The sequence below is a fragment of the Neophocaena asiaeorientalis genome, unplaced genomic scaffold, assembly GCF_003031525.2.
Source record: "Neophocaena asiaeorientalis asiaeorientalis breed wild unplaced genomic scaffold, Neophocaena_asiaeorientalis_V1.1 scaffold39, whole genome shotgun sequence".
NCBI lineage: Eukaryota > Metazoa > Chordata > Mammalia > Artiodactyla > Phocoenidae > Neophocaena > Neophocaena asiaeorientalis.
Window position 1 is genome coordinate 6,494,254 of NW_020175670.1, and position 108,672 is coordinate 6,602,925.

Consider the following 108,672-nt stretch of genomic DNA (forward strand, 5'->3'; position numbering starts at 1 on the left):
CGGCAGGCGGACTCTCAACCACTGCGCCACCAGGGAAGCCCCATTTACTAAAATTTTTAGCCTTAAAAAAAACACCAAAAAAATTTAGCTTTAAAGGGACATAAGATAGCCAAAGAAAAATTAGTTTGCCCAAATCCAGGTTTGATACTGAGGGCATTTGAAATCAAAACAAGGGTGCCACCTAGATCCAGATAGATTTCATGGTGTTCTAAGTGTCCCCAAACCCAAAACTAAACGCCAACTGCAAGGTTTTCTTGAGCTATTTGGTTATTGCTGAAATTGGATTCCAAATTTTTCTCTTATGGCAAAACCTCTATTTTACTAAACAATAACAACCTCGACCCAATTTTATGGGAAGAATGGGACCACAGGCCTTAAAGGAGAGCTTGATGAACCCACCTGCCCTGGGCATCCCAATGATCAGATTCCCCTTTTCCTTTTTGTATATGAAAAGTAGAGACTTCCCTGGTGGCACAGTGGTTAAGAATCTGCCTGCCAATTCAGGGGACACAGGTTCGAGCCCTGGTCCAGGAAGATCCCACATGCCTGGGAGCAACTAAGCCCGCGAGCCACAACTACTGAGCCCACATGCTGCAACTACTGAAGACTGCGCTCCTAGAGCCCATGCTCCACAACAAGAGAAGCCACTGTAATGAGAAGCCCATGCACTGCAATGAATGGTAGCCCTGCTTGCCACAACTAGAGAAAGCCTGTGTGCAGCAACAAAGACCTAACCCAGCCAAAAATAAATAAATAATTAAATTACTTAAAAAAAAAAAGAAAGAAAAATAAAGTAATGTCCTTGGGGTACTCACCCAAAAATACAGGGACCACCATCAACCCGTAGAGTATTATAGCCAGCCATAGGGAACACACGGATACCTCCCTCTCATTGCCTTAGAACAATTACAGCCACCGCCCTTTTGATTAAGACCAAGAAAATCATTGTGGGATCCCTTTTAACCATTTTTATACCTTATGAAATAGAAATTCTCCTGAATTCTTATCACACTCAACATTTCTCATCAACCACATTACCTCCTATGAGGTCCTTTTGTTAACTGCTCCTCACAAAGCTCTTTTACAATGTAGTGACCTTAACCCTGCTACTATTTTCCCCTTTGTCACTGATGAAGTCCTTCACAACTGCTTAATGCTGATGGATCACCTCCTGACTCCTCATAACAAGAAACTCTTGTAGGTAATGCTGACTTTTTATAGTTCACGGATGGTTCTTATTTAAAAGGTCAAATGATGGCAAATGTTGTGCTGGGTATACTATTGCAACTCCTTTGATGTTGATGAAGCAGCATTTTTACCTAAGGCTACTTCAGCCCGACACGCTGAATTATATGCTCTTACATGGGCTTGTATTTTAGCCAAGGATAAAACTGCCTGTATGTAAACTTATAGTAGATATGTTTTCAGAGTAACTCATGATTTTGGAATGTTGTGGAAGCAATGTGGCTTCCTTCCTTACAGAATAAAAATGGCCCCTAAGTTCAGGAATTATTAGATGCAATACTTTTACTTGCCCCTTTAGCTATTAATTACTAACATTTCAGGGAATTCTAAACTTGACTCTTCGGAAGCTAAGTGAAATTACCTTGCTAATATTTCCACAAGGAATGCTGCCCTTAAAGGGACCAACAGCAGCCAAACCTCTGTCATTGTCCTTAGGGATATTACCCCAAATGATAACTTCGAAAAACTGGCTAGAAAAGGCCAGCAATTGGCCTCAGAAAAGGAAAGACAAGATTGGAAATTCAACAATTGTTGGTTTGATAAAAAAGAAAAAGCTCTGGTTTGGACTAAATAACAACCCAGTCCTATCAGAGACTCTAAAATTTCCACTCCTCACCACTGGACATGAATTAAACCATTGGTCTACTGACAAAATGATAGCCTTCTTTTTTTTTTTTTTTGCGGTACGTGGGCCCCTCACTGTTGTGGCCTCTCCCGTTGCGGAGCACAGGCTCCAGACGTGCAGGCTCAGCGGCCATGGCTCACAGGCCCAGCCGGTCCATGGCATGTGGGATCTTCCCGGGCCGGGGCACAAACCCACGTCCCCTGCATCGGCAGGCGGACTCCCAACCACTGCGCCACCAGGGAAGCGCCATGACAGCCTTCTTGAATCACCATTGATGGGAAAACATTAACAGGGCCACAAAAAGTGCCTGACTCACTTGTCGCATTTATCCGAAGTACAACCCAATGAAGTCTGTTTGTACTGCTCCCAGACATTTTGAAGTGCCCGATGGACCATCCAAGTTCTGGCAAATGTATTTCATACAACTTCCTCCTTCTCATGGATATAAATATATTTGTAGTCATGGTCTATTTGTTTTCACACTGAACTGAAGCCACCATTACAGTATCATACAGAATAGTTTCACTGGCCTAAAATATCCTCTGTGAATGAAGTGACGAATAAATGAATGGCTGTCATAAGCCCACGTGGTCATTGGCTCTGAAACAAAATTACCTCAGTTTGAATCTCATCTCCCCACTTACTAGCTGTGTGATCTTGGACAAAATGAATTAACCTTTCTGTATTTCAGCTCTCTCATCTGAAATGGCTATAATTGTTACCTTATAGGATTGTTATGAAGATTTAAAATCTAGCACAGACTTCTCCTTCCTGGGAGAAATGGAGCAGATGTACTTTTCCCTATTCCTTCCACTAAATGCAACTAAAATCCCTGGATATTCTATATAAAACAAAATATAAGGAGACTCTAAGAAATGTAGAGGGAAAATAGACCAACTAAAGATGTCAGGACTCAAGGAAGAATATAGTGGTGAGTTCCCTGGGTTTTCTTTTCACCAAATATATTCCAGTCTGGATACTGGAAAAGCCAGCAGCCTGGAAACACCAATGGTTGCAGACAGAAAAAGAAAAAAAAAAAAGCCCCAAGAGAAACCTGCTCTCTCCAGCCAAAGGACCAGGAAAGGGGCAGTCTAGCAAGACAGAAAACCTTTAAACAATAACTGCTTTACTTTAGGCAAATATCACAGAAAAGAACTGAGGCTCCACCCACACAATCTCCCATAAAGGCCCAGTGGGGAGCCAAGACTTCCACTCTTTCCAGGCTGTAATGAGTCATCCCATACCCCCTGCCAGGGTAGTAACAGAGAAAGCCAAATGGAGAGCCATGACTTTCATCTCTGTTTGGTGGTAAAGAGCACCAGATCCTCCCCGCCCCAGCTGTCAGTGGAGACCATATGGGGAGCCTAGACTTTCATCCATACCCAAGGCACCCATCCTCCTCTTTGCCCAGTGATGTCAGAGTAAGCCTAGTAGACAGCCAGGACTTTCACCACCTCTCAGTGGTAACAATGCCATATGCCCCTCCATGAAGTTGGCAGAGGCCGCAGAGGGAGCCAGAACTCCCACCCCCACTCAGCAGTAATGAAATGCCCCTCCCTCCACCGAGGGTATCACAGAGGAGAGCCAAGACTTCTTCTCACACCTGGCAGTGATGAGGTAGCAACCTCCTTTACCCCCCAGAGCAGCGTCAGAGGAGGCTTGCTAAAACACAAGCTCTAAATAAGACCTAGAGTCTAATTAGAACATCCCAAATGCCCAGGTTTCAGTAAAAAAATCACTCATCATACCAAAAACCAAGAAAATCTCAAAGCGGATGAGAAAAAGACAATTAACAAATGCCAACACCAAGGTGACACAGATGTTAGAATTAGTTAACAAGGATTTTAAAGAGGCCATCAATTGCAATTATAAGCATACTTGAAACAAATGAAAAAATAGAAAGTTTCAGCAAAGAAATAGAACGTCTTAGAAAAGAAATAGGTTATAAAGGAGACCCAAACGGTAATTTAGAACTAAAAAATACAATAACCCAAATAAAAATCTTGATGGATGGGCTCAACAGAAGAATGGAAATTAGAAAGAAATTACCTAGCCTGAACAACAGAGAAAATGGATTTTTAAAAAAATTAACAGATGAAAAAAAAAATTAACAGATGAAACCTGGAGATATATGTATACATATAGCTGATTCACTTTGTCATACAGCAGAAACTAACACAACACTGTAAAGCAATTATACTCCAATAAAGATGTAAAAATGAAAAGCAACAACAACAAAAATTAACAGAATCTTGAGGACCTGTGAGACTATAACAAAAAATCTAACATTCATACCATCAGAGCCCTGAAGGAGAGGAGGAAAACAATAGGGCTAAAAAAGCATTTGAAGAAATAATGGCTGAAAATCTTTCAAATCTGGCAAAAAAACATAAACATGCAGTTCATGACTATATGACTGAACTCCAAACAGGATACTTAAAGAAATTATGTCAAGGCACATCATAATCAATCTTCTAAAAACTGAAGACAAAGAAAAATCTTGAAAGCAGTCAGAGAGAAATGAAACATTACCTATAGAGGAGAACAATTGGAATAATAGCAGATTTCTCATCAGAAACCACAGAGGCCAAAAAGAAGGCTCACAAAACTTTTGAAGTGCTGAAAGAGAAGAACTGTCAACCCAGAATTCTGCATCCAGAGACAATATCCTTCAGAAATGAAGGATCAATTGAGACAACCTCAGATGAAGGAAAACCAATAGAATATGACACCAAATTCACCAAATTAGACCTACCCTAAGACAATGGTCAAGGGAAGTTCTCTTCTAAACAGAAAGAAAATGATAAAAGAAAAAATCTTTGAACATCAAGAAGGAAAAAAGGGCTTGCTTCCCTGGTGGTGCAGTTGTTAAGAATCCACCTGCCAATGCAGGGGACACGGGTTCGAGCCCCGGTCTGGGAAGATCCCACAAGCCACAGAGCAACTAAGCCCATGTGCCACAACTACTGACCCTGCGCCCTAGAGCCGATGCTCTGCAACAGGAGAAGCCACCGCAATGAGAAGCCTGCGCGTCGCAACAAAGAGTAGCCCCCGCTCGCCACAACTAGAGGAAGCCCATGCACAGCAACGAAGACCCAATGCAGCCAAAAATAAATAAATAAAGTAAATAAATTTATTTTAAAAAAAGAAGGAGGGCTTCCCTGGTGGCACAGTGGTTGAGAGTCCGCCTGCCAATGCAGGGGACACGGGTTCGTGCCCCGGTCCGGGAGGATCCCACATGCCGCGGAGCGGCTGGGCCCGTGAGCCATGGCCGCTGAGCTTGTGCGTCCGGAGCCTGTGCTCCGCAACGGGAGAGGCCCCAACAGTGAGAGGCCCGCGTACCGCAAAAAAAAAAGAAGGAAAAAAGAACTCTGAAAGAGCAAAAATATAGGTAAATACAGTAGACTTTCCTTGTCTTGGGTTTTCAAAGTTATGTTGGGCAGTTGAAGCAAAAATCATAACACTGTCTAATGTCATTCTCAATGTATGTAGAAGAAATCATTAAGGCAATTATAAACTGGGGAGAATAAAGGTACATAAAGGGAGGTAAGGTAAAATGTCAACACCAATAAATTTTCTCCATATGTGAGAAGATGACATATAACTATGCACACACATTGTACTGATGTCAAATTCCTGGTTTTGTTGTTGTTCAATAATTATATGAGGTAACCATTGGGAAAAACTGGGTGAAGCATATGTGGGACTTCTCTGTAATGCAACTTCCTGTGAATCTACAATTATTTCAGAATTAAAAGCTATTAAAATGTTAACATACAGGGACTTCCCTGGTGGTCCAGCGGTTAAGACTCCGCACTCCCAGTGCAGGGGGCCGGGGTTTGATCCCTCGTTGGGGAACTAGATCCCGCATGCAATGGGAAGAATATCTTTTAAAAGATATTTGTATAGTGAACAGCCTTGGAAGAAAGAGATAGTGTCTTCCTCTGGGGCAGAGGGCAGATTTGTTTCCTCTGCAGTATAATCAGACAATAATATGATACTGTCACTCTCCAAGGCAAAGGTTGGGCAGATTTGCTTGCAGCCCATTATAAAAGATTGGGAGGTTTTTTTTGTTTTTTGTTTTCTGTTTTGGTTGGGGGGTGGGGTACAAAATGAGCTGTATGAACAAGAAGCTTATGCAGCCTGCTATGCTGTGAGTAATAAAATCCTCTATCTGTAACCTGGTAGTCCCATGTCTTCTGCTAGATCCATGAACTGTGTGGGCAAAATCTGAGCCTCTACAGTTCGTAACACTATGCACAGAGGTGAATTCTGGGAAATGTAGCTTAGCTAAATTGACAACACAAATCCAGTGCAGAGGGCCAGAGGGAGAGAGGAGGAGGAGGGGGAGGAGAGACACAAATGTGGCAAAAAGTTAGCACATGGTACATCCAGAGGAAAGCTATGTCAGTATAAATGTACTAGTCTTTCAACTGAAATTTACAAAATAGAGGAAAAAAATCACTCAGACTGCTATGTGAGACAGTAGAGTGGGAAGAGTTGAAGCAGGGGTATTAGTTAGGAAGTCTCAAACAGCTATCCAAATCACAAACCAGAAATCTAGTAATAATACTTCGGTCAGGACCTAGACTAATAATCTCCTAAATGGTGATCCTGCCTTGAGTCAAACTCTCTACAAGTCATCCTTCATCTTGCTGCCAGGATGATTTTCAGAGATCTTTCTCTGACCAGTCATTTCCCCACTCAAAACCCTCTCATCCAGGGCAAGGTTCAAATTCGTGTACATGGCATATATGGCATCACAATCTGTACCTCACACTCCATTTACACACTGCACTAGAACATTGGTCATCTTTGTTTCTACACACATCATGTTCTTTACATGGCGTGTCTGCTGTCTGGAATGTCCTTTCCACCTTCTTGCTGCATACTTATTCACTCTTTCATATCTATGACTGCAACATTCACTGGTGTTCTGTGACACTTTCCTGAACCTCACAATGAGAATATCCTCTTTTGCACTATTTCACTCCCTTGCACATGCTTCACTTGTTTCACACATCACACACTGTTGTATTTTTTATTGACAAGGCTATCTTCCCAACTAGGCTTTGAGTGCCTTAAAGACAGAGACTGACTCATAGTTATAATCTGATGCAAAGGACAGGCAATATGTGTGGCAGCTGTTCTAGAACAGTTCATTGAAGTGAACTGAAAATCCTGCCACATTAAGAGAATTTAGGAAAAGCAGAGAAGACATAAAATGCTGAACATAAACTTTGCAGTAGCTGAATCCTAAGATGCCCACCCAAAGAGTCAGCTCTGAGTCACCTCTTTTGAGTTTCAAAATCACATAAATGAGGCTTCCCTGGTGGCGCAGTGGTTGAGAATCTGCCTGCCAATGCAGGGAACACGGGTTCGAGCTCTGGTCTGGGAAGATCCCACATGCCGCAGAGCAACTAGGCCCATGAGCCACAACTACTGAGCCTGCGTGTCTGGAGCCTGTGCTCCACAACAAGAGAGGCCGTGATAGTGAGAGGCCCGTGCATCACGATGAAGAGTGGCCCCTGCTTGCCACAACTAGAGAAAGCCCTCACACAGAAACGAAGACTCAACACAGCCAAAAATAAATAAATGAATAAATAAATTTATTAAAAAAAAAAAAAAAATCACATGAATGAAGCAACTGAACGTAGAATCTAACCACTTACTTTGAAGAGGGTTTCTTGCTAGCTATTTGGGGAAATACAAAATTATGTAAATATCTTTTTTTAAATAGAAAACCTGTGGATATTCAAATCAAGTATTAAATTGCAAGGCTATCTTATCTCTCCAGAGAGAATGAATAACTTGCAAGGGGGGAAAATGGTCTAAACAAAATTTCTATTATTAATATACAATAGTATTTCTTTTTTTTTTTTTTGCGGTACATGGGCCTCTCACTGCCGTGGCCTCTCCCGTTGCGGAGCACAGGCTCCGGACGCGCAGGCCCAGCGGCCATGGCTCACGGGCCCAGCCTCTCTGCGGCACGTGGGATCCCCCCAGACCGGGGCATGAACCTGCGTCCCCTGCATCAGCAGGCGGACTCTCAACCACTGCGCCACCAGGGAAGCCCTACAATAGTATTTCTTATTTTTCCTGTATTATCATTTTGTACTTTCTGAGAGATGGAACTCAATTTCTATTTCTACCATTTAAACGGGCTTCCATTTAAATCTAAAAAAAGCCGAATGCAGAGAAACAGAGAGAAGAGTGGTGGTTACCAGGGACTGGGGGATATGGGAAATGGGGAGATATTGGTCAAAGGGTACAGACTTCCAGTTATAAGATTAACAGGTTCTGGGAATCTAATATACAGCATGGTGATTATAGCTAATAATACCATATTATGTACTTGAAAGTTGCTAAGAGAGTTGATCTTAAGTGTTCTCACCAGAAAAAAGAAATGGTAATTATGGCACAGGATGGAGGTGGTAGCTAACACTATGGTGATTATCATTTTGCAATATATAAATGTATCAAATCATCAGGCTTGTACACCTTAAACTTATACAGAGTTCTATGTCAATTATATCTCAATAAAGCTGGGAAAAAAAGGCCTCCATTTTAACAATAAAGTTGTTAAATTGCTGTCTGATACTCTACATTTTAGAGAAAATGTTATAAATAGAATATAGTTATTATTTCATAAAAGAACAGCTATAAAAATGCTTTGAAATAGGTAAAATATTTTTAAAAGCAAGGTTTTGTACTAAGCTGCCTATGATGTATTTTAATAAATTAATCCCAAAATACTAACTTGTAATAATAGTGTTTAACAGCACTAATACATAAAGGCAGTGTTAGGAAAACTGATGTTCTGAGCAAGAAGAACAAGGAATAGAAGTTGTAATGATAACAGATGACAGAGGAAAAAGCAGAATTCATCAGCTCCTGCTTTGCTTTCATTTTCCATCACTGAGAACTATCCTCAAATTGGAAAGGGTAGGACCTGCATGGCAAAGAGGGAATTATTATTATTATTTTTTGGCCACACCATGCAGTTTGTGGGATCTTAGTTCCCCGACCAGGGATTGAACCTGGGCCCTCTACAGTGAGAATGCAGAGTCCTAACCACTGGACCGCCAGGGAATTCCCCTCATTTTCTGAAAAAAGAAACCGTAAGCCCGTGAGCACATTTTTCCTTGGCAAAATTCTGGAACGGATAATTAAGCAAATGCTTTGTGAATCTTTAGAAAAGTGGTAAAAACGAGGCCCAGCTTGAATTCACTAAGAAATAGGTGGATGTTGTTGATAGGTTTCCTACTCTCCCTGGTCTGACCCCTGCATGGTCATACAAGGGAAGAAAGTGGGCCTTGGAGTGGAATGAGGCTGAATTTCCAAACACAGCTCCACCACTTACCAAAAGTGAGGCTTGGACACAACTTCTGTGAGCCTGTCATGTAACCCAAATGTAATGGAGCTTCTTAGGGCTAACTGTGCTCTCATCCAGGGCCTTCTTGGAGACCAATCTCACACACATGATCTTACCACAAAACAGCAACAACAATCCAAACTTTGAAGGCATTGATAAATAATGGGGATTATATTATATACGACACATCAAAAACTTCATAAATTTCCCTTATCTAAACTGACCCTTTCCCTAAAGTTCCTCCCCTATAGAATCTACATCATCTCCTTCACTTCTAACTCCCTCAAAAGAACAGCAACAACAAAGATACTCCACAGCTTCTCCACTTATACTTCTGCTTTCCCACCAGTCAGTAAAACAACAATACTTAGAAAAATCCGTGGTTAGCCAAAACCAAACTACATCCATGTATGCCCTAGGGAGCCTGAATTATTCTGCCATAGCAAAAATTAAAATAATAATGCCTCCTTCACAGAGTTTTTGAGAGGACTATGTTTAAAATAATATATGAAAAAGGCTTAGACTGGTCACTCAGTAAGTATTCATCACTATTATTTTTCATCACTACTCTCACTACTGTGGTAGATCAAGAAAATGGTGTGAACCTTGTTTTCTGAGGCATTTGACCAATCTTCACAAATAAGGAGGGCTGGATGATGGCACAGTTTGCTGGAAGTTCAAATGATTTCTACAATAGAAATAGAAGTGTCCTGTAGTTTGTCAAAGCCCTCCATAGCCCCGTCCTGTTAAACATCTTCATGAATCACTTAATACGAATGAGCATACTGGAAGCTCATTATCAAGTTTACAGATAGTACAAAATGGGGGGTGTTTAATAGGTGATAAGCTAAATGACAGAATGAAGAATCCAGAAGATCTAAAAAGGCTGATCCAAAAGGTAATTTAATACGGGTTAATGTAAAACTGAGTTGTGTGTTTAAAAAAAACCCCTGCTGCTTAAAAACAGAATGGTGAGGCTTGGATTTACTTGTGTATCAAGTGAAAAGAAAAACACACCAAAAAAAACCCCAGGAAAGTCTTCTTGACTACAAGATCAAAATGAGCATTCAGTATTGTATGAAAGTTAAACAGCAACTACAGCCCTACAAATAGAATGCAAAGAGAGGTGTCTGGTTTTGAGTTACGTTCCCACTTCCTGTAGCATAGAGGAGTGGTGTCATAGCCTCAAGATCCCAGCTTCTAGTCTTGGCTCGGAGCAATCATTACCCGTGTGACTTTGGCAAGTTGGTGAACCTTTCTGGGAGCTCCTTAATCTTGAAATTCAAGAGAAGTAGGGAGGAAAATTTAGACTAAATTATTTGTTCTTTTTTTAAAAAAATATATTTATTTATTTATGGCTGTGTTGGGTCTTCGTTGCTGCACGCGGGCTTCTTATTGTGGTGGCTTCTCTTGTTGCAGAGCACGGGCTCCAGGCATGCAGGCTTCAGTAGTTGTGGCACACAGGCTCCGTAGTCGTGGCTCACGGGCTCTAGAGCGCAGGCTCAGTAGTTGTGGCGCATGGGCTCAGTTGCTCTGTAGCATGTGGGATCTTACCGTACCAGGGCTTGAACCCATGTCCCCTGCATTGGCAGGTGGATTCTTAACCACTGTGCCACCAGGGAAGCCCCCTGGACTAAATTATTTCTGAAAGAACTCTGGCCATGAAGTTCAATTTCAATTATTTAATTCAAGTAGTTTAAGTAATTTAAATTAATTTATCTTAGGAGATTAACTGCCACTTTAGATATGAGGGATATATTAGTGGTTATAAGTGATATAAACCCAACTAAAATTATTTTAGGTATAATAGAAGTATATAGGCTCTCCGAATGTGAAGAATGGTTCATGAAATCATGAGAATAACAGAGAAGCTGGACTTCAGGAACACTGATGTCCACACAAAGAGAATTTGGTTCTGAGGGAAGTGAGGTTTGAAACTGGTTAGCTGATGTAGATGGGTAAGTCAGCCTGGAGTGATAATTTAGGGAAAAAGGGAGAGGCAACAGGAACTAAGCTTTGTTGAATGTCTACTATGCGTCAGGTTCTATACTAATCTATTTCAAGTATGCTATCTTCTTTAATCCTTACTTTTATAGAAACTGAAATTCAGAGTGGTTTAAGAAACTTGCCTGAAGTTAAGTAGTAGAACCAAAGAAATGGCAATGGCCAATGTAGTTTTTAGTGGTGTGGCCTAAAGATGCTTGACTAATAATGTGCTTGTAGATGTTGCTTAATGATGCTAGCATAGGGAATTCCCTGGCAGTCCAGTGGTCAGGACTCCAAGCTCTCACTGTCAAAGGCCTGGGTTCCATCTCTGGTTGGGGAACTAAGATCCCACAAGCTGTGTGGCAAGGCCAAAAATAAAATAAATTAATTAATTAAAAAAAATAATGGTAGCACATTTATAGTGCTTACTGTGTAACAATAACTATTCTAAGTGCTTTATGTATGTTAACTTTTTAAAAAATATTTTATTTATTTATTTATTTGGCTGCGCCTGGTCTTAGTTGCAGCACTCGGGATCTTCACTGCACTATGTGATATTCTTCACTATGACCAGAAGGGGAAGTCAAATACAGCAACATTTCAAAAATGATTTTTTCTTTCTCTTAGTTATGGAATAACAAGCTTCTTATTTTTTTACTTTTCAGTTTTTTTCAATTTACTTCAATGAAAAAGTATTCCCTGTATTCAGGAAAAACCTACAGCTCTAAATATATGTATGTTTCTTTTTTACACTTATAATTGTCTTGCTTCTACCCTGGGGTGGACACACTCTATTTTGAAGGTCAACATTGCATTCTGGGATTGAGTTGAAAAGGTCGTTAACTAGGAGAACAGTAGAAAACAAACACTGCGCCAAGGAATTGGGACATAATGCTTCTCTCTAACATCATGCATGCATTCTAGATAGGAATAAGGGTAAAGGTGAAAAGCAAAAGGAAGTATGAATGTCAAATGAGTTTATCCCCATTCTATTGGTAAGAAAGAATAGGTTAATTGATATTGGGTAGACAATTTGAAATCTCTGCCTAGCAATTGAGACCTAAGAAATTATCTAGTTCATAGTCATTTTGAAAATGAGAAAACTGAGGCCTGGAAAAGTTAGTTTGCCTCCAGTCACATAGCTTATTAATTATAACAAGTTGGAGTAGAAAGAGCATGGGCTTCTAGAGTCATATTCTGGCTCCACCACTCCCTAATTGTGCAAATTTTGGGTCAGGTTATTTAACTTCTCAGAGTCTCAGTCTCTTCATTTTCAAAATGATAGTAATCTTACCTATTGCAATTGATTGTTGTGAGAATTAAATGTATAAGTACGTAGCTAATCCCAAATAGGCAGTTGGTGTTCAATAAATTTTATCTTCCAATTCCTTCTGGTTATTTGCAAAGCAAGGTCACCATCTATAACTCGTAGAGATTGTACAGTATACTTCTTTGAATAAAGAAATTTGTAAGACTCAAATATTGAAATGATACACTTGTTATAAAACAGTGGTGCTGGAAACATTTTAAAGAGTATGCAGGACAAAGAATTAAACATATTAAAAATTTTTTTTAAATTATTCTTATTTTTAAAATATTTATTTATTTATTTATTTAGGCTGCTCTGGGTCTTCATTGCAGCACGCAGGATCTTCGTTGCAACGTGCGGGATCCCTCAGCTGCAGCATGCAGGCTTCTTAGTTTAAGTGGCATGTGAACTCCTAGTTGCAGCATGCATGTGGGATCCAGTTCTCCCACCAGGGGTCGAGCCCGGGCCCCCCTCATTGGGACCGTGGAGTCCCACCCACTGGACCGCCAGGGAAGTCCACATATTTTAATTTATCTATATTGATAATACCTATGATGGTTAATTTTATGTATCTATTTGACTGGGCCACGGGGTGCCCAGATATTAGGTCAAACATTATTCTATTTGGGTATGTGAGGGTGTTTCTGGATGAGATTAACATACGAATCAGTAGACTAAATAAAGCAGATTTCCCCCTAATTTAGAGAGTGGGCCTTATTTAATCAGTTGAAGCCCTGAATAGAGCAAAAAGAGTGACCTTCCCTCAAGTAAGTGAGAATTTTTCCTGCCTACAGACTCAAACTGAAACATCAACTCTTCCTGAGTCTCTAGCCTTCCAGCCTTTGGACTGGAACTGAGACATTGACTCTCCTGGTTCTCAGGCCTTTGAATGTGGACTGGAAGTACACCAGCTCTCCTGGACTTCCAGTTTAAGTACTCACCCACCCTGTGGATCTTGGGACTTGTCAGCTCCCATGATTACATGAGCCAATGCCTTGTAATAAGTCTCTTTATAATTATAAATAATTATACACACACACACATCCTAACGGTTCTGTTTCTCAGCAGAACACTAATATCATACCAGAGGTATACACATGCACATACCTATTCCTCATGTTTTCATAATGGTCAACAAGTAAGTATCCATTTCAAGGAATGCTTATGCAAATCCACAAGAAGTTGGGAAATACTGAGCAACAGTTAACGTCTCACATCTGATAAACCTCTTAAGAATATATCCGCCTCTCTGAGAGCACTGCTCTTCTCCAGAAGAACATGGCTAGTTCCAGGAGAAGTAGAGGTGACTTAGGAGCAGCAGAACCAAAGAATACATGTCAATCAACTCATTCCTAAGAGGGTTACCTTGAGGGATAGAAAGTTTGAGCAACTCTTTTGTAAACTTTCATATTCGTGCTGCCCTCAAGCAACCAGCTTTTGCAATGCTCTATCAATGGCATTCTTTTTAGTGGACTTGGCAATATCATGAATCATATTTTCATGATCTGTCTCGTCACTGGTTGGTGACTGGTGGCAGCTGGATAGGGAATCCATTAAATAGAATACATTTTTCTAATCCTTTCATATGTTTGGTGTAAGTGCTATCATCAATTCAACATTAAATAAATGTTTTATGATTCTGGCTTTTAAATCACTAAAATAGGGATAATAATGCCATCTATATATTTTTAAATATGGTAGGAAAATTATAAAAAGTAAAAACATTATAAAGTATTATAAGTTAATACTTTAACTTTTCAGATGTGTTGAAATGGTACAAACACAAAATATTGCGAACACTAGAAGGCACTATTTCTCTACTGAGGCAGAAAATGTTCTACCACAAATTTCTTGGGTCCTAAACTCCTCCTCTTGCCTATTTCCTTTTCAAGAACAAAAAGTGCAGTATGAGAAACTTTAAAATATACATTTCTACAATGTACTAAGCAGTGTAAAGAAATGAGAAAAGGAGAACTAGTGATATAAAGGACACAAAGAAAAAACGTAAATCCAATAAAAAGAAGACAGAAACAAAAAACTGCAAAAGACGATAAAGGGGAAGACAGATAACGAGAAGAAAATGAGGTCAAAGCAAGTTTCTTTCTTTTTTTTTTTTTTGCAGTACGCGGGCCTCTCACTGTTGTGGCCTCTCCCGTTGCAGAGCACAGGCTCCGGACATGCAGGCTCAGCGGCCATGGCTCACGGGCCCAGCCGCTCCGTGGCATGTGGGATCCTCCCGGACCAGGGCACGAACCCGTGCCTGCTGCATCAGCAGGCGGACTCTCAACCACTGCGCCACCAGGGGAGCCCCAAACAAATTTCTTTTATACAATATAATATGGGAACTGTTTTCCATGTCATAACTCTTTGTCATGTTATATTTAAAAACCCTAATTTATAATTAATCAGTGGCTCTCTAGGTCTGTGCTGTCTTCCCTTTCCAACCTTCTCACCCACGCTGTTTCTCTTAACTGCACCTTGCAGCAAGGATACTGGGAATGCATCAGAATCTATAATGAAGACAAGAGTGACTGAGGAGTTTGGAATTAACCGTGGAAATGCAAGTGCTGTTTTGATAGTACTGGCTCGTAGCAAGGAAAGTAGACAAATGTCCTACTTATCCCTCCCTAAAAAAATTGTGTCTGAACAATTGGTTGAGACTTACAAAAAAAATTGAGGGGATTGTGAATAATGGAGAACTAAACAGTCCTGCACTATTTGGTTAGAGGCTTTTTTAAAAATTTAACTTTTGGGACTTAAGGTTTCACAATAGCTTGAGGTTCATTTGTTGTTGTTGGTGGTGGTGGTTTTATTTTTCTCTCTTCCTCTGAAAGGATGCCTTCTTCACCTTTTAATTGTTTTTTAAAAAATATTTATTTATTTATTTTGTCTGCACTGGGTCTTCGTTGCGGCATGCAGGATCCTTAGTTGTGGCATGCAGACTTCTTAGTTGCAGCATGCATGCGAGATCTAGTTCCCCAACCTGGCTCCCTGCATTGGGATTGCAGTCTTACCTACTGGACCACCAGGGAAATCCCCACCTTTTAATTCTTGACAATTAAAGGAATCCAGGAGGAGGCAGCACAGAGCTGCCTGGCTGCTGAGGATCTGACCTAGTTTTAAAGAGTGATCTTGAGGTTGGCTTCTACTAATCTATCTTTGAAATCAACTTAGAAAAGTAAACAGGAACTGAAAGTCACATTTGTCAAATCAAATATTGTACATTTAAGGGCCAAGGCGATCATGCTTGATTGAGACTCAGGAAATTTTACTAACTGTGCTTTGAGAACAAGGAAATCGAAGTGCCTCATTTAACACATTTAGATTGGAGGTTAAAACCCCTGGCCAATTTCTCAGCAATAAATACTCTATTAAGCTATGAGCTCTCAGAGAATCATGTCTTGCATCTTATACACCTCAACTTGTCTTTGTACCCACAAAGCCTAGTATATATCAGGCACTCAATAAATTGTAGTTGAATGAATGAACATGAAAACATTTTCTTGGAGTTAGGCATTCAGGCTATCAACTGTTTTGTTTTGTTTTGTTTTCCTCTGATCTTTTTTGTCCTTGCTTTCATTGAACCATGCTCTTATGTTGGAAAGTGTTAATTAACAATCTCTTTCTCACCTCTTATCAGGAAGAGTGTCTGAATCCAAAGAACATAATTGAGACTGGTGCCAATCTCTGAGTTAGAGGGAGAGAGGAGACTTTAATAGCCAGTAAGTAAATTTGTGGTACCCTCAGTTCCTTGGAGGAGTAGGAAAAAAAATTGGGAAGTTATTAACTCAACTGGGGGTCTTGATGACAGAGGACACATTCTTTCTTCAGTATGAATTTAGACTTTGATGCCTTCAAGAAAAATCATTAATGCAAGTCCTTGGGAGATATTCTCACCTCATATATTACCAAGGGACTGGCAGTGTCAATGCCCACCTAGTTGAAGTTCAGAAAGTCCTTGTCCAGCAAGAGAAAATTAGTATTGATGTGAAGTATAGTCAGCCTTCTTATAGTGATTTGTGCTGCCTTTCTTCTGCTCTTGTAGTCCCTCTTTGAGACCATAGGGCCAGACTAGGGAAGATTAAGGGAGAAGGGTCCAGGGGATGAATCTCTTCCTATGGAAGGAACAAGAGCAGGTTTTTCCCCCACCAGGAATAGGGTGGGGTTTGTAGGACTGAGTGTCTTAAAGAGGGGGTACTTGGGGTAGGGGAAGGGGCAGAGCCTGGAATTTCCTGTTAGGAATGGAGGGGAGGGCCCAAAGAGGACTCCCTCTTAATGAAAGCTTTGGGTGCTTTCCCTTTTGGAATGCAAGGGAAAATTGAAGTTAGTTGATATGTTAACTCTTGCCTCTTCTATAGTATGATTTTCTATATAAATAATTAATTCCTATTCCAGCAGAGTCTGTTGTATTTATATGTGGAGGCTGAAGGGACAGGACAGTGAGAAGGAATGGGCTCTTCTCCCATATTCTTTTTAAGCACTCCAGTAGAGATAGGGTATAAGCCCAGCAGGTGGACTGTGGCTGTTGACTAGAGACCTCAAATCTTTGCCAAGTGGACCTCTTCTCATGATATAAGTGATCCAAGAAAGACCAACACAGAAGTGAACCTTTATGACCTAACCTTGAAGTGGCATACCATCACTTCTGCCATGGTCACATAGACCAACCCTGATGCATTGTGGGAAAGCACTACAGAAGGGAGTAAATACCAAGAGACAAGGATCATTGGGGACTAGCCTGGAATTTGGCTACCGCAGATGAAATTCCTAAATTTATTTGATCATAACACCTTTTTTGAAAATAATAATTTCCTGGGGCTGTTGTTCTATGGAACACATTTTAGGAAATGCTTTTATAGGTAATGGAAATCCACTGGAGTTTCTACAAGATTGTGACATGAATCTATCTATGTTTTGGAAGATTGCTGGCAGAAACATGCTGAATGAATCTAAGGAAGAGGAAAGATTAGAGAGATTCCAGTTAGGAGGTTTTACAGTGTTGTAGATGAGAGGTGATGGAAGTGGGGAGTGGGAATTGGGGAGGAAAGGAGGAACCAAAGTGAGATATATTGTGGAGGCAGAAACAACAGAACAATGTGATTGCGAAAGAGGGAGGCATCCAAAATGACTTGGATTTCTGGCTTAGGTGATTAGGACCATAATAAGTCCATTAACTAACATTGGAAATACAGAATGAGGATCAGGTTTGGGAGAAGCTTTGATGAACTCACTTCTAGATATCTTGAAATTTTGTGTAAGTAAGCCTATTTACAGTAAGGAGCCTATTTACATGAATACATCAATTAACACATTTTGGGCCACAAACAACAAAAACCCCTATTCAAAATGGCTGAAATGATAAAGACAGTATTTGGCTCACAAATTGGAAATCCAGAGGTGGGATTGGCTTTAGGGTCGACCTAAAGTGTCTCCAGTTCCATTTCCCAGTGATTCTCTTGGCTCTGCTCTCTTCCCTATGTCAGCTTCTTCCTTAGGCTGGTTTTTAAGAAAACTACAACTATTCTGGCCTCACACCTGCACATGACTATACTGGAGAAAAAAGGGCCATCTCTCCCCCTGAATTGGTCTTTCCTCATTTGTCAAAGCCAAGATTGAATCTCATGTCCAGCATTAATCAGTCCCTGAGGCCAGAAGAATTCTTTGTGCTCATGTAAACCAATTACTGGCAAGGTGGTTGGATAGGATTCTTAGACCACAGAATCATTCTTAGACCAATGAAACCTGCCTCTGGAACTAGGGTGTAATGGATATAGACGAGATAAAGTCCACTGGAATGAGTCCAGTAGGCAATTGGAAATGTGATTCCAGAGCACAAAGAGTTGCAGATTTGGGAATCATTTGCACTGATGTTAATTTGAAGACTTGGCAGAATTTGAGATCATGTAGGGTGACATTGTATGGTAAGAAGAACAAGAGAACGTTGAGGAGCAGTTACATTAAAGGGTCAACGCTTAGTGATGGCAGCCAGCAAAAAAAAGTGAGGCGTGGCCAGAGAGGCAGGTATTTGTGGAACCAGGGTAGTAACAGCTTCTCTGTAGCCATGAGAGAGGCAAAAGACTATATTTTTCTTTTGTTTTTTCTTACCTCTCCAACTCAGTAGTTCTTTATAAGCAAATATGCCATGTCATTTATTTCCTTTCCTCTCTCACAATGTCCTTCAAAGTCTCATATATATGGTGAATGCTCAGTAATTATCTGTTGATTGATTTTTTTTTTATGGTGGAAAATTTGGCTAGGAAAGCACATTTTATGTATAGGGAAAAGTGTAGCCAAAAGCAAGAACTCTGGATTTAATTAAACTCAAACATTGGTGTCATATTTAAAAAATTGTTTTTGAAACCAAAAGTTATTTTTGTGCTAGTAAAACCACTAGGAAGCATCTCCTGAGTATACTGTTGTCTTCAGAAACATTGTTTGAAACATTTACTAAAAATATGACAAAATTGTTTAAAATGTAAAAGTTTGCATTTGGAAAAAAGTCCACCTTATGTAATGTGAATTTAGTGGTTCTTTTGTTGCTTTTCTCCTCTCAGAATATGAGTTTAAATGTGTACATTTTGCATATAAGTAAGATAAGGGCAAAGAAGCACCTCTTTATTGGACAGTTCGGCCTCTGTTTTAAAAACTTTTACTTTGCATTATCTAATTTTATCATGCAATGCCTTCTCAAAATTTGTGTAGGCAGGGATTGTTTTGCTTCATTGAAGGGAACGGGCACCTGATAAAATCCCCAGCACACTAGGAAGCATCAGGAATCACACTGGGAATTAATGAAACTTTTGATTTATTGACTGATTGATTCTTTAAGATTCTAGCATCTATGCCATGCACAGTTTACAATTAACACTGGATGATGATGATGATGATGATGAAGAAACTATTTTATAAAAGTGGAAATTTAATTGGTGCTGTGACATATAAATTATGCACAACTTATATAAAAAAAGAGGTAGAATAAATTATTTATGATGAATTCTGCATTTGAAGTAATCATTTTTGGGTAACTAAAGTCTAGTAAGCTGCTTTATTTTCAGAAATTCTTTCTCCATTGTTGCCCCTAGTGACTCAGCACAGGTCATGAAACAATGGCCTGAAACAATGTAGAGACAAGAGTTTTAGAGAACAGAGATTAAAAGCTCTGGCTCTGAAGTCAGAAAGTTGGAGTGGAAGTTTTAAATTTCTCAGTTTCCTCATCTGTAAAAAGGTAATAATGTTCTCTGTTGCATTATTGTGAGAATTACACACAGCGTGAAAGCCAGACATCAAAAATGTTCAGCTATTGCTGGCTAGTGACTGTTAGGTTTTATTTTAGACTGTCCCTGATGATCTATCTACTCCATTTGCAAGTAATTCGTGGACATAGTCATCCATAATTTAATGGCAGCTGCTGCTTATGTGATTTCCAGTATCTGGGTGGAGAACTATTTATCAAAGCCAAGGACTCTGTGTTCTGTTTCTGTGTCATGTTTATTCAGTCATTAAGTAACCACAGTGTCTTGTCTTTGGCCTTATATTACTCAGTATCTATGATTTAATTGTTGAAAATGATATCTGGACCCAAGTTATGTTTGTAAGTCAGGTCAGTCTTCCAGTAGAGAAAGCAGGCCTCCGCCCGTATAGATCGTCTGCTTAGAAAACTGCATCCTAGATTTTGTTCCTGGTTCAAATACAAATACCTTGGTTTTTATAGTTTTAGAGTAAGACTTCTTTGTTCTTATACTGTACTTTCAAACTATTGCCAATATAATCTCTTTTTCATTCTTGTCATTTGGATCTAACTGATCTTATGCTGTCTCAAAACTTTTGCCCTAGCCCTAGATAACTTACATTCAAGAACTGAAAGTTCAGTGGGAGGTATCTGTTTCCAACTTCTTCCCATTTCAATTCATGTTGGATGCTACAAAGTATTTCATCAGACATACCAACTTATTCATGAATACCTCTCCTTAAACTTCCCCGGAGTCTCATTTAATTAAATTAATTAATTCGTGTATTTATTTATTTATTTTTGGCCACACCGTGCAGCTTGTGGGATCTTAATTCCCTGACCAGGGATTGAACCCCGGCCCACAGCAGTGAAAGCACAGTCCTAACCAATGGACCGCCAGGGAATTCCAATCAGAGTCTCATTTAAAACATAAACCATGGTGTCCTTAGCTCGGAGTTAGGGGAAACTGTAGGATTATATGTTTTAAATATCATAAAATCATTTGTTGGAATCCGACCATACTCTTGGCCAACCACACTGTGATATCATAGCAGTTGAAAGTTTAGCCAAGTATTTTAATTTCAAATAAACTTCTATGTGTTGAAGATGGTTCTGACTGGAATTGGAGCAGCCAGTGTTGACTCTCCTCTTAAGCAGTGACGGGTCTAGAGTCGAAATATTCTGCCTATTATTTTTTCTCCTAATTAGGTAATATTATATCCTTTTGTCATCCTTTCTTACCTTTTAAACAGAGCCCCTGATAATAACCTAACCTGTATGGGCTTATTGTCTTAGAATACTTTATTTAATGTGTAATATCTATACGTGCACTAACAGTAGTAGTTAAATAGAGTTTTATTGCTAAAGAAGATTCAAAGGACTCAAAATGACAATGCTTGTAAATTTACAGTTTAAGGGCTTCCCTGGTCGGTCCAGTGGTTAAGATTCCGTGCTCCCAATGGAGGGAGCCCAGGTTTGATCCCTGGTCAGGGAACTAGATCCACATGCCACAACAAAGATCCTGCATGCCGCAATGAAGACCCAGCACACCCAAATAAATAAATAAATATTTTTTTAAAGATAAAAATATAAATTTACAGTTTATTACAGGAAAAGAATATATCAATGACATTAAAGTAAGGATTGCATCCCTGCAAATGCTAACTCACTGTAAGGGGTCCAGAGAGGCCAGGTCTTGCTGCTTTGTTCACCTTCTGTTAGAGTTGAGGTCAGATGCAGTGGTTGGGAACCACTGATGTGAACACAGAATACCTTGAAAGCAGAAAGCCCCAAATGGAGTCTTAGATGGAGTTTTTTGTATTTTCTGGTCACATAGACAAATTCCTGCCAAATAACCAGTCTCAACAGCAGAGCTGAAACCAGGTGTAAAACACTGATCTCACTGATATTAATAATCAATGTTGACAAAGTGGTACAAACTGCAACTACCCTGAAACTCCTCTGACCCATGGTTACAAAACAACACTGGTAATGAATATGTTTCATGCCTTGACAGGGTCAGTGCCATGCAGGAACTTTAGCAAAACAGTTCAGGCTGATTCCTGACCTGTTGGAAGTAAGGTTCACAGTAAGGTTTACCTGTCACAGTAAGGTTCACCACCCTAATCTGTGATCAAGACCTTTCTACGACAAAACAATTATCCTTAGTTTGACACAAATTAACTTGCCTTACAATCAGAATGCACACACAGATTCTAAACATTTGCAATAATCAGTGAGGAGTTGGTACAGATTTAAACAGAAACTAAACCATTCAATAAGAACAGCATAACTTTTCTCATACTTTTATAATGATTTTATAATTCTTTTGCCTCCCTGATCTATAGCTATCTGAACTTTAAGGAATACATCTGCTGAATGATTAAGAACCATGATCAATCTACCATTAATTAAGTTAACATCTTCCTTAGGCTAATTCTTCTCCATAAGAATAATGTCCTATGAAACAAAAATCAAAAGACATAGCCACATTAGTATTTTTCTATGTAGTCATAGTTAGAGATCTCCTTTTTCATTCATTTTGAGAATGTAGACTACTTCTGGATGTTTGTTTTTCATTCAGCTCACTTCTTGGCTCTTCAAAAAGGAAAAGGTTTTTTCAGGGTCTTTCTCCCCAACAGGCATTGAAGTCCAAGCTAAGACAGAATATTATTCTTTTGTTTTAAGCCTCATCAGAATTGCTGGATTTTCCCTTTTGTAAAACACATTTATTGGCTCCTTTCCTCTCAGCAATAATTTCACCTCTCTTTCATTAATCATTAATTTAAATCCAAACCTTTCCTCCCTGAAATAGATCCCTGTGGTTCAACCACTGGGCTAGTCCATTTGACTTGTAGCAAGATGAGACATGGCTGGATTTCCCTTTCAGTCCATACCTAATTGTAGGGGGTCAGATTGGGTAAGTAGAGAAAAGGGAGCTATCCTGTCCACCAGCAACAAAACATTGGTACAGTTATCCCCAATGTGGCAAAGTGGGGGAAGGGATAATCTATCCCACCAATCTCTTTGGAATTCTTGCATTATGTTCAAATTAATAGGAACAGTATCTTGTTTTACATTATCAGCCTCTGGAGCCCTTAATTACACACCTAGTCTAGAGACTACGAATTTGGCATTTGTTATGGACTGAATTTTGTGTAACCCCCCCAAATTAATATGTTAACCCCTACTCCCAACGTGATGGTATTAGGAGGTGAGGTCTTGGGGAGGTAATTAGGATTAAATGAGGTTATGAGGGCAGAGTTCTCAAGAATGGAATTAGTGTCCTTATAAGAGTCATGAGGGAGCTTGCTGCTCTCTGCTCTCTGCCTTGTAGGGATATAAGCAGGTGCAGTTTGCAGCCTGGAGGAGGGTCCTCACCAGAATCTGACCATGCCAGCACCGTGATCTCCAACTGCCAGCCTCCAGAACTGTTGTTCATAAAACATCCAGTCTATGGCACTTTGTTATAGCAGCACAAACAGACTAAGACAGCATTGAAATCAAGAAAATTATGGAAGACTTGTATTTAAATTCCTGCATCATTCCTCATTCTCTTTTCCCTACTTCCACTGTAAAAGCATAACAATTTATCTAATGGAGACATGACGTTAGTCAACTTCGTGTTAAGTTGCAAAATACAAACTATAGGTTTGTAGACCAATCCTTCAATCCATCGTCACCCCTACATCTTTTTAAGCAGTTGTGTTTAGTTCAATTATCTATTAATCTACCACTTTGAGGGTGATAAAGAATATGATAAGTCCAGTCCATTGAACGTGATGTTTCTTTGCCCATTTTAGTACCATGTGGGCAGAGAAGTGAGTGTCTTGAACCAAGGAAATGTGACTAGGAGGGCCAAACTGGTACAATATTTTTGTTCTAACATTTTTTTTTTTTGGCTGCACCACGTGGCATGTGGAACTTCTCCGACCAGAGGTTGAACCCATGCCACCTGCAGTAGAAGTGCAGAATCTTAACCACTGGACCACCAGGGAAGCCCTATTCTAACTTTTTGATAGTATTGAAAACATTGGCTTCAGTCACTGGGTATGCAACGCCAAACCCACAATATGAATCAGGTTCTGTCAATACCCATCTAAGTTCCCCTAGGGCAATAGATAAAGGGTCAATATTACCTACTTGCCAGCTATGAACTGGACATTCTCCCTTGGGAATACTTCCCAGGGCTAATTGCAAACACTGCTTTTCTGATAGCAAACAGAATATTTATTATTAATGGTTTAATCTTCAGTAAGGGGCACTGGTATATTTGTCATTTGGTCCATTGATGCATGGTTTGAATTCCCTCATGTCAACTCATTTCATGGACCCAAGTTGCCACTTCAAGTGGTCAAGCAAAGTCATCAACTTGTTGATTCCTTGCATAAGGCTTCTTTGCTGAGCATTCACATGTCCCACTTTGGTTTGCTCTTAGAATTTACATAAAGATTTCCAAAGAGCAGTACCCCTTTTATCATCCAGTTATCTGTGGCCCACTTGCCAGACCAAATTGCATATCCATTGGTCAAGAGTCAGTACACACTCAAAAAGTAGGACATTTACTTATATCTAATTCTTCTATCACTGACAGGAATACATCCTGTAATTTAGCTCTCTGGACCAAGTTGTTCTTATTTTCCCTCATGAGAATTTTACTATCTGCTGGACACCAAACCACAAATTTCCTTACTGAGCCATCCTTCAATTCTGGAACATCTATCTGTGAATCAGGCAAATTGCCTAATATCCTTGAAAAATTGGTTGAAGTGAGGGGCCCAATTCCACAACAGCAGCAGGCAAAGCCAGGCGTAGGTTACTCTAAAGGCTCCCATTTTGCATCTTCAACTAGTGTTGGCCAAAAGGTTGATGAATGTATCATTTCTTTTTAAATTTTACCTAATAGAGGAGAAATTTCCATTCTAACATACCTACACCAATTATACATTCAGGTAGAGGTGATACTTCTACATAAAATAAAAAAATCATACATTCTAAATTTCTTTATTTTTGGCCACACTGCACGGCACGTGGGATCTTAGTTCCCTAACCAGGGATCAAACCCATGACCCCTGCATTGGGAGTGCAGAGTCTTAACCAATGGACCACCAGGGAAGTCCCATACATTCTAAATTTTAACCATATTTTAATTTTCATTCCTTTTACAGTAGCATGCCATATCCCTTAAATTAATTCTATCACCCTAAGGGGTTGATTAGCAAGCCTAACCAGTATCGTACATTGTGCACATATATTCAATGGATCTAAAAGTTTATTCTTTACTCCCAAGCCATTTTATATAATCTTGGTGTTCAACTGATACACCAAATTATCATCTTGAGCTGAATACTGTAAGAAAAAAGAGCTCATAAATCAGTGGCTAGATAAAATACCCTATAGACAAACATTTTTAAATTAGGGGTGGAGGTTGCATAGGTCACTCGACTCCATTAATTATACCTTTGGATTTCTTATTGATAGGAAGGATTCTCAAAGATTGCGAGTATGTAAAGCTGTAATAGGATTTGATCAGAGAAACCACTGGGAATAATATAGTATTTTTTATAGAGATTTGACCTTACACAATTGTGGAAACTGGTTAGATAGTTTATGTATGGCTTTTGCTTCAATGTCTGGTGCTGGACCTGATGCTAGCATGGCAGGAAGTCAAGAAGGAAAGATGGACGTGAAGTGGGGAAGAACAAAGACAAGCTGGAACCTGCCTTGGTCCCTTACCACCTCTAAGCCTCTAACCTTAGTGATTCAGATGACCTGCAATAGAAGCTAGTATCCTTCATTATGAAGCTAAATGTACAGTTGACCCAGGAGTAGAGTTGGAGAAACTGATGAAGGAGATCCAGCAGGAGATGGATTGCTGTGGACCCAGCTGCTGCCTCACATCTCCAAAGTGAGTCAAAAAATCAGTGACAACCTGTGTGAGCTACAGCAGTACCCGATACTCTGCACTGACCCTCTGAGTGTAAAAAGATGACGACAATGTTGAGTTGTATGGTATGCGAATTATGTCTCAAAAAAGCTTTTTTTTGTTTTCTTTTTAGATAGCTGCTGTTTTACTGCTGCCTTCTTAAATCTCACACAAAACGTCTTTTATTGTCCAGGCTAACCTTGTAAGTATGTAGGGGAGGGAATTTCTGGGAATCATAGCTCCGCTTAAATAAGTTACCACTGTATAAACCTGCTGCAAATGTTTTCTGTTCAGTTATATAAATTTTTAAATTTAGTTAATTAATTAATTTATTTTGCTGCACTGGGTCTTCGTTGCTGCACGTGGGCTTTCTCTATTTGCAGCAAGTGGGGGCTACTCTTCCTTGCGGTGTGCGGGCTTCTCATTGCAGTGGGTTCTTTTGTTGCAGAGCACCGGCTCTAGGTGCACAAGGTTCAGTAGTTGCGGTTCGCGGGCTCAGTAGTTATGGCTCACAGGCTCTAGAAGGCAGGCTCAGTAGTTGTGGCGCACGGGCTTAGTTGGTCCGTGGCATGTGGGATCTTCCCGGACCAGGGTTCGAACCTGTGTCCCCTGCATTGGCAGATGGATTCTTAACCACTGTGCCAAAGTCCCAGATTATATAAATTGTGTTTAAAAATGTAAACTTTGAAGCTAGATGGAGAATCCATGCTCTAATTCTAATAAAATCATCATTGGATATCAGTAAAAGGTTCTCTATCAATATCTTTGCACTTTAAAAAATGGTGTGCTTATAAAGGTAATTATAGGACTAAATAACATGGGAAAGCGTTAACTAGTACTAAAAGTTATATTTGTAAATACTTACCATTTTTTTTTTTGTCCCTAAGAATAATACAAGCTATCTATTATTGTACCAGGAATCATTATTTTTCAAAAAGCAAATACAGGGCTTCCCTGGTGGCGCAGTGGTTGAGAGTCCGCCTGCCGATGAGTACATATTGTATGAATCCATTTATAATATATAACAGTCTAGAAAATGCAAAATAATCTGTAGTTACAGAAACTAAGATCAGTGATTGCCTGGGGGGAAGAGACTCGGATGAAGAGGAAGGAGGGATTACAAAATCAACACTTGGGTGTTCTACATAAATTAGTTTCCTTGGTTGTGGCAATAGTTTGATGGATGTATACATATGTTAATTCTCATCAAATTGTACTCTTTAAACATGTGCAGTTTCTTATAAGTTAATTTTATCTCACCAAGATTGTAAAAAAAAAAGAAATCCTTGATCTTTTGCACAGAGTTATAAAAACTTCTTGGTGAAAATTGGTATAGTTTTAGTGAACCTCACTTCATACAGCAGACTTATTTATGAAAACTTGCAGTAAGCTAAATATGGATAAACAAAGTAACATTTTTAAGCATCAAGGAAGTTCTTTATGCAGAGAATTCTTTTTTTTTCTTTTGAATTAAAAAATTTACATACAAAATTGTGTGTATGTGTGAGTGTGTGGGTACATTTCTAGGAGATTTTATACACCCATAAGTTCTTGTAACTACCACCACAGACAGTCTAGAAAACAGTTGAGCACCTGAATGAATTCCCTCCCGCTGCCCCTTTGTATTTATATCATTTTCCACACCTAGTCTTGCCTACCACTGACCTGTGTGCATTATATCTGTTCCTATATTTTAGCTTTTTTCAGAATGTCATATAAAATGGAAACATACAGCATGTAATCTTTTAATATTGGGTTCTTTCACTTAGCATAATGCATTTGAGATTCATCCATGTTGTTGTATGTATCAGTAATCTATTCCTGTTTATTGTTGAGTAGTATTCCATTGTGTGGATGAACTATAGTTTATTTATCCATTTATCTATTGAAGAACAAGTGGATAGTTTCCAGTTTGGGACACTTATGCATAACAATACTTATACAGAGAATTATTTTACAAATTAAAAACTCTTTGCAGTGTAAATAATCGTTATTTCCTTTAATACTTTTGTAAAATTTAGCCTCTAATGTATAAACTTCCTTCAAGACGGGCACCTTTTTTTTTTTTTCTTTTGGCTGTGTTGGGTCTTCGTTGATGCACACGGGCTTTCTTTATTGCAGCGAGCGGGGGCTACTCTCGTTGTGGTGCGTGGGCTTCTCATTGCGGTGGCTTCTCTTGTTGCGGAGCACGGGCTCTCGGTGCGCAGGCTTCAGTAGTTGAGGTGCATGGGCTCAGTAGTTGTGGTGCACCAGCTTAGTAGCTCCGCGGCATGTGGGATCTTCCCGAACCCGTGTCCCCTGCATTGGCAGGTGGATTCTTAACCACTGCGCCACCAGGGAAGCCCTGGAATCTTTATATCTTTTATATCTTGACCTGGGTGGCGGTTACATGGGTATTTACATATGTAAAAATTCAAGTTGTATACTTAAGATTTTTAACGTGGATTCCCAGTTGTCCCAGCACCAGCACAGAACTCCACACAATGATTTGCTCATAGAAGGCGCTCAATTTAATTGAACTGAACCAAGACTGCAACAGCAAGGCCTGTCCTTCTACAAGCACTCAATAGGTGTTTGTTATCATTGCAGACTGTGATGACTATTTGTGGACTGTTAACCTTCTTCCTGGTCCAAGAAACATTTGCCTGGAAGTCAGTTACATAATGATTAACTAAAGCTACAGTTATTCCAAGTTAGTACTTTCTCTTTTTCTCCTCGAGATTTTTAACTCAAAATGGAAGATTTGGGCAGGAAATGGAACATGTTTTCTTTTTACAATAGGTCATGTTCATGATTTCGGTTTTATCAAAATATTGGTTGTAGATAACTGTGCTATGATGTCTCTCATTTCCTTTCCATCCTTTCTCTGCTTTAAATTAGCTTGTCTGTGCCTCTTCCTCCAACAGTTTGCTTACATGTGATATTCCCTTTTCAGCCCCAGCCCCCAGGAACAAACTAAGCTAGGCCAATTGGCTTTTCTCTCCCCAGAATTTGGAATTGGGATTTAGAAACCCCAGAAGTCTCTTTGGCTGCTTGAAACGGGTAATATAAGGCTGGTATGGATATGCATTGCATATGCATTTGTGCATATATGTGGTAATGGGCCATTGTCTAGGACCATGCTATACCATGCAGTACCACTTGACTCTTGGGAATCTTTTCACCATTCCAAACAGTAGAAATAAAGAGTGCCCCACCACTCTGACACCTCCCTCTCTCAGCTTTCCCTATTCTCTCATGTCTCTTTTTCTATTCCCTAGCAGCACCAGGACAATGGTTTGGCAATTTTTAGTCCAGAGGCTATCACCAATCTCAACTCATTGAAGCTGATAATGGTTCAGAGGGTTCAAGCACCCCTACTTTATTAGTGATTCTTTTGGTGACTCCCTCCCCAGTCTTAGAGAAGGGGAAAAATCTCTACCGTCTTTCACAATGTAAGGAGAGAGAATAACCTCTCTTTAGAACACTGCTTTCCCCCCAAAAGGCAACCTTCACTTGTTCTGTCTTCCCCTTATGTGAGGGAGGGGATAGTGGTGCAGGTAGTGATGATTTTCTTAACTGGTACCTCTCACTGGGCCCAGTGGGGAAGGGATAGACTCCAAAAGCTGATGGTTCTTCAAACATAGAATAGGTAGCATTGTGTATTCTTAGCTTTGGGCTCAGAAACAGGATCTAATTTCACTTAAAATGAAAAACGTCCCTGACATAGACAATGATATGAGTTGGACTCCTTTCCAATGCTGTTTCATATAATTAGCAGCATAAGTGAATCATTTCTGGTAGTGACTTGCAAATATGTGCATAAGAAAATTTTACAAGTTTCAGTACTGATTGGTTTTTTAATAGTCTAGTTCATTACTATTTACAAAGCATTTTCACACATATTGTGCCATTTAATTAAGTGTCTGGGCTGTCACTGATCCACAACCCTATCCAGAGATTACATTGGAACCTTCCAGAGCACCCCTGATATCCTAGTTTACTTTCCAATTACCTTTCCTCCTCAAGGTGCATAGCCTCCTTTCCAGATCCAAAAGAATTCTAGTCAGAGCTGATCATAGATTAAAGTCTGTCTCAGGAAAGAACATCTTTTCATCAATTTTATTCTCCCATTAATTTGGCATTTAGATTATTTTTAACAATTGCATTGGAATCCATTTCAGGATTTTTGTACTGTCTGCATATCTACCTTTATTTATCTTTGTTACAATATAAGAAAAAGCACAAGGCCCTGTGGAATTCCTGGACTTCTTGACCCCTCCATGATTCTATTTCCTCTTTTCTTTTAATGTTTATTTATTTATTTGGCTGCACTGTGTCTTAGTTGTGGCATGAGGGATCTTCCGTTATGGCATGTGAGATCTAGTCCCTGATCAGGGATTGAACCTGGGCCCCCTGCGTTGGGAGCATGGAGACTTAGCTGCTAGAACACCAGGAAAGTCCTATTTCCTCCTCTTTTTAACTCTTACAACCTTTGCTAGTATGCCATTTGGATTGTGGCTGAAGCTAAAATACTGTGGATTTAATCACATAAAGAGATAATATAATGGTTAGGAAGAGGCATTTAAAATCCTCCTGTAATACTTGGGGGTCCTTCAAGATTTACAATCCTAAATATCACTTTCGGAGAAGAAATATCCTGATAGCAGAAGGTGATATCCTTTTAAACTTTAGGGAAAAAGACTGAAATACCTTTGTGACGGATTAGATGGAGACTGGGGAATAAAAATAGACATAGCTTAATGAATTCCAGAACTCAATTATCTCTTTGTGTGTGTGTGTGTGTGTGTGCGTGTGTGTGTGGGTGTGTGGGTGTGTATGTTTAACATGCTCCAGAGGATGAAATAAGTAATATTTCTAAAAAGAAGAAATGTTGAAGTGCAGTTGGCAACAATACTGAAGCTATCACATCTGCTTCTCCACACTTATTATTAAACATTATCCCCAAGGTCAGAGCACAAATAGTTTGCCTTTTATTTATTTCATCCTAAATGTCTTTCTTTCTTCCCATAAAATTTCTGAAGTCTTCCTTATTTTCCTTCAGTAGGCCCCCTTCTTCAATTTTTTATTACACAAAATCTTGAAAAATCATTCTATTACTTTCTTAAAACTTGGTACATAGGATATTGTCAATATATCAATTACTATATAGCAAACAATGAATATATAAAATCTTGTTTGCCTTTGAAGTTTTAAATTATGAAAATACAACTCATGTTCTCTATCTTCAGGAAATAGTAAGATAGCAATGAAATGTCAAACTTTTCAAAATATAGGAGTAATTTGATTTATTCCTATGACTATAAAAGTGAACATGCTTTCTCAAGATCTATTTCTACTGAATTTAAGTTGTATAACTACCTTCAACAGTGAAGGTTTTACACCGAATAATAAAACAGCTCTACTGTGAATTTGAACTGCCTCATTAACTTTACTGGAGTAGCATTTTTAACCAAAATTAATTCCAAACAAATTAAGAGTTTAAATATAATAAATAATTCAGAAGTTAGAAGACATTTGAACTAAATATTTATTAAATGTTTGGATCGGAATGTTCTTTGTAGGCCTCAGGATTTTCGTATTCATAAATGTGCCCCTAGTGCCCAACACACAGTAGGTATTCAACAAATACCTACTGAAATGAAGATAATCTTCTAGCTCAGAAGTAAAAAACAAACAAACAAACAAGAATCTCAAAGGAAAATAGGAAGTAATTGGCTAAATTTTTAAAATTTAATCTTAGTACATTAAACTTATAATGAATAAAATGAAAAAGAAGATAGTGAACTGTAAGAGTATTTGAAGAAAATTTGAGAGATGAAAAGTAGAAATCTTTATTTAAAAAATTCCATTTGGGCTTCCCTGGTGGTGCAGTGGTTGAGAGTCCGCCTGCCGATGCAGGGGACACAGGTTCGTGCCCGGTCCAGGAAGATCTCACATGTCGCGGAGCGGCTGGGCCCGTGAGCAGCATCAAAAAGAATAAAATATTTCGGAATAAACTTAACCAGGGAGGTGAAAAACTAATACACTGAAAACTAGAAACCACTGCTGAAAGAAATTAAATACACAAATAAATGGAAAGACATTCTGTGTTCACAGATTGGAAGATTTTATATTACTAAGATATTGATACTACCCAATGATACTATAGATCAATGCAATTCCTATCAAAATCCCAATGACATTTTTTTTGCAGAAATAGAAAAATTTATCCTAAAATTCAGATGGAATCACAAGAGACCCTGAATAGCCAAACCAATCTTAAAAAGAACAAAGTTGAAAATCTCACATTTCCTGATTTCAAAACTTACTATAGAGCCATGGTAATCAAAATAATGTGGTACTGGCATAAAGATGGATATATATAAACACAAATGTAATAGAATAGAGAACCTAGGAAAACAACACTCACATATATAATAAAATGATTTTTGACAAGGGTACCAAGATCACTCAATGGGGAAAGAATAGTCTTTTTAAACAAATGCTGGGAAAAATGAATATCCAAATGTAAAAGAATGAAGTTGGACCCCTACCTTATACCATATATAAAAATTAGCTGAAAATTGATTAAAGACCCAATGCAATAGCTAAACTATAAAAATCTTAGAAGAAAACAGGGGAAAAGCTTCATGGCTTTGGATTTGGCAATAATTTCTTGGAGATGATACCAAAAACACAGGCAACAAAAGAAAAAATAAATTAAATTGGACTTCATCAAAATAAAAGATAAATTGAACTTCATCGAAATTAAAAACTTTTGTGGACATTATCAACAGAGTGAAAAGGCAACTCACGGAATGAGAGAAAATGTTTGCAAATCATGTATCTGATAAGGGATTAATATCCAGAATACATAAAGAACTCGTACAACTTAACAACAACAACAAAAAACCAATTAAAAAATGGGCAAAAGGGACTTCCCTGGTGGCACAGTGGTTAAGAATCCTCCTGCCAATGCAAGGAACATGGGTTCAATCCCTGGTCCAGGAAGATGTCATATGCTGTGGAACAACTAAGCCCATGTGCCACAACTTCTGAGCCTGTGCTTTAGAGCCCGCGAGCCACAACTACTGAGCCCACGCACCACAACTACTAAAGCCCGCATGCCCTGGAGCCCGCACGCTCTAACTACTGAGCCCACGCACCGCAACTACTGAGCCTGCGTGCCTAGAGCCCATGCTCTGCAACAAGAGAAGCCACTGCAATGAGAAGCCGGCGCACCACAACGAAGAGTAGACCCTGCGTGCCACAACTAGAGAAAGCCTGCGCGCAGCAACGAAGACCCAGTGCAGCCAAAAAAATACAAAGAAAGAAAAATTGGGCAAAGGACTTGAACAGATCGTTCTCTGAAGAAGGTATACAAATTGACAATTAGCACATGAAAACATACTAATTATCAGGAAATACAAATCAAAACCACAATGAAATACCAACTCACACCCATTAGGATGGCTAATATTAAAAAACAAAAACAGAAAGTAACAAGTGTTGGTGAGGATGTGGAGAAATTGGAACCCTCATGCACTGCTGGTGGGAATGTAAAATGTGTGCAGCTACTGTGAAACAGTATGATTATTCCTCAAAAAATTAAATACAGAATAACCATATGATCCAATAATTTCCCTTCTGGTTATATACCCAAAAGAATTGAAACCAGGGGCTTGAACAGATATTTGTACAGCCATGTTCATAATAGTGTTATACACAGCAGCCAAAAGGTGGAAGCAAGCCAAGTTTTAATCAACGGATGAATGAATAAACAAAATATGGTGTGTGTGTGTGTGTGTGTGTGTATATATATATGTAATATGGATGACCTTAAATTATGCTAAGTGAAATAAGTCAGTCATAAAAGGATAAATATTGTACAAGTCCCCTTATATGAAGTACCAAAAGTAGTCAAATTTACAGAGACAGTAAGTAGAATGGTGGTTTCCAGGGACTAGGAGGAAGGGAGACTGGGGAGTTACAGTATAATAGGCACAGAGTTTTAATTGGTAAAGATGAAAATGTTCTGGAGATAGATGTTGGTGATAGTTGCACAACAAGATGAATGTATTTAAAGCCACAGAACTGTACACTTAAAAATGGTTAAGATGGTAAATTTTATGTTATATATATTTAACCAGTTAATGGACTGACTTGTGTCCACCCAAGTTAATATGTTGAAGCCCTAACCCCCATTGTGACTATTTATTTGGAGATAGGGACTTTAAGGGCGTAAGTAAGGTTAAATGAGGTCATAAGGGTAAGCCCTAATCCAGTAGGAATAATGTCCTTATAAGAGAAAGAGAAACCAGGAGTGCCTTTGCATGGAGGAAAGGCCATGTGAGGACAAAGTGAGATGGTGGTCATCTGCAAGCCAGGAAGAGCGGTCTCACCAAAAATCAACCCTGCCTTGATCTTGGGGATTTCCTGCCTCCAGAACTTCAAGAAAATAAATATCTGGTTTTTTAAAGAAATAAATTTACTTTTTTTGGCTGTGTAGGGTCTTTGTTGCTGTGTGCAGGCTTTCTCTAGTTGCGGCAAGCAGGGGCTATTCTTCGTTGCGGTGCGCGGGCTTCTCATTGTGGTGGCTTCTTCTGTTGTGGAGCACGGGCTCTAGGTGCACGTACTTCAGTAGCTGTGGCACATGGGCTCAGTAGTTATGGCTCGTGGGTTCTAGAGCTCAGGCTCAGTAGCTGTGGCGCACAGGCTTAGTTGCTCTGCAGCATGTGGGATCTTCCCGGACCAGGGCTTGAACCTGTGTCCCCTGCATTGGCAGGCAGATTCTTAACCACTGCACCACCAGGTAAGCCCCTAAATATCTGTTGTTTAAGACGTCCAGTCTGTGCCATTCTGTTATGGCAGCCTGAGCAGACTAATACAATCACAATTTTTTTAAGTTAAAAAAATTATTAATGGTATTTTGAATTGTAAAAATAATGCATTCATTATAAAAAATTTAAATCATACAAAGGGTAAAAAAATCATAAGGAAGCCTCTCACCCCATCCCCAGAGTAACCAATGCCAATAGTTATAAGAATATCTTCCAGAATGCTTTTATGAATATATAAAACATATATTTATATTATAAACACTTTCCTCTTCTTCTAGCAAGAATCACAGTAGGGTCTCATTCAGAAAGGGAAGATACCTTCAAGTTTGTTAATGCCTAAAACATAGTTTAACATATTCATCCATTCCATCCATTGTATATTTAGATTATTTCTAGATTTTTTTCCTCCTTCATAAAATGTGATTAACTTCCTTATAGTCACTTAAAATTATTTCTGTTCTCAAGTTTTTTAGATCCTAACATACAATGCAACATTTAGCCTTTCCATTACCATTGTTTACGTAGGTTATTTCCCTATTTTTCTCCCATCATATAAATGTAATTCATATCTCTACAATGTTACTCTTTTAAATTATTTCATTAAGTTCCTAGTAATGAAAATCGGTCAACAGATGTGATACTTTTATGGAACTTGGTATATATTGCCAAACTGATTACCTGCCAACTTACATTTCTACAGCAGTGCTAACAGTACCAATATTAGATACTCCTCTTTAGAAATATCTCCCTCTCGGGCTTCCCTGGTGGCGCAGTGGTTGAGAGTCCGTCTGCCAATGCAGGGGACACGGGTTCGTGCCCCGGTCCGGGAAGATCCCGCATGTCGCGGAGCGGCTGGGCGCGTGAGCCATGGCAGCTGAGCTTGTGCGTCCGGAGCCTGTGCTCCGCAACGGGAGAGGTCACAACAGTGAGAGGCCCGCGTACCACAAAAAAGAAGGAAAAAAAAAAATCTCCCTCTCTGCTAAAAAAAAAAACAAAAAACAAAAAAAACTCCCTAAAGTAGTAGTTAAAAAAGGAAATCTTAATTTGCATTTTTGATTACTACTGAGATTGAAGATTTTCAAATATCTATTAGTCATTAGTATCTCCTTTTCGTGTGTAAACCATCAACTCATACTCTTTACTCATACCTGTACTAGAGGCATTAATATCTTTCTTATTGATTTGTATGAGTCCTTCATACATTATATTACTCCTTTATCTATCAATATTTATTCCAAATATTTCCCAGTTGGTTTCTGTCTTTTAATTTTATGTGTCCATCCAACAAATATTCACTATCTACTATGTTCCACGTACTATGGTGGGAATTCTACGTTATTTTCTAAATTACTTTATATAGAGAATTACACACATACTTTTTCATTCTTCCATTGTTTAAAGTTTTGAAAGGTTGAACTTAGATCACGGCAAAAACCCACATATGATCCTGTATCCCTGTCTGCGTGTCAGAGCTGGGCCTTTCTCTCTCATGAGATTGCAAGCAGATGTTGGGCAAGGAGTCATTGAATGCTTGTTTGGGGTTGCAGGATGAGCCCAATCAAGGTAGTTCACTCACATGGGGATAAAGTGGTGAAGTTGTTGGTGGAGGTTTTTGCTCCTCTCCACATGGGCCTCTTCATACACAGGTCTGCTTGAGTGGAGTTTCGTGGAGCCTAGCTTCCTCCAGAGCAAGCAATCCAAGAGAATGAGGTGGAAAGCTGCAATCAGTGCCTTTATGACCTAGCCTCAGAAGTCACACACCTTCAGCTGTATTCTACAGGTCAGAGTAGCCTTCATTCAAAGGGCTGGAGGAGTATATATTTCCAGAGTGGAGAATCACTGGGGGTTTTCTTGGAAGCTAGCTACCAAAGATCCTAACATCTTGATTTTCCTGTAATTTACTTTATAAAGCAAATACTGATAATTTTGCAATATTGTGTACCAGTCAATTTTGCAGCATACTGTTCTTTTAAACACAGCTGTGTGTTCAAACACATATGTGCGCATGGGTGCACCCAAGTATTTGAGACTTTCTGTTCCACAATTAAGGTTCCACAGATTAAAGGCCCTCTGTTACAAGGTCAGCCTATGAACTTCATTAGGGCACTAGATTCCACTTCAAACTCTGAATTTGAGTAAACAGAGTTCAAGAGTGCAGAGTAACAGCCAAGTAGCTGGACTTCTATCTACTTGTAATCTGTTAATTAACTAGGAAACACTTTGAGTCTTACCAGAAATTTTCATTTTCTAGAAAATTTTACCTTTTTTAATTAAAAAGCTCTTCTCTTTGTTTACCTACCTTTACCTAGAAGGTATTTTCTAAGTCCATGTGGAATTTTATGAATATTTTATTTTAAAGGCACAGCAATTATTCCCACATAGGTTATTCTAAAAGAACTCAGGGCACAGGGAGACTTGGCAAAATAAGCAGCCAGACATCCCCAAAAGATTGTCCTCGGGTCTTGCCTCCAGCTTAGTCCCAGGTCCCCTCCCGGATGCCTGTTACCTCATATGCTCTAGAGCTGTTCTGTCTCATACGGTGGCCACTAGCCACACCCTACACTTGCAATATTGAAAGTCTGAATTGAGCCTTACCCTAAGTGTAAAATACACACCCGATTTTGAAGATTTAGTATGAGGTAAACATTAGTATGTCATTAATAATTTTTATATTGATTATATGTTGAAACTAATATTTTGGATAATTAGGTTAAATAAAGTGTACTATTAAAATTTTAAAAAAAGCTCTTGCAGATGATACTAATTTGCTGAAGGTGATTCAGCTAGTTGAGGTGATTAACCAAATACTGAGGTAGAAGGCCAGGTTAGATGAAAAGGTCAACTCAGAGTAAGGAAGACAGTTTCTTACAGCTAACCTTCACCTCTCCTGCAGGATAGGCAAATAGGCACCTTCGTGAAATCTTTGTTTGGAACTCACACTTTCATTTTACCACTAGTCCCTCTTTAAAGTCTGCCAATTCATGGACCCAAGAAAACAACAGAGTAGCCCTAAGTTTTCCCAAATTGGGAAATCTCTTGGGTCCCAGTTGTTTAGCGGGGAAACTAAGAAGGTTAGAATGAGAGAGTAGGAAGCACCAACTTAGTTTACAAAGAAGTGAGGTTCTTACACCACAAGTATTATCCTTATTTCAATCCCTAAGGTCAAAGCAACAATGGTTTGAGCTGACTGCCTCCCAGTTCCCCACTATCTCTGGATCAGCCTTTAATACTCGTCTTGAACTGATTTTTAGTCAGCTTTCTGGATGCACTGTTAGGGAGGGTACAGGGGAATAACTGCCACGTCTGACGTACTGTTGTACATATAAGACTAAATCCCGATCCCCAATTTTCACCTGGGCCTGAGTGATTGAAAACAATCTCTACATGTCTCAGAAGACATCAACTTGCACCCACGTCTACCAATACCCCCGCTATTCTAAAGACTCCGGCCGAGGAAAGCCATCAGCTTAGGCAAAGGGAGACACACTGCAGAGGACGTTGTCCACGACAGACGACACAAAGGACACACTGGCCACTTCAACAGACACGTGGCCTTCCCTCACCACGTCGGAACGCTCGGCTCCACCCCTCCCACCCGGAACTACAACCCCCGCGCTCCGCGCCCGCACGAACCGCGTGACGCTCGCGCCCGCCCCGCCTACCCGGACCTACTGGGCAGGCGCAGGGCGCGCGCATGCTCGGCAGGCCGGCTGCTGGGGGCTTCGGGATGCTGCAATCTGTTGCGCCGCCGCCCGCGGAAGCCGGCAGATCCGGGTCTTGTGGCTAAGAGTGACGTGGTCAGTCGAATCAAAACAGAGGAGGGGAGGAAGCAGCGGCTAGGAGCGGCGACGGCAGGGACGACCGGAGCAGCTGCTGTGTTCCGGAAGCTTCAGGCGGTCTTTCTGCCGAGGCTTGGTCCCGGCCCCCATCTTCCCCGCCCTATCGGTTGTTGTCTGGGCGGGTGAGTGTCTGCCCCTTCTCCCACCGCCGTTTGCCGGCCCACCTTACCCTCACCCCGGTTTTTCCTGGTGGCTACTCAGGCTCTGGCGGACTGCGGCAGCTGTGGCAGAGCGGGGCTGCTTCTCGGGCTCGGTGCGTCCCCGGCTGGGCTGGCGACTCTGCACCTGGAGAAGCCCGCTGCTGCCTAGCCCGCGTCCCCCGGCGAAGAGCGAGGCGGAGAGCCTGAAATTTGGCTTTCTCTGCAGGAAACCAGAGTCGGGACTTGGCAGGGAAGTGGACGGTAGCCAGGGATGGTTTCATTTTTAGGGCAAGCAGTAAACTCGGGTGGAGGCGTATAATGGAGTAAAAAGAGAGAGAGTCGTAGCTGGAAGGAAAACCCCACAAACCTTGAAATTCACACTATATAATTTACCTCTGTTACTCAGCCTTTGCCGGGTTTGGTGAAGTCACTAGGATACGTCCTTTGTTGTGATTAATGAGACTAGAGAGCTGCCGTCCAGAAAGCGGGAGCTTTTAGCCCTTATTGTGTTGTGAATTTGAAGGATTCCATTTTTGTATTCAGTAAGTGGAACCAGAGCAGACAGTAAAGAGGTAGCACCCTTTATTGGAACAGATAAAGTACGATAAACTGGTTACCAGAGTACCTGAAGTCTTATGTTGCCATTTAAAGCCAGTTTTCCAAAGTGGCTGCTTCTGTGTGTTTTTTAGCCAAGATGATGTTAGCCGTAGAGAATCAATAGGATGTTTTCAGTTGTCCTAGTTTGCAAAATCGAAGATGTGGCCTTAAGAGAATGTCTTGGCTTTGCAAAGAGTCGGATGAGCTTCCTGCACGTAATACCTGTGCTTAAAGAGATCTTCCAGTTTTTGTGTTATTGTCAGAAACCACTGGCAGCTGTACGTAGAATAACTTGGATGGCGTAAGACCTTTCAGACGTAGTCTCGAGACCCTTAGGAGGCGTTCTCGCTGCCCAGTCTGTGGAGCTTGCAGAAGACTTGTGTTCCCTTCCACTTTAGATGACCGGCCACGCAGATTCCACTAGTGTAGCCTGCTTTGATCCCTGCCGCTCTCCGCACTTTTCCACCGCAGGAACGAGAGCGGAAGACCAAACCTCCCTTTTGTCCTAACTTAGTTTTAAAAAAGAATATTTTTCCCCAGAGAGCTCATTAATTGAGGTGTTTCTTTAGCAAACGGCAGGAAAGAAAAACAGAGCTATGTGCTAAATTGATTGTCACTTATCAAATCCAGGTCTTAGGAATTTAGACTACTCCCTTGAAGAGTATGTCCTTGTGTGGCATAACATGGACCTCTTCCTAACAAATTTCTTCCTTCCTCGTGTGCAACTGGGATCTTTTATTCTTAACACCACAGTTGGAATCCTGCTGATTTACACACAAATGAAATTATGTTTTCTTGAAGTTCTTTTTTTTTACCTTTAATGCTAACCTATAACTGAATATTTTTGTTTATATGAAATAATTTGTGATAATTGGAGAAAATGTTGATTAAAGCAGATAAGCAAAAAAAAGAAGAAAATAAGTCATCAATATTCTTGCCATCCAGAGATCACCAGAATGTCAGGAGTGGTTTTACATCCTTCCAGACATTTTTGCATTTATGTATTTTATACAAAAATGGTATCATACTGCATATGCTTTTCTGTAACCTGCTTTTCCACATAGTAGTACTTCATTTTTGAGTAACAAAGTTTAAATTTTTGCAGATAGGGACTTGTAGACCTTAACTTTTAGGGAATATTCACTGTATGTTTGCCATACCATAATGATTAAAATCGTGCTTCTAAAAGATTTCCTTTCAAATCTCTTATGATGATATTGTAAGATTTATGAAATTAATATGCACTGTGTGATAAGGCTTTGCTTGTTTAACTCTTGAAAGAGCAGGCACAGAATAGCCTGAGATGACAATATGGAAGTTTAAAAAGTTTTTGTTCATTTAGTGATCTGATTCAGGTAAAGGTTTAGTTCTATTCCATAGCTGCTATATACTCCATATACTGACCTGCTGTCCAGGCTTCTGGGAGTAAGATCCTAAAAAATTTTACTTTACTTTACACACTTAATATTCTTTATTAACATTGAGTCTTGGATGTATGCCCATTTAGTCCAGTGCTTTATCAGTGGTGCCAAAAGAGAAGAAAGTTTCCCCTTCACCTCAATTTCAAAGGATAAGTACATACTACAAAGTATCCTAAACATGCTAATAACGTATTGGGGTCTGTTAGTCATAAACTTAGCTAAATTTGCCTTAAATTATAGTGTTCAATATATATTCTAGATTTGTCCACTTCTTCCCATTCCTACTGCTACCACCTTTGCCAGCTAACCATCTCTCACCTGGCATACTGCATCAACCTCCTGGTCTCCCTGCTTCCACTTTGGCTTTCCCCTTGCCACAGCCTAAGGGATCCTTTAAAATGTAAATCAGATTGTGTCACACCTCTGTTGAAAAGCCTCTCATCACGTTCGGAATGAAATCCAAACTCTACCAAGGTTTGCCAGGCAGTACATGTTTTGGCACTGCCTTCCTATCTTATCTTGTATCCGAATGCCTAGATTAGTACCCAGGAGCCTGGTCACGTGGCACTAGCATTGTCCTAGGAACTTGCCAGGCTTGTTCTTGCCTCAGGGCATTTGCATTTGCTGTACCCTGTGGATTCAATCTTTTCCCAGATCTTCTCATGGCTGATTTCCATTGTGTTATTCAGGTCTCAGTTCAGCTTCTCCTTCACGGAGATTGTCCCCACAATTATCTCACCGTTTTCTCTTCTTTTTTCCATCACTGTCTGGAATTTCATTATTTTTTGTATTCTGTCTCCTATACTAGAAGTTAAACTCTGGGAAGATGGGGACCTTGTCTGTCCTTTTCACTGCAAAGTAGGTGCTCAACGCATGTTGGTTGAATGAATAAACCTGAACACATCTGCATCACTCTTGAACGTACTGTCTATTTTAAACCAGTTCTTTCTATGGAAAAACCCTTATTTTCAGCTTCTTTTTGTAGGGCTGTACCTTGATTCTCCAACTTCAATAGTTCCTGATGTTTGGGCCAGAGAACAGTCACATTCTACTTTAGACCTATAGAACTAATCCCTGGGAGGAATTGGTCCCAGGTATCTGAATTTTCAACAAGCCCTTTAGGTGATTTGAATGCTTGTCAAAGTTTGAGAATGTGTTAATATTTTAATGGCTTTTCTCTGGGAGATTTCTTCTTGCTTTATAGTAGTAATGATAGCTGTCATTTTGGGGAACACTTTGTGTCAGGTACTATGCTAAAAACTCTAAGCATGTTTTTCATTTAACTGTAGAGCAATTCAGATGTAGGCATTCTAGCTCCCACTTTACAAATGAAAGAATTGAGACATAGTAAGTAGCAGAAAGTTGGATTTGATCCCATGTCTGTTTTCTTAATCACTGTACCCTACTGCCTCTGAACTACAGTGTTTAGAACTGTACACAGTACTTTGGTTTTGATAGGCCATGTTTTTGTTAAGGCCAAAGTAATGTTTTTTGTCCCGTTTCCAGTCGTGTCCTTAATGAAGTCCATTGTTCTGTTGGTCTTTTTGCCTGAGGTTGCATAGCTGGTAGATGACCTCAAGAAATATTCTGCAAAGGTCTTCTTGCTTTGTTGTATTGAATTTTCAGAGCCTACCAGGTGTAAAGTCAATTTGGATTATGTTCTCCTTCCTATGCATTACCTTGCATTCCACACACCAGAAATCCATCTATCACTTTTTACCTGCTGGTATAGTCATTTGAATTCTTCCTACATTTTTAAAATTGATTTGGGTGTTTTAATATTTGGACAGCCATTGGATCATCATAAACTGAATAGATTTCTCACTGCAAGACTTCTTTGCAAATGAGTAAAAAAAAAAAAATTGATTGATGCATTAATTTGGAGCAGTTAATCCAGAGAAATACCAGTTGTCTTTACTCTCTTCCTAGTCTTGAAGCCTGACTATGTTTATCTGTCGAAGCTCAGGTCATACCTGACCTTTAGCAGAGCTCTATCCTAATCCACCTCAGGATTCTGTAAAGAGCCCTTTGTGGCTCCCATCACTTCACCTTCCATATTATCAGTAAATTGTCTGTGGCTCTCTGGCCTATTCGATTGGGAGGTCCATGAGGTCAGGGAGAACCAATTAAGCAATCAGTAGGCTTGCTGATGGAATAAATAAATGAAGAAAAATCGCAATTTTACCTGTATCTGTAAAAAGCAGTACAATGCTAAAAGGAAGTACAGTATTTGTAATAATCTTTTCCCATATAATGTAATAAGACTTAGAACAAAAACTTCAATAAAAGACACTAAATTGTCTAAATTGATAATTAATAGTGATATATTAGTATAGGAGTTGTAAAGACTTTGAAGAAAATTAAAGACTCGACTGTTACATTGTGGCTTATATTAGGATTTTTTTAAGATTGTAAAACTTCTTAGACAAATACTACTACAGGCTTGTGAGTAAAGGTATTCTTTTGGTGTGTGTTTATGTGCATATTCATATTTTGGCCCATACAAAAAGTGCTAATCATCTGAAATGGTTGGGCATATGTCAGTAGATCCTAACGTAGGTAAAGAAAAGCTTGGGCACTTCAAAGGCATTTTAAAAGAGGGCTGAAAATTATTTGAGTCTGAAATTTAAAAAATGTTACCTGTCTGAATATCAATAACAATGTCATTTATTATTCATGCAGTATATATGCCAGCCTCTTTACTTTCTTTACATATTTTATGTTTAGCTTACACATCGGCCTTCCAAGTCAGATATTGTTACCCCAGATTTACACTGGAGGAAACAGGCTCTGGTTAGGTAAGTTGCCCAAGGAAAAGCCACTGGAACTGTTGGGATTCAAACCCAATTTTCTTTGACCCAAAATTCATATACTTTATATTACAACAGTGTTGACCAGTCTTTTTGTCTTACACAATCATGGAAGTTATAACAAGTAAACCTACTTGTTCTGGCTGTCAGAATATGCTAATAGAACTGCGATCATGAATTGTTTTGTTCTATTTAAGCCTAAATTGGATATGCATTTCTAGTAGTCCCTCTTTTTTTTTCTTTTTAAACACAAGACATGCTTGTTACTGAAAAGCTGCAAAGGATAGTAATATATAAAGCCAACAACAAAAGCTATAATCTTGTCATTCAGAAGTCATCTCTGTACATGTATTTCCTTCCAGTCTTTTTAAATTCATCTTTGGTACAAATGAGATGTAATACTCACATAAGCTTGTATTCTTTTTCGGGGGTTGTGGAGGAGGTTAACATAGTGAGCTCTTTACTGTGGCCTTAGAAAATTTCTAAACTTGATTTTAACTGGCTGCATTTTATAAGATATTTTGAATAAACTGGTTTACTCGAAGTTTTCATTTTATGTTGGACATGAATGTAGTTTCCAGTTTTCACCATTATAAATAATGTGGTGAACCATGGCTTTAAATAGTCAACCAACCAGTCTAATTATTTAAAAAGTCATAATTGGGCTTCCCTGGTGGCGCAGCGGTTGAGAGTCCGCCTGCCGATGCAGGGGACATGGGTTCGTGCCCCGGTCCGGGAAGATCCCACATGCCACAGAGCAGCTGGGCACGTGAGCCATGGCCGCTGAGCCTGCATGTGCGGAGCCTGTGCTCCGCAGCGGGAGAGGCCACAACAGTGAGAGGGCCGCGTACCGAAAAAAAAAAAAAAAAAAGTCATAATTATGACATTTAAATGATTTGAAATGTGATTCAATCATAGTTCAGCAAGTATATATAGCATACATATACTTGTAATCCGAGAAAATTTACATGAGAGTTTTTAATAGAGGTTGCCTGTGAGAAGAGAGTACCTTTTACTTTTGCTTTTTTTTTCAACTTTCTGTATTTGAATTTTAAAATTAAATGTGGTTGCTTTCAAAATTAAAAAAAATGTTTAACTCCTTGGAAAAGTGTATATTTTTCTATACTAAAACCAATTTTTAGGTGTGTAGTAGGGCTTATATTTTGTTTATAACATTTTAAACTTCATTGCTTTTGTTTTGAAGAAAGTTACCTTCTTGTTGCTTATTTTCATATTGAATTTTCATTTCCTTTTTTAAATTTAGGTTAAAGAACAGATGTGAGTCTCAGTTTTGTAAAAATACAGAATAAAGCTGGGTTTTGCTCGACTGCACTCATTGACAAGTATTACAGGTGCAGCACTTTCAAATTTTAACAGTTAATAAAGATACTTCAGATCAAGTTAGGGATATAGTAAGCATCTTCTTCGTAAATGAAGACTTAGAGGACAGTGTTCTGGTTGCTGTCTTGTTTTAACTTATACTTTAAAAAAACAGTAATTTTTCCTATAGTATGTATTTTGTTGCTTTGTACTCTGGGCAAAGGTAATATAGAAGAAACTGACTTGCTTGAAATTTAGAAGACTTTTTTTTCTGTGGTGCTTACTCAAGTTTCATTTTTTTAAATAACATTGCTTTCTTTATCACAGAGGTTCTAAGCGTTTTTCCTGTCATCATGAATGGCATTGATGTACATCTACGTGCAGATCTGTCATCTAGGCTATAGCATGGGTGAGAGAAGCTGTGAGTTACCTGAGTTGGGAAAGCAGTAGCCATAACTCCTTTCTGCTTCCAAAAATCATATAGGCAAGGAAGTGAATGGGAGTGATGGTGAGGAAAAGTCTTGATTCTGCTCTAGCTTATTTGAATGGTGTAAATCATTCACAGATTTGTAACATCACTTGTGATACATCTCAGAATTTCAGAACATACTAGTATTTTGTAATACAGCTGTTGAAAGCTGGTTTTTTAACATTTGTGAGTAATTTATATCCACCATGACTTGGGGTCACAGAATATGGAATTTTTATATCATCTGTTGAATTTTTCTGTTTCTTACTTATGAAACACAGCCTTTTTTCCTGAGTTTAAAAATTTTTATTTAGAATATGACTAAGTAGTACTCGAGTAGAAATTTCAGAAAATACTTTTAGAAGATGAAACTTTGGGTTAAGATATTGAGTATAAACAAAAATGATTCAAAAAAAAAAATGATTCAGTTGGAAAGTTTTCCTTTGTTTGACCATTTATAGTAAATTTTACCCCTGGATCTTGAGAGAATCTGTCTATGAGATTGTTTAAGAGCAAAGAACAGCTAGGGAAGGACAGGAAATTTGTAGGTGAGGGACCAAGGTTCAGAACAGAAGACTTCTTTCTTCCCTTTTTGCTTTTATGCAGAAGAGTGATAGCTGAGCCCCAGGAGAATACAAACACCCCAAAGCAGTATACAGAGAACTTGGGCTGAAGGTTGAAGATACATTTCAAATCTAAGGGCTTAAGAGTTACTGGCTCAGAGCATTTTGCAGTTTACAAAGCACTCTTACAAATTCTCACTTGATGAACAGGCCTTTAAAATGAATAGTTTCAATTATCACTCTTATTTTATAGATAATCTGAAGTCACAGAGAGGCTAATTTATCAATTTCTCAGTAGTGCCGTAACTTAAGTCATTTATCTGAGATATATTCTTTCTGCTATCCCATGCTGTTTTTAGCAAGTGTTGCCTAAGGTGATTCCTAGAATACAATCAAATACAGGTAAGGGAAAAAAAGGGTCGCAGAGGAAAGTAAAGGTAATGTCTAAGGTGTAGGAAAATAGGGTCACATTAATGGGGAATTTCCAGAAAAGTGGTGGCAGCTCTGGGGTGGACCTTTAACAGAGTCCTGTTCTGCAGAGACATCAAGGAATTAAGGAGGTAAGGAAATTCTAAATAATCTTGAAGAGTTCAGCTTTTAATAAAAATGGGATAGACGTTAAGTTAGTTAAGTAGTTCTCCTTTTGATCTTTCTCCAGAGAGATTATCACAGAAGTCATTTGTCTGTGATATTTATTTTGGCCATTAATTATATACTGGTATGTGATTATATTATTATATGAATGACTTATAATTAATAATTAACTTGATAGCAAGCTCTTGGAGGTGGGGCATGCCTTTTATTTCTTCTGTATCCTCCTCTGAACTCTTCTGCTAGTTACCTAGTTCCCTGGGGACTTGTTAGATATAACCTTTTCAGGAAAGGAGAAATGAGAGAAGACATGGGTTTGAAGCCCACCTCTACTGCGTGACTTTGGGTAAGTCACTGACACTCTCTGGGCCTCAGTTCTTTCCTCTTTATTTTATTTAATTAATTAATTTATTTTTTTACGGTACACGGGCCTCTCACTGTTGTGGCCTCTCCCGTTGCGGAGCACAGGCTCCGGACACGCAGGCTTAGGGGCCTAGCTGCTCCGCGGCATGTGGGATCTTCCCGGACTGGAGCACGAACCCATGTCCCCTGCATCAGCAGGCAGACTCTCAACCACTGCGCCACCAGGGAAGCCCTGAGTTCTTTCCTCTTTAAATGAGTGGATGAGAACTGGTGCATCCCCAGAGTTTTAAGAGTAACACTTGTCAAGTTTTGGTTTGTTGAATATAAATAAAGACCTAGCATTCTCTAATCTGTACCTTATCTATACAGTGATATCTTGCACAGGCCTCCTGGTCATACTGACCTTGTTTCTTCTATACATTCCCATTCCCATTCTATGAAAAATGAACATTTTGTTGTCATTCTTTCTAGCATGCTCTAGTCTCTTCCTTTGGAATAGTATGCCCCCAGAAAGAGTATCTATAAGTTTTTTGTTATCCTGTAAAAATGTTTTATGGTAAGATTTTCAGAGGTGCTTTTATTGTAGTTTTCTTTTGTAAATAGCTAATTCTAGATGGGCCTGTTGATTTGAAAAAAATGTACAACGGAAGAGCTGTGAGATGAGTTTATTCAGTGTCTTACTGAGGACTGTAGCATGGGAGACAGCCTCTCAGGTAGCTCTGAGGAACCGTTCCAACGAGGTGAGAGAGGAGCTGGTGTGTGTGTGTGTTTATGCAGTCAAGTGAAAGGTTACTGCTAGTCGCAAGGATCAGCTATCTCAATTTTAGTGCTTTTCTGTGCATGAGAAGATGCAAGAATCTGGGGTCATTGGAATTCTTCCTTAGATATGCATTTTTGACTATCTAGGGGCCCATAAATCCAAAACACAGAATGCTTCATCCTAAATTCTTTCAGTGTGTACTTAATAGGTCAGCAATGGTTGTGGCTAATGATTTGATCATTATAGAACTGGAATGGTAGGCAACATTCTTTGTTTACAAACAATATAGGGTCACCCTATTGGATCAATTTGGGAGTATTATAAGGAATTTGTTACTGTAATTGCTTGGCTATTAATGTGAATTTTAAAAATTTGTCATGATAAGGACTTCCCTGGTAGTGCAGTGGTTAAGAATCCGCCTGCCAATGCAGGGGACACGGGTTCGAGCCCTGGTCCGGGAAGATCCCACATGCCACGGAGCAACTAAGCCCGTGTGCCACAACTACTGAGCCTGCGCTCTAGAGCCCACCAGCCACAACTGCTGAGCTCACGCACCGCAACTACTGAAGCCCGCGTGCCTAGAGCCTGTGCTCTACAGCAAGAGAAGCCACCACAATGAGAAGCCCATGCACTGCAATGAAGAGTAGCCCCTGTTTGCTGCAGCTAGAGAAAGCCTGTGTGCAGCAACAAAGACCCAAAGCAGCTAAAAAAATAAATAAAAATTAAAAAAATAAATAAAAATTTGTCATGATAGAATTCAGTATGTCTTAACTCCTAAGCATAAAGAATTATGGTATTTAAGGTACATAATAGGGTTTATTTCAACATTTAATTTTTAAAAATGACTTTAACTTCCCAGGCATAGCTTTAGCATTTTTTAACAAATAACAGTTGACTGATTTGAACTTGAGTCTGCATCCTTTCCTTGCCCTCTTCCCATCAGAGAATCAGAGATGCAAATGTAGTTTAAGAGAAAAGTATGTCACTAGTAAGAAGTATTAGGAAGTTAGTTGATGGTTATCTCATTTCTGTACTGCTCTAAAGTTGTGTTTATAAGAGTGAAACAAATATACCTAGCATGATTGGTCATATCTGACAGATGTGGAATGAGTCTTGGTCAGGAATTTACATTGTGACTTCCTGTCCAAGATCTGGCTCATACTGGATGGATGTGTGATCATGGTCAAATTGCTAGCTTATCTGAACCTATTTTCCTCGTTTTAAAACAGATGATTTTCCTGCGTTGACTTTGTCGGAAGGGCTGTTGTTAAGATACGAAAGTAGTTAGAAAGCTACAGGCAAATATAAACTATTATTAGGTATGGCTATGTTTAATTGAGATCCATTTCTGATAAAAAGAATAAAGCAAATGAATATGTTACAAAAAAGTATTGTATATGAGTGAATTTGAACACCTTATTGCATTGAGATGTTGAGTCAGTTGATAAAAGTAATCCCAACAACTAATTATAGCATATTAGTACATAGTACAGTGATGATAGTATTACTGAAATTGATAGGCAAATATTTTGTTCTCCCTGTTTAATATGAAAGGTAGCCAGAGTTTTGGGATAGCTCTGCTCATTTGGTTAATCAGTTTTCTAATTGACTACTGGGTAAAAACTTGGGATCAGAAAGCTATTTATAGAAAAAAAATATTTTTTAGAGGTAATTACCCCTTTGATATAATTGGGAATAAGATTAAAAATAGACAGCAAACTCAAGTGTAGTCTCCCTGAATGTCTGGGGGGCAGTTCCAGCAGTTTCTGGCACATATGTTTCACTTTCTTGGTTTTTATAACTTTTGAGCTTTAATCAGTAACATTGACGCCTTTTAGATAAAAATGCATAGAATGCTTCTTCTGAGTTCCCCATTTCACTGACCAGCATCTCTATTTTCTGTCTTATAAAAACAAATTGCATGCATTCTAAATTATTACTCTGTATTTTGCCCTTGCTCTGGGTTTTTATTATTTTTTAAGATTTTTGTTTTTGATGTGGACCATTTTTAAAGTCTTTATTAAATTTTGTTACAATATTGCTTCTGTTTTATGTTTTGGTTTTTTGCCCGTGAGGCATGTGGGATTGTAGCTCCCCGACCAGGGATCGAACCCGCACCACCCCCTGCACTGGAAGGCGAAGTCCTAACCACTGCATCACCAGGGAAGTCCCTGTTTTTAATTTTTAAATGGGAAGAGTTTTGATACTGTTCTTGATCACTGTAAAGATTTGGCTATTTGGAAGAGTGATTTTATCATCAATTACCTTCTTAAAATTACGGTAGAAAGATAGTTTTCATTCTCTGACCTTGAGTTAGGTTTGGTTATCCCTACTTTCTCAAGATGGGCCCTATGTTTGGTGGGGAGAAAGAAGAGTTTTTGTTTTGTTCGTCTATAAAAATGTATTTCTAAAAAACTTAAGTATGTTTGAAAATTTTGGTACTAAAAGGTAGAATAGTATCATGCATCCGTATGTACCCATCAACTGGCTTCAACAGTTATTCAGCTTATGGCTGTTTTATTTCATCCATACCTCCCCCTTTGGATGATTATTTTCAGCTGGATTCCAGGCATAAAATCTCTTTTAACTGGAAATACATAGTGAGATCTCTCAGAGATAATGACTCTTTTCACATGTGTCAATTGACTTTGTAATGTTAAAAAAAAATTAGTAAAAAAAAAAAATATTAGTAATTCCTAAATAACATTTAATCTAGTCAGTGTTCAAAGTTCCTGGTTGTTTCACAGTTGTCCTTTTGCTAGGTTAGTTTGAATCAGGGTTCAGACAAGGTCTCTATGTGGCATTTGATTGTTAATCTCTTAAATTTCTTCAACTGTAAGCGTATCCCTGCCATCTCTTAAAAGTTTTATTTACTTTTTACCACTTATTTATTGAAAAATCTAAGTTTTCCTTAGTTTTGCTGCATCCAACATTTTTCCTGATTTACAAGAGTTAATATATAATCATTATATGATATTGAAAGATAAAATATACAAAATGAAAACTAAAAATCCTGTCACCCAGAGATACCCAATGATAGTTTTGGTATGTTTTCTTTCAACTTTTTTGAGTGTGGTTTTTGTGTGTGTGTGTTTTTTTTTTTTTTTGCGGTATGCGGGCCTCTCACTGTTGTGGCCTCTCCCGTTGCGAGCACAGGCTCCGGACGCGCAGGCTCAGGGGCCATGGCTTACGGGCCTAGCCGCTCCACGGAGTGTAGGATCTTCCCGGACCAGGGCACGAACCTGTGTCCCCTGCATCGGCAGGCGGACTCTCAGCCACTGTGCCACCAGGGAAGACCCTGTGCTTTTTAAATATGTGCATGTGCTTTGCTTATTTTTATATCCTATTTAATATACTTTTGTGTCGTGTTTATTTCCCCATGTCATTATGAAAGAAAATGAAACATTTGGCTGCATAATACTTCACAGTATGTGTCATAATTTAAATATTTCCTTTTAGCCAGAAATTTAGATTGTCCCAATTTTTCACTATGATAAAGCTATGATAACCATGTTAGTACATAAATCTTTGTATTTCAGATTTTTAAATTAAAAAAATTTTTTTGGTCGTGCTGCACGGCATGCGGGATCTTAGTTCCCTGACCAGTGATCGAACCCGCACCCGCTGCAGTGAAAGTGTGAGTCTTAACCACTGGACTGCCAGGGAAATCCCTCAGATTTTTTTTAAATGAAAGAAACTTAGAAGTGGAGTTATTCACAGGACATGAACATTTTTTGACTTCTGGATTCGTATTGCCGTAAAAGTTATAGCTTGTGATCTCAAATGCAGTCTCCACTTTAAGAAACTGTTTGTATATGCTCCATGTTATTAAGATGTCTTTGCTTGTCATATTAATGGAATTTTTTTTTTTAATTCTTTGGCTCTTTTAATTGTATTTGAGAATTTTTTTATGCACACATTTTTATGTTGTAAGTTTGTTGATATTTTTCATTGTGTGTATCTTTAGGAAATTCTTCCACTAGAGGCCAAATAAATATTCACCTAAATTGTCTTCTGGAATCACTGATGGTTTTTTTTCCTTCTTAATTGCTAGCAGATTTTCCTAGGGACCATTTATTAAAATGTTGATCCCATCCTCATTTATTTGTAATTCAAGTTTTGATATATAAATATATATATGGTTGGTATATTCAGAAAATTCTAGAAAAAAGAATTGATTTCCTATTTACTGGGTTGTAATATTATCTCTTATCTCTCTCCTCCCTCCACCCTCTTTTTTCTGCCTTCCAGCTATAGTATGTATCCAGACGTCTTTGATTCTGAATGTGCCTTGGGAAAAAACCTGAAAGAAAACTAGTCTCATCTTCATCTGTTTTCTTTTATTTTCCTTGTTTCATGTGTATTTTTTAAATGAATTTAAAAATGAATTCCCGCCCCAAAAAAATTCCCATTTGCTTTTATTTTAAACTCAATTTACCAAACATTACCAAAACATTATACCAACATTAGTAGTTTGTGATATATACTCTGTTGTTTCAGTATTTTGATTCTCTTAATTGTTAAAGCTTCCACCAGAGAATGAGTAGAGGAAGCGAAAGGTAAAACATTAAAAACTGATTTTACAAAGAATGATTGCCCAGATTTAGGGCAAAGGTTGACTTTAGAAGTATCCATTGTATGGTCTGTTTATATACTTGGTCATTTCTCACCGATAATGGGATTTGGTTTATTTTGTAACACATTCACTTACAGAGTTTAGAATACCTTTTTGTATATATTAATTCTAACCAAGAAATTCAGTGATGATGGAAGGTCAGGTAGAGGGTTAAAATAATTTAGCATGTTCAGTTCAAGAGAAAAATTGAAATGTAATTATTTGTCCCTAGAGCTAATGGTTCTGGTACGGGAAGAACAAGACGCTTACTCTAAGGTTATTCTTTTTAAAAGTTAATATTTTTTGAGTAATTCAGAAGACACAAAGCAGTATACAGTGAAAAGTTTCTTTACTACTTCTGTCCCCTGAATGTTTAGGCTCTCTTCGAGAGGCAACCAGTTATATAATTATTTTTTAATACTAAATTCTTTTTTTTTCCCCTAAATTCTTATGGTTTTAAACCGTTCGCAAGCATCCAGAGAAGAAAATTTATCTGTGAGTTATTAATGCAAGGAAGTTCGGCATCAACCTTTAGTATTTATTTTGGATAGAATCTTTTGTTTACATGTGTATGTAAATGTTTACATATATGTACAAATTTATGTACCCATATGTAAATATGTGATTTGATTTAAAAAGTAAAATATAGAAAATTAGGAAAACGAGAAGAAAAAACATCTGATAACCTTAACAGAACCAAGTATAATCGATTTAATGTAGAATACTTCTTCCCTAGGTTTAAATTCTAGACACATAGTAATTTTACATACTTTTCTCCCCGTAACTGCAAGAATTTCACGTTGAGCATACTGGGTTTCTGACTCATTTCTTATGAAGGATATGAATTTCTTAGTTATATTGCTCTTGGAAGCTGGAGCAGGGAACTAACCCTTATTGAAGACAAGAGGAAATGAGAGGTTGGCAAGAGTAGGGAGGTTAAATAAGGGTACATATTTTTATAATTCAACCTTGAGAAAAATAAAGGAAAAATCAAGCTGCAGTATTTCTGGGTTCTTAGAACTGATTGCTCTTCTTTTTTTGATTTTTTTTTTTTTAAAGGGAGGATTGGATCTGAGATGTGTAGAGAATAAGCTGACATTTTATTGTTTTGAATGCTTGCATGGAAAAACAGAAATGCCTAATACACAGTACTCTGCCTCTAATCAAAATTAATTTATAAATTTCTTGGTAGAATTTCTTTGAGGGCGATCCCCTAAAGTTTCTGGAGAACAATGAATGTTTGTGGAATTAATAGCATATTACCAAGGGCTTGACGGTCCAGTGGTTAAAACTCCATGCTTCCACTGCAGAGGGCGCGGGTTCGATCCCTGGTCGGGGAACTACGGTCCTGCATCCCACGCGGCATGGCTAAAACAAAAGACAAAAAAACAAAAATAGTACATTACCCAGTATTACTAACTTAAGTAAAATGTCAGTGCTGATTTTTTTTTTTTTTTTGGCGTGCTGTGCTGCATGTGGGATCTTAGTTCCCCAAACTGGTGCCCCCTACATTGGAAGCTCAGACTCTTAACCACTGGACCACCAGGGAAGTCCTAATCTATTTCTTTTTATCATTTATAAGGACTTTCCTAGGATCACCTGGAAGTAGTGGTAGTCTGCTTTGTCTCCTCTGTTTTGTAGGCTTTCCTTGTTTTTTTTGTTGTTGTTGTTTTGTTTTTTTAATGTCCTTGACAGTTTTGAGGAGTATTGGTTACATATTTTGTAGAATTCCCCTCAATTTGGGTTTGATTTTTCTCATGATGAGATTTGGTATTATGGTTTTGGGGAAGAATACCACAGAGGTGAAATGCCCTTCTCATCACATCATGTCAAAGGGTATGTAATATCAACATGACATATCAACATGATGTTTACCTTGATCTTTTGGTTAAGATAGGGTTTGCTAGGTTTCTCTACTATAAAGTTACCTTCCTCTGAATTCTGTTCTTTAGAAGTGAGTCACTAAGTCTAGTCCATGTTCAAGGGTGAGTGAGGGTTAAGCTTCACCTCCTAGAGGTGATAAATCTAATATCCCTCCCTCTGTGAGAGTATTTTAAAGCAAACCACAGATAACACACATCATTAATAAGAACGTTTTTATAGTTCTTGATACATATTGCCAAATCCCTGAAGGGATGTAGATGTTAACTGTAGGACTAGCAATGTATGACTGAATTTTCATGGTACTTTTTTGGTGTTTTTCTTTTAGGTGAAAGTTTACATTTTTTTTAGAAGTGAATTTTTTAAAATATTCCTTTTTGGCTGCTCTGGGTCTTCACTGCGGCGCACAGGCTCTTCGTTGTGGTGAGCAGGCTTCTCTAGTTGTGGCACGCAGGCTCTGGAGTACACGGGCATAGTAGTTGTGGCTCGTGGGCTTAGTTGCGGTATGGGATCTTAGTTCCCTGACCAGGGATCGAACGTGGGCCCCTTGCATGGGGAGCATGGAATCTTAACCACTGGACTGGACCACCAGGGAAGTCCCCAAAGTTTACATTTTAATTTGCATTTATTTGATTTACTTAGGGTGACCTTTTAAGATGTTTGTTAATTAGCTGTAGCACCTCTTTTGGGAATTATCTTTTCCTTGGTCTTTACCTATTTTAAATATTTTTTAGAGACTTTCTTGGCTATTTTAACTCTTTTGTCTCGTAGACTTAAGAGATTTATTTACCATTTTGCTTACTGGCCCTTCATTTTTAATCATCTTCAGGGTTTTGTCTTTTATTCAGATCTCATGACCACATCATTCATAGTCCTGTTGTATTCTTTTAAAACTTTTTCCTCCTTCTGTTACATTTACCTACGTATATGATAAGGAAATTTGCTAGCTGTTGGTAAAGCAAGAAGTAAACAAGGCTATTTTAGGTAAAAGTCATGTAATGGTAGTTCCATTCCAAATTAATGTGAGAACTATTGTGGGTTAATCTAGCATAATCTAGCAATAATCTAGGATTATTTGCTTTAAAAATTCATGACTGATTCTCCCAAGCATTTTATGTTAAAAGTACTTTTAAAATATTTACTATTTTGCAGTGTGTTACAAAAAACCCATTTCAACCCATTTGAAAATTACTTCTATAATCTTGAAACCTATGTTGACATTTTATTATATTTTGGGAATTTTTGTTACCCCTAGGTATTTGTAAAATACTTTCTTTTAAAAAGGCATAATTTATTTTTAAAAAGAAACTTAGGAGATAACAGCTTCTTACAAAGATATATCCCAAACCAAATATTTACTTCTGTAAGAGGAACCAAGATGAACTTGCACACATACAAATGTGTTAATGCTTTCCCCCCTAAGTCTTTAATGGCTGGAAGACTTTTTTTTTAATTTCATGTTAGTCATTAACACCTATGGCAACAACAAATAGCTCTAAAATAAAAGCTGAAGTAAAAGTGTCGCAAAAAAAAATCCAGGGTTTATGTTTATCCTTCAGTTCTTCTAGCTTGTCCTTGGAAGAAGTTAGTAAGTTAAAGCATTAAAGAAAATGAAAATACTCTCCAATTAATATTTCACATTGTCATTGGATGTTATTTCCAATTGCTCTCTTGTGATTTTAGATCTATTATTCTGTGATTTGCAGTTCTGTTAACTTTTTAGCTAATAGTCTGATAGATATTTAAATAGAAAAATTTGTCAAAATAGACCCTTATAAGTCTGGCTTTGGAGCCATCTAGAAGAAAGGGAAGCAAATAATGTATAACAAGTTCTCAATCTTACTATGACATAATGGACTAATACTCAATAATATAAAGAGCTCCTAAAATCAACTAGACAAAAAGAGTTTGAAAAAGAAGAAATATAGATGCCAATAAACTTGAAAAGGTGTGTAGCCTCATTAGATAGAAAATAAAAGCAATGAGACATATTTTGGGGGTCTGACATTCTGGCAAAAATTTTTTTTAATGTTATAGCCATATATTATTGTACTATTAGTGATAATAATAATGTATGTAATTACGATGCTATGCAATTCGTGATATGTCCTATGTGCTATTGATAGAAATAAAATTGGTAAAGGCTTTTTGTGAATGCCCTTAGACCTAGAGATTTCATTTTTTTGTACTTAGTCCTACAAAAATATGGGTACAAAGATGTTTGTTGCAACATTATGTTAACAAAAATGTTGGAAAGGCCCTAAGTTATCTCTACTAAAGGAATGCTAAAATTGTATATTTGTGTTTTGGAGTATTATGTAACCATTATAAAGAATGAAGTCGAGCTTTATATATTGGAAGGTCTCCAAGACTTTTTATGTTATAAAAAAGCAAGTTGCAGAACATGTATAGTATGATCTCATAAAACCTACCAAAATGATGGGTATAAATACATAGAAAAAAGACCTGAAAGTATTCACACCTGGCTGTTAACTATGGTACCTCTTGGGAGAGGGAGTAGAATTGGGGAGAGAGGAATGGGAAGGTTGGCATTTGTCATTTTACTCTCTGTGCTTCTAGGGATACCACTGATACTAAATATATAACACTGGTAATGTTGCTGTTTTACAAATATTTGCTACTAAGAGTATTTGGCCTAATCAAGAGCCACTTTTGAGAAGTTTATTTCCCAAGGAATCCTGTATATAATAAGCATGCAGTTCCATGGCATAATCCTAGAAAACACAGTAGTAGAACTACAGTATCTACTTTTCCACCTTTTCCAAAGTTATAAATAGGCAGTTAAGTTTGACTCCCCAAAGATGAAATAAGGTAGGTTAAACCCACCCAGCATGAGCTGGAGAGTTTAAGTTTCTACTGGCAGGTAATAAATTGGTTAACAGCACTGGAAAATTCCTTCAGCACATACAGAAACAGGATGACTCAACTGTCTTATTACAGCTGAACTCTACCAGGAAAGGTTTGTTAGTTGTAGTTGAAGGAAGAAATGACCTGGATCTGAGGGATATGGGGAATTAATTGCATTTGCCCTCCCAAGATACAGAGTGGATTATTTTACTGCTTTCCTGTGCTAAGAGTTGTTTAGGAGTGGATGGTTTGAGAGCTTTAGTTGTATTTTGTCCTTTATGCTGCGTAGAAAGTCATCTGTAAACTGTTGCTTAATCTACCCCCAGAGTCAGATTGCTATCACAAATATTCATTATACTGGGAAAATACTGATAAGTTAACTACTTATTATGGAAAATCTTAAAACAGAAAAAAGTAGAAATGTATAAAAGCTCTCCTGTACCTATCACTCAACTTCAATAATTATCAACTCAAGGCCAGTTTTATTTCTTCTATGCCCGTATTTACTTCCCTCTCCTCTCCAGGATTATTTTGAACTTTTTCAGTGCACTATTCTTATTTTTATGACTTAGGCCTTTTGTGACCAATTGGAATAAAGCTGGTTGTCTTCAAGCGTCAGACCCATGTCTTTGACATTATTTAGCATTGTTCTCACATTAGGGGTATATATCGAGGAGGTGAATAACTCCTCTGAAACATGAAAAGCAAAAGCATTGTTTTAAGTTACTTTCTATCAAAAGCCTCTTCTAGGCTGATTTACCAGAATTCTGACTCAGTAACCCGGTTTTGTCTTACTCAGGATAGAGCAGCTTCTTAATGTCTTGGACACCAAAGGATTTAAATGTGGGGTGGGATTGGGTGAGTTTTTTGCTCTAGTGCTTAGCTGGTGGTGTGCATTGACACTTGCTCTGAGGTCCGAGCCAAAAGAGACTTTCCATTCTGTTTTTTTAAAAAGTAATTTTAAAGTGGAAACTATTAACTGAAAACTGTATAGTACTTAAAACAGCTCAAGTTTACACGCAGAAAGTTCCACAGAAGCATAGCACTATTGAGCAATATCCTGTTTATAAATGCGTTTTCTCATTTTACTGGAGGCTAATTAAGACCAACAGATACTTTAAATTCTAGCTGATATACATGTTCCTGGCATATATAGATACAGAGAAAATAAACATTGTCCAAAATTCAAAAAATTGCTATGGCTTAAGCAATGAGGGAGGTGTTTAGAGACAGAGTGATGACTAAAATAGGTTCCTGCCTTCAAGCTGTATTTTTTTTTGGGGGGGGCGGTGGTAGTGGTGGAATCTAATTTTGTAAGTCAAATGGATTAAAAAGAGACTTAAAATAGCTGTTTTACAATTTTTATGGGTGATAAAAACAAGTCTCCCTTTATAAAAGTCAGTTTGCTAGTACTTTGCATTTCTGTGTCCAGGGGCTATAGAACTGGATAGACATTGGGCATTTTAGTACTTGAATTTTATTTAAAAAAAACTTATGACTGTATATTTTAATTTCAACCAACAGTTTAGTGGCCTGGCAAGGCATTGAGAGGGAGGAAGGACCAGTATCTGTAAGTGGACACTTGCATATGTCCACACCCAGCACAGTCTGAGCCCTTGTTTCCTTATGGACAGTTTGAAAAAACAATTGAGAAAGACTTTCAGGGGTGAGCTTTATCTACATATAAGGGTAAATTATATATTTTTTCAGGGTTTTCTGTGTTGGGTATGTACAGTCAGTTGTCTAACATGAAGGCTTATCAATTAAAAAAAAAAGTGTGGACACAGAGTGGCCTCAGACAAAACTGTGAAGTAGTCAGAGTTTGTGTTTGGTATTTCCTACCTTCTGGAGAGCAAAACTCTCTAGCTTAGGTTGCCTGCAACTCCACTTCCTTCCCCTTCCAATCCCACCTGCCCTTAACTCAGGCAAGAAGATATTAGATGGGAAGTAGGATTTCCCTGACTGTTCTGCAACTAGATTTCACCTCAGTGTATCTTGGATGTTTCCCCAAATCATCACATAGAAATTTGACTCATTCTTTTTAACAGCTGTATAGGATTTCAGGTACTCATACTATTGTTTATTTAATTAGAGCTACATAAATAAACACTTAGAATTACCATTTTTTGCTCTTATAAAAAGTGTTGCAGTGACCATTCTTACACAAAAATTTTGCATGCTTATTTGGATATGGATATCTAAGTTATCTACATAAAATTTTCCAATTTTCTGATAAAAGTGATGTTTAGATTTGCACTTCTTCCATTTTGTATTTGCTTATTGGCTCTGTTTTCCTGTGAACATGCTCTTTGCTCCTTTTTTTCTGTTAGATTGCCGTTTTCATATTGATTTTTCAGTTATCTGTAAATTAAGGAAATTAACCCTGAGATGTGTTGAAGTTTTTTTTTTTTTAAAGTTGTCTTTTTATTTTACAGTATATTTTTGGCTTATAGAAACTGGATATCATTTTTGGCTGTCAAAATGATTGATCCTTTATAGGTTCTTGGATTTATGTTCTTCTACATGTATCCCAGTGGTCTTCTTGTAGTTACACATTTGTGACTTTTTAAATTAAATTTTTTCCATATTTTAAAAGTTTTAATATATAAGTACATAGTCATTATAAGAAATGTTTAAAAATTGACAAAATGAATGGCTGTCCCCCAAATTATACTCTCTCCCCCAGAGCTAACCACTCATTAAGTTTGATGTATTTTCTTCCAGTCCTTTTGTATGCATCATACTTTAGTTTAAAAAAATAGACAACTATTCCACCATTTCTGAATAGTTATGGTTTAAGATGGCACCTTTATCATATTCTAAATTCTAAATAGTCCATGGTTTAAAGTAGCACCATTTTAGAAACACAGCTGAAGATTTTGGCTCTGATTTTTACTAAGAAATTTCAGACAGTAAACTAGGAAATTTTTCAGTGACAATATGTATAAAATCAAACCTTTGGATATGTAATCTCTCACAGAAAACTATATTTCAGATTATTACACCTGTGTCATATGTACAACACAGTAGTCCTTTGAAGTTCATGTTTTCTGGAATAAATGACTTTAATTTTCTTGTCCATAAATAACAAATAAGTAATTCTTGCTTAAAAGATTCAAATAACAAAGGAACATATATGATTCCATTTATATGAATTGTTTGTAATAGGCAAATTCATGGAGACAGAAAGCAGGTTAGTGGTTAACTAGGGCTGGGAGGAAGAGAGGGAAGTGAGGAGTGGTTGCTAATGGGTATAGGTCTTGTTTTGGAGTGATGAAATGTTCTAAAATTGTGGTGATGGTTGCACAGTTCTGAGAATACACTAAATATTGATTAGTACACTTTCAGTGTCTGAACTGTATAGTATGTGATTTATCTCAAAGAAATTGTTATAAAAAATCTAAGACATGTATATAGATATAACAATAGTAAATATTTGAAGAATAACTTTTATAAATATTCCAAAAATAAATAACTAAAATAAAACAGCACCTTTACACATTACACATTCTGCTAAAATCATGGCGTCAGTTTGTCAGCATTCTTTTCTGATCCATTGCTCTAGTTGACTATTTCTGTGTGTGACCTCATTTTAAAAAATCACTCATACATCTAGATTTGTTTTGGTATAAGGAATGAGGGTAAGGAGTCAGCTTTCCCCAGTGCCATTTATGGATAACTTGTCTTCCCCCGCAGTGATTTGATGTGCTGTCCTCAACCTATAAATTTCTATAATGGACGTCATCATCACTGACCTATTGAAGGAGCATTTTGACTAGGCTCCCTATGTTGACTTTAGCTTCTTTACTGTCAGTTTTCCATAGTGCAACCAAGGTGATCTTTTAAAAACACACAGGCATTAAACCTTATGGACTTCACATTGATCTTTGGATGAAGCCCTAATCTTGAACATCGCCTGGAAAGCTGTGTGTGGCCTGGCCCATTGACCTCTCTGGTTTCATTTCAGACCACTCTTCTTCTTGTCTGGATTGCTGTCTGAATTCCAGCACGTCGTGGCTTTCTTTCAGTTCCTTCATCAGGTTATACTCTTACTCACTACAGGGTCTTGCACTGCTATTTACTTTGTGTCTAGAATGCCTCCAGCCCTAGATCCCCATACCTTCCACTTCCACCTTACCCTATTGTATTCCAGTGCATCCTTCCATTTTCAACTCAGCATTAACTTCTTTAGTAAAATCTTCCTAACTCCCTAGATAAGTTTAGAACGTGTATATACTCTATAGGCACCTTTTATCTTTTTTTTTAAAGTCAGAGCTTTATTGAGATATTCACATACCACACAGTGCACCGTTTAAAGTGTACAGTGGTTTTTAGTACATTCATGGAGTTGTGTGGCCATCACCATAATCAGTTTTAGAACATTTTCTTCACTTGAGAGGAAAGCCTGTACCAATTAAGCAGTCATTCCCCATTTCTCCTCAAGCCCTTCAGTCCTGGACAACCACAATGTTTTTTTTTTTATTGTGATAAAACATACATAAATTTCACCTTTTTAACCATTTTTTGAAGTCTGTAATTTAGTGGCATTACATTCACAGCATTGTACAACTATCTCCACTATCTCTTTCTAAAACGTTATCACACCAAACTCTTAAGTTATTACTTATTAAGCAATAACTCCCCATTCTGCTCTCCTCCAGGTCCTGGCAATCACAATTCTACTTTGTCTATATGAATTTGCCTATTCTAGATATTTCATATAAGTGGGATCATATGAGTCCTTTTGTGTCTACTTATTTCACTTAGCATAATGTTTTCAAGGCTCATCTGTGTATCAGAACTTCACTAATTTTTATGACTGAATAATATTCCATTGTATGTATATACTGCATTTTGTTTATCCGTTCATCAGTTAATGGACATGTGAGTTGTTTCTACTTTTTGGCTGTTGTGAATAATGCTGTTATGAACACTTAGCATACAAGTATCTGTTTGAGTCCCTGTTTTCAAATCTTTGGAGATAAATACCTAGAAGTGGAATTGTTGGGTCATTGATAATTCATATGCTTAACTTCAGGACTCATCAAACTGTTTTCCTGAAAGGCCATTTAGGAGGTTTCTAATTTCTCCACATTATTTATTTCCTTTTTTAAAATTAAAGTCAAAAATAAATAAAATTAAAGTCACCCTAATAGGTGTGAAGTGATATCTCATTGTGTTTTGTTTTGTTTTAAATTATTTATTTATGGCTGTGTTGGGTCTTCCTTGGCTGTCCGCGGGCTTTCTCTAGTTGCGGCGAGTGGGGGCTACTACTGTTCGTTGCAGTGCGCAGGCTTCTCATTGCGGTGACTTCTCTTGTTGCAGAGCACGGGCTCTAGGTGCGTGGGCGGCAGTAGGTGTGTTACACGGGCTCAGTAGTTGTGGCACACGGGCTTAGTTGCTCTGCGGCATGTGGGATCTTCCTGGACCAGGGCTCGAACCCGTGTCCCCTGCATTGGCAGGCGGATTCTTAACCACCGCGCCACCAGGGAAGCCCTGCATTGTGTCTTCGTTGCTGCACGTGGGCTTTCTCTAGTTTTGGCGAGCAGGGGCTACTCTTCGATGTGGTGCGCAGGCTTCTTATTGCGGTGGCTTCTTGTTGTGGATCACGGGCTCTAGGTGCGTGGGCGTCAGTAGTTGTGTTACACGGGCTCAGTAGTTGTGGCTCGCAGGCTCTAGAGCACAGGCTCAGTAGTTGTAGCACAAGGGCTTACTTGCTCCGTGGCATGTGGGATCTTCCTGGACCAGGGCTCGAACCCGTGTCCCCTGCATTGGCAGGTGGATTCTCAACCACTGCACCACCAGGGAAGCCCCCTTTGTCCATTTTTAAATTGAGTTGCTTTTGTTATTGAGTTAGAGGGGTTCTTTATGTAGTCTGGACATTAAGCCATTGTCAGATATATGATTTGCAAATATTTTCTCTCATTCTGTGTGTTGTTTTTTTCCAGTCTTTTGGTCCATTTATCTTTTATAACATTTACAAGTTTGCATTTATAATTTTTAAAATATTTAGATTAATATCTGTCTCGACTATTAGAATGTGAACACCCTTAGGGTAAAGACTGTATCAGTTTTTGCTCACTTTTATATTGCTAATGCCTAGCACAGGTGCTAAATATTTTTTGAATGAATGAAGGTCTTTTAAGTTAATTTACGAGTTCCATTGATTTCCTATTTCATCTTAAATATCTGTAGTACTCCATCTTGTTACTCTTATTTTTCAAAATCTTCCCAGCTATTTCCTGGCTTTTATCATGTTCATTCATGTAAATTCATGCCCCTCCTGCCCCCCACATTGGTATCATTTTAGATAACTCATTTTTTTCTTTTAGAGGGCTTTCTTGGTAGGATAAAGGCTGCAAAGTTGCCATAGTCAGCTTAGGCTGTTATAATAAAATAGCACAGACTGAGTGGCCTAAACCAGTGGTCCCCAACCTTTTTGCACCAGGGACCAATTTCATGGAAGATAATTTTTCCACGGGGGTGGGGAGGGATGGTTCAGGTGGTAATGTGAGCCATGGGGAGCGGCAGACGAAGCTTAGCTCACTCACCGGCCACTCACCTCCTGCCATGCAGCCTGGTTCCTAACAGGGCGTGGACCAATAGCCGTCCCGGGGGTTGGGGACCTCTGGCTTAAACAACAAACATTTATTTCTCACAGTTCTGGATTCTGGGAGGCCCGTGATCAAGGTGTTGGCAGATTCAGAGTCTGGTGAGGAATCTCTTCCTACTTTGTAGATGGATGCCTTCTTGCTGTATCTTCACATGTTAAAGAGAGAGAGATATCAGTCTCTTCTTTAAGGGCACTAATCACATTTATAAGGGCTCCACTCTCATGACCTCATTACCTTCCAAAGACCCTGCCTCCAAATACCAGCCCCTTGGGATTAAGGCTTCAACATACGAATTTTAGTGGGGACACATTCAGTCCATAGCAGTACTGGGGCTAACAAAGTTTAAGGATTTGGTAATTAAGCAGAGTAGGGCTCTAGTATCATCATCTTCACAGATGGGGCCAGTATAGAGTATCTGAAGACATTTGCATTTACAGGAAATCAGTTTGATGGTAAAGTGGTAGCCAATCATTTGTATAGATTCATATAAGATTAGTAATAAATTCATAGATTTAAGTCATTAATAAATATGAACTATACTTAATTTAAGAAAACTATTATGAATCTATACATACATGAATTCTTCATAGTTCAAGAGAAAGAGTAATTCTGAATAGTAGTCTTATGATATTTTTTCCTTCCTCCTAGATTTAAACAGTCAAGTTAAATCAAGCTGGGTAATCATGGCAGAAGGTGGATTCGATCCCTGTGAATGTGTTTGCTCTCATGAACATGCGATGAGAAGGCTGATCAATCTGGTGAGATGAACAGAACAGTCCTATTCAGAACTGAACTGTACTGCTCTGTCTTGTTTTTGGGAGCATGTTGTTTATTGGAAGATTTTCATCTGATGGGCACTAAAAATTATTTCATAATTGAAATTCCACAGTGGTTTAAGTCATAATGGTTAAAATGCTTGCCAGCAGTTCTTTTATTAGAGATAAAAACAGATTGCTGTCTTTATTTATGGTAGATGTTTGTTGGCGAAATTCACCATCATGGGTGGGAAACACATTTGTGTAGAGGCTTTTCTGTTCCGTATTTTTTTTTTTTGGCCACACCATGTGGCATGTGGGATCTTAGTTCCCTGACCAGGGATCGAACCGACGCTCCCGGCATTGAAGTGCGGAGTCTTAACCACTGGACCGCCAGGGAAGTCCTCTGTTCTGTATTAATGCGTATGATTTTTGGCTATACGGAGCTTGTTTACCTGATAAACTGCTATGAAGTCACACTTCCTCTTATGATATAGTTCAAATCCTACTCCAACAAATGGCATGACAATAAAAATCTCTATATAGTTTATTTCCAGATCCAAATCAATTATTTGACAGAGGCAGATTTCTGAACAACAGGCTTTGAGTGTAGTGAGATTTCAACTGTAGGTTTTTATAGACTTTTTTTTTTTTTTTTTGCTGTACGTGGGCCTCTCACTGTTGTGGCCTCTCCCGTTGCGGAGCCCAGGCTCTGGACGCGCAGGCTCAGCGGCCATGGCTCATGGGCCTAGCTGCTCCGCGGCATGTGGGATCTTCCCGGACCGGGGCACGAACCCGTGTCCCCTGCATCAGCAGGCGGACTCTCAGCCACTGCGCCACCAGGGAAACTCCTTTATAGACTTTTAAAGCTTAAATACAGGGATGTTTATGTACTGTACTTCATACTTTTTATATACAAAGGAAACATTTGACCATTATTAACAATAAAGTACAATTGACCCTTGAACAGCATAGGTTTGAACTCTCAGGGTCCACTTACATGCGGATTTTTTTTCAATAGTAAATACTGCAGTACTACACCATCTGCAATTAGTTGAATCCAAGGATGTAGAACTGCATATTTGGAGGAATTGGCGTTTACTGAGGGCTGACTATAAGTTACATGCGGATTTTCAACTGTATGGCAGGTTAGCGTCCCTAACCTGTTCGTTGTTCAAGGGTCAACTGTATGTTATTATTATGTTATACATTATAACAACATTTTGCTGTTTTAAAATACTCTTGTACCGGGGTATATTATTATAGGCCAGTTAATAAAGGCAGGTACAAACATTTGCTGGAATACTTGAATAAGCAAGTTTTCTGCTCACTCATTGTCTGTGTACAGTGATCAGAAGTACATTGATTGTGAATGATGTTCCTTTGAGAATTAGCATATACTAGGACTTACGATCTTTAAGAATGCTTTAGAGGGATAGAAACAAACTAAGAACTTATAAATTAAATCAGACTCTTGTGAGTATAGAAGTAAAATGGCAATGTCATATCCCTGGTAATTGATGTAAAAATAGATTAATCTGAGAAGAGTTTAAAAAATATTTTCTCCTGTTTATTTATGAAGTTTGAGCTGATAGTTTTTAATGTCTTATTTCAATCAAACATAAGGCAAATTTTTTTCAAATTACTCTGATACTAGGAACAAAAAATAGACTTGTAATTTAGTTGTGGTAAAATTTCCCAGTAGATTAGTTTTTAATAAGGGCTACTACCTCTTTTTATTTCTTAGTATAGTATTTTTTATTTTTAACATGCTTTATTCTATTAGCTTTGCTGCTTTTTAAGAGATGACTAAAACTAAGCCCTACTTTTTTAGGATTCCCTGTACACTTTACTTTAGTAGATTGTCAAGGAAGCCATATTTAGCTTTTTTTTTCTTTTTCTAATGGGCACACTAATTCATGCTTGATGGGACGTTACTTATAGCATTCTTGGTTTGAAATACTTCGTAATTGTGTGAAAATAGATTTTAGATTTTTACAGATCTTTTAAAAGATCTGTAAAATCTTTTACAGATCTTCCACATTTTTTAGTGTATGGTGGATATTTTCACACAATATAAATTACTGATGGATGATCCCCTTATGTATAACATGCTGATAGCAGTATTGAAGATTCCAGAGGGAGGAGAAACTCATTTGATTCATTAAGGAAACTTGCTGGCAAAGTTTGATAGATGTTTGTTTGAATTGAATTGTGCTTTTTAATTTTTATTTCATGTGTATTTCTTCTTTTATTTAAATTCAGAATCAAGCAGCATTTTTGGATCATATCTACATTGTTGATATTTAAGTGGTTTCTAAACATTTTTCCTAAGAAGTATCGTTAGAAATATGGTCTCTAAATTCAGAAATTCAAAGATTTATGAAAAATACTATTTATTGTAGCATTATTTATAGTAATAAAAAGTTATAAGCAACCTTAATGTTGACGAGTAGGACAGTGGTTATATCATGGAAATTCATATGGTAAAATCTTGTTTGCAATAGTTGTCTTTGAAAAATATTTTAAAACAAGGGAGATGTGTGTGTTATATGAAATGAAAAAAAAAAGATGTACAAATGGCGTTTAGTAGATCTTGCGTTTGTGTACACATACACATATACCCACACACCCACCCATTTCATGTACGTGTGTGCATAGGAAGAAAGACTAGAAGAGAGTACACCGAAATGTTAAAAGTGGTTATCTCTGGATTCTGGAATATGGGCTGAGACTTCTCTTTTATACTTTCTTGTATTTTCTGTGATAATAAATCTTATAATCAGAAAAAGGTTATCTAACAAAAACTATCAGTATTTTCATTTAAACGTCGTTGTATTCTTTTCTACCTCTCATGCATCCATTATCTTCTACTCATAATTTATAGGACCTTTTTTCCCCAGTATCTGTTATCTTATTACCCTGTGGAACTCTAAGTCTACAACCTATATTTTATTTTATTTTATTTATTTATTTAAATTTATTTATTTTTGGCTGCGTTGGGTCTTTTGTTGCTGCGCGTGGGCTTTCTCTAGTTGTGGTAAGCGGGGGCGACTCTTCGTTGAGGTGCACGGGCTTCTCATTACGGTGGCTTTTCTTGTTGCGGAGCACGGGTTCTAGGTGCACAGGCTTCAGTAATTGTAGCATGCAGGCTCAGTAGTTGTGGCACATGGGCTTAGTTGCTCTGTAGCATGTGGGATCTTCCTGGACCAGGGCTCGAACCCATGTCCCCTGCATTGGCAGGTGGATTCTTAACCACTGCACCACCAGGGAAGCCCCAGCCTATGTTTTAAAAGCAATTTATCTGAGGGTATAATTTTTCTATATTAGTTATAACTATCAGAATTTAGATGTCTGCATGCTTAGGAAGCTCATAGATATAATAATACTGTGTTATAGTATGATAACAGTGCAGAGATTTATTCTCATTTTTTAAAAAATGGACATCTAATTCATCTTTGTAATAGCATACCATGTCATTAATTTCAAGTTCTAATTTGGAATTTTTATTATTTTTGACCTTATGTAATAAAATTGGATTTTCTTATATATGATGGATATTTTCACACAATATAAATTACTGGTGGATGATCCCCTTACGTATAACATGCTGATAGCAGTATTGAAGATTCCAGAGGGAAGAGAAACTCATTTGGGGAAACTTGAGGATTTTAATGATTTTTTTATGGTTAGCTCATTAGTTGTATGTTGGGTTGCAATTTTTGTTTTGCCTGTTCTGTGGAAATAGATGGGCTTTGCCAAGGGATATATTCAGCTTAGAAGCAGTTAAGATTTTACCATTAGTTCCTTTCCATTTTAATAAAGTCCTGTTCATTCACAATTTAAAACTAATTTATTTTCCTGATTTAGTAATGATTTCAGTTAAGGTTCTTCACTATAAGTAATAGTTTTAGGTGATTTAAGCAGAAAAGGACATATTAAAAAAATATTATGTGGCTCACATTGGATAACCTGGCATGGAAAATGAATAGGATCAAAGGGAATGTAAATGCCAAAACGAGCCCATGCTCCAAAACAGCCCAGCCAAAAAGCGGCTGCTCCTGAATTCCAGACTTTTGTGTATCCAACTGTTGATGCAACATCTCCATTTGGACAAATAGTAGACATTTTGTACTTGATGTGTGCATAACTGAACTTTTCTTGTCCCCAGCCTTATACTTCTGTCTTCTCTATTTTTTTTTTTTCCTTTTGGCCACTCCATGGGGCTTAGTTCCCCGACCAGGGATTGAACCTGGGCCACGGCAGTGAAAGCACTGAGTCCTAATCACTGGATCGCCAGGGAGTTCCCTGTCTTCTCTATTCACTCCATTATTCTGGTTGCTCAGGCAACAGCTTTTGTGTCACCTTTTACTCTGTTCTTTCAACCCCATGGCTAATGCAGAACCAAATCCCTTTGGCTCAACCTTAAAAATATATATCCAGAATCCAGCCATTTCTCACACCTCCAGTGAAACACCCTGGTCTAACCTACCATCATCTCTTGCCTAGGTTATTGAAATTAGCCTCCTTTTTGGTCTCCTTGCTTCTACCCTCTTGCCATCTCCATTTTCTTCAACTTTAGTCTCACTACAGGAGTTGAAATGATCTATTTCCGATAAGTCAGGTAATGTTCCTCCTTTCCTCAAAATTCTGCAGTAGTTCCCCATGACACTCATAGTGGAAAAAAAACAAAATTTATGTGGCCCTATGTGATCTGTCCTCCTTCACTCCCCTGGTTCCCGTTTGCTCACTTTGTTCTACCGTTTCTGGCTGCCTTGCCATTCCTGAAAATACAGGTCGCATACAAAGGATCAAGTGTCTAAATGGCTTTTAGACTTTTCAGTAGCAAAACTGGAAGGCATTAGCACAGTGACTTTAAATTCTGAATGGAAATTATTACCAATCCATCATTCTATATCCAACCAAACTATCAAATAGGAGGAGAGTCTTCAAAATTTTTACCTCATGTGCCTTTTCTTAGCTGGTTACTAGAGGATGAACTGTTTTTCACCAAGATGTAGGCATAAACCAAGAAAGAAGAGATTTCGAGTGTAGAAAGCAGTAGATCCAGCATATGAGAGAGGCAAAAGTAATTTCCAAGGTGATGGTGAATGGAGATCCCAGGATAATGGTGAAGGGACATTCCAGGGTTATAGCTACCCACATGCTTTCTTGATAAAGGAAGCTGTTTGTATACCCTAACTGCTCACCCAGCCTAGTCCTTCATTAATAAATATGAACAGAAAAACAAGCAAAGAGTTGAAGAAAATAAAAGGACTACAATGTGGTCGCAGGTACAGCTACATTAGAAGACAAGATGAAATAGTTAGATCCTTCTAATATGAAAAGTCATTATGAATGTATAGCTATAAATGCAGACCCATACAAGTATGTTATGCTGTTCTTAAGTACCACCAACAACATGATTTTTTGAAATGGTAAAGTTTCAGAGTCACCAAATTCTTGGTAGAGTCATAAACAAAACTAAGTATAGTCTTCCCTTGATTTAAATGTGAAAGTCCAGTTAAATTCCTCGATAATTCTGTGTCGAGTATAACCATCCAAAAAATACTTTGTGTTTTTCTTTGAAATGGACTTAGATTATATTATAGGCTCAAGTTTTTCACTTAGTGCATGTGTGGCAGGACCTTTGAAAGTTAGGGGGGATACAAGCCAGTCTCAACAACCAAAGAACTGCCTCTCAGATATCCGTATGCCCTAGTACTGACACATTTGAGAACCTTTGAATAGGGGGGAGAATTAGGGTTTATTTAAAAAAAAAGAAAAAGAAAAAGGAAAACCAAGTAAGCTGAAGGCAGGCAGGAAGAAAGAAGAGAAGCATAGTTAATAGAAAGCATAAAGTAAAATGTTATGTGTGAGTGGATTATACTTATTAATAGAGACAGGTTGAAGTTTTTAAATGCTGTTATTTATCAAGGGAGACAGACACTGAAAACAAAATCTCATAGATAAGTGATAAAAGGAGCAGGGGTGTAGGGGAAGCTGTCCCAAAAGAATGTGATACTCTTAATCTCAGACAAAATTAATTCAAAGCCAAAACAGTTGAACACAGGAATACTACTGACAAAAGAGAGAATCCATCACGTCTGGGACAAACTGTTTATGTCCCAAACAACAGAGAATGCAAAAACAATTAGAAATAAAACAAGAAACATATTTTAGAAGTATCTGAGAAATGTTAGTGAAAGCCATAGAGATGCCTTTGCAGGTTAAGGTTAGAGTATGTGTAGGTCCGGATAATGTTTGTAAATGCATAGAAGAGGTTCCAAGGAATATATCTCAGATTCATAACAGTGGTTATATTGGGGAGAGTTTGAAGGGAATGTAGGCACTATTTTAAACCCACAGAAATCCTCTGATGTCGATCCTCCTTTTACAAATGAGGACACTGAGGTTTTCCCAGGTATTGGAGCCGGCCAGGGAGTGGCAGAGGCACATTCGAGCTTGGCATTAGCTCCAGGCCCTGCGCTGTTTCTTCGGTACCATGATCTGCTCTGCTTCCTGTCGGTTTCCTTCAGGTACCTTAAAAAAAGCACTATATTTGCAGTCAAGGAGGCAGTAGAGGGATAGGAGAAAACTGTGGGAGAGAGACTCTTCACTGTATTTTTACCTTTTAAAACTATGAGAGTACATTACCTATTCAAATATTAACTTAAAAATAAAACTTTGTAAGCATCTTCAGAGGGATTATAAGCAGGACAGTTCTATAGAAAAACTAGTAATCACAGACTTTTTCCACTGAAGAATAAAATTTTTGAATGCACTGTTATGTGATTTGCAAAGAAAATATATTCTACCATGTTTAGCTTTTTAATAATTTTAATAAGACTGTATTCTCATCTTACCTTTGTTGATTTCTAAATTGGTACAATTTTTTCTCATGTTAAAAATTTGTATGCCTTCTAAGGCTAAATGGACATAAACAGTAATTCAAACTCTCTACTATTGCCTCACCAGTTCTATGTACATTTTGATTATTTAACTGCTAAGCTGTACCAGTACAAAGAATATAAACCTGATTTTCATGCATTTTATTGTATTGGGTTGACCAAAAAGTGCCTTTGGTTTTTAAGTAAAAATAAGAGACACGTTTTTCATTTTCACCAAGAACTTTATTGAACGATGTAGTCACCCTTTTGTTCCACTACCTTCTGTCATTTTTCAGCCAACTTCATACTTCCATCTTCCCAAAACTGTTTTTTTTATAAATTTATTTATTTATTTTTGGCTGTGTTGGGTCTTCATTGCTGTGCGCAGGCTTTCTCTAGTTGCAGTGAGTGGGGGTTACTCTTCCTTGCGGTACACAGGCTTCTCATTGTGGTGGCTTCTCCTGTTGCGGAGCACGGGCTCTAGGCGTGTGGGCTTCAGTCGTTGTGGCGCGTGGGCTCAGTAGTTGTGGCTCGCAGGCTTAGTTGCTCCGTGGCATGTGGAATCTTCCTGGACCAGGGCTTGAATGCACGTCCCCTGCATTGGCAGGCGGATTCTTAACTACTGCGCCACCAGGGAAGTCCTTTCCAAAACATGTTACCTTTTTGAGCAAAGAACTGTTGCAGGTTCCTTTTACGGTCTTCCAGGGAATGGAAATTTTTTTCTATTAAGAGAATTTTGTAAAGACTGAAATAAATGGAAATTTGAAGGTTCAATGTCTGGTGAATACGGCAGATGAATCAGAACTTCCCAGCCAAGCTGTAACAATTTTTGCCTGGTCATCAAAGAAACATGTGGTCTTGTGTTATCCTGATAGAATATTATGCATTTTCTGTTGACTAATTCTGGATGCTTTTCATCAAGTGCTGCTTTCATTTGGTCTAATTTGGAGCAGTAGTTGTTGGAATTAATTGTTTGGTTTTTCCGGAAGGAGCTTATAATAGAGGACTCCCTTGCAATCCCACCATATACACAATCCAACCTTCTTTGGATGATAACCGGCCTTTGGTGTGGTTGGTGGTGGTTCATTTCACTTGCCCCACCATCTCTTCCGTTCCACATTATTGTACATTATCCCTTTTTCCTCACCCATCACAATTTGTTTTAAAAACAGAACGTTTTCATTACGTTTCAAATGCAGAAATATGGTCAAGAAGGTTTTTTTCTGCTTGACTTAACGCAGAACCCAAACATCAAAGCGATTAACATAACCAAGCTGGTGCAGATGATTTTCAGTGCTTGATTTGGATATTTTGAGTATGTCAGCTATCTCCTGCGTGGTATAACGTTGATTGTTCTCAATTAATGTTTCAATTTGATCGCTATCAACTTCAACTGGTTTACCCGACTGTGGAGCATCGTCCAGTGAGAAATCTCCAGCGCAAAACTTCACAAACCACTTTTGACATGTTTGATCAGTCACAGCACCTTCTCCATATACTGCACAAAATCTTTTTTTGCATTTCAGTCGTTTTTACCTTTCTTGAAATAATAAAGCATAGTATGCCGAAACTGTTGCTTTTTTTCTTCCATCTTCAGTATTAAAATGGCTACACAGAAGTTCACCAGTTTTGATAAGTCTTTTTTTAAATGCACACTGATATGAGAGCTGTCACATACAATCTAAAAAAATTGTTTCGAATGAAGTTAAAGACAACTAAGTGCTACTAGAGCCATCTTAACGGAAAAGAACGAACGAACTTTTTGGCCAATCCAATATATCTGCAATATGGACTTTTAAAGCAAATGACTGTATCACTGTATTCTTACAGGAGTGTTTTAAATGATACCTTATAAACAGTGTTTCAGTTCAAGGTTGGTAAGACTGCAGTACAAAGAATGCCCATTTTGGGGTGCTCATGACAAGTAAAGCTTTACTTATTCTATTGGCATGTTTCCTTCCTATGATTTAATTACACCCTTGGGTTACACAGGTATTAGACTGTTTTTAATGCAGTTGTATTTTGCCAGGTAAGTGTTTTGCCAGGATTTGTTTGCCAGGTTCTGTTTGTCTCAGGAATGTTCAGAAACATTAAAAAATGGAGGCATTATCTGACATTACAGGCATTTTCCTAACCTAATCTAATACTCTAATTAGAACTTTAATGTTTTATTCATTAAATACTGGCTAAGAAGACTTAAAGAGGTGAATAAGAATATACAGTGAGTCCCTTTCAATGAAAATCGGATATCTTGGGAGACTTCCGGGAAGATGGTGGAAGAGTAAGACGCGGAGATCACCTTCCTCCCCACAGATACACCAGAAATACATCTACATGTGGAACAAGGAGGACTGGAGTTGGCGGGGGAGGACTGGAGTTGGCGGCGTGAACACAGCCTGCGGGGCGTTAGTGCGCCGCGACTAGCCGGGAAGGAGCCTGGGGAAAAGTCTGGACCTGCCGAAGAGGCAAGAGACTTTTTCTTCCCTCTTTATTTCCTGGAGCGCAAGTGGAAAGAGATATGGGAACATATGTATATATATAACTGATTCATTTTGTTGTGAAGCTGAAACTAACATACCATTGTAAAGCAATTATATTCCAATAAAGATGTTAAAATGAAAAAAAAAAAACATAATCAGTACTGAAAATGAATTAAAAGTGAGACATAAAATGCAAAAAAAAAATCGGGTTTCTTTATCATGTTACATACAGTTCTGTGTTTCATTACTTGTTAACATGGGAATGTGCCTATGGATAAATATGGGTTTTATTGATGTAGTAGTAGAATGCTACTAGATATGTAGAAAGATGCCAACACAAAATCATAGTCTAATTATAAATCATTCTTTTAAGTTGTAGGTTTTTTGGTGTGTGTCTCCTCTGAGGTTAGTTTTGTTTTTAAGGAGGTATTTCCTTATAACTGATATATCTAGTTGTTTGGGTTTTTTAAAAATCAGTTATATTTCCTTACAACCATAAAGATGGCCTGGCGACAGACTTTTTCAGTTCCCCATTTGCAGAATTATTCTGTTTTTATCCTCTTCTGCTCTCTTGCCACCTACTTCTCCTGTTCTCCTTGACTGGCTGTCTCTTGGTATACAGTTTATTCTATTAATGATAGGAGTTCCAGAAAGAGAACAGATGGATTTAGAAATGTGAATTTAGGTTATGCGTTGTGTTTTTCCTCCTTTCTGTTGTAAACTAAGGTTTGGAATGCAGATAATCCCCCCTTTTGTTTGTTTGTTGAGCTCTGTATTTCAGCTCTAATCTAAACCGTGTAACTGAAACTTCTGCATCTCTAATTTACTTACATTTGTTTCCGTATTAAAGTACTATAAGTATGTGATCTGGGAGATCATTGGTCAGATTCCCCTTACAAGCCTGAAGGCCTTGTAAATTGTGACTAATGTCCACTGTACTTAAATAAGTCACGTTAAGTAAGACCTATTATTGGCCTTTTCCTGGAAGATGTATGCCTGAAAAGTTTCTTGAGAAACTTCTCTACCCAGCAAATATATCTACTGCTAGTATCTTTTCCTATTAATTTATATTTTTGTAAAATGTTTATTAATATGAATAATATACTAATGTTTTTTCACAAAATCAATACATTAAAAGTAAGCCCAAACTTCTCACTCACTTCTCTATATCTGGCATGTTCCTACTTCCCTAGATGGATTTGGTATGCACCTTCTCGGATCTTTCTCACAAATAAACATTTAGATACTATGGTATATATATTTTATCCCCAACTTAATATTATTTAGCAAGTCCAAGGAACAAAGGAGAGGGACATTATTTTATATAGAAAAAGGAGTAAGTTGGGAGGTGTTGTTTTGAACAGAAACCCATTGGAGAAAAGTGAGAGCTCAGGGTGATGATGGCTTCTCATTGGCTGAGTTGCTGGGGTAGTCAGTTTCTTGTAGGAGATGCAGTGTACATCTTTTCCTGTTGGGGCCTGTGATTGATGATCTTCTGTTGAGGTCTGTAATTGACAATTCTTCTTGTAATTGACATCAGGTTGTACTGTGTGAGGGGACCCCCTTCTGGCCTCCTTCACAGAAGTGAGGTTATGTTTTATTTAAAAGATAAAATAGTGGGCTTCCCTGGTGGCGCAGTGGTTGAGAGTCAGTCTGCCTGCCGATGCAGGGGACGCGGGTTCGTGCCCGGGCCCGGGAAGATCCCACATGCCACGGAGTGGCTAGGCCCGTGAGCCACGGCCGCTGAGCCTGCACGTCTGGAGCCTGTGCTCCTCAATGAGAGAAGGCCACAACAGTGAGAGGTCCGCGTACTGCAAAACAAAAAAGATAAAATAGCTAGTGTATGTCCTCATGGCACAAAATTCAAGCAGTACTAAGTGTAGAAATGGAAAAGTGAAAATCTCCCTATGTTCCCCAGCCTCTCATTGCCACTTTACTGATTTTAAGCTATTTACAATTTCTCTTATATTCCCGTTATTATGGCTGTATAACAATTACCCTAAAACTCAGTGGCATAAGAAAAACCTTTTAATTAAGTTAACAAACTGTGTGTCTAGAGTTCATACAGAGCACAGTGGAGATGGCTTGTCTGCAGCATAATGTCTGGGTTCTTAACTGGACGACTGAGAGGCTGGGAGCGAGAAAAGCATCTGGAGGCTTGCTCACTCACTCTCTGGCAGTTGATGCTGGCTGGTGGCTGAAACCCTATCTAGTACTGTCAGCCAGAACACCTACATACGGCCTTTTCATGTGGCTGCTTGGCTTCCTCACAGTACAGTGGCTTGGTTCCAAGGGCAAGAAGCATCCATCCCGAGAGGATGGGGGAGGGAAAGAACCATGCAGCCTGGATACTTTTTATAACCTAGCCTAAGAAGTCACATACAACACTTCTATTATACTTCTGGTTGTAGCAGTCCTGAGCCTGCTCAGCTTTAAGAGGAGGGGGAATAAACTTCACCTCATTTTTAAATTGAGGTATAACTGACAAATAACATTAGTTTCAGGTGTGCGACTTGTATATATTGGGAAATGATTGTCACGGGTAAGTCTAGTTAACACTTGTTTCCATACACGTTTACAGTTTTTTTTCTCGTGATGAGAACTATTACGATCTACTCTCTTAGCAACTTTCAAATATGCAATATGTTATATAGTCACTATGCTGTGCATTACATCCCCATAACTTAAATTATTTTGTAACTGGAAGTTTGTACGTTTTGACCCCCTTCACCTATTTCACTCACCTCCCAACCCCCCACCTCTGGCAACCGCCAATCTGTTCTCTATATGTTTGAGCTTGATCTTTTGTTGTTGTTTTAAATTCCTCATATAAGTGAGATCATATGGTATTTGTCTTTCTCTGACTTATTTCACTTAGCATAATTCCCTCAAGGTCCATCCATGTTGTCGCAAAAGGCAAGATTTTGTTCCTTTTTAAGGCTGAATAATAATTGCATTATATTGATATATATATATGATGGATATATGTGAGGTGATACCTCATTGTGGTTTTGATTTCCCTGATGATTAGTGATATTGAGCATCTCTTCATGTACCTGTTGGCCATCTTTATGTCTTTTTTGGGAAAATGTCTATTGAGATCCTCTGCCTATTTTTTAATCAGATTGTTTATTTGGCTGTTGAATTATATGAGTTCTTTATATATTTTGGATATTTAACCCCTTATCTGATATATGATGTGCAAATATCTCCTCCCATTCAATAAGTTGCCTTTTCTTTTCTTTTTTTTGTGGTATGCGGGCCTCTCGCTGTTGTGGCCTCTCCCGCTGCTGGAGCACAGGCTCCGGACGTGCACGCTCAGCGGCCATGGCTCATGGGCCCAGCCGCGCCGCGGCATGTGGGATCTTCCCGGACCGGGGCACGGACCCGTGTCCCCTGCATCAGCAGGTGGACTCTCAACCACTTACACCACCAGGGAAGCCCGCCTTTTCATTTTGATGATGGTTTCCTTTGCTATGCAACAGCTTTTTAGTTTGATGTAGTCTCACTTATTTGTTTTAGCGTTTGTTTCCTTTGCTTTGGGAGTCAGATCCAAAAACTTATCACCAAGACTGATGTCAGGGAGCTTACCACCTATGTTTTCTTCTGGGATTTTTATGGTTTCAGGTGTTACATTCAGGTCTTTAATATATTTTGAGTTAATTTTAAACCATTTTTGAATTAGGAGACCCCACCTCTTGATGGGGAGTGGTAAGATTCTGGAAGAGCGTGTGTGGTTAGAAATACTGCTATGACTGTTTTTAGAAAATAGTCTGCTATATATCTCTTTCTAGAAATTTGTTTTCACATAGAAAGGATCATAGTATATTTACGTTTCTGCAACTTGTTTTTTTTCACTTCATTTATTTTTTCATATTAGCAAATTTCTTAGTTCGGGTTTCTATAACAGAATACTGTAGACTGGGTGGCTTATAAACAACAGAAATTTATTTCTCACAGTTCTGGAGGCAGGACGTCCAAGATCAGGGTGCTAGCATGGTTGGGTTCTGGTCAGAGTCCGTCATCCAGGTTGCAGATCTTGTATCCTTATATGGTGAAGAGAGGACAAGAAAGCATTCTGGGGTCTCTTTTATGAGAACACTAATCCCACTCATGTGGGCTCCACCCTCGTAACCTAATCACCTCTGAAAGGCCCCACCTCCTAATACCATCACATTGGGGATTAGGATTTCAAAATATGAATTTTGAGGAGACTCAAACATTGAGTCCATAACAGCAAATCAGAGTCACCCTCATTTTCAAGTATCATGGTATTGGAATTTTGTCTTTCCTTTTAATGATACTTGTAATATGTGAACATCTAAATTACGGACACTTGAAATAATGTAGAAATACAGAGCAAAATGTCAGAGTCCCCCTTCCTCTTGCCCTCCACTCACGTATCCCATTTCATGACATTTATTGCTCTCTTAGCCAGAGGTTGCATTGAGTTTGTGGACAGTCATGTATCTATATGTATATCTTTATATATAATCAAAATAGACTGTACCATAAAGGTATAGCATATAAGTTATGTTGTTGTCTTGTCAGTGGCCATAAATTACGTGATGAATTTTGGTTCAATAAATTAATTAAACTCAAATTTAGAAGGTATTTTTGTAGGATTTGGGAAAGTATATGCATATCATTTGGGCAACCTATTAGTGTTAGACATTCAAAAAGTATTTTCAAAATACTCAGACTTGGGCTTCCCTGGTGGCGCAGTGGTTGAGAGTCCCCCTGCCGATGCAGGGAACACAGGGTCGTGCCCCAGTCCGGGAACATCCCACATGCCACGGAGCGGCTGGGCCCGTGAGCCATGGCCACTGAGCCTGCGCATCTGGAGCCCGTGCTCTGCAACGGGAGAGGCCACAACAGTGAGAGGCCCGCGTAACGCAAAAAAAAAAAAAAAAAATACTCAGACTTGCCTTTAACCTGATTATTTGAAGTCTTCAGGCTTAAATGTACATGGATTATTGTGGTCCTTCCAAGTTATTGAATATTTTTGTTAATATTGTAGGAAAATATGTAGATACTACTTAGTCATTAAGAACTAAATGTGATCAAACAACCCAATCGAAAACTGGGCAGAAGACCTAAATAGACATTTCTCCAAAGAAGACACACAGGTGGCCAAAAGGCACATGAAAAGATGCTCAACACTGCTAATTATTAGAGAAATGCAAATCAAAACTACAATGAGGTACCACCTCACACCGGTCAGAATGGCTATCATTAAAAAGCCTTCAGGGAATTCCCTGGTGGTTCAGTGTTTGAGACTCCAAGGTTTCACCGAGGGGCTGGGTTCGATCCCAGGTTGGGGAACTAAGATCCCACAAACCACGTGGCATGGCCAAATAAATAAATAAATAAGAAGAAAAAATAAAAAGCCTTCAAATAACAAATGCTGGAGGAGGGGGTGGAGAAAAGGGAACCCTCCTACACTGTTGGTGGGAATGTAAATTGGTGCAGCCGCTATGGAAAACACACAGTATGGAGGTTCCTCAAAAAACTGAAAATAGAGTTGCCATATGATCCTACAATCCCACTCCTGGGCATATATCCAGACAAAACTATAACTGGAAAAGATACATGCACCCCAGTGTTCATTGCAGCACTGTTTATAATAGCCAAGACATGGAAACAGCCTAAATGTCCATTGACAGATGAATGATGAAGAAGATGTGGTACACATATACAATGGAATACTATCCAACCATAAAAAGAATGAAATACTGCCATTTGCAGCAACATGGATGGATCTAGAGATTATCATACGAAGTGAAGTAAGTCAGAAAGAGAAAGATACCATATGATACCACTTATATGTGGAATCTAAAATATGACACAAATGAACTTACCTACGAAATAGAAACAGGCTCACAGGCATAGAGAACAGACCTGTGGTTGCCAAGGGGGAAGAATGGATAGGGGAAGAAAGGATTGGGAGTTTGGGATTAGCAGATGCAAACTATTGTGTATTGAATGGATAAACAACAAGATCCTACTGTATAGCACAGGGAACTATATTCAATATCCTGTGATAAACCATAATGGAAAAGAATGTGAAAAAGAATGTATATATATATATGTATAACTGAATCACTTTGCTGTACAGTAGAAATTAACACAACATTGTAAATCAGCTATACTTCAGTAACACAAATTTTAAAAAAAAGAACTAAATGTGATCAGATATAGTTAGGTTTTAGCTGTCTCCCAGTTGAAACACTGGGCTTCCTCAGTGGTGTGATTATGCAGGAATAATTGAATTGAATGTACTTTGTATTTTGTCATTTCTTTAAAATTCCCCTCCTGTAATTTGGCAATGTATATCAAAATTTAAAGTGTACATACCTTCACTATAGTAACTCTACTCCATATTCTAAAGAGATTAATCAAGTGTGTAAGAATGTATTTATATGAACATTCACCAAAACATTGTTTTTCATATACAAATTTGGAAATGATGCAATTAAATGGAATGCTGTGCAGTATTAAAAATTAGGGGGAGCTGGGATTTGGCAGTCTAAGGTTATTTCAAGCTAACCTGTTACTGTGAGCTGTGTGAGGTCTGGTCAGAGGACATTGACCAACTGTCTAACCCCTGATTTGAAAGTACTTTTTTGTTGTTGGTTTTGGAATTTCACTTTTTGAAAAAATAGTAGTGATAAATACGAATAGGCTTATTTGTACAAACAGGCAGCCCTTTCCTGCATATTGCTATAATCCGAAAGCATTCTGTGGGCCATGACCTGAGTTTTTATATACATTTTATATTTAATTTTATGTAAGATTTAATTATGTCATTTAATCCTCACAATGACATTAAGGTTGATAACAGATTGTATTTATCTCTTCTGTAGTTTGAAACTCTGCCTAAGAAAGTAACAGACACAGAATTTGAAACCAGATACCTCTGACTTTAAAGCTTCTCTTTAGAACCACTGTTCTGTACCACACTGTTTACCAGTCCACAGGCAGACCCGGTGCATGGGAAAGAAGAGCACCTCCAATATACATGAGGTTCTTGAGCAGACATAGAAAAACAGCAGATAAGTTCTTGTTTAGGTACTGTCTTAGTTTGCTTAGGCTGCTCTGGAAAAATACCACAGACTGGGCAGCTTAGACAACAAATAATTATTTCTCACAGTTCTGGAGGCACTGGGAAGTCCAAGATCAAGATGTTGCCAGATATGCCAGGGTGATTTGGCTCTTTTCTTGGTTTTCAGACAGCCACCTTGCTGTACGCTCACATGGCACAGAGAGAATGACGGCTCCGGTCTCACCCTCTTCCTATATGGGCACTAATTCCATCATGGTGGCTCCACTCTCATGACCTCATCTAAACCTAATCACCTCCCAAAGGCCCCCACCCCCAAATTCCATCACTTTGGGAATTAGGGCTTCAACATATGAATTTGGAGTGGTGGGGGAAACACGAACATCCATAGCAGGTACCTTTGATAACTCCAAAGAGAGACTTTCTGTTTTTTGTAATTTTCTTCAAAGAATTTCTCCAAGGTAAGCTTCCTCATAGAAGTTCCATTTATCTGCTTTTTGTCATTAGAGTCTTATTTTGATCTATATTTTTTCCATCAGCCTCTGACAGCCAAGGTTCTATATGAGGCTTCCTGGATATCCTAAGAGGCTATTTTAGGTTCTACATTTTCCCTAACAGGAAATCTCTACCAAGACTCTTGTATTCTTTAAATCTCTGTTTTCTGCCTTTTTCCCCAAGGAAGAAAAACATTTCTTCTAATCATACTATGTTGTCTCTTCGATTTTGAACCTAACTCATCTAAGGAACTTTACATGGCCATCCTGGTTAGGTGGGGAAGATCCCAGATCTTCCCTGGGATCCTGGGATCAGTGTTAGCATGAAGGTTTACCTAGGCAGCAACCATTGGCTGTAGATAGTCCACATGTGGTTCCCGCCACTCCACTGTAATACAGAAAATACTTGAAGTTTATGGCTCCATCTTGTAGATACTGCCATGCCTGTTTCCTTCATTTATTATCCTTGGTTTTCTTTTTTTTTTAATTGAACTATAGTTGATTTACAGTGTAGTGTTAATTTCTGCTATATAGCAGAGTGATTCAGTTCTCTCTCTCTCTCTCTCTCTCTCTCTCTCTCTCTCTATATATATATATATATATATACACACACACACATTCTTTTTCATATTCTTTTCTATTATGGTTGACTACAGGATTTTGAATATAGTTTTGAAAATAGGACCTTGTTTATTGGTTTTCTTTTAGTTATGTTTGCTTTCATAAATGGTTTCCTTTTGGAGTAGCCAAAATCAGCATCAATAGTCCCACTGTATTCTTCAAATAAGTCAAGAGAAAACTGAGATGCACTGTAAGTTAGGTCTCTCTGTTTAAAGAGTTCCATCAAAAGACTCTCTCGTTTTACTAAATGTGTTTTTTTAATTCTTTAAAGACTATAATTTACCCATCGTAAGTGTTTGAATCTGACATACTGAATATATATTCCAACACGCTGGTTTGGGTAAAACACTAAGTCCTGGACTAGAAATGTGGTCATGATACTTTGGCACCTTATTATTCAGAGCCTGCAGCATCATCTGCTTGTGAACATGTAGAGTGTAGCCAGGAACCCATAGGAGATCAGCCAGAAGAGCAGGATCCAGCTCCAGCTCTTGGTGGAATGTCCCAAAGATTCACTGCAGCTTGGGCTAGAGATGGAGTGCTTCAGTCAGCCAGGCTCCCAGTGAATAATTTCTTCTCATTCTTGGTTGTGTGTGTGTGTGTGCATATGCGTGTGTGTGTATGCATGTGTGAAGGCACTTTTTAACAATTTTCTTAAAGCTGAAAGGGCTTCTGCCTGCATGGCATGAGTTATAATTTGACCTGCTTAAAGTCGTAATTTGACCTCCCACTCTGTGGTTCCCCTTACCTAGAAAAAAATCATTTATGAACCAACACAGCTACCACATAAAGCTGACATCATTTCTATATTTACCAATTGTGAGTGGATTAGTTTTCTAGAAACTTGTATAGCAGGACAAATTGTACATTACCGTTTTTTATCATAGTCCCAAAGGGAAGCCTACTCCTTCTGGTGACACCTAAAGGGAAAGAGATCTCTTTTAGTGCTGAAAGAAAACATTGGCTGTGTTAATCTTAGAGGTTATTAGGTAATTACATCTATGGTCATTTTTACTTTACTCTGAATTTGCTTCAGTTCAGTTTTATATCAGTTGACTGTCAACTCACTGGAGTATTCTGTAACCATTCAAAATTGTGAAAAAAAAATTGTGGTTGGTTACACAGTGTTTCATGCTAATGATATGTTAACTAAAATTATGATACAAAATTTTGTATGTTGTAAAGTAGAATGGAATTGAGATTAAAAATTTAGACTCTGGAGTTAGTATTGGATATGTTAGCCAACCTCTCCCAAACACGTTTCTTCATCCATAAAGTAGGAGTTATAGCACCTGCCTCCTGCCATTGAATGCGAGGATTAAATAAATTAAAGTTCTTAGTATAGTCCCTACCACATAAAAGTTCTCGGTAAATATTTGTTATTATAATGATTGTAATTATATGAAAGTATGCATATTTTAATGCTAGAAAACATAATAATGATAATTGTACTAAGTCAGTGAATTAATCCACATTAATTTCTAAGTATTCTGTAATTTTATTTTTATTATAATGTAATATAAATAATAAATTATTTAAATTATAATTTAAAGTAATATAATTTATAAATTTATCATTAAAATATATTTGTATTTAGATGTATTTCTAATGTGATAATAAGAAGGTACCCCTATTCCACATTGATAAAACATATAGGTATCTGTTATATGTCTTAGAATTGGAGGCAGTCAGACTAATGCCATTAACAGAAAACTGTGCTGATTTGTGCATATCTAGAGAGCATTTGGTTCCGAGGTTGACTAAATACAGCAGCTAAGTAATACTGCTTACACGCCCCAGCCACAGTGCCCTTGTGGTTCCTCGACACCAGGTCGCGGGCACCTTTTCATCTAGGGGCCTTTCCTAGTTGTTTATTCTGTCTGGAATTCTTGAATGCTCATCTCCTTGATCTTTTACTGCTATTATTGTGTAGTTAGTCCCTTAAGTGTTACTGCCTCTGTCTGCCTAATTTAAAGTGGCTACTGGAATGCCACTGTATGCCATCCTACTTTCATTCGCTGTGTGGCTCTCTGACATTTTTATAATATACTTGTTAATTGTCTGATTTCCCCCCCAAGACTGTATGATCCATAACACTAGGAACTTTATCCTTTTCAGAAACTTTGTCCTTTTCACACCATATCCTCAGTACCTGGAACTGTACTTGGCATGTAGTAGGCATTCAGTAAACATTTTGAATGAATAAGTAAATAAACGATTGTTGTATTATTGTTGCATCTTACATTTCTAAATGGACACTTTTATATAGCTACACAAAAATACTTGTTTTTTCTCATATTTCATGGGTATTTCCTAGATGTCTTTAGCTGGTTGTCATTATCAGTAGTGTTGAGTAATTTAAGGGCCAGATAGTAAATATTTTAGGCTTGGAGTCTCTATGGCAACTACTAAACTCAGCTGTTGTAGTGAAAGCAGACATAGACTATATGTAAATAAATGGGTGTGGCTATGTTTCAGTAAAACTATTTATAAAAATAGGCCTCCAGCCTACAGGTTTTAGTTTGGCGACCCTGGCTATAGACTACAAACCCACTGCAAGGGTGTGGGGTGAAACCCAGACCTGCCAGCGTCAAAGGGAGGTCAAAAACGAACACAGTGAACATCTTATCTGGTAGACCCACATTGAGAAAGGAGGATGAGACTGATGGAAGCATGAAGAAGCCTAGAGCATGTGGCCCTCCATGGAAGTAGATTTGTGAGGAAGTGGATATGTAAAGACTTGGGGGCTTTTCACATGGAAATCATGTTATTTGTAGATATCATTGAGCTACAGACAGCCAGCAAGTTAGACCTGAAGACAAGGGCATCAGTTCAAGTAGAGCTATAGCCAAAAGCCAGGGCTGGCACTTGAGTTACATAATGTACAATGAACTGATAATTCATTGGTCATTTCGATCACAGCTGTAGATTTTGGGATATGCTGTGTGATTGCTAAATACTAAACCCAAGAAAGTTATTTTTACTCCTTATTTGATATCTTAAGTAATTAGATAGTACTTGTTCAATCCAAAGACCTAATAAATCTTTTTGTTTTACATTTGCTACAATGCTACTTAGAGGTGGAAGAGTAATGGGAAAAGATATATATGCTTATAAAAATGTAAGGACATCTCTGGAGAGATTCACAAAAAAACCTGAGTGCTGTGGAGGCTGAAGGACAGAAGAGAGCAAGAGATTTACCTTGCATAGAGTATCCTTTTGTACTTTTGAATTTTGTACTGTGTATACGTATTACTTATTAGGAAAAAATTAATAAAACATAAAGTAGGAGGTTCATTAGGTCTGATTTGTGACCCAAGGGTCTAGTAATCTTTTTTTCAATTTCTTTAGAATGTGTAATTTTTTACAATATTATTAGCTATAGTCACCATGCTGTACATTACATTCTTATAACTTATTCATTTTTTAACTGGAAATTTGTATCTTTTGACCCCTCTTCACCCATTTTGCCCACCCTTCTCCCCCTGCCTCAGGCTACCACCAGTCTCTTCTCTATATCCATGAGATCTTTGTTTTTAGATTCCACGTATATGTGGATCATACAGTATTTATCTTTTTCTGTCTGACTTATTTCACTTAGCATAATGCCCTTGGGGTTCATCCATGTTGTCGCAAATGGCAAGATTTCATTCTTTTTTATGGCTGAATAATACTTATGTGTGTGTGTGCGCGCGTGTGCGCGCGCGTGTGTGTGTGTGTGTGTGTGTGTGTGTTTATCCATTCATCCATCAGTGGACACTTAGGTTCTTTCCATGCTTGGCTATTGTAAATAATGCTACAGAAAACATGGGGCTGCATTTATCTTTTCGAATTAGTGTTTTTGTTTTCTTCGGGTAAATACCCAGAAGTGGAATTGCTGGATCATATGGTAACGCTACTTTTAATCTTTTGAGGAACCTCCATACTGTTTTCCATAGTGGTTGCGACCAATTTGTATTCCCACCAACAGTGCACAAAGGTTCCCTTTTCCCACGTCCTTACCAACACTTGTTATTTATTGTCTTTTTGATAATAGCCGTAGAATGCATAAATTTTTAAAGAGGTTTTGGATTGATTCTTTTCATATTTAGGAAGGTCAGGGAACTAGATCCCACGTGCCGCAACTAAGAGTTTGCATGCCACAACTAAAGACCCCGCATGCCACAACTAAGACCTGGTGCAGCCAAATAAATAAATAAATATTTAAAGAACAAAACCCAAAAAACAAATAGAACACTTTTAGTGGTATACACCAAAGCAAGCCTGATCATCTTAGAGAACAACTTACAAGATGATTTGTTCTGTTAATTCCAATAATTGTTTTAGATGAGGTCATAATTTGTTTGGCACAGTAATATAATAGCTAACGTTTCTTCTTTCTTGGGTTGTTACATTTCATATGCACTGTGTATTTTAATTCTCACTTGTACTCAGATATAGGTAATGTCATCCCCATTTTACCAGATGAGGAAACTAAAGCTTAGAGGTGTTAAAGAATTCACCCAAGGTCTTGAAACTCTAGAAAGTTGCAGAGCCTGACTTTAAGTCCAGATCTGCCTTTTTGCAGAGCCCATGCTTAACCAGTTAAGCACGACTGCTCTGTAGTTGCTTCCCCAAACAATTGCAGGTTATGCGTTAACTGCTTTAATGGAGAGGGGGTGTCATTATAAATGAGGCTGAATTGAAAAGTTGCATGTTCATTCAGTTTACTGTGTATCATCTCTTTTCAGAATTATGAGATTATCATTTCTAAACATCCTAAAAGCCCTCAGCGTAGGGTGAACATTCATAAAAGGATGATATATGTTTATTGATAGATGGGTTTTTACTTTTCACTTATCTTTAAAATTCATAATCATATGGTTCCAAAATTAAATTGTATGTAAAGATAGACATTGAAAATTTCGGATCCCTTCTCATTAGAGCCTACTTCATTCCTCCATCCCACCCCCAACTCCTGTGGTATCATTTTTATTAGTTTCTTCCTTGTCTAACCACTGTTTATGCAGATGTAAGCAAAAAGGACAAAAAAAAAAAAAGCCTTCCTTTCAAAGGTGCATTTTCTACAAAGAGAACCTATTTTTTCTATAAGAAGCAGAGGCTTCTAATTTTCAGGGAGAAAAAAACCTTATTAACGAAGTTTACTCTTTTTCTAGTAGCTCTCCTCTACAGTTAAGTGCTTTTCCTTTGGGAAGTCTAATAACATATGGCAGCAGGAGTTTCTGTCACAGGTGACTTTTTTTTTTCTGAATTTTAAATTTTATTTTATTTATTTTTTATACAGCAGGTTCTTATTAGTTATCTATTTTATACATATTAGTGTATATATGTCAATCCCAATCTCCCAGTTCATCCCACCACCACCACCCATCCACAGGTGACTTTAAAAAATTCCTAATTTAAATAGGTGAATTACACTAGATCACAGTATATTTGAATATTATGTTGAGAAGAAAATAATCCCCCCAAACTGAACAGCCCCTCAATATATCCTGTGTTTTTATCTGATTTTGAAGGTATGATATATACTGTAGTAGCATTCATTAAAAAGCAAAACATGATCTTTCTAATAAGTAGTATCCATTTTTGGTTAAGTCCAGTGGCTAACTTTCCTTTCTTCTTATTCATTGTAGTTGAGGCAGTCCCAGTCCTACTGCACAGACACAGAATGTCTTCAGGAATGTAAGTAATGATGGGACAGGAGGAGGCTTGGCATTGGGGGCAGAATTAGAGACCAGAATAAGACTGAATTTTTTGCCAGAAATTATTCTTACAGTTTGCCCTTTAAGGAAATGGTTCTTAGTAGTGTATTTCCTACTTAAATATTTAATTTTTTAACTTAAAAAATTGTGTTTTTTGGTCCTGCCACAAAAACAAAACCTGTTCATTGAATAAAATTATAAAATCACAGATAAGAAAAAAAAGAAAAGGAAAAACTTCCAGAATAATAAAAGATGACCACTGTTAACAACTTGGTGTTAACCCTTCCAAGACCCTTTTTTGGGCAAATACATGTGGAACAGGGCACTTCTGGCTCGTTGAACTGAACACCGAGGCTGCTAGCACAAACCCCTCACTCTTTCCCTACCATCTATTTGCATCCATTGGCAACTTTGAGAATTTGTGAGTGAAGGAAGGGGAGGCCATTTTTTCCCAAGGTTTGGAAGCTTTGGAGACATTGGAGTCATTCCTTTGGCTCTGACATTAGGATTCTCAAGACGGTAAGGGCAGTAGGGAGGTTTCTCCATGGCTTTATGGGCAATGGTGATGGTAAAGTGAGAATCAGTGAAGGAAGATGGATTCCGCATGGTGATTGTAGCTGACAGACTTATAATATGAGGCATCTTTTTTTCAGGACAGACATAACTTGAGGGATACTTTGAGGGGAAATAATAGCCAATCCAGTCTTATACCATAATAATTTGACTGTAGGAATGGAAGTATGACGTTTACAGGATGGTGAAGCCTGGCACAATTTAATTTCACATATACTTACAAATACGGGATCACTTTGTATATGTTGTTTTTCACTACTGTATTGTGAGTATATCAGCATGTATTTACCTTAAAAATATTTACTGACTAAATAATAATTCATTATGGGGATGCACCAGTGTTCAAATAATTCCCTTTTGTTGGAATCTTCGGTTGCTAATATATTTTTGCTGTTATAAATAATGCTTGAACAAACATCCTTTTGCACATTTTAAGGCTTTTGACATATTGCCAAATTGCATTTATTAATAGGCTAGTTGCTTATACCTCACATCTCTGAAGCTGAGCACCACTTTATTATGTATATGAAACTAAAACAAAACACAGTAAGGTATCATTATAAAGGAACTTGTTAGTACATTATTAATTACTGGTATTACTGTGTGAACTGGGTATCCCATCAAATTCTGTAAATGTAACAACTTAGAGAAACAGGAGCTAGTACAGTGCCTGTCCCAAAGTAGAAATTTTGTCAGAATGTAGTCCTTTGGTGCAGCAGGGTAATTATGTGCCTCTGGGCAAGAAAGTAATGGGCAGACTTGCGTTAGGTTTTGGGGATGATGGGTGGTGGTTCCCCAACTCCAGATTTCTTTATGTTGTCTCTTCAGTAGTGTTCATTAATCTGCAGTGTGCCCTCTGATAAGCGTCGTAAATTTTTGCCTCAGCAGTAAAGCTAAAATGTGTTCTTCTAGTTGAAAATAATCTTATTGAACTCCTTATGGGAAAACAAGTGTTTATTATATTTGTGGTATTTGTGACCCTTGAGCCAGTCCCACCTGTAAACCAAGTATACTCTTATTTCTGTAGGTGAAATTTCACTTCTTTAATCCAAATATAAAGGCACAACTCTAGAGCTTGAGTATTAATTCAGTTATCTTGGCCAGTCGTTCCACCCCTCCCCAGTTCTTTTAGCATTTGGTGGAAATCCTTTCTAACAGCCGTGTCTTTAAATGGTTTAAGCAGTTGTTTCCTCTGAGCGATATAATTACTTTTCTGTGTATTCTAAATTTTCACGAATGAGATTATGCTGTTTTCATAAAATATATATTAATCGGGAGTCCCCGCAACCCCTTCTTCTGTTTCAATAATTTGTGAGAATGGCTTACAGAAGGCAGGAAAACAGTTTAATTACTATTACCAGTTTATTACAAAGGATGCAACTCGGGAACAGCCAAATGGAAGAGATGCCTAGGGCAAGGTATGAGGAGAAAAGGGGTACAGAGCTTCCCTGTCTTCTCTGGGTGCACCACCCTCCCAGCTCCTCCATGTGTTCACCAACCGGGAAGCTCTGTGAACCCTGTTGTTTAGGGTTTTTATGGAGGTTCCATTCCATAGGCATGAATGAGTAAATCATTGGCCATTGGTGAATAACTTGGAAGCTGGAAGTTCCAACCTTCTAATCACTTGGTCAGACTCCCAGTGAGTCCCCATCCTGAAGCTTTCTGGGGGCCCACTAAGAGTCACCTCATTAACATCAACTCAGATATGGTTGAAAGGGGTTTATTATGAATAAGAAAAGACGTTCCTGTCACCCTTATCACTCAGGAAATTCCAAGGATTTTAGCAGCTTTCCGACAGGAACCAGAATGAAGACCAAATATATGTATTTCTTATTATATCATAATATCACAGTATCCATTGTGCCTGCCATGATGTACTGCATGTATCTGAGATGATTTAATAGAATATGAAGCTCATTACTTCATGTGGTAGCAGAATCTAGTTGCAATCTGTGAGCATATCTAGTTGCTGCATGATTCTTTATATTGAGCTACATTCCACTTCATCGTGATATTTACCCACAGTTTTGTTCTCTATAGAGAACAAAATTAATTTAATTTTGGAGTAAATCAAAAGATGGGTAGATGTTCTGAGGATATTGTAATTACTGTATACAACTCCAAAATCACAGGGTTAAAGCCTGCTGGTGCACTGTCCAATTTCACTGCTGTTCTGTTTCTGCCTTTCCCACTGGAAACCTGTATACATTTATAGAAATAATCCCTCAGGATCTGCCAGCTCTTAGAGCCTCCCTCTCTTTCATCTTCCTGGTGTCCAGCTAAGTTAATAGCTTCATTGTGAATATTCCATTTGACATCTTATTTGTAATACTTTTTCTTGTAACCAAAGACTTAACCCTTGAGCAAAATGGAACCCTGTATTTTGGTGTACAAAGTCCTTTTACATTTTTATGATTTGACATTTTTCTAGACCATAGAGTAAAAAGTATTTACCCTTTTAAGGCAATTAATTCCTAGGCAGTGAGGGGAACAGACTTTATATCCTGCATGTGATTGTGCTTCTTCTTTTTTTTTTTTTTTCCCAGTACGCGGGCCTCTCACTGTTGTGGCCTCTCCCGTTGCGGAGCACAGGCTCCGGACGCGCAGGCTCAGCGGCCATGGCTCACGGGCCCAGCCGTTCTGCGGCATGTGGGGATCCTCCCGGATCGGGGGACGAACCCGTGTCCCCTGCATCGGCAGGCGGACTCTCAACCACTGCGCCACCAGGGAAGCCCAGATTGTGCTTCTTAATATCTAGATTACTTGGCACTACGTTAATATTTAGAATATTTAGTGCCAAACAGTTGTCACAATAAAAACCATAGTGGTCGGCTCATTCAAAGGCCCTTTCAGCTCTGTGTGTTGACTTTAAAATAGCTGCTCCTGGTATTTGTTTGTATTAGCCGCATGCTGTGTCGGGGAGTTTGAGTAGCATGCCTGTTCTGAGACTTCACGAAGAAGTACATCTTGTCACAAGGGACTGCGAATAATCACAGAAAGCCTATAGTGACCCCATTCATCCCTATTCCTGGATATTTCAAAAAGTCTAAGTCAGTTCAGATACCCAGTGTCTCCAATCCCAAGACATTTTAGGTTTACTGTTTTTGCTTCATTCAATTTAATGTTTTTATATATGGTTCAAAAATCAAGAAGTTAATTAGTGTATAGTGAAAAGGTGTCTTCCTACTCATATTCTCCCATCTAACCATGTCCTATCTCTAGGTATTATTGGCCTTCTATGTAGCTTTCCAGAATTTCTTTAGGCATGTACAGGCAAAATATATATTACTTGCCCCCCTTTCTTAGTACACACTGTTTTTCACCTGCTTTTTTTCTCTGTCAAAAAATAGCATATCTCATGGAGACTTCCCTCAACATTGTTTTATAACTTCATAGTATTCCATTTTACAGATATACCACAATTTTTTTTTTTTGAGAATTACATTTTATTTGATAGACTTGCTGAGGACTTAAGCCTGGAAGACAGCCTCTCAGATGACACTGAGGGACTGCTCTGAAGAGGTAAGGGAGGAGCCAGGATATATAGGAGTTTTTGCAAGAAACCAGGTAGTAGGAACATCAAAATATTATTGTTAATTAAAGAAAAACAGGGACTTCCCTGGTGGTCTAGTGGTGAAGACTCCAGGCTTCCACTGCAGGGGGTGTGGGTTCGATCCATGGTTGGGAAACCAAGATCCTGCATGCCATGTGGCGCAGCAAAAAAAAAAAAAAAAAAAAAAAAAAAAAAAAAAAAAAAAAAAAAAAAAAAAAAGAAAAACAAAAAGAAAAACAGACATCTCAAGTTAATGAAGTCAGCGCTTTTCTTTGTATGGGAAGATGCAGGAGTCTGAGTTCATTTAAATCATTCCTTGAATACGCACCTTATCAATGAAAAAAAAAGATGCCTGCCAATTCAGTAAACAAAGGATGTTGCAGCCATCAAGCCCTCACATTACAACTGCCTGAGGGTGAGCCCTGAGGGAACTCAGCATAGAAATAGGATGCCTGCCATCAGACACTGCAGCCACCACCAGACCCCCATAGTGCACCCTGAGGAGACGCAGGATGAGAAAACATGGGAGAGAGATATACCATAATTTCTTAATCAGACACTCTTGGCAGACGTTTAGGTCTGTTTCCAGTTTTTTGTTAATAACCTTGCACTGTTTGTCCGTGTGAAAGTACATTCTAGAGCCAATCTTAAGTTTGTGCTACTGCTGTAAACAGAAAAACATTGACTGTGATCAAGAGGTTCGACTATAATTGGTTCAGCTATTGTCCTTTATTCTGAGATGGGCCTTAAGTTATTAGAGAATAAGAGAAATGCTCTTATCAAACCTGGGAGGTCAGGTCAAACCTGGGAAGTCAGATCAAACCTGCATCCATTTGGCCTTTTAAGTGGAGAATTCTTCTGCATACTACCGCCCTGCAGAAATTTTAGAGGCACCCTTACTTTTTCTTCCTCCTACCATAACCATCCAGGCAGTCGCCAAGTGTTGTGCTTCTTTCATCCTGTTACCATTTGTGTCTGACCCTTTTTCATTCTCACTTCACCATCTTATCCAGCCTAGCTATTCACATAAGGAATTTTCTGCACTCAGTCTTTTCTGTGCTCTAGTTGATCCTAATACTGATTTTAACTAGAGCACAGATTGATAATGGTTGATGTTTTTTGAATACCTACTGTGTACCAGGCACTGTGCTGCTTTCCATGTACTGACCATTTCTCTCTTCTATCTTTCTAACTACCCTATGAGGTGATTGTAATATTTCCATTTCACAGATAAGGAAATCGAGGCACAAAGATTATATATCTAAGAGGTGGTGGAGTCAAACAGCTATGAGATGGTCTCAGTTCTTAAAAAGTTAATGACCTAATTAGGAGAAGTAGGAAACCATTCCTTCAAACTAGAAGTGCTACACTAGTCTAGAGAAGAAAGGAACGAGTGGGCAGAGAAAACGGAGACTTTTTTACAGACGAGAGAGGGGTGTAATTAAATGAGATTAGTTGTAATATCATGCCAGATGGGGAAGAATAATCAGTCCCCAGAAGGACTGAGTTTGCAAAGTTGGCAAGTGCTGTTAGCCACACTAGCATTGAACTATTGCATCAGATTCGTTTGGAAAGCTTTAAAAATATTGTTGATTCCTGACCCCACCCCTGAGCTGCTCCTGAATTAGATGATGTGAGGCAGGGCCTTGGAAACTGTGACATTGGTATCATCACAGGCTATTCTGATGGGCAGACAGGCCAGGGAACCACTGGCTAAAGAAGGAAGAAAGAATGGGGTTGACTAGACCAGGGGATGCTTTTTCTGAGAAATGGTAAGAGGTAATATTGATGAGTAGGGCCACATCTGATGAGGAAAGGCCAGGCTGAAGAGTTCAGAGTTGAAGCAGTAGCAGTGGAAAGTGAGTCACTGGATTAGGCAGCAGAGATGTGTTAAGAGCAGTGTTTTTTAAGCAGACTTTTTTGGCAGTAGTATGCAGGAAGGAAAGGCTGCAATAGGAACCAAGCTAGGTGACAGTTACGGGGAACTAGGAGTTGTATTATCACTATGAGAGTCTTAAAATGGAGCGGGCATTTTGTCAGGGTTGCTTTGTCTAGAAATAGGCATTAGTAAATTTGTGATAACTCTCTGAAGCTTCACAATCTTTTACCTGTGAAGAGTATCAAAAAGTAAGGGACCCATTTTCCAAATTGAATAACATAAGAATTGGCGTTGGGCTTACACTTCTAGTCTGTACAATTAATCTAGCATTTTACTTCTGAGAGGGCACTGAAGAAGTGATCATGTATAGAAGGCACAGTTATCTTTCTCTGACTACTTTTAAATAATCTAGTTTTACCTAACAGCTAGTTATGAGTTTATCTATCAAAATTCTTTTAAAATCTGTATTTTCCAATTTTTATTTTTTTAATTTAATTTTATTTTTTGGCTGCGTTGGGTCTTCGTTGCTGCTCGTGGACTTTCTCTAGTTGTGGTGCGTGGGCTTCTAACTGCAGTGGCTTCTCTTGTGGAGCACGGGCTCTAGGTGCATGGGCTCGGTAGTTGTGGCATGCGAGCCCTAGAGCATGTGGGCTTCAGTAGTTGTGGCACTCGGGCTCAGTAGTTGTGGCTCACGGGCTCAGTAGTTGTGGCTCACGGGCTCTAGAGCGTAGGCTCAGTAGTTGTGGCTCACGGGCTCTAGAGCATAAGCTCAGCAGTTGTGGTGCACGGGCTTAGTTGCTCCACAGCATGTGGGATCTTCCCGGACCAGGGCTCGAACTCTTGTCCCCTGCGTCGGCAGGCGGATTCTTAACCACTGTGCCACCAGGGAAGTCCCTGTATTTCCCAATTTTACTACCCACAGGAGTAGTAATTTTCAGGGATCTGTCTTCTAATGTGATACTGTCAGAGATTATGACAGCAAAGAGGTTAAGAGCACAGTCTATGGAATGAGACCACTGTATTTAAATCCCAGCTTTGCCACATGCCAACTCTATGACATTGGGATTTAACCCCCACTTTTCCTCAGTTTCCTCATTTATAAAATGAAGATATGATAGTACCGACCATAAAATAAGATTGTTGAGGAACTCCCTGGCAGTCCAGTGGTTAGGACTCGGCACTTTCACTGTGGTATCTGGGGTTCAATCCCTGGTTGGGGAGCTAAGAAAAAAAAAAAAATTGTTAAAAGGGATTAAGAGAGAATGCCTGGTTCAAAGTAACAACTCAACTTTTAGCTATTATTTAGTAATAAAAATAATAGTATTTGATTTTAAAAAAAATACCATTCTTGGAGCAGCTTAAAGGACAGAATTAGAGGAGGCAAGAGTAGGTATGGGGAGATCAGTTAAGAGACCGGACAAGAAGTGATGGTAGCTTGAGCAAGTGTGGGCACGGAGCTAAAAGTGGACAGAGTTGAGTGATATTTAGGAAGTAAATATTTACTTCCTAAATATCACTCGACAGAAACTTCATGATGGGTTAAATAGAGGGTCATTGAGGGAATAAAAGTTGTTTTCATACGTTTCTGGCCTAGGCAGTTGGATGGATAGAAATCCAATTTGGTAGGGCATGGAGGGTGGGGCAGGGGAGATGCTCGTGATTTTAGTTTGGGATATTGAGTATGTTAAGTACGAGGTGGGGTTCAGGTACATTTTTAAGAAGCATTGGCTCTACAGTACACCACAGTTTAGGAACTGTTGATATGAATATTAAAAAAAAATAGAGAACTACTGATGTAGATAGATAATTGGATACTGAGTTTGAAGTTCAGGGAAGTTGGGGCTGAATATAAATTTAGGTGTGGTCTGCATACAGAAGGTAAGTGAAGCCACAGGTGAGGATGATAGTATGCAGAGAAAGAAGAGAAGGGAACCTAAAACTGACCATGAGGAATTCCAAAATTTAAAAGCCAGGAAGAGGAAAATGAGCATGTAAAGGAGTAGCTAAGTGTTAGAAAGAAAATCTGGCAGTGGTAATGGCACAGAATACAAAGGAAGAGTCTTTTAAGGAGAGCATGGTCGTGGAAAATGAGGACTGAAATTACCCATTAGGCCTAGCAGCCTGCAGGTGTCATAGGTGACCTTTCAAAGAGTTGTTTGAATGTTGATGGAGGTAGATGCCAACCTAAGGAGTGAATGGGAGGTAGTGAAGTGTAGTTGTAAATATAGACCACTCTCAAGAGGTTAGCTTTGATAGCTGGACAGAGAAAGAGGTTGAGGGAGGGATATATATATATTTTAAATATGGGAGAAACTTTATCATGTTTAAGTGATTATGGGATGGCTGCAATGGAGGAGAGGGTGTTGAATTCACAAGAGAGAGGATAATGGATAAATTTCTGCAAGAGTGATGGGATCCAAAACTTAAGTGGAGAAATTGGTTTTTAGTTATGAAGGGAGGCACATATAATAGGAGGGAACAAGGAAAGGAATGAATATGGATATAGAGGGGGGAAATGCTGATTCATTGTGTGATAAGCATTGCAAATTGATGACCCCTGAGTACTGTGGTACTTGTTCCTGGAGAAGTGATTGGGTTGGAACAGAGACTAGGTTCCTCTCCAGTCTGCTCTTGGGATAGCTCAGCTCTTTGCTTGACTTTGTCCCCTTTGGCCTCAGCAGTGCCACCTCGGCCCTGGGCCCGTGGACCTCAATGTAATGCATAATGCATCTGCTTAGTTTCAGAATCTTGTCTGGATTTCTTTTACTTTTTCCTGAGGCAGTGAGACCAAAACCAAACATTTATACATAGTCTTGACAGGCTATTTAAATCTAATCTTCTAGAATTTTCATTTTTGATACTTTGAGTTCTCTAATATACATTTCATTTATTAGAAATTTGTTAAGTTCATACCATGAACTAGGCACTGTGCTAGGTACTTAAATTAATATTTAAGATATGGCTGCTTTAAGGAGCTGGAAAGACTGATACCTACCCAGAAACCTGACTTTTTTCTCTTGATAAAGACGTAGACTATAATATCTAGATCTGAATCCAAATTCTTTTTGCAAAAAAGAATGCCAAATTAATATCTGTTTGTTTGAGAATGTCATAAAGGGATATTAATTCATATATTATACAATGTGGATGTCCCCTTTTCCTTAAGCTCTGTTATTTTTTCATGCTACTTCTGTAATTAAAATGCATAATTTCCTCACCCCTAGAGTGTCTTAACCGTGTATCATGTGGTCTTAACCTGAGTTCTGTAGATCTCAGTATATCTATGGATTGGTGGCTTTGTGGGTCCATGAATCTTGTGCAATCATATGCAAAATTGTTGAATGTGTATACATGGATTCTTATAGTGGAAAGAGAGTCCTTTTTTTATCAAATTCTCAAAGGATTCTGTTGCCCCAAAATATTAAGAACTACTATACTATTAAAAATCTTTATTTAATAGGCTCTGGCTTATGAGTATTTTACACCATTTACCATTTAGATTTCTTCACAGGAGGAAAGGGAAATTGAAGCTGTAATATTTAATAATTCTTAAAATTACTAATGCATTTTTTAATATAATTTTTCAAGTTGCTATTTAAACATTAGGATTTGTTTTTACATTTATCTAACAATATTATAATTTTTCTACAGCTTTTGTTGCAAATACATTTTCTGTTTGTCTTTAGTACCAGGACCCCCTAGTGATAATGGCATCAGTATTACTATGATCTTGATGGCCTGGATGGTTATTGCAGTGATCTTGTTTCTACTGAGACCTCCTAATCTAAGAGGATCTAACCTAACTGGAAAACCAACCGGTCCTCATAATGTAAGTGTTGTGGATTAGAAATGTTTTGGGGTGGGGGGATGGGTGTGGTCTGGGAAAGGGGAGGAGTTTGTTTTGACGGAAATATCTGAATTAGCAAAAGGAAGATTTAGCTCATGGAGTAAGTTCTTCCTATGTAGTCCTAGTAAATCTAGGCTTAATCTTCGTGGAGTTACATTTAGAGAGAAGTATAGACCAGTAGCCCCCAAATCATTTTAAGGTGAATTCCAATCTTTACTCATGTGAGAAACATAAAAAATGATCCAGTTCATAATAATCCACAGCAGTATTTCTCAAATCTCAGTCTTCCACTACCCAGTTCTATCCACCTCACAGTTGATCCCTTGCCTCGTATGCTTCCAGCTCCCCCTCCCCAAATTCTCTTACTAGTTACAGTTCAAATGTTTCTACACACACATTCTTCATTTTCTCCGCTTCTGTCCTCACTATCAAATACAACAGAGACACTGAGCCTATCTGGCTAAACCTGTTTTCCCATCCTATTTCTCTCAACTTCATTCTTCTAGTTCTGCATCACAACAGGTCAACTGAGCTGGCAAAAGGAGAGGTAGGAATCATTCATGTTGATAATCTTGATAGTCATGATTACAGCCATTTTTAGAACCTAACTGAAAGTATGATAAAGTGACCCAACAGGGAATTTTTGATAGAGCCTCCATTAAAGGATTCCTTTAATCATTTTCAGAACCAGTGTTTATATTTTTTTCTTTCCCATTTGATTTGGATATTACGTCTAAAAATATTTCCATGACAGATTTACTTGTTGAACACCAAATTATCCCACTAATTCCCCTCTCCAACCTAAAATAATTACTTCTTTTCCCCAATCCTTCGTTGTTACTATTAAAAAGAAGTTTGGTTAGACCAATTGCTTATACAGGAGAAAGCAAATGTGCAGTGTTAACTGGTCAGTGCTTTGGGGTTTTTTAGGATTAAAACATTTATGTATGTAGCATGCTGACTTTAGTTAAGAAAGAAGGCACCATTAACACTACATTAAATGCCTTAAATTTATTTTAGGGTTTTCTTGGAGAAGAGGGTATCCATAAAACAGCTTGTATATTGTCTTGATAAAGTGCTTTCTCCTAAGCCTTTTTTCTTACTTTCTGCGCACAGTTTTATTACTTTCATATCAAAAAGCCACATCCTCAATATTTGGAACTAAAGAAACCCAACTCAATTAGAAGCCATTCAAAAGTGACAGTCCCGTGAACCTTAGTTCATTGTAGACCAGCAGTTCTAAAAATAATAGTCCCACAGCTCTAGGAATAAGCAAGAAAACATATTGACTAATTCCAAGTAGAAAAATTCATTATCCTCAACTAGGGCCTCATATAGCATGTCAGAGTAAATAAATGGAATCTTCCTGAAGATTCCTAAAAGGTCTGCTCTTTCCTTTACAGTTCAGAAGCTTTCTGTTACAAGTAACAAAAATCTGTTCAGGGGCTTCCCTGGTGGCACAGTGGTTGAGAGTCCACCTGCCGATGCAGGGGACATGGGTTCATGCCCCGGTCCAGGAAGATCCCACATGCCGTGGAGCGGCTGGGCCCGTGAGCCATGGCCATTGAGCCTTCACGTCTGGAGCCTGTGCTCCCCAACGGGAGAGGCCACAACAGTGAGAGGCCCGCGTACCGCAGGAAAAAAAAAAAAAATCTGTTCAGCCTGGTTTAAGTAATTGGCTTTATTGGTTTACACATTAAAAAATCCAGAGGTAGTAGGATCAATGTTTAGAAAGTTTAACAGTGTCATCAAAGATCCGGGTTCTTTCCTCAGACCATTAGCTTTATTCCAAGGTGGGCTCCCTTTCTGGTCCCTATAGGGCGGCTGCCAGTTGCAACTGGTGCCACATACTTCCTCATTGACTGACATTCTGTAGTGAGAAATATGTCTTTAGCTTCACTTTGATTGTACTGTACTTAGTCACCTTAGCAAGAGGGATGAGACTACCTTGATTGGTTTAAACTTCCCTGTTAAATGAAACCTCTGGAGCTGTCAGGGAGAGCACTTTTACCTAAGTCAATATCACTGTTACAAAATTTTCCTTTCTTCCATGCTACAAGGAAGAAAGAGACAAACATCGGTGAATCACAGTGTTAATCTAGTGCTCCCTTGTGCAAAAACGTACAAGAGGTCCAAATAAGTATATGATTTGGGATGGGAAGGTGAGGGGCATTGCTGCTCAATTCTTACTGTATGTGTTAGACTGGTTGCACTGGGAGATTTAAGAAGTCAATTTCATAATTCCTCTCTCTTTAATGCCAGGGACAGGATCCACCAGCCCCTCCTGTGGACTAACTTCGTGGATATGGGAAGTAAAAATAGTTAACACCTTGCACGACCAAATGAACGAAGATGACCAGAGTACTCTTAACCCCATTAGAACTGTTTTTTTCTTTTGCATCTGCAATATGGGATGGTATTGTTTTCATGAGCTTCTAGAAATTTCACTTGCAAGCTTATTTTTGCTTCCTGTGTTATCGCCTTTCCTATATTTGAGTAAATGATACATTAAAAAGTTACATGGGGCTTTTTTGGTTATCCTAAACTTAAACATTCCATTCATTCTGTTTGTAACTGTGATCATACTTTTTGTGATAATTTCTGGCCTGATTGAAGGAAATTTGAGATCTCTACATTTAAATATTTTAAAATAGTTTTGATGGGTTTAAAGATTGTTTTTTAATAGGTATTTATACAGTTATTTGGGGTTATCTGAGATTGTATGAAAGAAAATTAGAACCACATTGTATTTACACTTAACCTTGGTAGTTTATTTGTGGATGGCAGTTTTCTCTAGTTCTTGGGACTGTGACAGCCTTTGGAATATTTTACAAGTTACAGCTGAAATCTGTATCATCCACTACAACTGGCTTATGTGGCAAAGAAAAGGAGGAAAGAAGAAATGAAGTAATTGTTTACTAAGTTTTTATTCCCATAAAAATGTCTAATATAAGAAAACTTAAACATGATTTAAATATGGTGGATGATTTACAGTCCATTATATGAAATTTGTAAGCCACTGTACACTAGCCTTACACAGTTCATGAAAGGAGGAAAAAATTTAATTCTTGCTGCATTTGCCAGGTGTAATCTATACAGTAATAATTTAAGCTATAATTTATTTTTGAAGTGGGTGCCTCTCAGGAAGCTGCTTTTCTGTTGTAAAACTTCCCTGTTAAATGAAACTATCTTAAAGCTGTATTGGGGGCCTGTTTGGTTACTGATATTTGAATCCTGTTTACTTATTTACTCTATTATTTTCTTTGAAGAAAAAATTTTGAGTCTTGTTATCTTTCTGACTTTAAACAATATTTAATGAATTCTTGATTTACTCCAAGGGAAAAGGAGGAAAATGAGAAACATCAAGGATCTTTTTTTTTTCTCAACCTCTGTCTCATTCTTGTTTGGTAATAGGATGGATTGGGGTGGGGAGGAGCATTAATATAAGTAAAAATTTGAAATGTGAAAAAATGTAAAAGGTTGCATTGTTTTTTTTTTCAGTTTGATAGAAAATGAATACAAATGGCATAAAAAAATTCTGCATGACCTGTGTGGTTATGGAATTTTTTCCTAGCAAGTGATTGCAGATGATTTATGGGGGCTGGAAGATATTTTGCTATCAATGTAAGGATTTTCCCCCACTAGATCAGTTTAGCTTTTAGCTGTATAGATCTGAGAAATTACTTGTATGAATTGAATAAACTTCTCTATATCATTGTACTGTTTAATAGAGTCTCTGATACAATTATATGATACTCATAGGGTATTTTTTCCCCTTTATTATGATTATATTCTAGCCTATAAACACTGTAAGGGCTTCATTTCATTATATAATCCATTATTGACTGCTTGCATTCCTCCTGTGCATCTTGGCTTTGTCCTCAACTTCTTGAAATAATATAACCTACTCTTAATTACTTGTGTTAATTGAGAGGTATTGTAACACAGGTAAGTCAAATCCTGGATAAATGAACACCATAGATTTAAGGTTTTTTCTCTCAATGTGGCCTATTGGAAGCCTTCCCAGCACTACAGCTTTTAAAGCATTTAAAGCAGAGAGGCAGGAATGGCTTAAATGGAGCTAAATCTCTATAAGCATTCCTTTTTCTGTCCTTGCTCCTGAACTTTGAAGGCTAGCACATATGTCTTAACAATCTGCTGTCTAAGCTGCTAGAAGGCTAGTCTATGGATAAGATACTGATGTGTTCACTGAATCTGTGGCTCACAAATAATGAAGAATTGACTGGTTGAAGAAGTGGCTATGACATGGAAACAGAATGTGTAGCGTTAGCTAGAGACCTAGAAATCTGGGTTCTTGTTCCTAGTTCTTCATTTCTGTCACATATACTTAATTGACATTACATTAGAATATTAACGTTTTCTTATATGGACCATCTATTTAATTAGTAACAAAAGTTTTTAGTGAAGTATTAAGTCTTGGTTTTTTTGCTTGTAAAATTTCTCTGCACTCCTGACAAAGATGGTGTGCAATAGCACATAAAGTATTTCTATTAACCTAACTAGTAATTCATATTATTCTCTTTAATTCCTAAAGCTTCTACATGTGGCCTTTTTATTGAGCACACTCTTACTCATTACTTGGCTTGTAAACATTCACCTGAACTGTGGCTACTGTCATTTTTAAATAATCTGGAAAAAAGAAAGATAAAGCTTCACATTTTAATCCCTTTTGGCTCTTAAACATTCCACAAATGCCATTAAGAGTTTATTTTGTTTTAGAGTTATTTAATGTTCTTTTATGCAAAATAATGTTTTTTTGCTTTCCACGTGGAAAAAGTTAACATTGAAACTGTGTATAGTAAAAGATTTTATCATGTATTTATCCAAGCACTATCCCATGGTCAGCAAGTCATATTTTAAACTACTTGGAGGAAGTTTCAGAAGTAACTATTAAATACAGCTCTTCCATGGTTACTTTTAGTGTCTTTGTGGTATGCGATATTACAGTGTTTATAGAATTATCTTTATCTTACATCTTCAAAGGAACCTCAGAAGTCTGTCACCCTGAATCAAAGTCTGTCACTCTAAATGAATATGTGCTAAAATTTGACGAGCTCAGCTTAAGACACAGAACAACAACTTGAAGGAGAAATGGAGAGAGTTTAAGTTAATGGGTTAAATTTTTGTTGTTGCAATAGTAGGTTTAGTCTTAACATTATAATATTTCTAAATGAAAAGTCATATGTATTTGTTACCATGTCTGATGATTACTTTGTTAAAAGCAGAGGTGGTCATGTGATGTACCAAATGTTAATTGCTGTTTTTAAATGTTTAAATCATGCCAAACAAATCATGTCTGTGCCATCCAGGGTTTATTGTAATCTTTTACTGAGTACTTGGATTGGGATAAAGGGCTTGTACTATGCACTTTTTATTAATGAATAAATAGAAAACATTAGTAACACTCACTGTTATCTGTTTGGCTTTTGTGGGAAGAGAAGTGAGCATCTCTTGCTTAGTAAAATGTTAACATCCTTTATTAACCAGTTTCTTTGTAAGACTTTTTACCCCTAACTAAAAATTCCTAAGATGAACTTTGAGTTACAAGAAGAATATTTATGTAATAACAGTATGGGGCCAGTATTCAAAAGTAAGGATTCTAAGAATCTCTAGGAAATTAGGCTGCAATTACATTTCTTTTGTTATTCTTTTTTATTTCTTCCTAGAATACAGGTTCAATAGACATTTGCTTTGAGGGTATAATATCCAATCGTGTTAATTATTTGAGCGGACATATGTTACTCAAAAAGAGCTAGACATGTAACTGAAAACACCCAAAACTGAAAGTTTGTGTTTGCTCTAGGACCTGGAATGCATCCAGATACTAAAGATCAGGGACTTACCTGGTGGTCCAGTGGGTGAGACTCTGCACTCCCAGTGCAGGGGGCCCGGGTTCGATCCCTGGTCAGGGAACTAGATCCCACACTCATGCCGCAACCAAAGAACCCACATGCCACAACTAAACATGCCGCAACGAAGATCCCACATGCCGCAACTAAGACACAGCGCAGCCAAAATAAATATTTAAAAAAAAAAAGATCATTAATAACCATACACATAAAAATAGTATAGTTTTTCTGGTATGATTATGATGTCAATGTCTGTGTGATACTTAAGTGTTAAAATAGCAAAATTTGTGAAATATATAACTTCCTGGAGATAGTGACAAAGTCTCAATCTAAACTTTGTCACTGTATGTCAGTGCGTATCTGAATTCCCAGCAAAACTGTTTTCATTAAACGGCTCTGCAATAACTAGTTTTCCACCCAGAAAATGGAATTCTAATAAAATAAGTTTTTGATCCCTGCCATTTCATCTGATAGTTTTCTCAACTCAGAATCTCAATTTATAAAATTGCTTCTCCCCCACCCCCCAAAATGTTCTGTAAACACCAACCATGATTATCTCCCATGTTCAGGTTTGTTAAAAACCGGAGTTATCAATGTGATTTTTCCTCACAAGGAACTTAACCCTGCATATCTTTTCTCAAACAAATTGATTACGTTTGTTCAATAAACATTTCAACAAGTGTTTATTTTTATTGCTTAACTGTTCATGCTTTAAAATGGGTGTTATTCAGGACTAGATTATAGAAACCATTTTAAGCCATCAGATGCTAAATTGAGATGTCTGTTGATAGGGAGGAGGGAGATGTCTGGAGGCAGGGAAAATGTAGGGATGCACAACAATACGTGTAGTTTTAAGAATAAAGCAACTTTCATATCAAGTAAGACTTATTATTCCCTTAAAAACTCTGCTTATTTTTAGAAAATTTAGGAATCAGAAAAAAGTTATTTATAATCCTTGTGATGCCAGAGGTCTGACCTCTTAGATATATGGTCCTACACCCTACACTGCTCATAAGCTAAACTCAGGCTATGTCTTGATAATGAAAGGATTTAAATTGCATTGTTTCTATTCACTTTGAAAAACTGAGCAGAATTAAAGAACATAGCAGACTCAGCATTGTGGAAAAATCTGTGTTGTTTTTAAAGAAATGTATCTGTTAATATAGTCACTCATTAATTCAGTGACAAAGAAAGAGATGCTTTTATAATACATACAAAAGGCATTACCCTAGACTGAATGCAGCTTTCCCTGACTAATTAGTATGTAAACATTAAACTTTGGAAGTCTGGATGTCATAAAGGGGATTCCTTACAATCCAGTAAGTACAATTTTGTGGTTAAAACATACAGGACGGGGACTTCCCTGGCAGTAAAGTGTTTTATTAACACTAAGTCATGACTGTGCTTTCTTTCTTTAAATTTGACGTTTAAGATGACCTTGGAGTGGGGAAACAGGAACAGAACTGCTCTCACTAAAAGTGGGAGACTCCATACGTTAATTTCACTTCCTCTTAGGCGGCACTTACATCTTGCATGCTCTCTGCTATATATCATGCACAGACATCTCAGATCCCGAATTTGGCAGGAGTATTTGGAAAATGTGCCTGGAGGGCCGTCCCACTTCTCTACCCAGGGATCAGGACGGGGATCACTAACTGGTCCAGTCATGACGGGACTCAGCATCCTTTTGACGTGAGGCGCCTCCTTCCCAGAAGCGGCGGGTCGGAGGTAATGACTAAACCCTCGGCCGCAGGGCCGGAGGGTGCGGCGGACCCATGGGACCGGAAGGCGTGGGAGTGGAGTAAGCCGCTGGCCACGTCTGATCCACAGAGTCTAGGGGGCCGAAAGACGAGGCAGGCCCTCTAGGCTGCTGGGGAGACCGGAAAGGGGGCCTGGACCTTCCGGTCCCCCTGGGCCGCAGCCCCAGAGTATGGCTGACCTGGCGCGCACGCGGCACCACCTCAGCGCTGTGAGGCAGGATGGGGACACAGGGAGGGAAGCGGGGCCAGACGGCAAGAGCGGGCTCTAGACTACCGGGAAACTAGACCCTGACCTAGGCGTAACCGGGAGGCTAGCCCTCGGTCCTTGGCCGACCTGCGGCGCAGACAGCTCAGCCCAGCGCCGCTCGCGGCAGGGGCGGGGCCGCTGAGCTGGCCCGAGCGGATTTGCCCAGGCTCGGCCGGGGGGTGGGGTCTGCCCCTCCCAGCGACGACTAGTCACGCCCCCGTATCCACCGCCCCTGGGCCCCGCAGGAAATAGGGGCGGGCCCCGGCCTACAGTGGCGGGAGGGGGAGCAGGGATGCAGCGGAGGGCCAAGTCCGGGAGGGCTTGGCTGCGGGGGAATGAAGCCTCCGCCTTCTCGGGTGGAAACCTTTAAATACAGGCTCGGGCCCGGGACTCGGGGTGCGGCGCTTGGCAGCCCGAGAGGGGTGTTCGGTGAGGGGAGATCAGACGGAGCAGGACGCGAGTGCTGAAGCTGCGGCTGCGCGGCCCAGAGCGAGGAGCTGTCCGAGCGGTCGGGGTTGGAGCGGTTACCGCTCTCTGTGCCTGGAAGTGGGTAAGCGCCTTTCCCGGGCTGGCTCCGCCACCCCGTGGGGATGCTCCCGGGTCCCGGCGGGATGTGGAAGGAGACGGGCGGGGTGTGCGCGCTTTTAGTCGCTCCCTGCGCTCGGTCCCAGGCTCCCAGTGTCACGACCCCCCGTCTCCTCTTTTGGGCTCTGGGCGGGACTAGTCTTTTGGGTCTGCTGCCCTGGAAGAGGGAGAGCTTGGGCTCAAGACTCGCGAGTCTTCCAACCGCTTCTCTTTCTGCTTTTCCCCACTTTCCGACTTAAATGAGATTTCCCTGGCGCCTATGAAAGCCGAACGTCCACCAAAGGAAGTGGTCCTCTGGTCAGGGACCCCATTTTGGTCTCAGAATCATAGTCTTTTGTTTGTGTTTAGAATCTGCTCACGTGGAGGGCTGCTGATTTCCTCACGTCGCTCGTCTCTCTTCTTAAGAAACTAAAGAGAAAACGAACCAGAGAGCCCTTCTGAAGGCGAAATCCTAAGACATTGATTCTGTCGTGACATCTGTATGGACTGTCCTGGAATCCATTGTTGGCCGCCACACTGTATAATGGCTTTATTTCATATTAGGGAAGGCCTTTCTTGGGTGCTTCAGGAGATTGCGTTTGTGTGAGACCTTGAAAAATTATGCCTCTTTATATATAGGAAAATAATTGAGTAAGGTCGAGAATTCTGGTATATAGAAAAGAGGGATTCACTGGTAGGGAACTTTTCAGGGATATACAGAGGAGTAGCTGTTCATTGACTGCCTGCCCTCAAAGACACAGTGAGTCTTTGAGTTTCTTCAAATCCCCTATGAAATGGACAACAGTAGTCTGGTCTGTTTCTTGGGGGATGCGGGGAGCGGGGAGGGGGGGGTGGTTCTAGAAATGAAAGAGGTTACTGTCTGCTCTGATATGTGCTTGTTAGTGCCCAGCATCTAGTTTAAGGTAAGGGATAGACAACCCTGATTGAAAGGATCTCATTTCTTCTCCTATTGCTGTACTACTCCTTTCTCCAACATAAAATCTGTAACCAATAAGCATACTCCATCTTCTCTCTTGCTATTTCCACAGCTTTACATGATACCCTTTAGATATGAGGTTAACAGTCTTTCTCACTGATTAAATATTTTTCCCGGGGCAGGCATCTGTTAGTATTTAATTTTTGGAAATATCTAAGATGATATGTGAAGTTGATGTATCCATCTGTAACGTCCATTGCCTTAGATACTGGGTATACTGAAGAGGGGTGGAGGTGGAGGGATTATATTCAGTTTAGATTGTAATAGGAGCTTTGCTGTTTGTTAGCCGCATCTTTTAGGCTGAAATATTGATCTGAATTTGTAAAATTTTAGATGAAAAGTGGTTTTGGAATGGCCTGGTTTGCTGTGACTTTCCCAAAATACAGAGGTAAAAACTCATTTCAAACTGACTCATTCAGTAAGTAGACATTCTCATTTCCCTGACAGCACAGTAGAGGGTCAGAAGGTAAATAAAAGTAGAAATAGAAAATGGAATCAGAAGATATCCGTGTCAGGCAAAGTATATCACTAACACTGTATCAAGCTCTGTATTAAAGCTTATTGAAGATTTTGTTGAAACTTCCAAGTGGTAATTTATTTGGACTTGCACAGATTGTACATCTAGCTTCTTCAGTAATTTTCCCATTGTCATCTGCGAGCCATACTTCATACTTCATGTGAAAGAGCAACGCAGGGATACCCTAAAACACATGCAGTTCTATAATACAGACCCACCTGCCATCAATAGTTTACCCCAGCTGCCATCTGAAAGGCAAGCTGAATATGGTGTGGCAACCAAGGTAGATAAGTAGTAGCTCTGAGAAGACATGCTGAAGTTCTACCTAAAGAAGAAAGATTGATAGGATTGTGGACAGTCTGCAAAAATACTCTGATCGAGCATCTGAGATAAAGATGTTCAAATACCAGTCTTCATCTCAAAAAGATGGGCCCTTATTGAGTTACTCATTCAATTAATATTTATTGAGAGCCTACTGTTCTAGGTGCTGAGGTGAACAGCAGCAAAGAAGTGTTAGCCTGGGAGTGCCTTATAAAACTCTTGAGCCCAAGAGTTCATCATGGGCTCAACCCATGTTCTGGTTCAACCATGTTCTGGTTGAGACTGAGGGCATAGACTGCCCTTATAACCTCTTGGCTATGGATTAAGTGGTAACACCACAAGATCCTCTGGTCCAAAAATCCATTGAGATTTCACTTTTTAGGTATTCCAGATATACTGGTTTTGATTAGAGAGGCCACCTATCCAGTAAGGGGTTACTGTTAGTGGTAGTCCAGGTTCATGACAGTTCAGGACTTGATCTTCAGCCTTGCAGATCTGGAAGGTTGATTTTTTTTTTTCCTCCCACAAGCCTAAGGGTTAATGAGGCTCTAGGTAACTTATGATGACTAAGCTCATAAGAGATTGATGGATACTCTAGAATGGAAACTTGCTATTACAGTAGGGAAACTTTATTCCAGTGTCTGGAATACTTATGTCTCAAATCCAGGCCATCCCTTTCTAGTATTATCATTCCTGGCAATCTGAACTTGTAAGGCATAGTGGAATCAGAACAAAGAATTTGGGGGGAATATGCCATCCAAGCATTGGGAAAGCTTTTTTCTTGCCCCACCTCTCTGAAACCAGAACACTTCTTACTTCCAGATTCTGTGTCACTCTTTAGAAGTGCTGAAATAAACACTGTGTCATTCTTATTCATATTCTTTTTTTTTAAATTAATTTATTTTTGGCTGTGTTGGGTCTTTGTTGCTATGCGTGGGCTTTCTCTAGTTGCGGCGAGCGGGGGCTACTCTTTCATTGCGGTGCATGGGCTTCTCATTGCGGTGTCGTCTCTTGTTGCAGAGCATGGGCTCTAGGCGTGTGGGCTTCAGTAGTTGTGGCACGGGGGCTCAGTAGTTGTGGCTCACGGGCTCTAGAGCGCAGGCTCAGTAGTTGTGGCGCATGGGCTTAGTTGCTCCGCGGCATGTGGGATCTTCCCGGACCAGGGCTCAAAC

General features: G+C 38.6%; 2 protein-coding genes and 1 non-coding gene across 6 annotated transcripts in view; 2 read left to right on the forward strand and 1 right to left on the reverse strand.

Moving 5' to 3' along the window:
- Positions 1–8,889: 8,889 nt before the first annotated feature.
- Positions 8,890–8,962, reverse strand: TRNAE-CUC (transfer RNA glutamic acid (anticodon CUC)). The gene has a single exon. It is a non-coding gene; the product is annotated as a tRNA-Glu (tRNA).
- Positions 8,963–38,235: 29,273 nt separating this feature from the next.
- On the forward strand, positions 38,236–102,653 carry SMIM14 (small integral membrane protein 14). Of its 2 annotated transcripts, none has more exons than XM_024731687.1 (5): positions 38,236–38,477; positions 64,016–64,125; positions 87,304–87,352; positions 97,064–97,206; positions 99,487–102,653. In XM_024731687.1, exons 2-5 carry the CDS (start codon positions 64,051–64,053, stop codon positions 99,517–99,519), a joined length of 300 nt encoding a protein of 99 aa, XP_024587455.1. In that variant the 5' UTR covers positions 38,236–38,477; positions 64,016–64,050; the 3' UTR covers positions 99,520–102,653. The 2 variants fall into 2 exon arrangements, with proteins under 2 accessions (XP_024587455.1, XP_024587456.1); XM_024731688.1 differs by lacking the exon at positions 38,236–38,477 and adding an exon at positions 43,246–43,311.
- Positions 102,654–105,020: 2,367 nt separating this feature from the next.
- The window catches only part of UGDH (UDP-glucose 6-dehydrogenase), a 31,508-nt gene continuing 27,856 nt past the window's right edge, over positions 105,021–108,672 (forward strand). Inside the window, exons 1-3 of one of the 3 annotated variants that reach the window (XM_024731680.1) lie at positions 105,021–105,651; positions 106,035–106,204; positions 106,996–107,050. In XM_024731680.1, coding sequence (XP_024587448.1) covers positions 106,168–106,204; positions 106,996–107,050 — 92 coding nt within the window. In that variant the 5' untranslated portion in view covers positions 105,021–105,651; positions 106,035–106,167. The remainder of the gene's footprint in view (positions 105,652–106,034; positions 106,205–106,995; positions 107,051–108,672) is intronic. The other 2 variants (XM_024731683.1, XM_024731681.1) reach the window with 2 other exon arrangements.

Bases quoted from the DNA above. Each gene is read 5' to 3' on its own strand.
- SMIM14 (XM_024731687.1), top strand. From the start codon at position 64,051: ATGGCAGAAGGTGGATTCGATCCCTGTGAATGTGTTTGCTCTCATGAA. The intron at 87,353-97,063 runs GTAAGTAATGAT...GTTTGTCTTTAG, and splicing joins CACAGAATGTCTTCAGGAAT to TACCAGGACCCCCTAGTGAT. The intron at 97,207-99,486 runs GTAAGTGTTGTG...CTTTAATGCCAG, and splicing joins AACCAACCGGTCCTCATAAT to GGACAGGATCCACCAGCCCC.